We start from the raw sequence: 135,960 nt of genomic DNA, 5'->3' as shown, positions 1-135,960 counted from the left end.
AGCCGATGATAAGCTTAGTGATCTTGTCAAGGAAAAACAACAATATGATTTTTATTTTGTTTTCCAAAACCTGTGAGCTTTGATTCTTAACGTAAGAAGAACTTCAATTCACATTTATTTAAATATTACAATTAATATATATAGAATTAATAAAATTTTAAAATATTACGAATGTGTAAAAAAAACGATATAATATTGTTATATAGTAGATGGGTTATCAAGAGAACATGTTGGAATTGATAAAATATTATTAAATTTGTGCTAACACAGGTTAAATCCTCATTTTATTATTTGTCAACACTACTAATATTAGAATATTTGACATATAAAAATTAAGTTGATTTAACTAATATTGAGTAAAATAATTAAATTATTAGGAAAAATGTGACTTAATCATAGCTTATAAATGACTTACTATGTATTTAGATCCCTTATTTTTTTTATAATAATTAAAAATCAAAATAGAATCTCAAACACTAAACAAAACAAAGTAATTATAACAAACAAATGGTCATGAAATATATTGCGGCTTAAAAAAATAATATAAACATTTAGCCGCACAAACGGTCGGGAAATTTAGTTATTTCTATATTTGCAAAACATTCAATATTTAACAAACAATTACAATATAAAATATAAATAATAATAAAAATTATATGCACGCAGTATACCGCAGGTTAAAATCTAGTCTTGTTGGAAAAAGATACACACAAATTGAAATGGTTGACTTTTATGAGACCTTCCTGTAAATTTGTTCACTACTTTTGTCCTTGTGGTAGTTGGTAAAGACTGAGATATTTACCCAATATTTTTCCTGCTTTAAAGTATTCGAAAAAGACCAATGAATAACATTTTCCTTGTGGTAGTTTATAAGAGAGAATAGTATTCCAAAAAGACCAATGAATTTTGAAAATAACCAAGATGAATGCACCTAAACATTTTCTTACCACCTAATTTATCAACCGATATTTTAAAATTATTTTAACTACATATAGCATTCAGTCCAAACCAAAAGCAGACTTATTTACATAAAAGACTTGTTCGCGTTTGCTGTAAATATGCTTATAGGCAGATTAAGCAAAGTCTTTGGTAAAATTTGACGGAGTCATCATAAATACCGTACATAAAATACGCTCTAATTTTACGTAAGTCATAGCAGATTTGCAAAATAAGTTGAACTCTATCTAAGATATAGCTAGAAACCATGTAATAAATCTGTAATATATATATAAACAAAATTTGTAATATGTTGGATTTAGAAAAGAAATGAAAAATTTGTGATTGATTTAGTCATACATAACTCTTCGCAAATGTTCTGAATGGTGAGGTGCATTTACCAACTTATGGTGGCATTTGCCATTAAACTGCTACTACTCCAGAAAAAAAAATTGTTAAAGCTTTCTCTAATATTCCTAAATGTTTGGCCAATCATTCATACAGGTACACATATTCTATCGGACTTGAATCTAGAAGGTCATGTACAAGGAAAACAACATTGCAAATCAATAAATAGTAGTGCATGCAAATCCAAATTCAACCAAAAAAAAAATAGATTAAGTTATAGATAGACTTGTTAAACGTTTTTTGAACTGCCACATTGAAACATGCGACTTACAAATCTATAGAATTACTACGGACTACGTCAAATATGACATGCGCTTTTGCCTTATAAATACAGAGCTCAAATGCTTCCCAATTCACAAACAACACACACACACATATAAAAGATCTATAGAAACCATTAACAGAACTCGTTGTTTAAAACATGAAGGTTTCCAAGTGTCTCATCCTGATTACCTTATCTGCTTTGGTAATTTCCTTTGTCAAAGCTTACGATCCAAGTCCACTCCAAGACTTCTGTGTAGCCATTGATGATCCCAAAAATGGTGGTGCGTAAAAAATTACGCTGATCATATTTTTACCGTTCTCCTTTATTATGATTAAATTCCATTTGTAATATCTGCTTTCCAACTCAATATTTCTACTTTCAGTTTTTGTGAATGGCAAGTTCTGTAAGGATCCCAAGCAAGCGAAGCCAGAAGATTTCTTCTTCTCGGGGCTCAACGAGGCAGGTAATACTGATAATGATGTCAAATCAAACGTGACAACGGTCAATGTCGATCAGATTCCAGGGCTAAACACTATGGGAATATCCTTGGTCCGCATCGACTATGCACCATATGGCCAAAACCCGCCTCACACACACCCTCGTGCCACTGAGATCCTTGTTCTTCTCGAGGGAACATTATATGTCGGGTTTGTCTCTTCCAATCAAGACAATAACCGTCTATTTGCCAAAATGCTGCACCCCGGCGACGTGTTCGTGTTCCCCATAGGAATGATCCATTTTCAAGTGAATATCGGTAAGACCCCTGCGGTAGCCTTTGCTGGACTGAGTAGTCAGAACGCTGGTGTTATCACGATCGCAGATACTGTGTTTGGGTCAACGCCCCCGATTAATCCAGAGATTTTAGCTCAGGCGTTTAAGTTAGATGTCAATGTTGTCAAGGACCTTGAGGCCAAGTTCAAAAACTAAATCATGTCATTACGAGTGTTTATCTTCATAACAATTATGTAATGATGTTATACGACTTAAAAGTTTATGCTTGATAAAATAAAAAGGTATTATTATTCACCTAGCTAATTGGATGTTAAGTTTACCTTTCTATTATAGGATTCAGTATTACATTTGTTTAAATGTTGACCAAAAAAAAATATCGGGGAACTAAATTATCTATGCATGATGTTAAATCAATCAATAGAAACTTGATGAAAGACCAAAAAAAAAAAAAAAAAACTATACAACATTTTTAAAGCAATAAAGGATTTTTTCAAAAAAAACAGATATAACCTAAAAAATTAAATACCCATAAAAGCATTGACGATTTTTATTTTTTTCGTTCTTCTCTAGTCAAGTAAAGTAGATTATTGGATGACTCATTGTCTAGGAAAATTATAAATATTTAACTACAAATATTATATAAATAAACCGAATAAATAATTATTGACAAAATGTTATTTAAACCATAAACTTTCAAATTTTGGCCATTTAAATCATAAACTTTTCTACACCATTTAAAACATCAATTTTCGTTGACTAACTCTTTAAAACATAAAATTTTGTTGACCAAGCAAAAAAATACATAACATTAAATTGGTAACTAAACAACTAACAGATTTTACTATACCGTTAATCTCACTGTTAGTGACAAAACGACGTTGTTTTAAAGAAAGTTTAAATTTGAACAAATGTCAAACCATAAACTTCAAATATACACCATTTACTATGAAATTTTAAATCTAGGTCATTTAAACCATAGACTTTGTTGTAGGACATTTAAAACATTAACTTTCATTCACTATCAATTTTTAGACATCAAGTCAAGCTAGACTTAAAATTAAGTCTGCTTACATGCATTACTTAAATCGATCACAAGGGCAAATACAAAAAAAAAAAACTTTATAGTGGCTTGTGCTAGTGTTGTTGATGTGTCATATGTTGTCTAAAATAAATATTAGGTACAAAATGATTAAGATCAGAAAGAACAAAATGAAATTAGTCGGATCTTGATGATGTCGTTTTTCATGGATACTAATCAGGTCGTATATCATCATTTTTCATGGATACTAATCAGGTCGTAAAGGTTGTTACAAAGGATAAAACTACTCAAATAGACATGTCCTCTTTGATTTATAGATAAAAATAATAATATTTTGGATCAATAAATTTAATATCTAATCAAAAGAAAACAATAAAATAATGTTAGCAAATGTAACGATAAACATGCATCAATTTGCTTCTACGTTTATACATCTAAAATCATAAACTGTAAGTATATGAAAGGAAAACTGTAAGATAAACTTAATGTGAAAAATACCTTCATAACTTTAATCTAATCTAGGTAAAACAAACAAACTTTAATCTCTTAAACCGAAGCCAAAAACCATGTAAGTCATGCAATTGATACGAAATAGATGTATATAATCAAACTATCTGTTTAAAAAGAGTGTCTTGTTGATAAAAGATACACACATTGTAATGGGTTGATTGTTATAGACATTGACATTTTCACATACATGTAGGAAATTTGGTATTTGCTTTTTTTTTTCCCTTATTGCAGTGGTTCAAGGCTAGGGATGTTAATATGCGTATGCAACACCAATTTATTGAATGGGTATATTGGATTAAAATGAGACTATTCAAACAAATTTATGGGAAAAACTTAAATGGGACTAAATGGTTTTTCCATTTAGTGCCATTAATTATATGAGTTTTATCATAAATAAATGGGTATCTATCTAGACATATTTATTTTGATATTCTTATTAAATATTTATCATATAAACCTATATTTGTTCTGCCACTTAAAATCACTTTTTTTTTTTGCCAAAAACGCAAAATTTTCTTTATTAAAACCGTTTTTCTTTCAAAACCGTGTTTTCCGCCAAAACTGTAAACACGAGTTTTCCCGCCAAAACCACAAAAACATATTTTCCGCCAAAAACATAAAATTTGTTTTTACTCCCTCTGTTTCACAAAAAGTGTAATTTTAGAGTTTTATTTTTGTTTCATAAAAAGTGTTATTTTTCATTTCAATGCAGTATTTTATATTTTCAGTGCATCTTTTACATTAGATTTCCTAGTTTACCCTTAATATATGACTAAATTAACCAATTAAACACTTATTAAATAAAGATATATATTTGTATATTTTAATGTTTTTTTCATTAGTGTCAAATATGTCAAAATGACACTCTTTATGAAACAGAGAGAGTATTAAAACCATGTTTTGCCACCAAAACAGTAAAAATGAGTATTACCGTCAAAACCGCAAAAAACGTGTTTTCGCCAAAAAACGCAAAATTTCTTTTTTATTACCTAAATTTTTTTTCTTTCTAGACTGTGTTTTTTCTGCCAAAACCGTAAACACGAGTTTTGTTGCCAAACCGCAAAATTGTCTTTATTTATCAAAATGTTTTTTCTCAAACAGTGTTTTCCCGCCAAAATAGAAAAATCCAAGTTTTTCCATCATTAAAAAAAACTGTCACAAATACACGTTTTCTCGCCAAAATTACAAAACCAGAAAATTTCATATTATCACCAAAATTATATACTTAAATGGGTTTAAATGGGGCAATATATGTTTAAATGGATATGGTTAAATGAGTTTCAAATATATATGAGTTCAAATGGGTTTATACTTAAATGAGGTGGGTTTAAATGGCATGAGTTTAAATGGGGTGGGTTTACCTATTTTAACATCCCTATTCAAGGCTGTGATATTTTTTACCAATTAAATTCACTTAATTTGATATTTTAATACATACATTACCTTTCCTATTTTTAATTGCATATTATGAGAGAAAATTGTTCTTAAATAACAATGAGTTTTGAAAATAACCAACACAGTGCACGTAAACAATTTCAAAATCGATCTAAAATTAGGGGTGGGCATTTCGGTTTAAGTTTGAGTTCGGTTTGGGTTCGGTTTGGTTCGGTTTATTCGGTTTTGGTAAAACTCTAACCAAACTCAACCAAAGTTAGTTTGGTTTGGTTTGTGTTCTGATCGGTTTATGTTTGGTTTTGTTCGGTTTGGTTTGGTTTTCGTTTTGTTCGGTTTTAATTCGGTTTAAAAATTAATTAATGTAACAAAATTTTATTGATTATGGTTTTATAATAGTTAATTAATCAAATATATTAGAAAAAATAAAAAATTAAAACTAATACCTAATATTATATATAATTAAATCTATATTCATATTTAGTTAATTTTATTAGAAAAGTTAAAATAAAGTAAAATTAAAACCAAATGCAAGTGGTTGTAAATAATATAACATATTTATAATTTCAATAATATTATTAAATAATTTAAGAAACACATTGGTTATTAGTTTGGTTCGGTTTTAAACCAAAAAGAACCGAACCATTTGGGTTGAGAAGAAACATAACCGAATGGTTGGAGTGTAGGATTGGGTTTGATTTGGGTCGGTTTGAGTTTGGTTGTTCGGTTTGGTTTGGTTCGGTTCGGTTTAAATGCCCACCCCTATCTAAAAAAAAAAAAGACTTTGTTTTTTTCCCTTTTTTCAAACAAACTAGTTTACAAGAAGACTTGTTCGTGTTTTTCTGGTAACATGCTTATCAAGGCAGATTAACGAAAGACTTCCAGTAAGACGTAGTTACAGATAACTTATAAAAAGTATGCTCTATTCTTATCTAAGTCATAGCAGATCTGAGGGCCCTTGGAAAACCAAAAAAAATTCAAAGCTTCTTACTAAAATTTTTTATATTTGTAAAAATGACTCTTTTCTCTTGACAAAAATTTTTAAAATTGATTTGGACTCATGGCTAGTCCTGGGCAAAATACCCGGACCCGAAACCCAAACCTCGAACCCGATCCGAAAAACCCGAACCAAACCCGTATCCAAAAGAAGAAAAAACTCGAATAGATTTAGGATTTCTGAAATTCGGATACCCCGAACCCGATCGGGTTTTACCCAAAATCCGATCAAAACCCGATGAGTGTTGAGTTGTTTTGCATAACCCCTATCCCTACGATCTCTCAGTATAACGAATAAATTTGTTTGGCTTTTTTGCTTTTACCTCTCACCACCGGTTCGTTTTCCAGTTACAAGGTCTATAAACACTATTTATCAGGATTTAATCCTCATTCTTCAAGCTGGAAAACCTAAACTGCTACTCATCTTCTCCGTCTGAGACTTCACATAGACATTCACAGGTGATTATTTTTATTGTATCTTGTATCAAGTTTTGTCTATTGAGTTCTACTCTGTTTCATTTTCGATTGTATTTTGTATCAATTTATGTGGGTTTTTGGATTTGTTTGTTCGGTTGATCGATTTGCAAATCATGTGTACTGCAAATCATGTGTTCTATCACTATTATCAATCATGTGTTCTGCAAATCATCTTGTATCAATTATTAAAAACGGAGATATGTGTTCTGCACCCAGAATTTGTTTTGACGTTATTCATCGTTTGTTTTGACTTCTTCGGAAGAAGTGAGACTTGATATTAGGTTTTCTTTACGTTATGTAATGATCTAGTGATATCTGATCTGGTTTCTTTATCTAACTAAAAATAGATATGAGTTCTTCCCATTTCTGTTCTAATCACATGTTCTTCACTTGTTTGCTCAATGTTGTTCATTCTTCCCATTTGAATCTGAACTGTGTTCTGCACCCAGAATTGGTTTTAGCTTCATGATTTATTTGAAATTCTATGTGTTTTTGTCTTGTATTGTTGAGTAAAGCATGATTGGGTCTGTTTTAGTTTAGCTTCATGTCTTGTATTGTTTTAGTTTGATCATTTGATTGGGTTCTGTTTTAGTTTAGCTTCATGTTTCATGTGTGATCGATGGGTTTTGTTTTTTTGATCGATGGGTTTTGTTTGTGTGATCAATGGTGGTCTTGTTTGTGTGATCGATGGTGGTCTTTGATTAGTGGTCTTTTTTGTGTGAGCATTTGTTTTGTGTGATCAATGATCGATGGTGACATGGTGTTTTCTTTCACTAAAATTTTTTTACAATTAGCAGATGGATTCATCATCTTCACATCAACATGATCGAGATAATGATGCAGATGGATTTGAGTTTGATGGCAAAGGAGAAGGGTTTCAGACTCCAGAAGCAAATCAATGGGGAAAAAAAACAGAATCATAAAGATGGAGATGAACAACCAAAAACTCTGAGGCAAATCACTCCAAGGTCAGGTGTATGAGTTCAATTCACAAGGCTACCAAATAACCGCAATATATGTACCTGCCACTATTGCAAGAGAGAATACAAGTGTCCATCAAAGTCAGGGATTAAAAATTTGTGGAATCATCTTGAAGTCTGTAAGGAGCACAAGGTGTGGCTAGAAGGAAAAGATCCAAAGTTGAGTCAACAGGTCATTAATAAGGATGGAAATCTGCAAAATGCTAAAGTTTCAGAGAGTGTTTTCAGAGAAGCATCCAATGAGATGCTTGTGATAGGGGAGTTGCCATTATCTTTCATTGAAAGTATGGCTTGGAGACACTTCTGTAGCAAGGTATAATGTTCTTCTTTTTTTTTCCTTTTTTTTCTTCTGGATTTTATTGTAATGATACTAATATGTTTCTATATGTTCATGGATGCAGATGAATCTATATAAACCACACTCCAGAAGGACTGCCACAAGGGACATTGTTGAGATGTTTATTCAGAGAAAATCGACAATGAGAAAGTGGTTCATTGCTAACAAACAAAGAGTCTCACTCACAACAGATATATGGGTTAGTGATGTCACAGGTAATGTCATTTATCCTTCTTTTTACTCACAAATGGCTCGTTTTTGAGTTCACTTATCTATTCTAATCTTATCTTAAAATCGATTGCTACTCACAGGTGCAAGTTATATGGTCATAACAGCACATTACATTGATCAGTATTGGCGACTAAAGAAGCTTATAATAAGATTCAAGTATGTGACATACCACAAAGGGAAGACAATTGCAGCTACTCTTCTTGATTGTTTAGCTGATTGGGGTATAGAGAAGGTCTTCTCTATTACAGTGGACAATGCAACAGAAAATACAAATTCTTTGAGTAAGTTTGAGACTGCTTTCTCTTTCGTTTCTGATGAGTCTTTAGTTATGAAAGGAGAGTTTATGCATGTGAGATGTGCTGGTCATATCATTAATTTGATAGTGAGAGACGGGTTGACTGAAGTTTCTGAGAATGTACTTGCAATCAGGAATGCTATCTCTTATTTTAGATCCCACGCAAATAGGCAAAGCGCATTTGACCAGAAGATAGATTCTATTAGGATGACAAGGGGTAGTTTGCCTTTGGTTGTTAAGACTAGGTGGAATTCGACTTATTTGATGTTGCAGAGGGCAATTAAGTACAAGGTAGCATTTGATAAGATGGAGACAGAAGACAAGCTATACAATGATCATTTCTTGGAGATTGATAATGGAAAAAAGAGAATTGGACCTCCTACCTTCAATGATTGGCGTGCGGTTGAAAGGTTAGACAGGTTTTTAGAGATATTTTACAACTCAACATTGATTACCCCGGCTTATACTAGACTGAATTCTCATAAGTGTTATGGAGAGATTGTCAACATATCAACCAATCTTGACCTGCTGTGTTCTAGTTATGATTCTGAGTTGAAGATAAAGGCTGAGGAAATGTATAAGAAGTTTGATAAGTACTGGGATGGGCTTAGTAATATCAATCTGATGTTGATAATAGCGACAATATTTGATCCTAGTAAGAAGCTGCATTTTGCTAAGATTTGTTTTGCCGAGTTGTATGGTGAAGAGACTCCAACATATAAAGAGATGTATGACAAGGTTTACAATCTTCTGGTTGATATGTTCAAGGAGTATAGTGACCGGTATGCTAAATCTCAGCCTTCTCAGCCTTCTCAGTCATCTCAGTCTCAGCCTTTTTAGTCATCTCAGCCAGATGTGAGTGAAGCAGATAGTGTTCCTCGTCTTTTCACAATTGATAAAAGGTACAAAGCAGCGTTAAATGATATTGGAGTTCAAGTAACAAAAGATGAGTTGACTACATACCTGAAAGAGGCTGTTGAGAATCCAGATGTGATGATGGGGACTGAGTATGATGTTCTATCTTGGTGGAAATTCAATTGTGGTAAGTACCCTATTCTATCAAAAATGGCTCGTGATGTCTTTGTTATGCAAGTGTCATCTGTATCATCTAAAAGTGCTTTTAGCACAAGTGGTAGGATAATAGAACCATGTAGAAGTTGCCTAACTCCCTATATGGTTGAGGTTTTGATGTGTACTGAGCAGTGGATGAAACAAGACATTGCAATTGAATCAAGAGTTCTTACCAATGCTCAAATTCTGGCAGAAGTAGAATATGAAGATCGACTTGAAAAAGGTTTGTATATCACTAGATCTTGTTATTTTTTGTTTTTTCCTCTCTTATAGTTTATGTTAGCTCATCCAATTCTTTTTTTTTTAGAGTTCTGCATTGAAGATTAAGGTCTCCACTACTTGAAGCTACAAGGTGTTTTGTTGTTTTGGTGTTACAATCGGTGATAGTTTTACAAGAACTATCGCCTATCGGCTAGTACTTGGTTTTTTAATTTTGGTTTACTTTGTTGTCTCTCTCGTTTAGTACTTGGATTTGTTTGTTTAACAATCTTGTTATGTGGTTGTTTGAACGAGATTATTGTTTGAATTTTGAACATTGGTCTCTTTCTGCTTATGGTTATTGATCGGTTTATTGAATGAAATTGAGTTTTGTTTACTTAATTTCGGATTGAGATCGGATACCCGATCCGAACTGAACCCAATGGGTGTTTATCCGAAATCCGACACGAATATTAGAAATACCCGAATGGTTCTAGGACCCCTTAATCTGAAATACCCGAAAATCCGAAATACCCGACCCGAACCCGATCGGGTCACCCGAATGCCCAGGGCTACCCATGGCAAATGCATGTGTTGCCTATAGCCTAAGACGGGCCTGAACGTTGGCAAGGTATGTTGTAAGTCTATCATAGAAGATATAAATCTGCTTTCGTCATGACACACTTCAATGGTCTACGTATGTGTGGTTGATTAGTCTAAATCTGCTAAAAAATCTTATAAATAAGTAGACTTAAGCATATTAGCCGATCCCAAACCTGATCCAAAATAGGCAGTTCGGCTCGGATGTAGGTGGTATATAATACCCGAACGGGTTACTCTTCTGGATGATCGAGTATCCGATCGGGTTCGGGTATTGCCTGATATCCGAAAGACACCAGAACTAATCCGAACATATAATCACATGTATACATGTATTATGAAATCCCTAATACTTTTATCCTTCGTCGATTGTAGATACAAACCTGCAATTAGCTGTTCAGTTTCCCAACTTCAATATGGAGACTACTTTTTCTAAAAGGCATAAAATCCAAAAACATCCCCAATTGTTCAAGCTGGAAACTCATACTCGTGATATAGCGTCATCTCCTCCGTCTGAGACTTCACGGAGGCGATCACAAGTACTTTTTCTTCATCTTTTTACTCTTCGTCCTCTTGAAACTTCAGGATTAGGGATTGAAACTTAGACGGATAAATATAGAGATAGATATAAGACTCCTGAGCTGAAATTGTATCAATTTGAACCGGGATTAATATTGTTTGTATGTTTCTACATGATCATGATAACTTTAAAGTCTTAGTCTAAACTTGAGAAGTTTGTTAAGATGTAAACTTATGTGCATTTTTATGATTAACAGATGGATTTATGATCTCCAAATCATGATAACAGAGAGAGATATGAACACGAAGAAGAAGAATATTTGACATCGAAGTCTAATATAATGGGCAAAGAAAAACAAACTCATGGAAGTGAATCTGTTGGTGGAACTGCTTTTGAGCTAAATAAGAGCCCAAGGATACTCCCCACAAGATCCGATGTATGGTCCCATGTCACAAGAGTACCTAACAGCCGTGACAGATGTACCTGCAACTACTGTGGAAATGGGTTAGGATGTGCAAACAAATCAGGGACAAAAAACTTGTGGAATCATAAAGATATATGTAAGGCATTCAAGGCATGGCAAGAAGGTCAAGATACTACACAAGGACAACATGTTATTAATCAAGGAGGACATCTACATAGTGCAACAGTGCATGAGTATGTTTTTAGAAAAACATTTAATGAAATGTTGGTTATAGAAGAGCTACCATTGTCGTTTGTAGAAGGAATATCATTAAGTTACTTTTGCAACAAGGTTAGTCTTCTCTTTATATGATTTCAGATAAGGATTTATTTTTAATTAGATTTCAATCCCTACTAATCAAATATTTTTCTCTTGTGTAAGCTGTTTAGGTTAACTTGTATAAGCCTCACTCAAGAAGGACAACAACAAGACACATAGTAAAAATGTATGTTGAGAGGAAGGCCACACTTAGACAATGGTTTCTAACTAATAAATAAAGAGTATCACTCACAACTGATATTTTGGTTTCTTCGGTAACATGTACTGTTTTTTGTCACCATATTCTGATCATTAGCTTCTTATTCTAGATCAGGTTCATATCTTTCTACTAACTGTATACTCACTATATTTTCTATTCACAGTTTCAAGTGAATAGCACATTACATTGATAAATATTGGCGATTGAAGAAGTTAATCAATGGATTCAAGTGTGTGACATATCACAAAGGTAAGACAATCGCCAATACTTTTCTGCAGTGTCAATAGTGTCAGGTATCCCATTTTATCTAAGATGGCTAGAGATTTATTTGTTATGCAGGTTTCTTCTGTTGCTTATGAAAGTGCTTTTAGCACTAGTGGAAAGATAATAGAACCATATAGGTGTTGCCTTACACACTACATGGTGTAGGTTTTGATGTGTACTGGACAGGGGTTAAAACAAAATATTCAATTTGAAGAAAATGTGCTTACAAATGCACAGATTCTTGCAGAAGTTGAGTTTGAAGATGAGCTTGAAAGAGGTACTCTGTTCCTAAATGATCCTATTTTTAGTTTTGTCACACATATTAAAACTTGATTATAAATATCTAGTTTTTGTAATTTTCAATTTTCTATAACTCTAAACCAATAGTATTTAGTTATTTTTCTTAAAATTTACAATCCATCAGCAATAACTATTAAAAAGTGCATTGCTAACTTAAAAATAACATCTTTTTGAAACCAAACTTTTTTCTAAACATGGGATTAATAAGGAACGGAGGGAGTACTGTTTTTAATCTATCTGTTTGATGTTAATTACTTATAAAGTACAGTTTCTAAGCTTTTTTTGTTTGTCATTTTCTTTTTTGGAGTTTTGAACTCCAACAAATGATCCCTAAGTGTTTTGGAAGATGAAGATGACTTAGAGGAAAATGTGTTTTGTTTTGGAAGATATTATGATTGTTCTCTACTTGCTTATCTCTTTAAGGCTTTAAACTTAAATTCGGTTTTACTTTTCCATCTCTTTAAAACTTCAACATTCAGTATTTCAATTTAGATAGAGTTTTTGGTTTTGGGTATTTTCTTAATTTTGGTTATTTTTAGTGAATTTTGGCTATTTTTATCAATTTCAAAGAAAAATACCCGAAATTCATCGGATATCCGATGCCAAGTTCGGATTTCGGTTACACGCGAAAGTACCCGAATTCGAAAGCATCCAACCCGATTACATAAAATAACTGATCAGGTTTTATATGTGTACATCCAAACATCCAAAAATCTGAACCCAAACCCGATCGGATACCCGAATGTCGATGGCTATATATCAGCTTAGATTCATTTTAAGGAAATTAACATTTTTTTTGGCTTTATATGATTATCTCCTACTTTACGTGTGAGAATGTTTTGTTGATTACTGCTTTATCATCAGAACTTCTAGTACACTCCCAAGAATGAGAATTCTCAGCTTAAAGCCAAATACTTTGGCTTATCAGACTTTGTCAAACCAGGTTCATCATCACACATTTTACTTTGTCTTAAGAAAGCTTGGTTCATCTTGTATATCCGTTAATGCGTTTGTGATAGTCTCTTGTTGTTTATGATAAATGCTACAGAGTTTTATTGGTCACCTGTTTGTGATAGTCTCTTTTTATCATAAATGTATTTACTTGTATTCACTTCTATTGAATTTTCAGGAGGTGAGTAAATGGGAGAAGACAAGTACAAGACTTGGTAAGTAAATCACAAGTAGATGACAAGAAGAAGAAAACTTGGTATGTTTTGTCATGTATATTTATTTTTAATAAGAACCCCTAAGACTTGGTATGTTTTGTCATGGAGAAAGGTTTTCTAGTACTAATGGTTTTTGGAATTTTAACCCTTCTTTTAAACTGTATCTTTGTTTAATACTGGTGGTTTTGTTTCTTATCATGGAATCTAGGACTCTATGATGCGTTTGCAGATAAAATATTTGAAGACGCTCATGTTCTGCATATGTGAATCAGATGATTGAGGAATATGCATGTAAGTTCTTGCTAGATGACTGATTAGCTTGATAAATTATCAAACAAAAGTTATCAAGCAAGAGGGAGCTAAAGATTTTACATCTTTTACATCCTGATTAACCCCATCATTGACTATCATGAATTAAAAAAGGACTGGGTTGCAAAGATGCCCTCTTGTGAAGATTTTATCTCAGTTAAAGCAGAAACCTTTTGTTCGTCGCTCCGCCATTTCTGCGGTGGTCAATTTCTCCAAAAACAGCTCTGATTCCAAGTTGATATGAGCCAAAACTTTAGCCTTCGAACTCATATCGTAGCCTTTGTTTATACATAAAAGACAAGAATGATTTAAGCAAAAGCTTCCTTTTACCCAACTCTCTCTTTGAGAATTAGGTTAATAGTTAGAGCTTGTTTCTCTTCTGTTTGTTGGGGCAACTGAGCTTCCTTGTCTATTCCGCTTTGGTTCCCACCATTTCCTGTCAATGCTGACCTAGTTAACAGAGTGACCTCTAAATGTCCGAGTACGTTTATCGCCTTCAATCTTGTATTCATTATCCCTTGCATACTCCATAGCTTCAAATATCGTCTCAGGCCTCAATTACTCAACTTCTTTTCTCAAAGAATCAGTTAAACCCACACAGAACTGCCATAGCTGTTGATCCCCAGTTAGCCTCGTTTGTCTTTCCAAACATTCCTCAAACTGCTCACAGTATTCGTCCACTGTTCTGGTGTGACGTAGGTTACTTAGCTCACCAATAGGGTTGACTGCATCTGCTTTTCCAAACCTACTTTTGCAAATTTTCTTAAACTCTCCCCAACCAAGTCGATGCGTAATTAACCTTCGTAAATTGGTATACTAATGATGTGCTTTATCAGTCAACACAAAAGTTTCTTGACGCACTTTTGCATCATCATTGTAGATTTCTTGATCCTCAAAGTAATCTTCAGACTTTTGCAGCAACTCAACGACATTCGTTGACTCATCATATACTAGAAATTCCATCTTAGATGGTGGAGCGATTCTCTCAGCCTTCCTCCACTCTCTCTTCCTTCAGCTCCACTTTTCCAAGTAGTTCCCTTATGCATCTTAAAGTCTTCACCCGTCATGTAAGTTGGTCGTTCTTCTTCTGGAAGTTCTCCAATTGGCCTTACAGACCATTCTCCACCACCATCTTTCACACGGTGACTATGTTCTCTCCCCATTGAGCGTTTTGCCCAAGGCCCACTAGAGAGTGCTTTTATTCCCTCCTTCGTTGGTGTTGTTATTTTGTCTTGCTTTAAACACAAATGATGTGTCTTCTGCCACCTCTGCTTCCACTCCAACCACATAAGGTAAAATCGAATTTTACCTAAGATCTCTTAGTTATGTTAGAACTGAATGGGAATAATTTTGTTGAAAAATGGTGTTGGACTTAACTTATTAGTTTGGACTTGAGTAAAGAAAAATGGTGTTGTTGTGACTAATTGCTGAAGCATTGAAAAGAAGAAAAGTTATTCGAACAGGTGATTCACTTTGCTTTGTCTTCTTTGCAGGTTTCAACCCGTGAATGTGATATATAATGTTGGTGCTGATCAAAAAAATTGTCCGATTGAAAGAAGACTAAAGAGACGGAAAAATGCCGGCAGGTCATGGAGTTCGTGCCAGAACGAGGGATCTGTTCGCGAGGCCGTTCAGAAATAAGGGTTACATTCCACTCTCGACTACCTAAGGACCTTCAAGGTCGTCGATGTTAAGGTGAATGGTGCGATCGATAAGCGTATGCCTCACAAGTTCTATCATGGTCGTACTGGTCGCATCTGGTGTTACTGAGTAATCAGTGAGTTGCCTTTCTATTCATTGGAGATACGATATATATACAACTATAGGAGAGTGTTCTCCAAGTATTGTCTATACATAGATGGTAAGAGAATATTGTATATTCCCTTATCTATCATCTGGAACGTCACCAAACGCACCGTCTGGTTGAAGTCAACAAATAGATTGACAACAGAATCATAAGGAAGAGGATTCATGTGCGTGTGGAGCATGTGTAGCAATCAAGGTATGTTGAGGAGTTCAAGCTGAGGAAGAAGAAGAATGATGAGCTCAAAGCTGCAGCCATAGCCAATGGTGAGACAATAAGCACCAAGAGACAACCTAAAGGACCCAAACCAGGAGTCATGGTCGAAGAAATGACCTTGGAGACTGTGACTCCAGTCCTTTACGATGTTGTAAACGATCTCAAGGGAGGCTAATAGTTCTCTGCTTTCTTATGTTTTGGAAGCTCTGTCTTCATATGTTTTGTAGTGACTTGAAACTTTGTTTTCGACTAAGATGATATATAACAGGAGTTTGCAGTAAAAAAAAGAATAAAAATAGACTAATTTGTTTTTCTATGTATTGTAACATATGTTTAAAAGTATGTATAATGTAATATATTTATGTTTTTCTAAGATGTATTATAATTATAATTTATAGTTTTACTATTCTTATTTTGTATAAATACTAACCAACATTTGTTACATTATAAATTATATTAAAAAAAAAACACATTTTCTATAAATAATCCTATTATATTAATTGAGAAGTACAAATATGAAACTAACCTTCAAATGGGTAATAAATTACATTCAATTGCCAATAGAAAATTTTAGTTAAGCTTAATTTATTAATTTAAAGAAATATAATTAATTAAAAAATAAAAACACTCACAGATCAAATATTAAAAAATCTAAAAAAATAAAAATAAAAATATTTTCTTTCTCTAATAAATTATGGACGAAATTAGTAAATATTTTTAAAAATAAAATAAAAACCAATTAGAATTTTAAAAACTAAGATTTTATATCCAAGTATACAATATAATTAGTTTTAATAACTAAATTCGAAAATTTTGTTAAGATTTCAAATTATGATTCTCCTATCATCTTTATTTTATTTTATTTACAAATTGTTTGGAATTTTCATATAATACTTATGATTAATAAAATGCAGAAGTTTTTCCTGCATATGTTGTGATTTGAAATATTTAAAAATGAAGATATATTACTCAATCTATGAAAAATGTGTGTTTTAATTTCCACATTGACCGGTTGGTAAAACTAAATTTAAATAGATGATAAATTAATAATTTTTATTTGTTCATAATTATAATATTAAAATTACTATTTTATATTTCACAAAATAATGATGCAAATACAACAAACAAACAATATAAAACTGTAATAATATGTCAAAAATAAAATACTATAATATTCTAAAATAATTAGTATCCCAAACAAAATAATTTTTTTTTTAAATATAACAATAACTTTTATTATTATATTATAATTTTTTTTAAAAATATTGACTCATGCTTTAAGCACGGGATATCTCCTAGTTAACTTTTAATTCTTAAGACACTCATATTTAAGGTTCACCACAACAGAAAGAGAAAAACTAATATACATAGTTAGTGGCCGACCTACTATGGAGCAGCGAACCTTAGGACGTAATTTATCTATGTTATATGGAGAGGTTGAAGCTTTTAGTTTGGGCGATGAAGTGTATGATTAGTGTGGGTAATAGCGACATAGTTTTATTCACCGACTACTTAGATTCGTGTTTTCTCCTTCCGAATGGCCGATCTTTTCAATTTATTTGGACGAGATCAAGTGTGACAAAGAAAGTTCTCTACTTTTTCTTTTTCTCTTATTTTTTATAGTGCAAATGCTAAAGCAAATTTCTTGGCACAAAAAATTTGTACCGAACCGCGCTATTAGCTTTGTAAACAATTTTTCTTGGAGTTGACTTCCTTTGAGCTAATCTATTAAAACTGTTGACAAAAAGAATATATAATATATATAGTTAGTGAGGTTTAAATTAAACTAATATTAAATTTAATGTTAATTTAAAGTTAAGAGACCCATTAAGGGCTGGACGGCTGGTTAATGATGATGCCCTAATAAGGTTTTACCATTGGAGAAGTCATTGAAAAATCTCTTAATGAAGTTCTTAAGTTTAAATAATGTGAAATTTATAATAAAATTATACTACTGGAGATGCTCTTACAATTTTATTTTGAGGAAAAGAGTTGTCAAACTTTTAGTCCGTTATGGAGCAAATCAATGAGAGCATCCATTTCATGTTTCTTGAGAGAGAAGCCAACCTCCACACCGCCATTTCCATCTCTACTCTCCGCCAAGGAAATCGCTTCGCCTTGATCAATGGACACAACTACCACTTTCTCCGGTCTGCCCCATCCGAAATCCAACCCGTATACTCCAAACCGGGTCGAACCCGAAACAGATAGAAACTGTGCTCCTTTTGGAAGACTTCTAGATAACTCAACAAAATCTGGGATCTTCCACACCACACCCTCGTCCAGTCCCTCAACCAATTCGCTCACCAACCTTGTAGAAGCCAAAAACCCTTCTTCACCCATAAACGTATCTGCAGTTAATGACATTCTACCAGTACCAATGGCGCAATTACCAAAATAACTTGATGGGATCGGTGGAGTGACTATATTTCGACAATCCGCAGCAAACACACACCCGACAGGTCTATTGGGATCTCCACCTCGAGCTCTAACTACGCAAGTTAACGCATATGAATATGCTATCACAAACGTCGACAAACGAAGCTGCTTTGACGAGGAAGACGAGGATGATGACTCTCTCTTGAGCCTCTCCCGAAGCGTTTGGATATCTACGGGAGTGAGTTCAAATTTTGATGATGAATTTTTTTTTTTTTTTGTCACTAGTGTGTTTTATTTAGGCCTGGACAAATAAACAGAAATCGAGGAACCGACCCGAACCGAACCCGACCCGAAAATACCCGAATCCGACCCGAACCAATTCTGTCTAAATAACCAATAGATTTTCGTTTTCAAATAACCACAAGTATCGGATATTACCCGAACCGAACCCGAGGAACCGAAGATACATGTTTATATCCGAGAACAATTATACACGATATCACACTATCACATATGAATTGTTTTGCGAGACATGGTATGCTCAGTTTCATTTGTTTAAGATTCCATGATATGCTTAGTTTCATTTGTTTAAGATTTAGTTCACTGTTTTTTGTTGAATTTGTTAGATTATATAACTGTTTGTAAGGTTATATTTCAGGTTTTTTGGGTTTTGTGGGTACATGTCAGGTTTTTGTGGGTACTTTGGATATGTTCGAGTATATACTATCCATAACCGAATATATTTTAAATACATTACAGATTTTTGAAAGTCAATACCCAAATAATCCGAACCCGATAAGAACCGAACCTGAACCCGACCCGAAATTATATGAACACCTGTTAGGATCCTATAATAGTAAACCTAAAAAACCCAAACCCGAATTACCTGAACCTGAACCCGATCCGAACACCCAAATGCCGAGACCTAGTTTTATTGATGATAGAAGCCAAATGTGACAGGCCGATATTACAAACAAACAAAGTAAAAAGACTAAGTAAACAAATCTAGATAAACAAAAAAAAAAAAAAAACCCAATTAAGGAAACCTTCACTGAAGAGAAAGCGTTGTATAACAGCACATAAAAGACGTGGCAATAGAGAAACAGGTTGGATAACACATGAGAAGATGAAGAGGTTGGAGTCTTGGCAGAGAGTTCTGACGCCGACAAACTTCAATTCCGGCCGAGATCACCGGAAAATTTACGAAAAGATCTCAATCTTCGCCCAGAGAATAAAGCGAAATTTCAATTTAAGCATTGATGAGAGTATGACTCAACTTAAAGCAAATCTTTTTCATCTTTGTCTTCAAACAACAACTTTTGAATCTTCAAAAAATTTTGCTCACCAAACGTAGGCCTGCTGAAATAACGAAAGCTCTATCAACCCAATCAACCTGGGAACTTCACTTGCTAAGAACTCAAACCAAATGTTCGAAAAGAAACTCCCATTCACAACAAAATCCAAACTTTAAAATTAGAATCTTGGTAAGCATAAAGCTCGAATTATTCCCCTTAAAAAAGGAGGCTCAGGGAATTACACAACCAGATCTAAGGAAAGAGAATAAGCAACATAATTTTTGAACCCGGATCAAAGTGAATCGAAAGAGAACAAAAGAAAACCTGAAAAAACTTCTGGAGAAAAAGCTGGCTATCGTCACTGAAGAAGCTGAACGGTACCAAAAACAGAGCCGACCATAGGTGCAAATCGAAGCCACCTATGCCGGAAACAGAGCCGACCACAAGTGCTAATCAAAGCCACCTATGCCGGAAACAGAGCCGACCACAAGTGCTAATCAAAGCCACCTATGCCGGAAACAGAGCCGACCCAAGGCGCTAAACAGAGCCACCTATGCCGGAAGAAAGCTAGCCATCACCGCAACAGACTAGATGATGCTAGACCTAAACCGTATTCCTACCAGACGGCGAAGCAAAAGGGTTTCTCCCTTTTAAAATATACGAGAGAAGAGAGAGAAACCGCAAAAATTTTCATTTCATCATATCAATTATTGATTGGTTATTAAATATATATTTGAAAATTATTATAGAAAACTCATTTGATATATTGATTATATTCTAATAAAAGTAACCTCACACATACCATAAAAAACTCATTTGATATATTGATTATATTCTAATAAAAGTAGTCTTCTTTGTTTGATACACTTCATTTGATTGTTTCAATTGTGTTGTTTTTTTTTCTATGTCGGCACAATTTGTTTTTTTATGTCGGCACATTTCTTCGTTCCCGCTTACTTTGTTTTTTTATTTAATGTTAGATTATATTTAAAGAAAAAATAGTGTTTGTATAACTACTGCAATGGGTATTTAAAAAAAGTTAGATAGTTTAAACTACATTTAAAAAAAAGCGAAGTTCATATTTGAGTTTGAAACCAAATTTGGAGATCGTTGCCAAAACACTGGTCCCCTTATCGTTAAATAGCCAGAATCTGATCTCGAAGTTGGCAATCAATCCACTTGATTAACTGCTCGGGTGTGTTCGGCTTACTTTGTTCAAAATTATTTCAATTATCTCTACCATTCTCTTGCATTTTTAGCTTCTAAACAATTCTATTGTTGGCCAGTAAATATAACACAAAATGAAACATTACATATTGTATCACCTTATTTTACGTATCATTCTATTTCATCATGGATCACACACAAAAAGTCGAGACCTCAAATTTTTTTGTTGGACTGATATCGGAACAAAAATTTCAATACCAACCTACCATACCTCAAATAAAAGCTACAATACATCCATCAACATAAAGAAGATCAGTTTTATTCATGTAAAGGAAAGGTGTCCATGATGGAGCAAATCAATTAGTCCGTCCATTTCTTGTTTCTTGCGTGAGAAGGCAATCTCCACATTACCCTTACCAGTTACCATCTCTACTCTCCGCCAAAGAAATCACATTTTCTTCACCACTAGATACAATCATCACTTTATCAGGTCTACCCCATCCGAAATAGAATTCATATATATACTCCAAATCTACCGAGAAACCATATCCAATCGTTCTATTCGGTTCTCCACCTCGAGCTCTTATGAAGCACACAATATGGCGTACAAGTAATCAAAAACAAATGTCGACAAGCGAAGCTCCTGTGAGGATGCGAAAGATGAGGAGGAAAACTCTCTCCTAAGTCCTTCACGAAGCGTTTGGATATTTTCACAAATCACGAGTGAGCGCGAGAGTGTATTAGAAAAAGTCGGGACCAATCTCGAGTGATGGTTGAAGCTTTACACTCTGTAGTCTGTAGAAATAAAATAAAATTAGGGAATCTGTGACAGCAAGTGGTACAGCTGTAGAAACAAATGAACATGCTTTTGAAATTGGAAGAATCTCTTTGGCATATCTTCTTTGTATGGATTCTATAAAATTTTGTGGCTAACATCAGGTCTATAGATAAGCACAGTAAAGATCTTGTACTAGACAGAGAGAGGGCTGTTGTAATCTTTACGTGATGCCAAAAAAAGAATGTTGAGAAGCATGCAAGAGAGTAAAAATTCGTAAACGTAGAGCTTTTAGACCATCCCACTAGAGAACTTCTAATTAAGTTGCTTATAATTAAATTAATCATATAATTAATATTAAATTAATCAAATCAACCTACTAATAACTTAAACAAAATCACCCTTCCACAATCTCTATTTAGGTTGTTTAATCATTAAAATAATTTTTTAATACAATTATTTATTATTTATCAAATTTTAATCATGAGTGTTTCATTTAAATGGTGTGAGCTGCACTGATCATCTTTGGGTCAATTTGTTTGAGCTTGATCACTGATTCTAAATGACTTGACACCGAGTGTACCTCTACTAGCCTACAAGATGAACATATATATATATATAGTTAACTTGATAGATCAGACAAAGCATATATCTGAAACTGAGTAACAAGCAAGCAAACCAACAAACTCTGTTCGGTTTCTGAACCTGATTTCAACTTAGATTTATCTTCATCATAAAGATGCAAGTTTTACGAAAGGTACTGAAACAAGAAACTGAAAGATCATATTATCATAATTAGAGTTAAGACTTCAGATGATACAATAAGAAAAAGGAGGAAAGAAACACAATCGTATCTGTTACACATATCATATTTACTCGTGGATACATACATATCTGACATAATCATACTTACGTATGACTTATGGTGATTCATAAGACGAAGGTAGAAAAACACACAATCGTAGCTTACACATACTTTCTGGATGTACATATATGTTTACAGAAAGAGATCACTGCTACTTGACGTTTGATTCCACGATCTTGCTCGCGGGAGCTTTCTCTTGTTTCTCGACGTAAGCTGACGGAAACCATCCGGCTTTGCCCTTGTATTCTCCTCTGACCAGCCTGTTCCAGCCACCTGAATTTTGTTTCATCAAACACAACCAAATTGTTAAATCATGTTTCTCTATTTTGTATTATGTATTGTTAAATACGGTGTTATGAGCCTGTACCTTTGCCACAGACCTAGTAACTGGACTCATCGTAAGTTGCTTAAAGATGCTTAGAAAAACAAAGAACATAAAAGCTTAAGCTTCCCTAACCCTAGTTTCTCTTGAGAATAAGGTTAATGCTAGGAAGTTGATTCTTATTGATGTTGTCGAGATCATTTATATAGATATCTATAAACCGACATAAGCAAAGACTAAAAGGAAAAGTATTAAAACCTTACATATCATAAAAAGGAAACATTAAAACTATGCCTTATGCGCAATGAGCTTTCTTTTTTGATATGCAAGTTCATACTTCGCATCATTACTCCCCTCCTCCACGAGGAGCTTGTCTTCAAGCTCCAGTGTAGGGTATGCTTCCAAAAGCTTCACTGCGTCTGCCCATGTTGCATCGTCTTCCGCATCAGCCGTCCATTTGACCAAAAGTTGTCTCTGTCCTCCGCCAATACGAGCCTCAAGGAGCCCCACTGGTTGAGCTAGCACTGAACGACCATGTAAAACAGGTGGTAGAACTAGAGTATCGGTTGGTGGTTGTCCTTTGTGACCCTTGAGTAGAGAGACATGGAACACATCGTGATTTTTTTGATGCATCCGGAAGTTTTAAGCGATATGACACAGTCCCAATATCTGAAAGGGACCATAAATCCTTGGAGAGAGCTTTGTGAAGGCCTTCTTAGCCACAAATAGTTGGCGATACAGTTGTAGCTTGAGCCAAACCCAATTCCTAATATTGTACTCAACAAACCGATGATGTAGATCATAAACAAGCTTCATATGATGTTGAGCTTCCATTAAACGTTCCCTAGCGAGCGTCAAGAACTTATCACGTTGTCCTAAGGCGACGTCCACAGCCTCCACATGTGTGCTTCTGCCAGTATAACCTAACAACCAAGGAGGATCTCTCCCATATACTAGACGAAATGGTGTTGCTTTAAGACCGATGTGGGAAGACGTATTATAGCAGTACTCAACCCATGGAAGCCACTCAATCCATTGTTAAGGCATATCTCCCGTTAAACATGTTAAGTACATTTCTAATGTTCGATTCACCACCTCGGTGTGACCATCAGACTGAGGATGGTAGGCAGTTGTAAAACAAAAATTGGTGCCCATCAGTTTGAACAATTCTCACCAGAACAAACTCCGAAATACCAGATCACGGTCAATAACAATGGTCTCCGGGATACCGTGTAAGCGTACAATATTACAGAAGAAAACATGGGCGACAGAGCCTGCTGTATATGGATGACTCAATGCAATGACATAAGCAACTTAGAAAAACGATCTACCACCACCAAAATCACTGTTTTCCCAGAAACCTTTGGAATAGCTTCAACAAAATCCATTGAGATATCTGACCAAACCTGACTCGGTACTGGAAGCGGTTGTAGCAACCCACTAGGTTTCAATGTTTCCCATTTATTTTGTTGACAAACTTGACAACCCCGAACAAACTCCTGAACTGTGTTCTTCCACCCTTTCCAGTAATAATCTCGCTGTATTCTATCCATACTTTTCTGTACTCCTTCATGCCCAAAATTATGAAATCCTGAAACACCTCGCGTACCAACTCTTAACCAGAAGATAGAAACACTCGACCATTATATAATATCAAACCATCTCTAACCTCCCAATCCTTGGTCATTTCACCACATATAACCTTATCCCGGATTGTAGCTAGCTCTGCTTCATTCTCTATTTCACCCTGCAACCGTCCGAAAATACTTGTGTCAGGTCCTTTAACTGTATACACCTCACATTCACCTTCAAGTTCTTCCACCAAATCGATATAACGCATCTGCTACTTTGTTGATATTTCCTGCCCGAAAGTCCACACTAAAATCGAATCCAAGTAGCTTACTAATCCAATGAATCTGCGGAGACGTAGAAAGTTGTTATTCCAACAAAAAATTTAGACTGTAATGGTCTGTGCGAATCAAAAACCGACGTCCCCATAAGTAAGATCTCCAATGTATCACCGCTTTAGCTAAACCAATGAGTTATCTTTCGTACGCTGCAAGTTTATGGTGACAGGCTGCCAATTGCCAACTAAAAAAGGCTATAGGGTGATCTCGTTGATGAAGAAACGCTCCAATGCCACTATTCAAAGCGTCTCATTCCACCACAAACTCTTGTGAGAAATCTGGCAAGGCTAAAACAGGAGCTTCGGACAAGGCTTTCTTTAACGTGACAAATGCTACTTCAGCTTCCTCATTCCAAAGAAACCCCATTTTTTATGAAGTTGTGTCAAAGGAGTAGCTAAGGCACCATAGCCTTTAATAAATTTCTGGTAATAGCCTGACAATTCTAGAAACCCACGAACAGCTTTTATTGTCATAGGTCTTGGCCATTCCTTCACGACGATTATTTTAGACTATTCCACACGTACTTCTCCATTGGAAATTACATGTCCAAGGTACCTCACTTCTTCTCTCCCAAACGAACACTTGGAATGTTTTAGGAACAACTTATAAGCTCACAGAAGCTCAAAAACCTCTCTTATATGGAGCATATGTTGGTCCCGTGTGGAACTATAAATATGAATGTCGTCGAAGAAGACTAGCACAAATTTCCGTAACATATCTTGAAAAACTGAATTCATGAGGCTTTGAAACGTAGATGGTGCATTCGAGAGACCGAAGGGCATTAATAAAAATTCATAATAGTCGTGATGCGTTCTAAATGCTGTCTTTTCAATCTCGTCGCCAAACATTCGCACTTGATGATATCTAGATGATATATGGTGTTTATCGGTTTTAAGTCTTTGTTGTCTCTCTTATTTTATATCTTTTATTGAGTCAGAGCATGTTTTTGGAGTCTTTTAGTTCTTTATCGAGTCATTACAGGTTTTAGGACACTTTACAGGAAATTGGAGGAAAATGAGTCATTCTAGATACAAACAAGCATATGAGATGGATGTTGGTTCACGTTAAAATCCGCCTACCAGAGAAACCTGCCTGGCTGAGCGACAAAGTCTAAAACGGCGAGTTTCAGGTTAAAACCCGCCTACCAAAGAGACCGCTTACCAGAGAAACCCGCCTACGAGAGAAACCCGCCTGGTTGAGAAGCGAAGTCTGAACCAGCAAGTTTCACGTCAAAACCCACCTACCTCAGATACGCGCCTGGCTAAAAAAATGTCCTAACTAGGTCGTTACCTTTTTACCTTATTTTCAGAACTCTATAAATACTTTTTCTTTGTTGGGAGAAAAACTCTAAGTTTTATTCTATGCTTTTTTTCTGCAACTCGAGACTTTTTGTAAGCTACTCTTTTGGGATTCTACAGATTCATCCTCATTGATAATTTGGAGAAGATTTCTCAATACTGTTATTCTTTCTGCAATTTCATCATGTTTTCTTCATCTATTATTTTTGTTTCCTCTTTTGCTATGTGCGAGTAGTTCTCCAATTGGGTTTTAGGGTTCCAATTAGGAGATTCAATGAATTGATGTTTTAATTATTGTTTGGAGTTCTTAATCCTTAGGTTCTTTGATTCACATGATCTTAATGCTAAAATAGGACTGATCACCTTGTTTTAGACTCTAGGTTTTCTATGCATCAAAAGTGTTCAATAGAATGCATGAATGAGTGTGAATTGAGCAATGTATTTCTAGCCTGCGAAAGTTGATGCTAGGACGCATTGAGAAATAAATGAACTTGATTGTAATGCAAATTTGGCTAGGAGGTTGCAAATGAAAGTTTAGCAAGCTAATAGTCAAATTTAGTTTCTAATGCCTTGAAAGAGGGTTAGTCTATTATAGTGTTCATGTTCTAGAACGGTCCTTAATTATTGAATTCCATATTTCATTTTCTCATTAGTCATTGATCTCTGAAATACCCTATGACCCAATGTTTTAATCTTATAAGTTAATCGATTTAATTTCTTTGCATTTTTATTTACAAACTTGAAAACCAAACAAACAAACATTCAACAGCTTTAGCTATTTACGACTCTCGCAAATCTTTAGTGTACCATTGGTCATTCTAGATTTGTCCCTGTATATACTGCTTTGCGGTTAAGTGTATTGGGTAATTACTCGACAATCACCAGATGTAAGGTCGAGCTTCGTAAAATAACGTGCCCCATGTAACTCGTCAAGGAGTTCGTCAACCACTGAAATTGGGAATTTATCTTTGATTGTAACCTTGTTAAGTTCACGATAATCAATACAGAACCTCCAAGATTTGTCAACCTTCTTAACTAGCAAAACTAGAGAAGAGTAAGGCGAAGAACTAGGCCGTATAACGCCATGTCACAACATCTCTGAACATTGCCTTTCAATCTCATCTTTTAAGAGATGGGGGTAGCGATACGGTCTAACAGCCACAAGATTCACTCCTTGAATGAGTCGAATGCAATAATCACAAGGTCGTTGGGGTGGCAATTATGTTGGTTTATCGAATAACTCCTCAAACTCCACCAACAACTTGCCCAGTAAGTCAGAAGAAACTTGCGTCATCAATGCCTTCATAGTTAAGCTGCGAGTTGACTCATGTTGAGTGAGAGGATCTACATTCTCCTCCCCTGTAATAAAAATTTCCTCCCCATTAGCAAACCATTCCTAAAGTGTGTCATTCTGAATGGAATTAAAATAGGTCCTTGTTCCTTCCTTTCCTCAGCCTCTCCATGCCATTTTATCAAAGTATCTTCATGAGTAAACTCAATAGTTCGTGCTAGGCCTGGGCGTTCGGATATTGGATTGGATTCGGTTCAGATTTTTTGGATTTCAAATTTTTTGAATATTGACTTTAACATCCATTCGGATATTTATAAAATTCGGATCAGTTTCGGTTTGGATAATTCGGATTTCTGATTGGTTTGGATATGATTGTCGATAATCAAAATTAAACCAAAAGTTGTTGGATAAGGTTTTATTTGGATACTTTTTAATCTTATTGTACCCAAATAACCATACTAATGGAGTATTTAAAACAAAATAAAATGATAGAAATGAAGCAAATGACAAGATTCTCATAGAACCATACAAATACATAAAATATATGTGGTATATCTATCGGAATATTAAAGTGTTTTTTATATGTTCAGTTATATTCGGATATCTACTGGATATCGGTTCGGATCGGATAATATCCGATATCCAAAATAATGGAAGCCAAGAACGAATCTAGTTCATGTTGGACCATCCCACATCATACGTCCTAAGGCATTCAACCAGGGAATCTCGAGAACGACATCAAAGCCACTTAACAAAATCACAAAACAGTTGGCCTTGAACTTGTGTCCTTGTACCATAATTGGAAGACCCCTGCACAAACCATCGATGACACACTTTCCACCATCGACGAGAGATACGAACCTTCCCGGCCGCCGTTGTATTAGTATTCCAAGTCTTTCCGCTACACTACTCTGAATAAAATTGTGAGTACTCCATGTGTCCAACAATGTCCATCCTGTTCCAGTTGCAATATCTGCTTTCACTTGAAAAGTGCTCTCGGGTTGTTCCTTTTTCATGGCATTGAGGGAAAGATTGATTTCCTCATCATCAAAGGGTTCATCATCCATATTTTTGCCCTCCAAGAGGGGCCTAATATAGAATAAAACTGCCTTACAAGCATGACCAGGGCCATACAAGTCGTTACAATTAAAGTATAGTCCTTTTGCTCTTCGTTCTGCCATCACAGGTTTTGTTAATTTTTTCCAAACTGTTATTTGGGAATTTTGTTTCTGCTTGGCTGGTCCCGTGTGAGAAGGCTCTCCGCTTCTTACCACTTGAGTTCTTTGATATCCGGTTGATATTGGTCGTGAGGTTGGAGCTGAATAGCGTGTGGTTTGGACTGTATGTCCTCCAAGGGTACGTCCTCTTTTGTCATTCTTAATTTTATACTCATTATCCTCTGCATACTCCATTGCTTCATATATTGTCTCTGACCTCAAATACTCAACTTCATTTTTCAAAGAATCAGTCAAATCCACACAGAACTGCCATAGCTTATGATCCCTAGTTAGCCTTGTTTGTCTTACCAAACATTCCTCAAATTGCTCTCGTCTACTGTTCTTGTGTGTCGTAGGTCACTTAGCTCACCTGTAGGATTTGTTGCATATGCTTTGCCAAACCTACTTTTGCAGATTTTCTTAAACTCTCCCCAACCAAGTCGATGAGTAATTAACCTTCACAAATTGATATACCAATGATGTGCTCTATCAGTCAACACAAAAGTTGCTTGACATACTCAAGCAACTTTTGTTTCATCGTTGTAAATTCCTTGATCCTCAAAGTAATCTTCACACTTCTGCAGCCACTCAATAGCATTCGTTGACTCATCATATACCGGAAATTCATCTTAGATGGTGGAACTAAGATTCTCTCAGCCTCCCTTCCTCCACTCTCTCTTCCTTCAGCTCCAATTTTCCAAACAGCTCCCTTGTGCATCCTAAAATCCCCCATCATGTGAGTTGGTCGTTGTTCTTTTGGAAGTTCTCCAATTGGCCTCACCGACCATTATTCACCACAATCTTTCAAGCGGTGACCATGTTCTCTCCCCATTGAGCGTTGTGCCCAAGGCCCACTAGAGGAAGTGCTTTTACTGCCTCCTCCGTTGGTGTTGTTATTTTTTCCTGCTTTAGAAATAGATGATGTGTCTTTTTCAGCCTCCTCGGCTTCCACTCCCACCACATAAGCTAAAAGTGAATTTTACCAAAGACCTCTTGCTTATCGGCCTTCATAACTTCTCTGATCTGAGTTTGCTCTTCACGAACCTCTTTCATCCTCGACTTATTCTGCTCTCGCTTCTCCTGCTAGTCCGCTTTTGACTCAAGGGCAGCTTGGTGTGCAGTCAAAATTTGATGGAGATCGCCCAGATCAGTTTGTACATGTTCGAATTTTCTATTCAAGTCTTCGGACATCTTCTTAACTTGCTCAAATTGTGATGTGGTCATCGGTCCTTCTCCCATTGAATCGGCTTGCTATGATACCAAGATGTTATGAGCATGTACCTTTGCCACAGACCTATTAACTGGACCCGTCGTAAGGTTCTTAAAGATGCTTAGAAAAATAAAGAACGTAAAAGCTTAAGTTTCCCTTAACCCTAGTCTCTCTTGAGAATAAGGTTAATGCTTGGAAGTTGATTCTTATTGATGTTGTATAGATCCTTTATACAGATCTCTATAAACCGACGTAAGCAAAGACTAAAAGGAAAACTATTAAAACTTACATATCATAAAAAGGAAACGTTAAATCTAAGCCTTCTGTGCAGTGGGATTTCTTCTATGATACGTGAGTCCATACTTCGTATACCACGGGTGGCAAGAAATGTACCTGCCGCACAATTACATAATCATCGACAGCAAGACTGAGTTCCCCTGGGGCTTGAGCATCAAACGGGTGCACAACCTGTGAAAAGAAGAAAACATAACTCTTTACTCCCCTGAATTTGTAAAATCGATTCAAATTTCGTGCCTGTCGCAATGAAACCTTCGAGTCCACGAACAATATTCCTTTGCAAACGCTGTAATCAGAAGAATTTCAATAAAACCAAAACACTAGAAAAAATTATTATCATGAGACACCCTAAGAAACGAACCGAAAACTAAATCTATCTTTACCTTTGCAGCGTTAGTAGAGCTATATAGATCATGAAGCTTCTGATGACAATGAAGCTCTTCTTCATCAACAACAACATTTGCATTAAGATGCCCTAAATACTTCAAGACCGCCTACACAATAATTTTTATACGAATAAAGAAACCTACACAAATCTTGTCTGAAATTATAAGGTAACCTATGCCTCAATCATAGGAAATGTTGCATAACACTTACCAAATTCTTATTAGTGATGGCTTAAAGGTGAAAAACTTTCGTAATGAAACCTTAAACTTCGATACAAGAGATACAGTCTCTTGATTTCATTGTTAGTTACACATACTCCAAATCATCATGTATCAAGAATTCAAGATAGTGTATACCAGTAGTAATTTACTTATGGTAGAGCCCCGATATGAACTAAAGTATCTAACTGTCAGTCATATGTTGTAATGATGTGATCATGGATGGAGCTAAGGAGGATGAGCTTGTAGCTGAGCTTGAACCTGAGAAATATGTAGCTTAGCTTGAACCTGAGGAGCTTGTAGCTGAGGAACCATTGTTTGTACCTGAAGGACCAATGACTAGAGCAAAAGCTAAGCAGCTAAGGAATGCACTAAATGGGCTTATTCAAGAGCTTATGGCTAAATAGAGCATGGGAAAATCTATTGGGGATGATATCTATCAAGTCCAGCCAACTTTGAGCCTAATTCAAGTCCAAGAAAGCCCAAAATAATAACTTTATTTTGTGGTCCAAGAGGAGTGACGAAAATAAAGTTCAAGAGTCACCTTGGGAAGGGAAACACCAAGAGTTGAATCTTCATTCAACTATCTATCTTTAATGTTTTAGTCTTCAATAATAATTAGTACTTGACTTTGTTACCAAGTTTTTTTTTCCTTTATAAACTCATGAAAGATCAATGAAATAATAATCCAACTTTTTTTCAAAACCTTTTCTTTTCTTTGAGAGTGATTCTCTTATGTTCTTTGTGAACAAAACCGATTGCTTGGTGTGGTTCCAACAATCAAAACTGACGACTTGGTGTGATTCCAATAGTCAACACCCCGATCTCCTTGGTGCGAGGCTGAGAGATCCGATCCTTTTGGTGCTAGGCTGAAAAGATCAAACCGGTATATCAAGAGTCTTTCCGCAACTCTTGTGCAACCATTCATTCCATCATCTTTATTCTTGAGACTTTCTTGTCTTTAGAATCAAGGTATATCTATCTACCAACTCGAAGGTGCTGATTCTTTGAGAGGATCATATCAAGTGGTATCAGAGCACACCCTTGAGTTTTGGTATTCTATCATTTTATCAACTTCTTATCTTTCTTCTTTCTTTTCATCTTCTATCTTTTCTTCTTCATCTTTTTTTTATTTAATTTTGTATTCAGAAAAAAAAAAGAACCCGTTCTAATCCAAAAAAAAAAAAAAAAAGAAGAACCCGTTCTACTTTATTCTATTTTGTTTTAAAATTATTTGTTTCCAATTCTTTTCTTGTCCATTTTGGGATCTCATTGTGTTGAATCTGTTTTGGGTGCTTTAGAAAACACTCGGAGCTCAATGGCTGAGAGGAATATCAATTGGAAGCCGATCCAAACAAAAATCGGTGTCAGAGACCAAGAACTCTTGTGTTAAGCCAGAAAAATCAATCGATTCTAAGTGAATCGATTGAGAAATGTCGGTTTCTTCAAGAGAGAAAAGAGAGAGACAGCAAAAAAGGAAAAAAAATGGACAAAACAAAAATTGTGTTTTATATATATTCATTATCTAACCAAAACTTGACACGTAGCGTGTCTTATTAGTTGCTTTCGATTCCTTCTTCGTAAACAATTCTATGAAAAGTGAGCCATATTTTTAAGTTTTTGATTTATTTGTGAGCCTTAAAAGGTTGCTCAACCCCTAAAGCAACTCCACTTGACATGCTTAGTAAACGTAGGAAGTTACACTTTTATTTCAAACGTAGGAAGTTATACTTTTATTTCAAGAAATAAGTCGTCAAACTTTTAGACTGTTATGGAACTCAATTAGAGCATCCATTTCATGTTTCTTGACGAAGAAGCCAATCCAACCTCCACATCGCCATTTCCATCTCTACTCTCCGCCAAGGAAATCGATTTGCCTTAATCAGTCGACACAACCACCACTTTCTCTGGTCTGCCCCACCCAAAATCCAACCCATATACTCCAAACCGGGTCGAATCCGCAATAGACAGAACATGTGCTCATTTGGGAATACTACTTAATAACTCAGCAAAATCTGGGATCTTCCACACCACACTTTCATCCAAGTCCTCAACCAATTCGCTCACCAACCTTGTAGAAACCAAAAACTCTTCTTCCCCCATAAACGTATATGCGGTGAATGGAATTTTACTAGCAAGGATGGCACATTTACCGAAATAACTCGATGGGATCGGCGAAAAGACTGTATTTTGACAATCTGCTACAAACACACACCCGACAAGTCTATGGGGACCTCCACCTCGAGCTCTATGATTACTCGAGTATTTACCCGATAAACTTAACTGTGAGGCAGTATATGCGGGTCGAATCCACAAGGACCAATGGTACACTAAAGATTTTTGAGAGTCATAAATAGTTAAAGTGGAAAATTTGTTGGTTTTCAAGTCTGTAAATAATAATGCAAAGAAATAAAATAGATTAACTTTTAAGATAAAAGCATTGGGTCATAGGAAATTTTAAAGATAAATGAATAATGGATAAAGATGCAACAAGGAATTCAACAATTAACAACCGTTCTTAAACATGAACAGGAAACTTGACTAAACCTCTTTCAAGGAGTTAGTCACTAAATTCAACTATGCAATTACTAAACTTTCATTTGTAATCTCCTAATCAAATTTGCATTATCAAACTCAAACAGGTTCATTAAGTTCACAATATCCTCTAAAATCACCTTTCGCAGGTTAGAGAAATACTGCTCAATTCATATTAGTTCAGAGATTCTATCGAACATTTTTGATGTATAGAAAAACATAGAATCTAGAACAAGGTGATCAATCCAATTCCAGCATTAACAACATATGAATCGAAGAACCACAAAGAGATAGAATTCCCTAGCAGACGATTAAATCATTGAATCTAAAAGCAAATCAAAAGACTCTAAAAACACATTTATATCATGGTTAAGAATCATAAAAACCATGATATATCAACTCCTACTAACTTAGATTCTTGCTTTCCCTCAAGCAAAACAAAAACCTTTGCCAAGGAAAGAGGTTTGAAAACAAAAACCTTTAGAAGCACTTATAGTCCAATTATGAAGTATTTCATTTTAAGAGGTAAAACAATCATTTGTAAGTTTTTTTTAACTAACTTAACCTTACATTAAAAACCTATGTACCATCTTCTACATGATTTGATGTTTACAAAGAGTTTAACTAAACCATGTAAAATTAAAATTTGAGAAAGCATATATAAATGTATGAGTTAAAATCAATGCAAAAAGGGTTAACTCAACATATTAGTCATTCAATAATGTCAAATTACATTTTTTAAAATCCGAAGAAGTTGCTAATACGAGGAAAAGTAGTCCCAAAATTCGTACCAAATTAGTCACAAGAGAGTAGTTACATAGTCGTAACATTTTTTAGTTACATTTTCGTCACAAATAATGACTCTTTTGTGACACAAAAGTACGAGTCACAAACCAATATTCTAGATTTATTAACTTTGAGATCTAAATACAATAATCATAAGACTTTGAAGCACTTATTCCAATTGTGAAGTATATTTTTAATTTTAAGTGTATCTTTAATTTTAAGAGGTAAAACAATCATTTGTTAAGTTTTTTTCTATCTTACATAACCTTACACTAAAAACCTATGTAACATCTTATACATGATTTGTTGTTTACAAATTTTTTAACTAAAACATTTAAAAATGAAAATATTTAGAAAGAGTATATAAGTCTATTAGTTCAGATCAATGTAAACAAAAGTTAACTCAACATATTAGTCATTCAATATTATCAAATTACATATTTTACATCCCGAGGAGTTGTTAAGGAGATGCAAAGCAGACTCAACATTCGTAGCAAACTAGTCACAAGAGAGTAGAAACATAGACATAAAAAAAATTTGTTGCATTTTTGTCACAAACAGTGACTCTTTTGTGACACACCATTATAAGTCACAAACCAATATTCTAGATTTATTAACTTTGATATCTAAATACAATAGCAATAAGCATATAGAAGCACTCGTCTAATTGTGAAGTATATCTTTCGTTTTAAGAGGTAAAAAAAGTCAAACTCACATAATCATACTTTAAAAACATATGTAACATCTTCTACATGATTCGTTTTTATCTACAACATGTAAACTTTAAATATTTTTAAAGAATATGTAAATTATTAGTTCAAATCATTGCAGAATTGTTAACTTAACATATTAATCATTCGATATTATCAAATTGTAATTTTTAAATCTCGAGGAGTCGCTTAGGGGATGCAAAGTAGTGGCAACATTCGTAGTAAATTAGTCGCAAGAGAGTAGCAACGTAGTCATAACATTTTTCAGTTGCATTTTCGTCACAAACAGTGACTCTTTTGTGATGCACAAGTATGAGTCACAAAACAATATTCTAGATTTATTAACTTTGAGATGGAATAAGCATTTAGAAGCACTTATACTCTAATTGTGAAATATCTCTTTCGTTTTTAAGAGGTAAAATAATCATTTGGTAAGTTTTTTTTCAAACTTACATAGCCTTAATAAACATATGTAACATCTTCTACATGATTTGTTTTTTTCAAAAAGTTAAACTAAAACATGTAAAATTAAAATATTTAGAAAAGAATATATAAATGTATTAGTTCAAATAAATGCAAAAATGCTTAAGTCAACATATTAGTAATTCTATATTTTCAAATTGCAATTTTAAATCTGGAGGAGTTGATAAAATGAGGCAAAGTAGTCGCAACATTAAGACTCTTCTGTGACGATAGATAAAATTCAGTAAAAATAATTAGTACTATTCTTAGGTTGCAAAATAGTCACTTATTTATGGCTATATGCCGATTAATTATATCCGTCGTAAATGTGCGACTCTTTTGCATCTGTTGTCATGGTAGTCGTTAAGTAGTCTCAAAGTAGTAATAAAGGCGTCACAAATATTTGCGACTACAAAAAGTCACAAAATGTAATCCCAAAATGCATGTTTTCTTGTAGTATTGGGGATGATGACTAAGTCGAATAAAATCAATGATGCTTAATTTTGGAGTGAAAATATTTAGTAAACACGTATGAAACTACATCTGGCCTTTAGTTAATGATGCTTAATTTTTCTTAATATTCTTTTTAACATTTTTTTAAAAATTGTATTAACATCTTATGATATTTATTTTGTTTTTATTCTGAAGTGTGAAGTTGGAATTAATCTTTTTAAGTTTGTAAATTTAAAGCTTTCTATTAAGATTGCCTAGACACTAAATAGAAGATCATTGCCTACACTTAGCTCCTAACAATTTCTTGAACAGTTTTGAAAATGGAATAATCAACTTCACTTTTTACAATGTTTAATATTATTTTACGTCTAAGATTAATATCAGGTCTTCAATCCAAAAAATGAATAACTGGCTAAAAGGATAAGAATAATAAAATGACGGATATGACAAAAACAAATAATACTAAATTTTAATACGGACAATCATAAATCTTTTTTTTGCAACTGAATTTTTGGTATTTTAGACTGGAAATCCAATATTTAGGTATGAATCCCCTATATAATAAAATGGAAGTACACAACATTATTTTGTAGACTATATAATTTTAATAAGTTGGTTACAAATAGGTTATATATTAAATTTTATATTATTTGTATAGTCTGGATTTATTGTTTCCAAAAATTTTGAAGATAATATTCTAAAGAATCATTTGATATCATCTAACTTACCATATTAATTTCTTTTATTAAATTATTCATCAAATAAAGTCATTTGATATCTAACTTAACATATTAATTTGTTAATTATTATTATACTTCACCTCTCATTTTTATATATGAGTCTATTTTGTTAAACAAATAAATTATTATATTATTTATTATAATTAAAAAAGTAGTTTTATTTCTGGATATACCATAAGTTGAATTTTTAAAAACAAATATAAATGATTCATTCTATAAAATATTCAATTTTTATTAATATTATTCTTTAAAATAATATCTATTTAATTAAAAAATTTATTGAGTAACGGGTCAAAATTTGAATATTTAAATCCAATTTCATACTTTTTGTTGAATTTTATAATTTTATATAATATAAGAAACTTTAAATAATTTATTTTGAAATATTTTTAAAATATTTTTAAAATATTGAAACTTGATATTAAAGTTAGAAACTATAAACACTCTAAATTGGTTTGTTATAACAATGTCAATAATATGTCACTATAATTTGAAAGAATTTCAAAAAACCAAGTATATTAAAACAAAAATTATAACAATATATTAAATTACTCATAATATAATAACTCGCTTTTTAAAAACCAAATTCTCAAAATTATGTCTTATAATGACATTCAAGTCAGGAGGTAGAATATACATTGTTGAAATAACTTCACATACATAAACTAATACAACATATTAGAATTTTATTTTAAAATAGAAAATATACAAAATTTGTATAAAATAAATTTTAACCAGTGTTATAGCACGTGTAATTATCTATAATCATTAACAATATAAAACTTACAAAATAAATATCTTTTTCAAGTCATCATATTTTGCATATGATTTTATTGCATAATATTTTATCCAAAAAACTTTTAAAAACAATCACATAAATTATATTTTATAAAAAATTACAATATCAATAAAATAAATTTCAACTCGTGCTCTAGTATGTCTTAATCTAGTATCTGGTATTTTGGTTCAGATATCTGGTATTTAGGTATGGATATCTGGTATTTTTGTTTCTTTTTATTTGCAAGTCTTCGAATATTCACAAATAATCAGATTTTTAACAGATATCCAAAATTTTTGAATAAGGATATTAAAATCATAGAAATTAGTGATATGAATGCATATATGGATATCCTGAAACCCCCAAATATCCGCTCGCCTAATACATATATCAAACTAATGACCTTCATGAATTTTTTCAGTATAACCAACGGATATTTTGGTACTACTGGCTTTGTGAGCAATATAAAGGTGGTTCCGAAGCCGTTGGGCACAACCCGCCTTCTTGACTATATAAACACGGACCATTGGAAACAAACACAACGATTGAAAAAAACATGTGACTGGATTACTTATTCTTATAGAAGAAAAATGATTTAATCTTTGAGGCCGTTATGAAGCAAATCAATGAGAACAGCCATTTCATGTTTCTTGAGAGAGAAGCCAACCTCCACACCGCCATTTCCATCTCTACTCTCCGCTAAGGAAATCGCTTCGCCTTGATCAATCGACACAACCACCATTTTCTCCGGTCTTCCCCACCCGAAATCCAACCCGTATACTCCGAACCGGGTCGAATCCGCAACAGACAGAACCTGTGCTCCTGGTGGAAGAGTCGCAAATGCTCCCAAAATCTCTGGGATCTTCCATGCTGTACTCTCATCCAATGCCTCAACCAAATCACTAACCATACTCGCAGCAGCTAAAAACCCTTCTTCACTCATAAAAGTCTCTGCCTTTAACGGCATCTTAAAAGAAGCAGAGACACAATTGCCGAAATAACTCGATGGAACCGGCGGAACCATGAGACTTCGACAATCCACCGCGAATCCGTACCCGACTGGTCTATTCGGATCACCGCCTCGAGCTTTGATCATACACGTCAAAACGTACGAGTAAACAATCACAAACGTCGATAAGCGAAGCTCCTTTGGTGATGATGAGACAGAGGATTCTCTCTTGAGTTGTTCTCTAAGCTTTTGAATGTCTTCTCTAGTGAGATTGAGAGTGTACCTGACGACGTCGGGACCTATCTCAGGCGACCGCAAGAGCTTTAAACTCTTGGGGTTTTCTGGTTCTTTACCACCGGTGAACGTTTTGGCTGCTGAGTGCCAAGCGTTCAAGATCTCAGTATCCAAATCCGTCGGGCTTTTTATGACCGTACGGTCGTAATTTGGGATTAGATCCTCCGGTAGAGAAGAATCTTGATTTTTACATGCGTGCGCCCAAGATTTGAGAAACATGGTTGTTGTTTTTCCATCTAAAACGGCATGGTGTGCGTTTATGCCGATGCAAAACCCTTGGTTTGGAAATAACGTGATTTGAAACGACACGGCGGAGGCTGAGTCGTCGGAGACATGTAGCTCCGGGACTAACGGGTGTAACTCGGCGGTCGGGTATGGTTCGTTTCCGGTTAAACGTGAGAAGTCGGCGTTTGACTCGGCGACGGTGAATGAAACGGCGTCGTTTGGGGTGTATACGATACTTGGTTTGGTGTCAAGTTGTTCCCAAACGAGTTTGCCGGCGAGTGGGAGGTAGTGAGAGAGGGATGAGGAGAGAGAGGTTTTGAGATTGGGGACGATGACTGAGTCGAAGAAAGGGCGAGTTGCGTCGGTGAGTGTGTAGAAGATGACTAGTTCGACGGGGTGGAGTTTGTACCAGAAAAGGTCGAAGAAGGTGAGTGGGAGAGCTACTGGCTCGGACGAGTCGGGGTTTGAAGGGGAGACTCGTGCCACCTCGATGATAGTAAGTGATGAAACCATTTCTTTGGTCACCATTATGTGTTGTGAGATTGGTTTACTCCTCCGATGATAATAATATATATACAATGAATAGGAATTTGATATCACAAAATAAAAAATGATAGGAGGAATTCAATTTTGTTTCAAACAAGAAAATAATAACAAATAATAAGTACACTACCAAAACAATAGAAGGATATTCGTTTTTTAAAAAACAGAAAGGATAACAAAAAAGATCTAGAAGTACGTATTGAAGTATGAATTCAAGCTGGTCAAATGGTGCACAGAAAAAAAAGAAAAGAATTTAACCTGGTCAATGGTAAATGATTTTCAGAAAGAGTATTAGATGTATTTCCTTTTTTTTTTGGGTCAAATATATCTTTAACACTTTCTATAATACTCTATATATATCTTTAATTTTCAAAAAGATTTAGTTTTTATAATAGTTTCTTTTTATTTATGAATATAAAATTACATACATGAAAAAACCGTTTGTAAATAAAATAGTTCATTATCTTTTTAATTGATTTCATTATCATTTTCAAAATCATGTTATGGAAGTATAATATATTTTTTATCTGTTATTATTTATTCTTCAAAGTAAATTTTACTGGTTATGTATATTTTTGGATGTCTGAAATAAGTTTCAGATAACCTACAATAGTACGACACAAGGAGCTCAAATAAGTTGAAATATCATCCAAAAATGGTAAGTTTGATGTTGAAAGGAGCTTCCACCGGACCAGCATTATCGAACTATCAGGAGAAGTACACGACTTATTAATACAAGTTTTATTAGCACCTTTTATTAGCACCTTATACAGTAAAACCTCTATAAATTAATACTCTATAAATTAATAAACACTATAAATTAATAAATTTTGCTGTTCCAAGTCGGGCCAGTGTAAAAATTAACAATATTCGATAAGATAATAAGATAATAATTTTTTCGAAATCTCCTTATAAAATATGGTCCCAATAATATCATAAATTAATAATTATGTAAATTTCTATATATATATATATATATACTGATATAATAGTGTATGTTTCTCCTAAAGCTCAATTCTATAGAACAATTGTAGTGTTGTATTTTCAACCTATAATCATATCTCTAAAATATTTTATAACATGCCATACAAATAATTAAATTTAAAGTTTTAATTTTTAGATATGCATCATTTACAATTTGATAATTTGATAGATTATTAAAATAGGAGAATTGATATTATTATTCATAGATTTGAATTTATGTGTCTCATGTGTATAAGTCAATTTGTCTATAATATTTGTAATTTATTGTAAATAATGCTTTCTAAATATTACAAGTTCAATTCCTAAACCATAAAATTTATAACATCCGAAAGTTTAATCTTATTTTGCTATAGTTATTCCAATTCATAATTTTTTAAAAAATAAACAATTAAAAATATATCTATAAATTAATAATTATTAATTTACACTATAAAATAATAATTATTAATTTATAGATAAATTAATATCACTATAAATTAATAAAATATCTTAGTCCCAACATTATTAATTTATAGAGGTTTTAGTGTAGAAAGCTACGAGCGCCAAACTTATCCCGTAGATAGTTATTGCATTAAGCCAACATATGGACAATTTCAAATACCACACATTACTAAACCACTCAAAACGATGATATACAATAGAGTCGTCCTATTTAGTTTTAAAGCTATATATGCCTAACATACATGACACTTTTCATTGATGATAGCTTTGTTTTCTCGAATAGCATGAGAATATATGCTCAATAAGCAACTTTTTTGTCGAACATTTTTTGTTTTGTTTTATACGACGGATCATATTGAGTTTTTTTGTTATTACTTGAGAAGTTTAGTAGTGGTACACGTATGTCCAATTTGAGACTTCTATTCTATCAATGTGGGATATCGAGAGGCGACTAATTAATAATATGATAAAATGATTTTTTTTATTCCTATCATTATACATTAATGAATATCTAAAGCTTGACTAAGACCATCTTCAATATTTTTTTTTATTTTTTCTTCTAAAATAAAGGATCTATATAATAGAACTGAGTTTTGTTCCAATGGATTTCTCTATTTTTTTCTCTATAAAAAATATTCCAAATAAATTCTATATTTATTTTACAAGTAACACCTTTTATTTATAAAAATTGCAAACTAACCCATTTTACTTTAAATTTTGTAACATTTTCATAAAATTATCTTTTGCAAATGGTTTCTCAATATTTTAGAATAATTATTTTTAATTAAATTTATATTATTAGTTCTTAAAAATATTTATTTAATTTATTTTGGTCATAAATAAAAGAAGTTAAAGATTAAGAAGATTACTTTATAAATAAAATAATTCAACTTTATTTATAGAGGAAAAATAGAATTCCTTTATATATAGAGGAAAAAAATAACAATTCCTATTAAAGAGGTGAAAATAGAAATGAATTGGAACAAAAATTACTTTATAATAGAGTTTAGAGGCAAAAATAGAGAACCATTGAAGATGCTCTAACAACCTCTAATAGCATCTCCAACCACCTCTCAAACCCTCAAATTTTAAGGGATTTTACGTCTCAAGAGACTCTTAAACTTTCAAAATTTAAGGGTTTGAACAATAAATCTTTAAATTTGAGGGTGCACTATTGAGATTCTCAAAATCTTTTACATATTTCATTTTAGTCTTTATAACTTATATATATATATATATATATATATATATATATATCTTACAAATAGTTTTATTAAATTCAATTATTTGAAATATATCTATATAAATTCAAACATAGAAATTGAAATTAAAATAATCATATATAAAAGATGTACCATAGAAAATAATTTTATACAACAATAATGCAATAATTAACCATATATGTGAGCATGATGAAAATAGTTATATTGAGTAAATTTATCTTTTTACATGTAATTTTATTTTATGTTTTAAAAAAAAAAATATTATTTTGTTTTATCATATAAAGTTTTGTATTTTATAATATAGTTTGATATAATTTTTTTAATTGTATGTTGTATATTTATTTATAAAAATTTTGCCATTATAACTAATTATTAATAATATTGTGGACTGTAATAAAAATATAATAAAATTTAGAAATAATTTGGAGGGAATACAATTGGAGTAAGTGACTAAGAAATACTCTAAGAAAAATCGTGATTTGTAGGCCTACTTAAAGCAGCTGCCCAACTTTTTGTCCGATGAAAAGAAAGAAGAATATCACAAAAAATTTTGGCCGACTTATCAAAGTTTTTTGATATTGACTTATCAATTTTTCAATAAATTTTAAAATATGAAAAGATAGATGTTAAACCTCGAAAAGATAGATGTTAAACCACGTGAACTGACAAATCAATGTTCGTTATATACATATATATACATGGCTATAAAATTTAGTTAAGATCTATTTGCATTTGTGAATTTGTTTCTATCAGTTGTGTGGACGTTGGAAGAATTTGATATAGCTGTCACATTTGAAAATAAGGACATAAGAATTTGAAAATCAAAAATATAATTTAAAATAAAAAAGAGTATCTTAACAACAAAATATTATTTTTTTAATATGGTTTAAATAAATAGTTAAACTTTAATTTCAAATACAAAAATAAACCGGTTTTTGTTCACTCTCTTTATTTTTAAATCTTTAATTTTTTTTATTGGTTTAAATACTTTCTAAAAGCTCTATGATATGGGGACGGTATAAATTAAGTTTCAACCAAATAAATTTTTAATTTCAAATCTATACTTTAAAAGTAGATTAACTCTCTCCCTCAGGTTGACACGTCAGCATCCAAGAGAGTGACACGTGTACTCTTCCTTCCAACAAAATAAACGAAAACAAATATGGACCTAATTCTAATGTAGTCCATTAGTGTCAAACCACTCACAGCCCAGCTGCACAGCAAAAACTTTGGCTTCGCACAAGTGCTCAGCTGGTCATATTAAAAACAAAAAACAAAAAAATAAAAGCTCGATTCAGTTTTTTAAAAAAATCCCAAATTGTCGATCTCCTCCTCGTCTTCTTCGCCATGAAACCATGGTCCAACTTGATCAATCATGCTTCATTTCTTCTACTTCGTTCCACCATAATCCAAGTGATTCTGCTTCAAATCTTCTTAGTCTAGCCTACAATCTGTTCACCGAGCACTCAACCGTCAGTCATAAAAAAAAAAGGGGTTATATCAGCGTGTTGTAATTTTGTCTGGGTATGTTCTATAATTCTGTAAAACCATATATGAGTGTTGTTATTTTGTTTCCATCGCCGGCGTTTCGACCGCCCTCCGCTCTGTCGTTGTCTCCGTTGTCTTTCCTTCTCTTACCTCTATCGATCTCTCTGTGAGTTTCCGATTCACTGAAACTTGTTGAGATCGTCTTTAAGCCACCTCATCACTTAAAGACTGTGCCACGTGTATTCTGCAGCTCACTTTCTGTTTTTTTTTTAAAGTATAGATTCGCCGATGACGGCTAATCCAGGAATGGCGTCGTTTGTGACGCAGCGGTGGTGCTGGGCTTCGATTCTCCTATTTCTCTCCTTGTTCGTCCAATCTTCGTCAGTGATTTACTGCGGTGGTGAAGATTGCTATGCTCTCCTCGGGTTTGTATTTCTTGTTCTGCTAATCGTTTCGAAACTCAGATTTCAAAGTTCCCAATGTTTTCTCTTGATCCGTTTGCATTGTATTTGATTTGATCTTGGTCTTAATTGTTTTAAATTGCTGATTTAGATGTACTGGTTTCAGTCATCCAGATTATGAATCGAAGAAACCTTTGTGAAACGGAACAAACTGAGTAGAAGCAAAAGAGCCTTTATTGGTTTTTGTCAGCTGACATCTGGGTTGATCTCTTCTTATTGGTCTTTATTGCAGTTCAAGCACTTCAGGTTTTGTATACTTCACTTAATAGTCCTTCACAGCTAACCAATTGGAAAAATGGTGGTGGTGATCCATGTGGAGAGTTATGGAAAGAGATTCCTTGTGAAGGCTCAACAGTTGTCACTATGTAAGAAACTCAGCTTTTCAACTTTTAAAAATTTCCACTTGCATGGATTTGATTCATTCTGGAATGTCTTATGTTTGTTGTTGTCGTGATTAGAACAGAGATATATCGGATTTAGGAGTCTCTGGCACTCTTGGATACTTGCTTCCAGGCTAATGTCACTAAGAAAATTGTATTGTCTTTGGAATTTACTCTGTTTTTCTGTTTGTTTGATCTTTGTGTGTTTTTAAGATTTTGATTTAACAATTATGGTCTCTCTCTCATTTTGGTTACAGGGATGTTAGTTGTAACACCATCCATGATACACTTCCATATCAATTGCCACTGAATCACACAAGCATGTAAAGATGTGTTTGTTCTTATAGTATTTACTCACAGTGTTCATTTTCAAACTAACAGTTGAAAGAAATTGTAATGCAGATATCTGTCGAGAAACAACCTAAGTGGTAACCTTCCATATTCCATATCTGCAATGGGTTCTCTTTCGTATATGTGTGTTTGCTATTATAGAACCATAGATTGTGAGAACTAGCATACTTCTTTTTTGCTTAGAATTAAACTTTGAAATGTTACTGTCTAGACATGTAAGTGGCAATTCACTTTCAATGTCGACAGGAGATATCTTTGCCAATCATAAGTCACTTTCAACCTTGTAAGATCTCTTTATCATAGACTTCATAGTCATCACTGCCAGTTTCTAGGTAAAGAGAATACATTTGGATGGCTTATAAAATAATCGTTGGGTCAGTCTCAGACATGAAACTCTAGCAGAGGAGGTATCACAAAATAGTTGGCTTTGCCTTTCTTGTGCTGAAATTTGAATTTTTATGGGTCAGAAATTAGTGATATGTGGTGATGTTACGCAAGATTGTAAGCATTGCTGCGTGGGGAATTGTCACAACAATGGTGGGTTTTGTTCTATCATCTCTTTTCTTATTCAAATGCGTATCAGTAAAAATACATCGCTTGCTTTGTTACTTAAACGATCCATACCATGTAATCCCCTTCCTTAATATATTTCCTCATATGCATCCTAAAAACTCTAGAACGTAATTTGCCTTTTGAGTGGTTATGTAATTGGAGTGTTTGCTTGGGTTTTTCAGTTACTTATCAAAAAATTGAATCGTTTTTGGATACTTGCCTTGTGGTGAATAATTTGTTTTCCTAACATAAATATTTCAGTAAATACAACTTAGTCGTATATACGTCATCAGTAATGCTAATTAACAAGAATTTGGAAAGGGCAATATTTTTAAAAATAAACTCTTCGGAATCGAGCGTCATAACAAACAAAATGACAGCCAATTTTTTAGATGTGGGAAAAGTATTTAAAATATATAAAGAAGTTTCGTGGTGTTTTCCGGGACAGACCATAACTGCTCAATTAACGCTTTGCCAACAAAGCTCTTTTTCAAATTAACACACCCATTTAGTAACTAACATTTAAGTGACGAAAAATAATTGACACAAATTGCATAAAATCACATAATATTGTTTAATTATATATTATTAATGCTTGACTACATATATTTAAATTTATAAATTTTATATTCATATATATAACTATTAACGTTCATATGTTATTAATCTAAATTGAATATTAGATTTTTAATTTTTGTTTATGATTTATTATTTTTAAATTTTCTCTAACATATATTTTTACATAAATTTTTATATAATATCATATATATAATGTTTTATGTTGTAAATGCCTAAACTCCAACTAGATATTTCTAGGCGCTAAGCATTGGGTCACCATTACTATTCTATAACTTATGTCCCATTTAGATCAAATACAATTGTTTAACAAGTTGTTAATTTAGTAATAGTAGTTGTTGTTACAACTGATGCGGGTGAAAAGAGGGTGTTTGCTATTGTTGTTCTTGCGGTTGTCAAGAAGAAGGAATTGAAATCCTATTACTCCTCAAACATCTATTGCAGAGTATGAAACATCCATTGAGACGACTCCTATTAAACAAACATAATATAAAAATCTACACAAAACATATCAGAAACAAACGTCAAAATACAAAAATACGAAACCAAAAAATAAATAACACAAACGAAAACAGTAACCCGCGCGTAGCGCGGACACCCACCTAGTTACCAATAATAAGCCATGATGTGCTTAGTTTGCAATTTTTTCTTACTAGTAGTATGGGTGGTATAGTAAGTAACTAATATGGGGATGAGGAGATTCGTTATTTATAATTTAATACTGTCAACTCTTTGCTATCATTTTCGTTTTGTACTAGATTAAGAGCACGGATTGAAATTCTTTTTATTTATATTATAATTTTAGAATAAAATATAATTTATATGATTGTTTTAAAAAAAAATTGGATAAAACATTATGCAATAAAATCATATGCTAAATATGATGGCTTAAAAAAACACCTATTTTGTAAGTTTTATATTGTTAATTTTGTCATTTCATTTATGAGAAATGGTTATGTTTGTTGTTTATTTTTATTTTAATTTTTGAACATGTTTGGTGAAAGTTTTTTGATATGACCCGTGCTTAGGTAAGATTTTATTTTCAACTGCACAATAATATTTCGGAAATCACGATTAAGTGTGATAAATTGCCAAGATTTTATTCTTTTTTACGCCTAACAGTATATTTTTATGTCTAACAGTATATATTTTGTAACAATAAATGGAATACTAAAGATTTTGTTTTGGAAATTATATAAATCATTGGAATATTTTCTTTAAGAAGATTTTTTGGGATATTCCTTAAGTGTATTCACATAGCCTACTTTATCCTTTTTTTTGTAATCAATTTATATTTAATCTATAACTCATTTTGTAACCAACTTATAAAAATTATATAGTCTACAGAAAATGTTATGTACTTCCGTTTTATTATATAGGGGATTTCTAAGAAATCAACATATAGCAAACAAATTATAAAAAAAAATCTGCTTATTTTAGAACTAGATAATATATACCATTCCAGCTAATAAATCTAGGGATGTATACTTTGGTACCAAAAAGGTACAAAAGTTTTGTGCCGAGTGCCCGAGTCGTATGGATTACCAATAATTCACTAGGGATCGTTGTAGATCTCTCTCTATACATTTATAATATTTTTTTGTATAATATATGGAATCTTAATATAATGTGTTAGAAAATTAATTAAGAAAAAAAGGATAATGTGTTGGAAAAATATATGGAGTTCTTATCACATATATTTCGGACGTAAGATATGACGCAACTGACGAAATGGTAAGAGGAGGGGTCATCCACACGAAAGTACTGTAGGTAGAGTTCATAACAAATTTGAATTTAATGACTGTCTTTTGCTATTACTGTCGGACACCTTACTGTGGAGCCGTTTCGAATCTGACGATATTTGCCATCATTGTCAGATACTGAAATTTTCTATTTCCCGAGAAGATTAAAGAAGTGGGACGAAATCAAAAACAAAAGACCAATTACAATTTTAAAAACAGAGAAAAAACATATACAAAACAAATAAAAATTTTGGTATCATGACAAAAAAAATTACTTTCAACACATTCTTTCAATTTCATGATGTAAAGATTTTTCCAATCACAAAGTTAATTATTAGTATAAGAATGGTTCATCTTCCACGAACTAATTCTTCTAGATTAATATATTGGATAATATTAATGAATATCATAATTTTGGAAAAAAAAAAGTAAATACCACATTGTCAGAAAAGTTTGGTAAATACCATTTTCAAGAGAAGGAAAAAATCAAAATTGTTTTTAAACAAAAGACAAAAGTACAACAACGTACTGCTATTTGTGAAAAAAACATGTGAGTTAATAAAAATATCAATATATACTAAAACAAAAAGCGTATCATTTTTTTTTTAAAAGTGTTTTCATATTAAAAATCGTGTTTTCAAACGAAAGCATATGTAATCTTCATAAATAACGTGTAATTTAAGAAAATAGATTATTAAAGAGAGAGATATTATGTTGTTACGTGTAATTTGATAAAGTAGCGTGTTGTCCCGTGTAATTTGATAAAATAGCGTGTTACAAAACAAAATGCCATGAATTAAATCAAAAATACACGACGACGAAAATTGAAATCCAAAGACATATAGTGAGATATCTTCTGCAATTTGAAGGAGAAAAACCGAAAAGAATAATTAAGCAGGAAAATGAAGAATTGATGTTGTTTGATGTGTTTGTAAAGTCAATTGTGAAAGAAGAGAGAATAAGAGAGCATGAGGAAAGAGAAGAGAGAGAAAAAGTAATAGAGAAAGTTGAGTGGATATGAGAGCACGAGGGAAGAGAAGAGAGAGAAAGAGTAATAGAGAAAGCTGAAAGAGAGAAAGAGTGCATAAGGGAAGAGAGAGTGTGGAAAAAAAATGACGTGATATTTAAAAAAAAACATATAATATATGTAAAAAAAACATGTAATTGTATTTGGAGAGAGAGTATTCTCTGATAAATACTGTATAATTGTGGTATTTTCTTAATTATATTTTGTTTTTGTGGTATCTATTATATATTCTCTAATATATTTTTGTTTTTTAAAGGAGCCACAAGCTGACTAATAATCACTAGTAATTTAGAATACTCAGTGGCCGAGACAGAAAAATAATTTTCAATAAGGATCAGAAAAATCATAATGTGCAATGTTTCTGTATAATGATTAATGAATATGAGGAAAGTTCAATGTTTCTTTTTTCGTTAAATCAAACGCATATTCTGTATAATGAAACATTCGTTGGACTTGGATCATTTTTCTCATTATAAAACAAACCCATTCCAATTCAAAAAATATATAGTAATTTTTGAAAGTATTTATAAATTCTTTCATTAACTCGATAATTTTTAAATTATAACTTTTTCAGGAATTCATATTTTTCATTAACTTTTTTTTTCTGGTTGTAATTAACAAGAAATTCTTAACAAAGTTTGAAAACAAGTAATTCTTAAACACATAACAATAAAAAAATAGTAAAAGAAAAAGAGAAGAGCAAAGTAAGAGGAGGTATTGAAGTTGTATTTTAAAGGATTTGGTGGGATTTGAATATTTTAGGTTTTTGCAAGATTTAATTGGCTTTTAGAAGATTTATGGTTATTTGTTAGAGTTTTTATATATTTTCCTAAAAATACTTTGTGATTTGGTGAGATTTTATTATTAGATTTTGGGAGATTTTAGGATACTTTATAACAAAAAAAAAAATTGCCAACTCAGATGACGATGATGGATGCTCTCGACTTCTCATCGATTTGTCATGAGATTGACCGTTCAATCAGCGAATTAATCGCTTACCTCGCACCATTTGCCTCCAACGTCGGAAACCACCATTTTGACAGGTTTAACGACTAGCAATTCACGTCTGTCTTCAGCGACTACATACACAACAACCACAATCATCACCATCACAACAACAACTTCAACGACAATATCTACGGTAATACGCCGTCCAATCACAATAGCATTAGCAGTGATAATAGCAAAGAAACACCACCAGGTCAAGAGGAAAGGCTCGTCGAGGTTGTTGAAGACATTGATGACAACGTTGTTGTTAGAGGTTGAGTTAAGATTAGGACCAGGGAATTGACCGTTGATGAGAATCACCTTTTGAGGAACACCGAGAGGTGAGGCAGTTCTGTATGTCACGTTCCGTGTATAGAAGAAGTAAGGATCGCCGGCATACCAACACCGTCAATAACCTCCCCTCCATTTTTTTCTCTTTTTATTTAGAGGAAAAAGAGAATAATTTTGGTTTATGTGTTACGTATAATTAACCCTTTTCTACCAAAAAAAAAAAAAAATCAAAGCAAAACTCTGTTTTTGGTTGTTTGCAGTGAAAAGGATTTGTCTTTGAGTTGATTATGATCTTGAGTTCTTGTTTGTTTTAATGTGCGAGACATTATGAGTGCGTCAGTGAGATGTATTGATGAGGTTCTTGCTCTAACTTATTTGGAGGATGACTTCAAGGGTATGGAAGTTCCTGTTTCTAATAATGATTCTTGGCTCTACGATGGTAAGGATGAGCTAAACTCTGTTCTTCACGAGAGGCAGAAAGAGATGGAGTTTTATAACTCAAAGAAGGAAAGCAAAAAGAAAGCAAAGGAGAAGCAAGAAGTTGGAAGCTCATCTGATGCGAACATGAACAATTTTGATCTTGGTGATATGTCAAAGTCGATGCAGAAATTCGACCAGAAAATAACAAGCTATGAAGGAGCATAAGTGCCAGAAAACAGGTTATCTATTATCTTGAACGTTAACCATGTTTCACGTAAAACAGGTTATTCTCAGTTTAACTCTTGATGAATCAATCATCTGGTAACTTCGTGATATTTATGCCAGTGGTGGGATTGGAGCGGAGGAGTGGGGAAGAGGACGTGATGAGGTGAGACTTTTTCTGTTTCAATTTTGATTTTCCAAGAAATATCGTTTTTTTTTTATAAATTCCTGTAAAATTCTACCTCAAAAAGGTATGATTTTGAGGGAGAGCATTTTCAACTAAAAACAAATCAAAATCTCTTAGAATCATTCAAAGTAGCAGTTTTTTAAAAAGTTGTAATATTTTGAATAACACTAGATTTTAAGTAAGTTTTATAAATCATTGATTGAATAACAAGAGATTCTAGAGTAGTTTAAATAAGTTTACATAAATCCAAGTTGAATAACATAGGATTTAAAAAAAAAAAATTAAAATCATCAATTGAATAACAAGTGATTTTAAGAATACTCTAAAAACTTTTAAAATACCAAGTTCAATACCCCTCTAAGTGTTACATTTGGAATTTTTTTTGGAAGACTAGTTTGTTCCGTTTTCTTTAGATTAGACGAAGATCCATATCAGAATCTTTTTGTCCTTTTCCTTAATAGGAAAATAGAGCTTTTTACGCAAGATAACTCCGGGAACGGTTGTGGAGTAGTTTTTACAATTTATGTCAGAGAACCCTCTAGCTCAAACTGAAGGTTTCAATTTTCATAGAAAAAGAACTCTGAAGCTGTAATCTGAGATCAAATTATACAAATGGCCTCTTAGAATTGAATCTATGGGTTCTTTCTTTTTGTTTCTGTTGTCAGAAGACTGAACTTATCTCACAAGTTGGTGACAGAGGATGAACTTTGGAGCTGCCTCTTGACAAGATTGGTGTAAATTCCATTAAGGCTGAGAAGCTCATCATGAGTGCCTTTCTCAGCCACTTCACCATCTGATATAACCGCCACACAGTCTGCAGTCTTAACTGTTGATAACCTATGAGCTATCACCAGCACTGTTCTTCCTGCCATCAACGAATCCATCGCATCCTGCAAACAGATACAGAACATTAGGATATGAGTAGGTTGTTTTTGTTTTTTTAGTCTTTTTGAGTTTTGATTTCAGTGTTCTGTTTTGTTACCTGAACAAGATATTCACTTTCTGCGTCGAGTGCACTTGTTGCTTCATCAAGAAGCAAAACACTTGGGTTTGTAAGAAGCGCCCTTGCGATTGCAATCCTTTGCTTCTGTCCTCCTGAGAGCCGTAATCCTCGTTCTCCAACAACGGTTTTATACTTATCTGGAAACGCTTCAATGAACTCGTGCGCATTCGCCATTTTCTGTCACAACGTTTCATTTTGATCCCAATCAGAATGCGTGTTCAGTTCATGAATAGCCTTATGTGCCAATGAGCACAACAAACATGGAGAAGGAAAGAGAAATGTGCTTACCGCTGCATTTTCAACATCCGAAAGACTAGCTTCACCGTCAAATCCATATGCAATGTTCTCTTCCACTGAACAGTTGAAAAGAATTGGTTCCTGGCTTACAATGCTGATCTGAAATGAATACAATCCAGGGTAAGAAAAAGTCCAAATTTGGGTTCTACCAAATATGCATAAACATGAAAAAGAATTGTTTACCTGTTTGTGAAGGTACTGATGAGATATTTCCATCAAAGAAACTCCATTAAGCAAGATCTTTCCCTTGATAGGATCATAGAATCTCTCAATCAAATTGGCTATGGTTGTCTGCACATAGCAAATGAAAGATATGAAAAACATTCAATGGACCTTGCGAGAGAAGTGGCTCTCGTTATGAACTTACTTTTCCTCCACCACTTGGTCCTACAAGTGCAACTTTTGAACCTGGTGTCAACCTCAACGATATTCCCTGCAAAAGTTTAGGTGTTTCAAGCATGGTTATAATTGTAACAGCTCTACAAATCCAGTTCCTCAAAAATATATAGTCATGGTTCAAGAATCTGTTCTGGAGTATAAAAATTTCAAAAACCATACTAATTGTTTGTGAGTTGAGCCTTGAAGGATACAAGTTTCTTCTGAAAGTATTATGATCTAACCCGTGATATAGAAACAAAAGTACAAAGAAAGATTTAGTGTTACCTTGAGTATCATGTGACTAGGCCGAGAAGGATAAGCAAACCAGACATCATTTAATTCCACATCTCCATCAGGATTACTGCAATCATAATATCTCTCAGGATTATAAACCGTTCTTATGATATATAAAATTTAATTAAGGAGTATGAGAGCAAAATCTTACCCGACCGGACACTTATCTCCTGAACTTGGCATGCTAGAAACACGGTCTAAGATCTGAAAAACACGTCTACTAGCACCTGCAGCTTTCATTGCAGTTGTGTACAAACTCGACAAAGAAGATACCGAGGAACCAACTGTCAAAACAATATCTTAGTTTAATACAACAGTTCTCTCAAAAATCTCAGATCAAGAAACACGAATGCAAATGAAACCTGTGAGGCTATAAAGAATGAAGGAAGTGAGTGCTCCAACGGTCATGGAACCATATATTGTCAAGTATGCTCCATAACTAACAACCGTAATAACAGATAATGTGAAAGCTGCGTTTAGTCCACCGAAGAACAACCCGACAAGTACCTAAATCACCCCAAAATATATCTTCTCAAAGACACATCAAACATCAAAAAGTTAAATTTGATTAGTCCACAAAAACTTACAGCTTGTTTGAGTCCTAGCTTCAGAGTCTCATCGACTTTCTCGGAATATTGTGATACCATATAGCTTTCTTTCGCAAAAGATCTAACAGTTCGGATTGCACCAAAAGATTCCTAAATAGTAAATATTGATCCAATTAATCTAAAATAATGAACTGAGAAAATAAACATTGATAAGCAATGTATGAAAAAAAAGCAGAGTTAAAACCTCAGCAATTGATGCAGCAACAGCAGCTGCAGCTTGAGTTGTGTGTGAAAGTTCACGGAGATAGCGGCCAAACTGTTTCACAGCAACTGATATTACCGGAACTACTACGAGTGCCAACACTAAAAGCATGATTGATGAACAAGAAGATAAGTCGGTCTGTAGCTATGAGTACAAAATCTGAAAAAAGATATAAGAAGCTTCTTACATGTTAATTTCCAAGATGATGTAAACATGAAACCAACTCCAATAAGCGCAGTTGTTACATTTCGAAGAGCTTCAGAAAGATTTGTAGTAGCAGCGTTTTTTATGATTTGGGTGTCTTCCGATAGTCTACTTAAGAGTTCTCCGGTTTTTGTGACATCATAAAACGCTATTTCCTGTTAGGAAGAGGACAACAAAACATTTTTTTCAATCAAGTTCTGGTAGAGTTAGTTCATTAGACATTAAAATTCACAAACATTGCATGAACGACTAACTAAAAGAATAAAGACAAAGGATAAAGCAAATCATAAAAAAACCTTGAAAAATGTTTACCTGATGCATAAGGTGTTTGAACAGATCCTTTCTCAGTCGAGCCACAACTCTTTCGCTGGCAGAGTTAAACAGCCACGACCGCAAAGCCGTGCATACCGATCTAAAGAACCACAGTTATAGAAAAAGAAGTATGAGTTAGACAAAACCAAAACTCCAAAGACCAAGAGAGGACTAATGAAATACTTTGAAAATGCAAATTACCCGATTACAACGATAAGCAAAATGATTACAACGGAGTTTCTAACAGCGATCAAGGATTCAGTTTGCTTTTCAGGAGTCTTGACATCTCTGGATACAATGTCTATAATCATCCCACCAAACTTTGGCTACATAACATAAAAAAAATTCAGCTTTCGTTGTTCAGACTATTCCAGTTCAGAGAGCAACCAAGATAAAATAGATATGAAGTTGGAGATCAAAGAGATGAGACATACAACAAGGAGATTAGTAGTTGAACCTATCAACAAAGCAATGGTACCAATCACTAGCTTTCCCGCATCAGGCTTTGCCTGCAACCAAAATATTTGAGTATTGATGTATCTTTACATAAGAATGTTATACTATACACCTTTTTATAACAAAGAATCACTCACCAAGGCAAAGACTCTACCAAATCCAACATTTGCTGCCTGAAAAACCCAAAAATAAGATACTTATCACTTCTATACATGAAAAGTTTCTGTAAAAAACAGTAAAAACAAATACCTCAACTGCACCATGCTCAAGATCATTTGTACCATTTTCGCTTCCATTCTCTTTCGTTTTATACTGCATACAAGTGCCATGTAAACAAACTAATAATTAGAAAACTTTGTAAACAAGATTTTCACTGAAACATGAGAATTCTTTATTTGGCAAAATCTAATCAAGAATCAAACTTTAAGAATATTACTTCCGTTGTAACAATTGAATCATTCAAATCAAATGATCACTTGGTCAACTGAGAACCAAATACTTCAAATACTAACCACACTCTCTTGGATTTGAAATTGTAATTTCAATTCACATGACACTGGAAATAGAACCAGTCACCACAATTTTTCTAATAACAGTGAACAAACTAAAAACTTTCTGATAAATTGCATCCAGTTCCAGAAACTAGGAGACGAAAGGTCCAAACTTTAAATCGATCATGAAACATTACGGAAGCAAGAATCATCAGACATGAGAGTATGAGAGTGAGAAACAAGAAAGGGTTAATGGAACGAACCTGATTCTGCAACAGAGGATCTCTGTAGCTACTACCTTTACTTGACCCACCAGTCAAGAGTCTCTTGTTGCCCATCTCAAACGATAGAGAAAAAGGCTCAACCTTTTTGTTTTGGGTTTCGATAGAGAGAACTTTAAAGGATTCTTATATCTTTCTAAGCCATGAAAAAAAACGAATTGGTGTTTTTGTTCTTTCCACAAGTTGGTTTCTTCTTCTTCCTGGTAATTTTGGGAATACAGAATATTTATTAATATATTTTTTTTTTATTAAATGAAATCTGCTTTAAAGTTATTGTCAAGAGTCAAGACTTTAGTTGGTAAGCGCAAACATAATCCATTACTTTTTCAATATTTATAATTTTTTTTTTCAGTGTAGGTGATTGTTTACAGGAAAATGGCGTTTTTCATAACGAAAAATGTTAAAAAAAATATTACAAAATTTTTAAATTTAATGTTATTTAAAACACAAATTTTATAGTACATCATTTTTATCATCAACTATTGTTGATATATTTATGGATCAAGTTTTGTTGATTTGGCCAAACCAAACATATCGTTAATCTTGCTAACGGAGTAGTTACTAACAAGCGTTAATTTGGTGTTATGATTTTTTGTTAATGACAAAAAAAAGTTGTTTTTGGCCAAACTTTCAATTTTCAATTTATATAAAATTCCTAAACCGAAACTCCGATCCATAATTCGAATTATAAAATTATTTTGGTAATGAAAATGACAATGATCAAAGAGAGTAAGAAACGGACCAAAACAATAATGGCTTGTACCAATTTATTATCGTTGACCAAAAAAGATTACAATTGATAAAGTTTCGACTCGTTAACAAGGCGATACAACAAGAGAGAAAAGAGAGGAAAGAGAGACCACAAGAGTTTTCTTTCCCATTTATGGGCTTTACTTCTTCCACCTCGTGCTAATGAGCTAAATAGGCCTCATGCCATTCTTTCTTGGTTTTAACACCAAACAGTTGTCTAAGAATCAAAAGTTGACTTGAATTTTGTGTCATTGAATGAACCTCTGGCAATCAGCTTCTTAAAATTATACTATGTTTGTTAAATCTAGGTTTTAGAGTCTTTAAAACTTACTATAAATGTTTTGTTCAGAAATATGATTTTATCCACCTCTATTTTATGAGAAATTAAGTACAACATTGTGTAAACTTTATACTTTATTTTTTACAATTTCTTTTATCCGAACAAGAAAAACAAATAAAATAAGGTTTTCATGCTTATAATTATCAACAATATTTTTTATCCAGTTTCCTCGCCATCAGAAAGTGAAGAAGATTCAGGAATAACCTCAGCGGAGATATGCATGGAAGGCTTAGGGGGAATTTCAAGAGCATCTAACCTTCCTTCCATCATTTCGACGACTTTGTTCATCGGTGGACGATCTGATGGGCATGGTTGGATACACCATAGTCCTACCACAATCATCTTCTTTGCAGTCTCTTTTTCTTCTTTGGTTATTTCATCACCAAATACCCATGTTTGCTCTCCATCTTCAAGATCCTTATAGATCCAATCAGGAAAGTAAGTCGAACTAGCATCAGGATCAATACTTTCTACTATTTCTTTGTTCCTTGCTCCAATCATGTCCAGGATCAACATCCCATAGCTATATACATCTGACTTATGCGAGACTCTTCCATACATTCTTGAGAACACCTCCGGTGCAATGTAACCTATAGTTCCTCTTGCGTTTATAAGTGACACAATGCTTTCTCTTTTTTCACAAAGCTTAGCCAGGCCAAAGTCTGAAACTTTAGGACAAAGATTGCCATCTATCAGAATATTCTGAGGTTTAATGTCGAAATGTACAATTCTTGTTTTGCAGCCATAATGTAAGTATTCCAGACCTCGAGCAATGCCCAACGCAATTCGATATAATGTTCTAACATCTCGAGCCAGTGACTTATTTCTAGAGATGAACTGATCGAGAGACCCATTCTCCAAAAACTCATACACAATCGCTCTTTTAGACCCTTCATAGCAGAAACCAAGAAGAGAAACGATGTTTACATGAGACGTTTGGCTCATGCTTGCGACTTCATTGATGAAATCCTCACCATTTCCCTTCAAATCTTTCAAGACCTTTACTGCAACCTTACGACCATTACAAAGGTTTCCTCCATAAACGGTTCCAAATCCCCCTTTCCCAAGTATGTGAGAAAATGACTTTGTAATTTTCTTTACTTCTGCATACGTGTACATATTCAGTAGTTTCTTGAACATGACGACACTTTTTTCCTTTCTATTCTTCCTCTTCCTCTGACGCATTGACAACATGAGAACAACAATGAAAGTCACCAGCCCAACTGCAGAACCAACGGCTATGAAGATTACCACCAGAACATGTGACGTACCTTTCATATGCTGCGGCTTTAGACGGTTTGGTGTTAAGTTCGATGATAATGGAGGATTTGGATTAGGTCCGGCTAGATTACCATCTGAGTTGTTAAGCTTGAGAATCTCTACACCATTCAGAATAACGTCATAATACGATGCATAGTCCTTAAAAGGATACAAGTCAAGTCGTAGATCAGGTCTGGGCCCACTTTCCGAACCAACATATATGCTGAAATCTAGATACACTGGAATCCGAGAACCACCACTCAGCCGAATCACGTCCATATCAAGCTTGGCAATCTGATGTTCGATGAAGATGGTGAAGACGCGCTGGTTGGGTTGTGTTACTTCCGGTAAAGTCTCACAGAAATGAAGCCTCACGAGGTAATTAAACCCAGCATCGACTGTGAATAACCATGTCATGTTAAAGTTCAGGTTTAGCTCAGGAGACCTGGCGTTACCCATTGAGCGAGACGTGGCGTACACGTATGCTGGGGCAACATACGCTGGAGTCTTTTCCGTGTAGTTGATCACTACATCTGGTATGTACCCAATGATGATTCCCGAATTTACACCGAGTAGGAACTCATCATCAGAAAGCCAGCGCCTGAACATTCCCGAATCGCCGACCTCGCCCACCATTTGTCCACCTACGTTTAAACGATAAACGGACTCTAAAGCCGTCGAGTTTTCTATCTCAAAGCCAACGTTACTACCGACTTCTGATACCATGTTGTCAAATCCTCCCTTTGAGTAAAACCGGTCAGGCATGGACACGATCTCGATACCGTTAACAAATGCTAACGATTTCTTAGCCGGCCTGAACGTGAGATTCAACCCCTGGTGAACAGGAACGATAAACTCTTTGATTAGAGTTGGCTCTCCTGTGGAAGCTTTCACCGTTAAATCAGCGCTAAAGTTAGTCAAGAGAGTGATACTGTTTACGCTGACGGAGAAGAAAGAACTGACCGCGTCGAAATCGGGTCCGTACCCGTATTGGCCCGGATAAAAATGTAACCGGATGAATTTCCAACCAGGAGAGAGTGGAAAACTGTACGTAAAATCTGATCGGAAAATCCTAGCGTTCATGTAGGGAACTTGAGGGATCCTTAATTCTTTGTATGATGCGTCTGAAGAGAACGACGTGTTGTCCGAATTCAACGGCAGAATTTTCTTCTTATCCTCTGGCATCCAAGTTCGGCCGCCGGTGTCGATGGTGACAGAGGGTTCACCGCAGTTGATGAGAATAACATCGTCTGGCTTGTATGGCGCCGTTGCTTCTTCTCCTTGGCCAGGGACGGAAACGAGAACATAGAAGACAAACAAAACGTAACAGATCATCGGAAATTCTTTTTTTAATTAGAAGGTGATAGGAGGGAGAAGAAGATAAGAGATGATACAGAGACGGAGACGGCAGCTAGAATATAGAAAACAAACAGAGCGTAACAAATCATCGGAATTGTTTTTGAAGGTGATGGAGGGAGAAGAAGATAAGAGATATAAGAGTGTATAATTGAAGTTTTAAGTCCTAGGTAGTGAGTGAGTCTATATGGGTCAACCGTTCACTAACAAAGCAAAACTAATAACACGTTTCGATGAAGTTTCTAACAAATAAATTATTAACCAAAAAACAAAAAAATGTTTCTATCAAAGAAACAAAAGATCAAAGTAATAAGCACATTGGAACCATAGATTTGGTATCTTGACGAGTTATTCATTCTTGTCTTATTCATCCATTGCTGATTTTTTATAATATAGCCGTCACATATACGTGGTTGAAATTTCTATACAAAACTTTAGCTTATGTGATTTATTCAATCCTTAAATGTATTACATTGCAAGAGTTCTCTTATATAGTTACATGAGATTAAACCTAGATTCTAGAGTGTTCTTTGATCAGCCAGCTGTGAGATATTACGTGGCATCATCTTCATCAACTGGTCCTAACACCTTGAATCGGTTTTACAATGTCACTGTCGTACTATGTCCTTCTTCCTCTGCTAACGCTTTCTTGTCTGTTGCACGTGAACGTTGCAGGGTGTTGGGCTTCTTCGTTTCATCTTGTTTGCAGGCTTTGAGCTTAGTGGGCTGACACAATGTGAGCCTCTTGACATATTTGACAAAACAGTGTCGTTTTGTGCTGTGTTCTGTACATGAACAACATATATCTTACAGCGCCAACCAAACATCCTGTTTTTTGTTTTTTTTTTCTATTAATTATATATAAAAAATTTAGTCAGTTCTTTTAGTTTTAAAGATTGTATAATCAAAATTCATAAAATGATATATTTTCAAAACGTTCTTTGTAGTTTGGCACCTTTCTATCTAACCAGCAAAACACATGAAAAGGTTTTGTGCTAATATACTGAAAATCAACGGTCCATGATTTCTATCAAGTGTCTGCTTCATCATTTTGCTATAAGAGCCATGCAAATTATTCTTATATCACATGTCACTCGAACTTATATCATATGGAAAATTTATGTTTTTTTATGTTGAAGACTCTTACAGAGAGCACAAGAAATATGTCGGTCTGGTTTTTTGATTTGAATGATCATAATAGATTAATTGGCCTCTACTGCTGTGGAACTGTTACAAGGAATTGAAATATATACAAATGCAACGATTTGTGTCAAAGCATGTTTTTTTCTATTTATCTGTGATATTATGGAACATATATTAACGAGTTGTCTTTCATATCAAATCTTAATGTACAAATCTATATAGTGGTAGAATTACCTAACATATATAATGTAAAAGTATTGGGAATTTGGCACCAATAACCCAAAATAAATTTATAATTCATTCTTTAACCGCTCTAACCATCAATCACTTATATCTATATTAACATTTTCACAACAGTTTTGGCAAAGAAGGCTTAGAGTTGGAAAATATTTACATCTTATGCCATTGACATTTAATTTTTAGTTAAGAAAATTTAAACTAAATTATTGAAACTGATTTACCGATTAAAATACAATTAAATCGAAAATAATTAGAATCTGATAAATATGGTAACTAATTATCTTTTTATGATGATAACAAAAGTCACATTTATAGGAATATTTTCTCGATTTTTTAATAAAATAATATATTAATTGCTTACAAAAATCTTTCTATCAATCGTGATTTGCAATCTTGAATAAAGATCTAATAATGAAAATATTCCATATCCTAATGTTTTCACGTTAATTAGGTTTGTAAAGATTTTATTCAACCATAAATCTAGGAGGATCACACTCATTCCATCTCCTATAAGGCCATATATGATGTTTGCAAACATTAAACCGGAAATATATATGTTGATGAGATGATGCACGGCGAAGGGGTATGTTGGTGAATACTGTGGTGGCGGTGGTCATGGAGGAGGCGCTGTGGTGGATTTTTCACTGGTGAATCAGTTGATGTTGAATGACCACAAAAAACTTATGAGCGTTGTAGTGGGACATATCGTGGGTAAGCTTTCTTTTTGTTTTGTTCACTATTTTGGTTGGGTTGTTTAACTTCTAATGTTTTGTGATTTTTTTTGGTACTTGAAGATGTTAGTAAGTGATAAACAACATGAGGGAGTGGTCATGGAAATTGGGGTACTATTGAATATGAGATTCTTCTTTAAACATAAGTCTAAACTCTATGTCGTGAACTCTACACTGTTTTATGAATTAATTTTTGTATTCAGTTTAGCCATCTTTCAAATATCTCATTAACGCAAAAGAGTCTAATTGCTACTTCTATAAGGTTTTTTTATATGTTTGAGAAAAGAAGAAAATCATATATGTTTGTTGCAACATTTCATAATTTAAATTTATATGAAATCTATGTGAGTAACTTTAGTGAAGTAGATTTGTATATTGAAATTATACCTTTTAATTATACTGTATGTTGTACGTTTCAAATCATGTATATGATTTTTATTACAATTATTAAGATTCTATAAAAATAAATATTGAACATATATGTAATATCAGTACTTAGTTAAGTATATATGTTATTGAAGAATTACTAAGTACTTCATATATGATTTTCATTATTAATCATATTTACTTTTTATTTTATTTTATTTTATCATGATAATAGAATTTTTACAATTATATATTATATTTATTATGATATTTTTTAATATTTAACCACCATCATCACATATGCGCGTCAATCATTCATAGAACTTTCGTTAACACACCAATTTTTAATTATTAGTTTAATCATTCCTAACAATTGATAACCCTAGGAGTCTGAGAGACAAACCAAATGTTTATGCAAACTTTTGCAACTACAACCACACGAATTTTTCTGAAAATTTTAAAATATAAACATTATTCTAGGGTGTACTGCGAATTAGATCCTTATTCTATGTATTATGTATATTAACGTCCAAATTAACCCTTATACATAACCAACAGTTACAATATTTTTCTTCACTCGATGGCTAGGTAACAAAAAGTTACACAACAAAAACTGAACATAACAACCTCTAATATTGATTATTATATATTAACTATATTATGCATTAATTCTCTTATAAGTTATAACTAACAATATATATTCTATTGCATAAATAATTTGACTACAGTTTATTAGAATTTTGTTCCTTTCGTCACATTTGGTTTGTTAGTATTGGAGAAACATAATATAGATAAAAGTTATAATATAGAAAATATTATATCATGTATATAAGACAAGGTGCTTTTAATAACATTCAGCTCGACAATTTAGGGCTATTATATATATTAATTTTTTTTGTAGATAATAATTTTTTATTTAGTATACGTTTACCTTGACATTTTGAGTTCTCTATGTTGTATCTTTTAGGATATATATTTTTTTTTTGCATTTGGTTAACTCGACAGTCACTGACCACCACTATTACCACCACTACTTCCATTGACATCACCATTGGCTATCGCAGACGCTAGCATCCTTACCACCATCATCGTCGTGACCACCACTATTATTATCACCACTATTACCATTTTATCATCGCCGCCCAAACCATTACTATCATGCTTTATTCCATAATATATCATTTAATTATCTAGTTTTTTTACGAACGTTTAACTTGATAGTTTGAATTTTCGATGTTATACTCCCTCCATTTCATAATATAAGATATTTAGAGAAGTATTTTTGTTTTATACTATAAGATGTTTCCAACTTTCTATGTAATTTTTAGATTAATTTTATATTTTATATTATGTAGTCTTGTTCATTGTTCTTTGGTTAGTCACTTAATTTCTCCAATTAACATGCTATATTCTTCGTTTCAATTGTGATTTTGGTCAGCTACCTAATTCGCCCAAAAGTATTATAATATAACTCTTAATATATATAAGAAACAATGACACAATGAAGAAAATCTATAAATGATACACACATAAACAAATGTCAATTTCTTAGGCTGCCAAGGATTTATTCATTTTTATTTTTGACAGCTTATTTTCAATACCTTGCTTGCCAAGTCTCGTGTCTGCAGAAGTATGCTACACTACAATACCAAAATTCCATTCAACAAGCTCAACGGTTTCAGTTTTTATTCGGCTTCTCTGCAATCAGAAAGCGAAGAAGATTCGACAATAAGTCCACTAGAAATATGTATTGAAGGATTAGGAGGGACTTCAAGAGCATTGATACTTCCTTTTATCATCTCGACGAATTTGTTCATCGGTGGACGATCTATTGGGCATGGTTGAATACACCAGTGACCTACCAAAATCATCTTCCTTGTAATCTCTTTTTCCTCTATGGTTATTTCATCACCAAATATCCATGTTTGTTCTCCCTCTTCAAGATCCTTATAGATCCAATTTGGAAAGTAAGTCAAACTAGCTGCAGAATCAATTGTTTCTACTACTTTTTTGTTCCTTGCTCCAATCATCTCGAGGACCAGCATTCCATAGCTATACACACCAGACTTCTGCGAGACTCTGCCGTACATTCTTGAAAACACCTTAGGTGAAATGTATCTGATAGTTCCTCTAGCATTTATCAGTGACAAAATGCCTCTTCTCACAAAGCTTAGCAAGGCCAAAGTCTGAGACTTTAGGATAAAGATTTTCATCTAACAGGATATTCTGAGGTTTGATGTCGAAATGCACAATTCTTGTTTTGCAACCATAGTGCAAGTATTCCAATCCCCGAGCAATGCCTAGCGCGATTCCGTATAGTATTTTCACATCTAGAGTCAATGATTCTTTTCTAGACATAAACTGATCCAGAGACCCATTCTCTAAAAACTCATACACAATCGCTCTTTTTGACCCTTCATGGCAGAAACCGAGCAGAGAAACAATGTTTATATGAGATTTTTGGCTCATGCTGGTGACTTCATTAATGAAATCTTCACCAGTTCCATTCAAGTCCTTCAAGACCTTTACTGCAACCTTCTGACCATTAGAAAGGTTTCCTCCATAAACAGTTCCAAATCCTCCTTTCCCAACTGTGTGTGAAAATGACTTTGTTATGTTCTTCAATTCTGCATAAGTGTATTGTTTCAGCAGTACCTTGAACATGCCGAAACTATTTTTCTTTCTATCCTTACTCTTTATCTTACTTATCGACAAGATCAGGACAACAAAAAAAGTGACCAGCCCAATTGCAAAACCAACAGCTATGAGGATTATCTCCAAAAGATGTGACTTGCCTTTTCGAAACCGCGAGGTTACACGATTTGGTGTTAAGTCTGGTGATACTCGAGGATATGGATTAGGCGCGGCCAGATTATTATCAGAATGATTCTGCTTGAGAATATTTACTCCATTCAGAAGAGCCTCACAATATGATGCACCATTGTCCATGTAAGGATGCAACTCAAGTCGTAGATCAGGTCTCAACCCATTTTCGGAACCAACATACACACTGAAATCTAGATACATCGGAATACAAGAACCAACGCTCAACTGAATCACGTCCACCTCTTGCTTAGCAATCTGATGTCCAATGAAGATGGAGAAGATGCGTTGATTTACTTTGTTCAGTTGAGGTATTGTCTCACATAAATGAAGCCTCACGAGGTAGTTAAACTCGGCGTCGACTGTAAAAAGCCATGTCAGGTTGAAATACAGGTTTAGCATAGGGTTCCTGATGTTCCCCATTTGGCGCGATGTGGCATACACATCCTCCGGCCCAACATACGCCAGAGTTTTCTTGGTGTAGTTGATTTTTACACCTGGAATGGTCACAGTCATTGCCTGATCTCCTAAATAATTATCAGAAAGCCACGGTCGGAACATTCCCGGATCATTGACCTCATCCACCGTTCGTCCGCCTACATTAATCTGGTGAACGTTATCGAAAGCCGTCGAGTTGTCTATCTCAAAGTCGATGTTGCCGCTACCAACGTTTCTTATCATGTCGTCAAACCCTCCCTTTGAGTAAAACCGGTCAGGCATGGAGACGATCCCGATTCCGTTAACGAAACCAAACGAATTAGTCAATAGGTCAACTATTGACTGATGATATATCATGATTTTTTACGGTTTTTAACAATGATATAAGTGTGCTTTTTGAGTTTTTTGATTTGTTTTCTAGGATGTTTTTGATCTTTACAGGTTTTCTAGGATTTTAGCATGGATGGAGCGAAGTGAAGCAATTTGGATCATTTTGAAGCATTAATCCGGAGGAAATCAACTTGGAATCAATTCAGAGAGATGGTGTCGATCGACGCCAGCTTAGTGTCGATCTACACCCCGTTTATCCGACAGAGGAAGCCATGTTTTGGAAGTTTTACAAAGTTGCCCGAAGTTTTCCATATTTGCATCACAAGTCCCTGACGTGTTTTAGGATATATATATTGTTTTTGGGTTTTAGAAACCCCTAAGCTTTATTTTTCCCTGCAACTTTTGAGAGAGAAAACCCTGAAAGATTTTAAAGAGCTTTTAGAGAGAAGAATCAAGACTCCTTCAGAGAAGATTCAGAAATCCTTTTCTTCTTCTTTTAATCTCTTAATGCAATTTATTCAGAATATGATTTGTTCTTCACTAAACATGTCTGAGTAGTTTGCTTGTTAGGTTTAGGGGTTTTCACAGGGTTTTTATGATTTATTAGATCTTCATCATAGGTTGTTCTTAATATTAATCCTTAATTGACCATCTAGAATTAATAACCTAGAAAAATAAATTGATATGAGAATAAAATTGATTTTCCCTGATAAAACCCTTTGATGAGCAAAATTACTTTCTGCAAAGAGATTTGATTTAGTAATTTTGTGAACTTATCAAAAGCAGTTTTTAAAGCTGATTTTTAACCTAGAATTTTACAAAGAGATTTGGATTTTCTGGTTTTAAATTTAGATAGTATTTGTAGTGAGAACTGATTTATTTTACAAAAGTGTTTAGAGTTCTAGATCTGAACTTAATTGCTTGAATCCTATTTATTTATTGATTTAATATTTTATAAATTCCTGAGAAATTCTCTAGATTTAGCTTTTTGATCCCTTGAATTTACAACAATTTAATTTAATATTTTGCATTGTCCTTTTTAATTTAAATCATCTTGTTCAGCGTAATAACAAAACTCCATAATTTATTGTGTTTGATCTTGAGTCTCTGTGGATTCGACCCCTAAGTACTACAATGATCTCTTGTTTGAGAGAGTAGCTCAGGGTTTAAATTTGAGCATATCAAATTTTGACGCCGTTGCCGGAGACTCTTTGATCTACCATTCGATTTGAGTTTTTGATTTCGTCTAAATTTTTCTTTTTATTTGAAACTTACACGCTTTTGTTTCTTTTATCTTGTGTGTTTCAGGTACATGCCTAATAAGCCTAACACAAGGAGCAACAAGACTTGTCCTACTATGAAGCTTTCAAACCAAGAGTTGGGACAACTAGAGCGTGCAAACACGAAAGCAGCAAAATCAGCAAAGATGGTCAATCCGGTTATTCAGAGAGTTGATGAGGCTGGTGTTTTGAGAGATCAAGAGGGCCACTTGCGCAATGAGCAGGGCCAAAAGCTTGATGCGGGAGGCAACATAATTGTTGATGTCGTTGCTGCCCAGGATCAGAACCTTGGTGTCGACCGACGCCAACAGGGTGTCGATCAACACCTACCTCCAGCAGACGTACGTGGAGATGCAAACCACGTAAACAATCCGGTTCGAAGACAGGATCAAAACCGGGATCTGATCAGGACTATTGCAGACTTCAACCGGGCTGATCTGATGTATGAGAACCGCTCTGCTATTGTCCCTCCTCCATTCCAGAGAAATGACTTTGAGCTAAAGCCTTCTTACTTTCAACTGGTTGGGCAAAGACCCTTCTCTAACCTGCCCAATGAGAATCCTTTGGATCATATTGAGCACTTTGAAGACCTGGCAACTAGTATCAAGGCCAATGGTGTGACTGAAGACTACATCTACTGCAAGCTTTTCCCATATTCACTTGCAGGAGAAGCATCTCAATGGTGAAACAGTTGCCAGCTGGATCTTTGACATCTTGGCAAAAAATTAAGGTGGCTTTCCTTAATTATTTTTATGATGATGCTATGTCTGATGAGTTGAGAGTGAAGTTGTCCTCCTTCAAGGAAAGACCAGATGAAGCTTTCAAGGCAGCTTGGGTGAGATTCAAAGCCTATCAAAGGGACTGTCCACACCATGGTTTCTCTAGGGTGCAGCTGTTGAGCATCTTTTTCAGAGGAATTGACTGGGAATATCAGCTAGCCTTGGATGTTGCAAGCCATGGAAACTTCAAGACAAGATATCCAGATGAAGCTGAGAATTTGATTGAGAATCTGGCTTCCAGCAATAGCGCTAAGAGAGCGGATGCAGAAAGGAAGAGATTGCATGGAGGATTTGATACAAACCAGCTAGCTTCTGTTAATGCCAAGTTTGATTCAGTTCACAATCTTCTTATGGGTAAGAAATCGGTTCACTTTTCTGCTGAAGTTGAGACATTTGAGCCTAAGACAGGGAATGAAGAAGCATATGTCAACTTTGTGTATGGGAATCAGGGTCAGAGATTCAGTAATCAGCAAAGCAATAGGCCTTACAGTGGGAACTCTTCAGGCTATACTCCCAAACCGGATTACCAGAAGCAGCAACAAAACAATGGTTAAACAAGAACCTATAGGAACTCATCCTATCATTCTCCGCCTCCACAGACTGCTTCTAAGAGTAGAATGGAGGCCATGCTTGAGCAGCTTCTTCAGGGTCAGGAGCAGTTAACTGTGACTTTCAATGGGAAGATTGATAATGTCTACAATGAGCTTACTGAAAGGATTGATGCATTGAATATACATGTTAAGAAGCTGGAGAGTCAAGTTGCACAGACTGCTGGGTCTGTCAAACGACAAGAGGGTTTTCTTTGTGGAAGAACTGAGTCAAATCCCAAACATTCTTGTAATGACATATCAGTGAGAGGTGAAGATGAAGGTGAATGTGCTTCTGCAGAACTGGGAGAGCAATCGGCCAAACCCGAGATGGAGATGACAACACTAGATGATGGTGTCGATCGACACCAACTTGGTGTCGGTCGACACTCATCTCAGACAGAACCTGAAGTTACAATATCTCCGGTTCCAGCAGCTGTTGAGAGGGTATATAAGCCGAAGGTCCCTTTTCCTAAGCCAAGAAGGTCCAAGCAGGAGCTTGAAAAAGCTAGGTGCAAAGCTATGATGGATAAAGTGATAATAGAGATGCCTTTGACTGATGTAGTCAAGTTTTCTCCTAGGATTAAGCGCTATGTTAAGAGAATGGTATCAAATGGGTTGAGCCCTGAGGAAGGAGCACTGCTTACCAAGGATGTCAGTGCAATTCTGTTGAACCAGACTCCACAGAAAAAGAAAGAGAGGAAGCAAGAGGTGGTTGTCTCTAAGAAGGTGAGTGCAATGATTCAGTGTAGGACTGTAGAGAAGTTACCAGATCCTAGAAGCTTTGTCCTTGATTTCTCTATCTGCAGAACGGTTTGCTCACTCACTTTGCGATCTTGGCTCTAATATCAACTTGATGCCACATTCTGTTGCTGTAAGACTTGGGATGACGGATTTCAAGCCAACTCAGATTTCTCTTATCTTGGCTGATCGATCCCGAAGAATTCCTGAGGGTGTTTTATAGGATCTTCCAATCAAGGTTGGAAACTTCATGATTCCCACTGATTTTGTGGTGCTGAAGTATGACAAAGAGCCTAGTGATCCTCTCATCTTAGGACGTTCATTCCTGGCTACAGCTGGTGCCATTATAGATGTGAAGAGGGGACACATAACACTGAATGTGGAAGATTTAAATATGAAATTTGAGATGGATAAGTTGAGGAGAGCTCCTACTATTGATGGACAGACTTTTTCTGTTGAGAAAGCTTCTCCTACACGAGCATTAGGCTCATTGTCGATCGACCTCCTCTGTGTCGGTTGACACCCCTCCACATCCGAGCCCGAACTTGTCTAAAACTGATGTTGCAAGTCAGAAAACTGTTCCCAAACAGAAACCTTCCTGCTCCACACTCCAGAGTCCTCAGGTAAAGCAAAGGTATGCATCTTCTTCACCTTCAAAGATACAAAAACTGTTTTGCAGTTAACCAAGCCACGAGATTATCGTAGAGTGCTTGTTTCTTCTGTTGATGCTTTTGCAGGACATAAAAGAAGCAAACCCATACCCAAGTCTCGCCCTGGTCCTCTTCCTCATGTCCTTGGTAGACCTCACTCTTCTACTGCTTATATACCACCTTAGATGAAGAGGACATTTTCTCGGAGGCATTCACTGCCACGTTCTGATCCATTCTATGCCTGAGCTTCAGCACAGTCAAGCTAATGACTGAAAACAAGCGGTTAGTGGGAGGCAACCCACTTCTTTGTTTTTCTTTTCCTTTTGATTCATTTTTCTTTTTGCATTGAGTCAGTTTTTGTTTGAATTTTGTTTGAAATTATGAACTATCTATCTATTATGTTACTTTTAACTTGTGTTTGAGTGTTTCTTAATAGAATAATCATCCAAGGATTGATCCAACAACACATCAACACAACTAACTGCAACTAACAAGGAGTTTCTGCCAAAAATCACCATTCATGATGAGTGTCGATCGACACTGAAATGGTGTCGGACGACACCGATGGGTAACACGAGAACAATTCATCTTTTCTTTACAATTTTTCAACAAATTTTTGTTTCTTTCCTTTCCATTGCTTGAAAACACTGGGAACAATGTCATTTAAGTCTGGGGGAGGTTAGTACTAACTACTAACATAGTTTTTTTTTAGTGTGTCAAAACCGTATTTTTGTTTTATTGAGTCAAATTTTTCAAAATTGTGTTGAGAACTATGATTTTTCTTTTTAGTGTACTGCCTTGGTTGATTAATGCTGCAGATTGAAATCACAAATCCGACTAATGAAAAATCCAATGACTGACCAGTAAACCAAAGACAAAACAAAAGCGTGTAAGTTTCCAAGAAATTTCTTACAAAAATCCAAACACTGAGAAGCTGCTCAAGCATGGCCTCCATTCTAACAAAGCCAAAAAAAATAATGTTTCCAAGAAATTTCTTACAAAAATCCAAACACTACTTGCCAAGGAAAAGACTCTATGTCGCTCAAATCTGATATTTGCTATTGCTACCTTAAAAACCAAATAAAGACTACTCCATTCTTATCTGTTGCAATCTTTGAGCTCCTTTGATGGAACAACAGGTATCATTCTTTGGAGTGACACCCCTTCATTACTAGAGTTCTCATAGAGATAAACTCCACCACTCTCATCAAAATTTGAGCAAACTCACTGTCATCATTGAATCTGAACGGTATACTGCATATTGTTAGGGGTTGATTATCCTCCCCACACAAGGCCCAGTCCAAAAGGAAGGTTATTTCGGTCCTTTAAGGTGACGAACCGACACGATTTCCTATAAATACGGATGTACGACGTTCAAGAAAGGCATCTGCAAAAAAGGAGCTAAAACGGTATAGAGACAACGAGAGATAAATCGTCCTCCAGTCCGAAGCTTGAGTCGACGAGCTCTAAGCTCGTCTTCCTTTTTCCTTTATTCACCTAAATTCATCTCGTCTATCGTTGTAGTCTGAATTATTGTGCTTCGGCACCAAGTTATAAAGAAAGATTCGACATCCTTTTTTACTGAACTAAAATCTTTAATTGTGACCGATATCAACATCAACAATTTGGCGCGCAAGGAAGGGGAGCCAAGTCGAAGTTATCTTTAAGACTCAGAAGACGGACCTACGAGAGTTAGACGAGATGACAGGGAACACCAAAGACGGCAACCAAGAAGCAAGGTCATCGGGAGGCATTGTAACCCCAGCAACGGATCAAGCGGGGGACACAACCCTTCCTACCCCGGACGCAGCGAGGAAGGTTGTAGTCACGGAAAGCCTTGGAGAGTTTATCATCGCCACGAATCTAGAAATCCCAACAAACACGGAAGCAACGCAGACTCCCGAACAGCTCGCCCTGTTTGCCGAATGACCTATCGCCAGTATCGACGAGCTGTTCTGCCGAATAATGACACGTCTCCACCAACAGGAGTAGCAGACAAGCACTCGCCTGGATGCACTAACTGCAGCACATGCCAGATAACAAGAAGAGATCAACTACCTACACACAACTCAGCAAAATCCAGCAAGTCCAAACACCACTAGTACAACCACGAGTACACAGCTATAGGTTGGCGACCTAGGACTTCGCTCCACTGCCACGGTCGAAGAACCAAATGGGATCAAGGACACCGAACTAAAGGAACTTAAGGATAAGATGCAGGAAATGGCGACAACGTTCCACAAATCGATGAGCAAAGCACCATAACTGGATCTCGTGCTTGAAGCGACAAGATGAACGCCGTTTTCCCGAAGGCTTGCTACCACACCGATATGACGGGCAGTCAAGCCCCGATTAGGTTACTACGATGGAACGGTTAACCCACGTGATTTCCTCCTAACCTTCGGAGTAGCACTCGGCCCCCTGCAATTCAGCCCCGAGGAGTATGACGTTGGCTCGTGTCAGGTCTTCGCCGAGCATCTGACAGGGATGGCCCTGAGTTGGTTCTCGAGACTCCCGCCTGGCTCGATCGACAACATTAAAGATCTAACCGTCGCTTTCTTGAAGCAATTTTCCGTGTTATTGGAGAACAAAAATTCACACGCCGACTTTTATTCCCTAGCTCAGGAGCCTAAATAATCACTCAGGTCATTCATTGGAAGATTTAAAGATGTCTTTGTCAACATCTCGATACCAGACGCGGCAGCTATCGTCGCTTTCAAAAACGTATTATGGTATGAGTCTCGATTTAAAGAAGAGCTATAATTATCGCACGTTGAGACGATAGCAAATGCACTCTGCCCAGCCGCAAAACATATCGAGGTTGAAGAAGAAAAGGCCTTCCATGCTAGGAAGCATGTAGAGGAAAAAAACGTCGTCACTTAGGAACCGACGGTCGTCGTTCCAAAAGTCAACCACTTCAAGCCCCGACAACACTTTACTCGTAATCAAGATCGAACTCGTCGAACCTTTGCGATCGATGAAGACACGCAACAGGGTCTACCATGGAACAAGTACGTTTGTAAGGAAGGAGGGGAGAGTAGCGTGGCACAATACTGCGAGTACCACAAAAGTAACATTCACGCAACCGAAGAATGTCACTACCTCCTGACAATCCTGAAAGAAAGGTACAAGAAGGGCGCGATATTCATCGAGTCAGACAGAAACAAGACGGCGAGGCTGGGGAAAATGATACCAAGCAAGCAGAGAACATTGCCCGAAAATTCATAAAGGATTCTAAGCAACTGGCAGAACGAATAAGCCGACCATCGCGCATTACACCTTGGACGAGAGTAATAAGCCGAGTAGTAACTCGTAACTCTTAGGAGAAAAATGGGAGGCCGGCCATCCTGCATCGTACCCATAATTATGTATTAACAAAGCCGAGTCAAAAATTGTTGACTTTTCTAAAGTCGAGTCGCAACTCGAAAATTTCCGAGAAGGAAAAGGTAAGTTGACCATCACACATCGCACCTAAATGATCAAAGAAATCAGCCGAGTTGCTACACGTATAACAAGATACGAAAAAAACTACGTTAAAATTTAAAAGGGCGTCGACCCCTAGTTCAACAATAGTTTACGAAGGGAGGCGAACCCCATACGGCACAAAAATGAAACAAAACAAGCAAACATTGCACGTAAGGCGATTTCAGCCTTCTAACCCCAGGTCGGCATTGGAGGGTTCGTCAAACTCCAGCTCACCTTGCTTCGTCCGCCAGAACTAGCACTCTCCTCACAACTCTTCTAACGTCTTCATCGGAACCTCCGCACCCCTGGCGACCATCCTCGTAAAGGGTTCAAGATTACCCTCTTCAAGATCGGGAACCTCTGCCTCGGCCAAGAGTGCCTCGCTGCGCAAACGCTCTTCCAGCAACTGATCCCTCCTCAACTTCGAAACAAAGAGCCCATCAGCAATCATATGCTCAAGATATTCCACAGTCCCGTCAACACGGCAGAACTGGAAGTGACGCTCGAACTGGCGGCGCGTGGCAATGATATAGGCCCTTAGCATCTGGATCCAAGCATCATATGACTTGATCTCTGCACGAATTACTTCATCACCGGAGAGCGAATGTACCTCACAACCAACCGCTCCCGAGCTCTCCTCAACCACACCGACCTCGTTGTCACATGCATATGAATGACCTCACAAGCGACCAATCGATGGTTCTCAAAAGCCACACCCACTGAATGATCAACACAAGTCATAAAGCTAAAAAATATGTGATAACAAAAGATTAAAAGATCCGATAAAGAGCAAGGTCCAAAAGAAAGCAAAAGAAAAAGTACGGGGAGCCAACCCCAAACACGACGAGCTAGTACGAAACGAAACTAAAATCAAGACATAAGGCCGGTAACCAGAGAATCACGTCCAGGAGTCGGAGGAGTGCCATCATCCCGACGACCATCTTGCGGGACGTCCATTCCCTCCTCATTCGCCCCTTCACCCCTGTCAGTTTGGATGTCTTCACTCTCTGACCCGTCGACCTCAGGCTCGTCGTCCTGCTCTTCGGTATCCCCACTTTCTGGAGACCTGACACATTTAGGGATCGCGGGAAGAGGCTCGGCAAAAACCAAGGAAATGTCGAAGTCGGCTTCGGCGATATCAGGAATATCGATCTCTTCAACCTCGCCTTCAGCTGGGACATCACGACAACGACCTTCTCCTTGACCCCATCAGCGAGAAGAGAAATCTGGCCATCAGTAAGAAGCATCTCAAGCATCTGCACATTCCCAACGGCTTGGTTGTCTTCAAGGAACTTCACCCTAGACGCTTCAATCGCACCTGCGTATTCCTTGTGCTTCGACAGTGGTCTCTGTGCGCGACCGGCTAGTTGATGGCAGGCGATCCTTTCAAAGACGCCAAACTCCTCGCGACGGTCCCTAAGCTTTTTGGTCTCCGGGCTAAGGGTGAGTCGAAGCCCATTATAAGAGGAATCAGACGCTTTAAGCTTTGAAAGAAGGTCGTCCCTTTCCGAGATTAACCCGCGACGGTGGTGTTCGAGCTTTGAAACCTGGTCGCTCGATTAGGGCGAATGGCTTCCCCGAGCTGAGCTTTAAGGCGCTCAATCCTTTCCGAAGGGTCCAAAGGGTTCAAGCAGGAGACCTCCAAATCGCGAATGCGACGCTCGTAGCACGAGGTCATGTGATTTGTGCGCGCAATAAGCTGTGAAACAAGTGAATGTTAGTCAAAGAAAGGGAAAGGAACAAACTGAGAATGGAATAGACGAACATCGAAGACAGTCTGGGCAAGGTCGGTGACCGCTTCTTCCTCTTTCATCCGTTCAATGGGCAGAAGGCGACCAGAGCCGAAATGAATTCTACAAAACAGCTCGGCGCAGGATTCGGAATCGTCTGGAAAGCACCGAGCAGCAGAAGTGTGAGAGAAGTCCCAACGGTAATCTGTTGTCTTCGGCTTCTTCGAAGGATCAGGCCGCTCCTGACCAGTACCCTCCTTCCTCTTCTGAGGAATTTTGGTCGCCTCGACTTGGCAACTGGGAGTCTCGTTGACCTTCCGTTTTGAGGGGAGCGTCTCGACGGGTCCAGTGTGGCGATTGGAGGGGAGAGGGTTGGTTTTGGCAAGCTGTTTGCCCTCGTGAATCTTGGCCGGTCGACGACCCTAAGGAGAAGGAGCGTTCCGAGACGAGCCAACATCAACAATTCGGACCTCTGGACCAGTATCTGATCGGTTATCTGGACAAGGCAGTGGAGTCGCCTTGGGGGTTCGGCGATAGCGGGCAGACGCGTCTGGAACGATCATGTTCAGTCTTCCCATTGCCTTGGCTAAAGCAATCGACGAACAAGTTAGTACGGAGACAAAAGGACATTCCAGAAGATACAAGCATTGAGCTAAAATCGACAGGGTTACCTGTCTTCTTTTTTGACGGAGCTCGAGCTTTTCTTGGACGATCCTTTTTAGGCTCGGTGCCCGACCAAACATAAGGACAAAATAGTTTGATTGCGTCTATCTCGGCTTGGAATGAGGCGGAACACGGGAGTAGACACCTGGGAATGATGACTGCAAAACAAAAGAAAAATACATAAGAGTTGTCAGTAAGCGAGAGCGAAGATGACGATATGAGTAAGAGTGGTCAGCTACCGGGTGAAGGGTTCCACCCAGAGAACAAAGGAATAGAATGGTCCTCGAGGACCCCCGAGACGATCTCCAGGAAGAAGTAGGAGCCCCCCGTTGTAGGTTTTGCCCTTACCACCTTCGACAAGGGTCGTCTTCTTCGCCGAGGCTAGATAGTAAATCTCGAGAGTCTTATGCCGATTCGCCGGGTTAAGAGTCGTCAATTCCTCGAGGTGGTCGCAGGTAAGCTTAACGCCTGCGTCTTCAGCCATAATAGAAAGGCCTACCGCGTTGCGGAAAGTCGCAGGGGATGACTGCGAAATAGTCGCCTTACACCTGGCGAAATATGCCATCAGGAAGTCAGGGAGAGGGATTGTGAGCCCACACTCCGAAAGGCAAATGTAACCATGAGGAGCATCCCAGGGTCGTTGAATTGGAGATGGTATTCGAATATTTGGCCGAGCGTTCAACTTTCCAAGTTGAACGGCTTTGACAGCTGCCTCAAGCTTCAACGTGGAGCGGCGGACGAAAGAGAATGTGTTCGAACTCACTGGAGGAACCTCGTTCGTATTCAGAGAAAACCCCTCGTCGATCGAAGGCTCGTCGACCAAAGAGGATATTTTACAAGGAAGGCCGGACGAACTGGGAACGGCCGAGTCAGTAAACAAGCGGCTCTGAAGAATGGCAAGCTTATTCATATCAGAATTTGTGGAGTCGGAAGAAGATGGCCCGGGGGAAGGGGATCGTGCCCGGCGTCGGATGGATCTGCCAGAGTCTCCGGAGTCGTAGGGGGTAGTTTGCGGTGGAAGGATCAGCCGATATGGATTTGGAAGAAGCCATAAAAGGAAATACAAAATAAAAGCAAGTAGACAAAGGAAAAGAAGAGGAACTGTTCCTTATAGCAAGGGAAGAGCGGAAGTGAGAAAAAAGTTAGGAGGTGAAGTATTTATAAGCGAAGAAAGAAGGGTTTTGTAGCCATCATTGCGGATTAGAGGAAGGGGACGTTTGGAATTTTGAACTTCACGCGCTAGTAAAACCTCACGCGCGAGATTGGACAGGCTTTCTCGAAGAATGGAAAAGTCCACTCGCGACCTTCCACTTGCCAGATCTTTGTCCTCAGGAGACCTTTCGGATTCCCAATATTTATCTGATTCGGGACCCCTTCGGCTTCCGAACATCAGAGACAATGTGTAGCAATCCGAGTCAAGAGGACTGCAAGGCAACAACGCTCGTCGCCGAAGCAACATACAGTTCTCCGCTTAGCAACTACGAACTGAAGGTGGGGGGAAATACTGTTATGGGTGGATTCTCCTCCCCACACAAGGCCGAGTCCAGAGGGAATTTCCCTAGGCCCAAATGATCATCTAAAAGGAAGGAAAGGTATTTCGGTCCTTTTCGGTGACGAACCGACACGACTTCCTATAAATATGGGCGTACGATGTTCAAGAAAGGCATCTAAGAAAAAGGAGCTAAAACGGTACAAAGACAACAAGAGATAAATCGTCCTCCAGTCCGAAGCTTGAGTCGACGAGCTCTAAGCTCGTCTTCCTTTTTCCTTTATTCACCTAAATTCATCTCGTCTATCGTCGTAGTCTAAATTATTGTGCTCCGGCACCGAGTTATAAAGAGAGATGCAACATCCTTTTTTACCGAACGAAAATCTTTAATTGTGACCGATATGAACATCAACACCTATTACCTCAAATGTTAGACTACTATGCGGAAGCGTGAAACCGGAAACGTACCTTCACTGGTTTAATGATGAATATGGCATGAATCGCCTCAGAATTGATGCAGAGATCGGGGTTGAAATCAACCACAAGCCACCGTTCAAGTGCTCTCTCCGTTGATCTCTCGAAGCTTTCTCTGTCTAGAACGTTTTACTCTATTACCTTTACCTATTAATATTGTTCCTCCTACAATTCTCTTCAAAATATGTAGTAAACCATGCATTATCATTTAGAGGTTATATGGTGAGTGCAGCAGTGAGTTACTTACACTCATTCATCCTTTGGATCTGAATCATTAACATAAAGTGACATCAGGATGAGTGTAAGCCAAGTCACCTTCTGAGTTGATACGTTTCTCCTAACCTGTGTTATACTTTTCTTCACCAAGACTCATATAACTCTCCTTCCTATTTTTACCAGTTGCGGTATTGTTTTCAGGTTCAGTTCCGACGGTAACGGCACAAACGCAGCACTTCACAATTTCATAGCAATGGAAGATTTTACACACATCTCAAGAGCAGAGCTAGCCACTTATAGAGCCAATTAAGATTTCCTCCCTAAGCTTAACGGCCTTTATAACAACCCGTCAAATGCCAGATCATGTGTATCACTTTAAACTGTGAACTCAAAACCCCTCAATTTGGCTTAGAAGGTCTCTCACACACTAGCTTAAAACAGTTCAAGCGCCTTGATGAATCTGAAACCTTCGGTTCGACTACAAAATTAAAGAATGGAGATTCTTCGTCCACAAACTTCATATCTGAGTAGGCATAAATGTTTCCTTGGTTCATACGACTCGATGTGTATTGGGTGGAGCATAGGCAATTAGGCATAGCTTTCCAATCTAACTTAATTGGTCAAAATTCGAGGTCTTTGGGCCATTGGAGGGACTTATCCAACCAAATTGTTTACAAATTTTTTGTTATTACTGTCGTACAACCAAGGCCTTTAATCAGTAGCCACCAAGATTTGTAACCTAGTGAATTTATTCTTGTGTCGTTGTTGCACCACTATCTCGATTATGATTCTAAATCGTATGTTACACGTTAGTGAGAAAAAAAAAAAGACTTTGGATGTACAGGGAAAAAATCATTCATACTCCTCATAATTGAAGTTCAAAGTCATGGGTGGTGATGAATGAGTCTTATGGGTCAACCATTGACTGACAAAGCAAAAGAAATATTGTTTGGAAGAAAATTCTGATATCTTCACTTCTCTATATTTTTAAGTTTATGATTATAAAAGCTCTCAATAATTAAGATCAATAATCTTTAGAATAAGACCCAAAATTTAATTGTCAAAAACAAAAGACCCAATTTTTTTTTTTTAAACCCTAATTCTCCTAAAGAACAAGACGATGATTAACAACTTTCTTACGAATTGTCATTAAATATTTTACATATCCCTTTTTCACGACACATCGATTACCGTTAAAACCGACGAGATCGATGGATGTTCGCACGCCCCGGCCATGGCTATTCCAAGGAGGCAACTGAATCTTCGCACGACCCATCACAACAGTTCCGTTGGATGTTCCAGGATCTCTATAGGAGAATCCTCTAAGCAATTCTATGTAAAGATACGGTGCGGGAAAATCTAAAGGAATCACCATTCTTTGGTTAACCACAAAGGAATCCTTCACCACTTTTGTCCCGTATTCTTTGGTCTCGTCTATCCATGCCTTGATGAAATAGTAGTTAGGGCCATAGTATGGTTTCGAAACATCTCTTTCATCCATTGCGAATGCTTCAAAGATGTACACTTCTAACTCTGTTTTTACGTCATGATCACGAATCAAGATCTGTTTCGTTTCGGCTCCTTTCTCCAAGTTCATCATCAAGAAAAGTAATATACGATCTGGTGTCCTAGGGTTTGAAAGTAATATATTTATTATATATAAAGGCGTTATCCTTAAGAAAAAAAAATATATATAGGATTTAGTACTTAACGAAAAAAAAAAAATTCTTTTCGCGAGGCTATTAGCTTAAATTTTTTTGTTGATTGTCCACAAATATTATTCTATATATGCTCTAAAAGGATATTCATAATATTTTTATCAATGCCATTGATTTAAGAAAAATAATAATTAAAACAGGAAAAAAATGGATGGGAGATTTGCCCCCAGGAAAAAAAATTAATAGTTGAAAATAAAATATTAAGAGAAAATCCTTAGATTTTTATTGTATACTGTTTTTAATCAACATTTACATACATCTTCAATATCAACACAATCAATATAAACATATTAATTAAGCAAAAAATAATATGGCTCATAGAAAAAATATCTATCTATATATATAAAGATAACTTTCCTCTCTTCTCCTTCCTCTACATCAGCATCCACCTAAACAATGCTATATTTCTTTTTATTAAAATTTACTATTTTAAATATTTATTCATTGCATATTTATTACTTATAATTAATAATAGTAAAAATAAATTTTAAAAAAAAATTAAGTAAAATTAATGAAATTTAAAATAGCAAAAACAATAAGGTAATAGAAATTTGTTTTATTAAATAATGAAATAATAACTATATAAAATGAATTAAGTAACATAAATGAAATTTTCAAATAGTAAAAATAACACTATGAATATGTTAGTAATAATGTTATTATTCAAATTGTAACCAAAAAATGATCATATTGCAAAATTTATAATGTGTTAATGAGTTTTAGAATGGAAGTAAGATTGTAATGCATGGTGGAGTAAAAAGCCAATATATGTAATTATATTTATAAAATTCTAAACATATACATAAAATTGAAGTGAAACATTAGTTTCTAAGAAACATATACTACAAAGATTTATTATTAAATTTCACTTAAAGAAAAAGAAAAGATTAATTACTCAAGTAAACTTAAAAGTTTTGATAAAAAATGAAGACATTGTAAGGGTCACACTTTTTTTTGGGAAAACTATAACAAAGACTCTTGAAAAAAAAATCCATTTAAAAAAAGATAGAAAAAATGATACGTAAGCCGTTACAAAAAGTGACATGTAATATGTGTAGCATATCTCAGAAGACATATTATCAACTGGAACTACAATTCTATAAGATGATAAAAAAGTGAAATATAAAACAAGATTTCATCAAGATTGATTTTAACCCAAAACATTGGGAGAAACAATATTTTTAAAGTACACTATGTTTAACAAAACGAAACTGAGATTGCATCACAAAATTAACATATAAAGTTTTAGAAAAATATGTCATTTGGATTAGTGAACGGATATTCATTGTCGAGTTTAACCGTTACACCATCTAAGCATTCTTGATTTGGCGGAAATTCTATTATGACAGGTGATGCACTTGGACAACCCTGTTATAGCGACATAACACTAAAAAATTTCATAGTTTTTTTATAATTTTATATTATACTTGTTTAAGTTTCTTTAATTTTTAATATACATGATGCAATGTTATATATATTTAGTGTATAGACAATAAAAAATTATGTAATTGAATTGTGATTTTGTATAGATATTTCCATTATGTAATTAAGGAAAGTAAGATATTATGGTTAGATTTTATTACAAATATTTTATTTAACATTTACTCAAATAACAAAAAATTAATTATATAAATATTACAAATAAAAAATTAGAATACAAAATATATTTCAAAAATGTTAATATAGATCTTAGCATATCTGTAGAAAGATATATAAATTTGAGTTAGCTAATTATTATTTTAATTTAAACTGCTATTGTTTCTTTGCCAGCTAATTTAAACTGGCAAAGACTGTATAGTTCCCAACCGTATATTGTAAGTACAATAATGTTTTTATTCAACAATTATACATACACAAAATATATAACCCTAACCAGAAATGTAATACTTGTTTATCAATCCATCAAATTTACCGTGCTTTAGGTTCTCCCCAACTTGAACCACTCCTCTCATTACCAACCTGAGGAACAGAGTCACTGGCTGCGGTCGATTTCGCTTCCTCTCCTCTAGTCCTACTAAACAAGTCATCTTCTCCGTCGGTAGTTGTACCAACCTCACCAAGAGGCATTAGATCTAGAGACTCCACATTGTCATTCTTCTTATCAGTCTGATGAAGCTGAAGCGCAAACTCAAGCGCCCAAACGACTTCGTTCATCGATGGCCGTTCAATACCGCGATCTTGAACACATCTTACAGCTATACCACAAAACTTCTCCAATGATGCCGAAGTGGTATCAACACTTAGATCTTGGTCAATGATCTGATCAACAGTTCCTTTCTCGTAGTTTTCCTTTACCCATCGGATCAAATCCGCTTGCTCTAGTGGATCACTTTGCATTTTGATCGGTCTACAGCACAAAACCTCGAACAGAACAACTCCAAAGGAGTACACGTCAGATTTTTCGGTCAAGACTTGACGGCGAAAGTACTCAGGGTCCAAATAACCAAGCGTTCCTCTGACGACGGTGGAGACATGCGTTTGAGAAGCACTTGTAGGACCGACTCTTGATAAACCAAAGTCAGATACTTTAGCGACGAAGTTTTCATCAAGAAGTATGTTTGTAGTTTTGATGTCTCGATGTATGATCGTGTGCTTCGCGCCAGTATGGAGATATTGTAGTCCACGAGCGGCTCCAATGCAGATCACTAGTCTACGTTTCCACGACAATGGAGGATCAGAGAACTTATCCCTCTTGTAGAGATTGTCCCTAACTGTGCCATGTTGCATATACTTATAAACAAGCACCATTTCGTTTTCGTCGCTGCAGTATCCGATTAGAGAGACTAGATGAACATGTCTGAGCTTAGTGAGCATCTCAACCTCTGTTTCGAACTCTTTGGCACCTTGGTTTGATGTAATATCCAGCCGTTTAACCGCAACAAGCGTGGCTCCACCATCTATTCGTCCTTTGTAGACAGTACCAAACCCGCCTACTCCAACAACTAGCTTGTCCTCAAAATCATTTGTGGCAGATTTGATTTCGGAGATGGAGAACCGACGACAGAGATCCGATGGGAGTGATGTGGCCAATTTTGTTTTCGTGGTATGCACTCCAAACTCGTTGCTCCTCTTCTTCTTCTTCTTCTTCTTCTTCTTCTTCTTCTTCCTCTTTATGATAACAACAACACCAACAACAAACATTGCTAACACAACTGAAGAACCAACCACTGCAAGTATAATCACCAAAACATTTGACTTGTTATTACCTTTTCGAATCTGCGGCGTTACACTGTTTGGTGGTACCACAGGATCTGGATTAGGTCCGGCGAGGTTACCATCAGGATCATTAAGCTTAAGAATCTCAACACCGTTCATAATAGCGTCATAATACTTTGGATTAACGCTTCTCAAGGGATGCAAGTCAAGCCGTAGATCATGCCTCACACCACTTCCCAAACCAACAATCACATTATAATCAAGATACATCGGAATCCAAGAACCACCGCTCAACCTAAACACATCCATCTCAAGAGTAACAATCTGATTGTCGATAAAGATTGAGAAGACACGTTGACCCGCTTTGTTCACTTCAAGTAGTCTCACAAAAATGTAGCCTCACAAGGTAGTTAAACCCGGCGTCAACGTTGAATAACCAAGTTAGGTTAAAATTCAAGTTTAGCTCAGGGTGATCTGCGTTCCCCATTGAACGTGATGTGGCGTACACGTCTTCCGGCGCAACGTACGCAGGAGTTTTCACCGTGTAGTTAATCTTTATATCTCGTACCATCGGAGTGGTTCCTGAGTTTTGATTGAGTACGACCTCATCATCGGAAAGCCATCGTCGGAACATTCCCGAATCTCCGACGGTTTGTCCACCTACGTTTAACCGGTACACCGACTCGAAAGCGGTTGAGTTTTCTATACGGAAGTCAACTGAACTACCAACGTTTGTTATAACGTCGTCATATCCACCCTTTGAGTAAAGCCGTTGGGGCATGGAGACGATCTCGATCCCGTTGACGAAAGCTAACGAATTCGTAGACGACGGCGTGAACGTGAGATTTAACGTTTGATTAACCGGAATTATAAACTCTTTGATTGTTATAAACTCTGTTTTGGTTTTAGAAGCTTTTACCGTTAAGTCAGCGCTGAAGTTGTTCAAGAGAGTGAAGTCGTTGACTTTGACGGAGAAGAAGGAGTTGATGGCGTTGAAGTTGGATCCGTATCGGGTCGGGTAAAAGTTTAACCGGAGAAATTTCGAACCGGGGGTAGTCACTTGGAAAGTGTAGGTGTACTCAGATCGGAATACTCTAGCTTTCATGTATGGGATCTGAGAAACACCTGATTCTTGGTATGAGGCTTCTGAAGTGAACGAAGCGTTGACTAAATTAGACGACATGGTTTTGGGATCTTCAACAGTCCAGTTCCGGCCAGTATCGTCGAGGTTGTTGGAAGTATCGCCGCAGTTGAAGAGAAAGACATCAGCTGGCTTGTATGGCGCCGTGGCTCCTTCTCCTAGGGTGGTGGTTGAAATGAGAATAGAGAATATTAACAAAACGTGACGGATCATTGGGATTGTAACTTAAAAAACAAAAAGAGAAAGTTTAACAAAAAAGAAATATTTTTATTTTCAGAACAAAAAAGAAATATATTTGGTGTTTCATGGTTTGAAAGGCTTAGACATATATATAGTGTCGAGTATTTCCTTCTTTTTAATCGTAACTATCTTAGACCAACTCCACTCAAGATCTTGGATCAAGTTTCTCTTAATTAAACTAATCATATTATTAATATTAAACTAATCAAATCAATCCATTAACAACTTAAACTAAATCACTCTTCCATTAAAGAACCTTTATCAAGGTTGCTTAAACATTAAAATAATATTTATTTAATAACTTTTTATTAATTATCACATTTTTAATAAATTATGAAATAATAAAAACAAGAAAAAGTTAATTTAATTATTTATATTACATGAAAAAAGAAAACAAAAATATTTTACATAATTCAGAAATATGAAACATATTTTACAAAACTTGAAAAGAAGAGACAAGAATATGGTGGGGAACTCATTTAACAAGATATTGTTTTGCAAAAAACATTTTGATTGTGTTTATGTATTAAACTACTGTGATAATCAATTTCAATATTTGACATGTTTATGTAAATTCTATTATCTTTTTACAATGTATTGTAAATATTTTCTAAATTTTCTTAAAAAGGTTTATAGGTAAAAAAAAAAAGAGTAAAACATAAGAATTATGAATATAAACACAATATTTTGAATTATTTTTTATGATGTTTTGTAAGTGAAAAGTTATAATAAAGAAATGTGACTGTTCCAAAACATTCATAGCTCATAGGAGCTGTATATATTTTAAAGAAAATTTGAGAAGTCTTTTTTATGTCAGTAATTCTAAAAAAAACAAATTTTAAACAATACATGTTTATCTCTTTTTAATACTTGAAAGTTGTTAGGTATTAAAATTTGGAGTTATTGAACAATTAACATGTAAAAGAAAACAATATTTAACTAATAAAAAATAAGGTTGGAGATGCATGAGTGGGCACATGGTGGAAAGCTACATAATGAATATTTAAAATAAAATAAAAACAGTACAAAAACGTGATCTTTTAGAATATTTCTTAGGATTGTTAAATCTATAAGGGAAAATTATAAATAAAGGATTTTTTTCTAAAAATTTGGCCATATACACTTTTTTTATAAAAGTTTGATTAAATAGATTTTATTAATCGAAAATAGCCAATTATATCCTTAATTATTTTTTCAGATAAATTTTGTTGTTTTGGAGCTCCATCGAGTGGGCCTAATTTGTTGTTTTGGGTTTTGACAAATTAAGGAAAATTTCACTTTGTCTCGACAAAGTAAGAAACCAATTACGGTAAAAAAACTTTTTCCAAAAGGGCTAATCGAGACAAAACCCTTCCGCCGTATCTCACCATCGTCACCATCTCGTCGTCACCATCTCACCGTCGTCTCTCTCCATCTTGACAATCTCACCGTCGTCTTTCTCCATCGTCACCATCTTTCTCCATCTTCCGCCAATTCGATTTCTTCACCGTCTTCCGCCGTCTATCCATCTTCACTGTCTTCCGCCTTCTATCCATCTGCTTCCTACTCGTTTTGGTAGTCTCCTCTTCACTATCTCAAACTCAATCCGGTTGAATTTCTCTTCTCCATTGCTCCTTGTCGATCGAATTGGGTATGTTAATTTGTGTTTTTTTTTTTGCATGTTTAAATTTTGTCCTTGTTTAATCTCGATTTCAATCTAGAATTGTCTAATGATAAGTAAATTATTAAATTTTCAGTTTGGATTTCTCTTAACAATGACTCCATGTTTATCGAATTTGGTATGTTTAATTGTGGAATTGTTTTGGGAATTTTTAACTTTTATCCTTTTGTAATCCCTTTTTCAATCCAGAATTCAAATGAACATCAAAGTTGTTTATAGAACATCATAGTTTTAGATCCGTTTAGCATATTGACCATATAATTCTTGATTTTTTTTGCATGTTGATTATTATTTTTTGTATTCTATTGACTTTAAAAGAAAAATTGTGTACCAGGGTTGATGAAACAAGATCGATAAAGCTAGTTAACAAGAACAAGAGTGATCCCTTTAGTATTCTATTATTTTTTTTCAAGTTTCTGTTAGCAGCTAATTGATTAGTAGTCATAGTTTTCTTGTTCTTAAATCATACTTTTAGTAATCTGTTTTTTTTGTTTTGTAAAATTGAAGTCTCATATCTTTGTTGATTTATTTCAGTTTTGGCTAATTTATACTAATTCATTTTTTACTTTTTTCGGCAGGAATGGAAAAGAAGTACCCTAAACGGCTTATGGAAGATGGAAGCGAGCCACAAGTTGGGCAGATAAATAACACTTGTCGAATGTCAATCTTACACAAAATCAAGAAGGCATTACCAGAAGAGTATGAGATTGTGAAGGGTGATCCAGTTTTCGCATCTGTATTTGCATTGTATGAGAATGGTCTTGGGTACTCAGCTCGGTTGATACACATCATCATGTGTAGGCAGTTGGTGACTAAGAGAAGACATGAGCTGTGGTTTGTGTTTGGTAAGAAGCCGATTAGATTCTCAATGCAAGAATTCCATGCAGTTACTGGTCTTAAGTACAATGCCGATTTCAGTCATGATTCAGAGAGTTGGACAGATGATAATGGGTTTTGGAGCAAATTGTTGAAGAGAGGTGGTATCATTACCATTCAAAACTTGATGAAGACCCACCTTGAAGCAGCTCCATCGTGGAGAAAAAAAGAAGATAGAATTCGGTTTGTGTATGTTTGTGTGATTGCTGGGTTGGTAGTGGCTAAGGATGAAAACAAAGCTATACCACATTCATACATCAAGCTGGTCATGGATCTAGAAAAGGTTAGGACTTATCCTTGGGGTCTTGTAGCTTTTGACCATTTAGTTAGCTCTATAGTGGAAGCAAGAAAGAAACTGAAGAACCCCATTAGTTACATCCTCAATGGTTTCTCATATGCTCTTCAAGTTTGGGTTATGGAAGCCATTCCTCTCATTGGACAACTTATGGGAGAGAAGATTGACACAGAGATTACAGTTAGCCGAATCTCTAATTGGAAAGGTGCTGCTAAAGTATCATATGATGAGCTCCTCCTTGTAGAGAAATCAATTGGAAACAAGGTCAGTTGACTTCTTCTTTTTTCTTTTAAGTTTAAATTCGAATACGTTGAGTTTTTTTTTTTGAATTGGTTTCTTTGTTATTGTTTTGTCAGGATGTTGTTTATCCATGCATTTCCTCCACTGGAAACTTTGATGTATTGGAGTCCATTGAATATTTGAGGGGTGATGAAATTAAAGATTGTGAAGTGGACAACTTGGAAGCTTTGATCAGATCTGGCTATGATTTTGGAGATCATATTTGGGAGAGTGGCGAAGGATATGGTGTGGAAGATGATAACATTGAGGATGTTGGTGTGGAACAATCTCAGACTGTTGGAGGGCACAATGAAGTTTCGGTTGGAGAGGAGAGTGGTGAGAAGCAAGCTAATATCCCAGAAGTGTCTAGCTTGAAGAAGAGGAAGAAGAAGCAAGTTGACCATGGAGTAGAGACACGGAAAAGAATGGTGCTATCTCAGAGAGCATCAACTTCACATTGTTCATGTGGAGATGATATGAAGCGGTTCTTTAAGGAGTTAATTGACTCTTCTTTCAAGAGCTTCACAGAGACCTTTGGGGAACGATTGCTAACAATGTAGAAAGATGTATCAGATATCAAGGCCTTGATATCCAGACCAGCAGAAGTGGATCCTAAGCCAGCAGAAGTGGATCCTAAGCCAGCAGTAGTGGATCCTAGTCCATCACGAGTGAAGCCCAAAACTTCGGTACGTAAGAAGTAGCTCAATGCCTTGTTCGATTGTAATATGTTGTGTGGTCTTTCCTTTTTGTTGTATCCTTGTTTGTATGTGTATGTTGTAAACATAAATTATGTGTTGTAACTTATGTGTCGTAAACTTATGTGTCATAATTTATGTGTTGTAACTTTAACTAAAGCCTTTCATAATTTTTTTTTTTGACAGGTTGAACTGTTTGATTTAGATAATCTGTTGATAGACCTCAATGTAGATACACAAGACTATCTAAAGAACACAGTAGGACACTTATCTCAAAAGTCTGTTGTGACCGGATTTGATCCTACACTTAGTCCCAAAGACGCGGGTAAAGATGAACCGGATGCGGTGTTGACTTTAGTTTCTGATGATCTATGGAATGGTTTCGAAGAGTGGAGTAGGCATCTCGAGTACGTGATTCAAATATTTTTATATACATGTTATGATTTATCAATTTTTTTTTGTAATCTTACAATTGTTTTACGTTTACAGAAGCATTCAACTGGGTCCAACTTTACTTGATCAAGAATTGTTTAACCGAGTCATGATGGGCTTCAAATGGCTTGGAAACGAGGTATGTGTCAATCTTTTTAAATATTATATTTTATATTCTTAAAGTAAGACAAACCTGAGTCTTTAAATATTTACAGGAAATGTATGCAATGATGTATATTTTTCGGGAGCATACATCTTTAGGCCGCCTAGAGTTGGATCGTGTAGGTTTCATGAATTGTCAGTTTAGCGAGCACGTCAAGGCCGACTACAATAAGTTTAGATCGGCAGGACGAACCCACACTTGGAATCACCTTTTGTTAGAGTATGCCAAAGGTGAACTGCCATCTCATGGAAAGACAGGAAAAAGTTGGGCTGTAGATTTGGATAGAATTTATCCAAATCACTGGATCTCAGTTTGCATTAACTTCAGACTAAGAACAATTGAAGTCTTCGACTGTAATCAATACCAAAACAGAAGACACGTTGAGCCATTCGCTAATGTCATCCCTCGTCTTGTGAAGGAGATTCACAAAAAAGGTTGATGGAAAAGCTCCCTTGTTGACTCCATACGAGATCATCCAGGTTCGTATGCCACCTAAATTAAATCGGTCAAGTTGTGATTGTGGAGTTTATGCCCTGAAGTATATCGAGTGTCACATGCGTGATCTATCTTATGAGTTGATTGACGATGAAAACATCAAGCAAGCTCGTTTGAAGTTGGCAGTCAATCTTTGGTCAGCAGCAAAGGATCCTGTGCTAGTGGAACGAATGAAAACTTATGTGCGTCCAGTGTATGCGGCTGAGTTTGTAGACCTTGCCTAATTTTTAAGTGTCTTTATGATTGTTTTGTAAATGATGGTTTTTGATGCTTTTGCTTGTTAGACTAATATCAGACTCATTAGTATTAATCCTCGATGGTGTTGATTTAGGACTGACTAATATGAGACTCAATAACATAAGGTCAGAAGCATAAGAACACAAAAAACACAAAAACATATCCGATTTAAATGTTAACATAACAACACAAAAACATATCCGATTTGCCATAATTTAAACATATCAGATTTAAACCAGCTATTGACCCAAATTTAAATGTTGACCCGATGTAAGCATACCGATGACCCGGTTTTTAATTCAATATTTAAGGAAAAAAAATAAAATTAGGGATCTTCTTTTCCAATAATTGATCTTCCTCTCCAATACTCTCTTCTTCTTCTTTCCCGATACTTTCTTCTTCTTCATCGTAAAAACTGATAGGAGCCATGAGCCAACGTTCTTCGGCTGGATCGTCAAGGTTACCATCGAGAAGTTCTCAGGTTGGAGTTCCGTGTAGATGCTGGTGTGGTGGAGAGATTAGAACCTACACCTCAAAGACGGAAGAGAATCCCTGTAGGAGATTTTACAGATATGTTGTTGGTGTGAAGGTAATTTACTTTTATCAGTCCTTATTCATCATTTTGCTGAAATTTATTAAATATTGTTATCGAAACAATGATTTTAGGAGAAGAAGGAGAAACACATGTTCCGTTGGGTTGATGATGTTGTTCTAGAGGAGATTAGGATGGTTGAAAGCAAACAAAACCAACTCTTAGAGGACCTAAAAAAGATGGTAACAAACAATGTGGAGCTCCAAAAGGAGATGGTGAAGGAGATGGAAGAAAAGATGGAGAAGAATATGATTGAGATCATCAGGCAAGAGCTAATGGTTGCAAAAGAGAGTATGGAGAAGTCGAACAAGCAGAGGATTTGTGTACTAGTCGTATTGGCAGTTTCAATGGCCTGGCTTTATAAGAAGATGGTATGATGTCTTTGCTTTCTGTATTTTGTTGTTATGTTTAACACTTTTTGTTAGTCTTGTTTTTTGTACTCTGGTTTTAATGAAAGTTTGATTGAAAGAAAACACCATCAAGGAATTTCAAAACACATGAGTATTATATTAGTCTTAAATCAACACCATCAACGAATTTCAAAACAAATGAGTCTATTAATCGAAAATAAAAACCATCAAACACCATCATTCATCACAAAGCAGCTGCCGTGAAATCAAAAATTCAAAAACAGGAATCTTAAGTTGATGCACAAACCATTGTTATATCACGATATCACAGGTCGTTCTGTTATGCCCTTCTTTGCCACACCGCACACACTTATGTCTCTTTGACCCTTGTGAGTTTTGTGATGATTTTATCTTGTCTTCAGCGGATTCATATCTTCTTTTTCTTCGCCGTCCTGGATGTCTTCTTGTTTCAGGTGGTCGAACTTTTGCATCTTCAACATACTGTGGGACTCGCCATTCTTCTTCAGGAACACCTATTGGATTAACAGTTTCCTCATATTGCGATCTCCATGCAGTAGTGGTATACACATCATCAGCATAAGGATATAGATCCTTGCCTATATCAAAAGCTCCTTTTATAGCATGTCTACAAGGGAGTTTTTGGATGCTGAACTTTCCACATGAACAAGTCCTTCTTTCTAAGTCAACAATGTAGTCTACTCCATTACCTTTAACCTGGATCTGCGATCTGCTCATCAAATAACCGTTCATGAATTTACCTTTCTCTATTCTTCTTGAAATATTTTTCTCCACCTCAACAGTTAAAGGATCTTTATGCTTTGCACTTAACTCTCTACTCTCATAAAACCAGCGTGTCATCATTTCTCTGATGCTGTCTAACAAAGGAATTATTGGATACTCTCTGGGTGTCCTCAAAGCAGCATTAATTGATTCAGCTGCATTGTTGGTGTTAATATCATACCTATAACCCGGAAAATGACAGCGAGCCCATTTTGTCACATCGGCTTCCTCTAGATAACTTCCAATAGCAAGACTAATATTGTTAATTTGCCCAAACTCTTTCTCAAACTCAGCAACTCTATAAGCTTTTGATGCTTTTGCAACCTTACCAGCGACACCTCTTCCCTTATGATATGTTATCACATTGCTAAGCAAGTGGTGGATGCAAATACCATGTTTAGCCAATGGATAGATGTTTCCAATTGATTTAGCAATCGATGTATGTCTATCTGACACAAATGATAAACCTTCTTCATCAGCTATAACCATCTTAAGTTTCATAAAAAACCACTCACATGAACAATCATTCTCAGAATCAGCAATTTCAAATGCGATTGGATACAAATTGGAGTTACCATCTACAGATGTAGCAACTAGGAGAACCCCTTTGTATTTATTCTTCAAAAATGTACCATCAACTACTATCACTTTCCGCATTGACTTGTAGAACCCTCTTGTTGATTGACCAAAAGAAATAAATAGATATTTAAATCTTCCATCAAAGTCAATTTCATAATTCGTGAACGTACCAAGATTCACTTCTTGTAGCATGTGCAAGTATTTTGGAATCTTAGCATAACTTTTCTCAGGAATTCCTCTAACTTCGTTAACTGCATACTCCCGAGACTCCCAAGCTTGGTGATATGTTAGCTCGCAGCCGTACCTTGAACAAATAATATTAACTATATCATTCGGTTTAGTACCTTCCTTCACGCCCTCATAGCTTTGCTTAATGAGATGTCCAATTGTTCTTGCAGATGGAGTCATACAAAATGAGTTTTTTTTTGAAGGGGCACATGTATGGTTACCCACAAACTTGTTGATTTTGAAATATGTAGACGCTTGTAAACACTCAGCCCGGAGACGCCAATTACAAGCACTATCAATGCAGCGTATACACCACCATCTCTTATCAGATTTTGTAATCCTATAGTCGCAGTTATATTTCATTGCATACATTTCCATAGTAGCCTGTAAAGCTTCCTTACTGCTGAAATATTCACCATTTTTTACCATTGAATCTTCCAACTTTAAACCAGCAGCATCACCAAGATTAGCATCAGTAGGCTTTTCTAATACATCATTAGTCGGCTTAGGTGAATTCTTTGAAATAATACCTACTGATTTTCCCACATCAACTTCCACATTACAACCATCGCTACTATCAACTGGCAACTTATTCAGATCGAACTGGACTTTACTCCTATCGCCATCAACTACTCTTTTGAATGTAACACACAACCGAATCATGTTTATCTTTTTCAGATATGCAAGAAAATTATTCATACCTCTATCATTTGTCAATACAATAGGAGGACAATCAACTTTAACCTCTGTGGGTAGATAACTGAATTCCACATCAAACATATTTTGCTCTATTTCATAGTCTTCTGAAACCATCACCTTCAACTCTTCAAGAGATGTAGTGGGTTGCAAAATCAGTAATCTAGCACGTTTTTCTTCATCATCAATAAATCTCTACTCCTTCTTGGCATCCAGTGTCCATACACCACAAGTAACATAGATTTGCATCATAAACAGGTAAGTGAAAGTTTTTGTGGAAGGTGGAAGAGATGGTGACCGATCACGTTAAGGTATAATGTCGATTTTTCTTAATTTGTTTAGCTTCTAAATAATTTAGAATATGTATTCATTAAATTTATTAGAACAAATCTAAACAATAATTACGAAATCTTAACCATAAATTAAGAATATTTAAAAAATATTCACTTTCCTTATTTAATTTAGTTTCTTTCTATTTTAAGGATATTCTAAGGTTTACAGATTACAAATTCTAAAATTTCTATGATATATCTTCTACTTCTTTTAGTATATAGGGTAAAACGTAGAAAACGAATTCTGAATTGAAGTAAAATGAAGAAAAACGTAGAATTCATATTCTTAATTTTGTAGAACATACAAAATTCAGAATCTGAAATTTTTATAACAAATTTTCCGTCTAAACTTCGTAAAACATGTACAAACTGTAGAATGAACAATCTAAATGTTTCAGAAAGAGAAAAAATCGTAGAAAGTCTATTCTAAACAATTTAGACCAGAAATCAGCAAATTACAAACTGATTTTTGACATCCAAAACATTTTTTTTTCAAATTGTTTTTTACACAGTTGTATACTAACATGGGTTTTCTGTTTGTTTATTGGTTCAAACTCCTTAAAACTTCACTATTTCTACTAGTAGGGGAATTTTCGTCACAATTGACAATCTTAAAAAAAAAAGTGTAGATGGCCAAATGTTTAGAAAAAGATCCTTTATTTATAATTTTTCCAATCTATAAAGTAAAGAGACAAACACAGAGAATGAAAAACTCTGGGAAGTAAGGTCACATGCATTGGAAGTTTTTCATTCAGATTCTCAGCAATATTAAAAATAAAAATAATAAAAAAGTTGAGAGATGAAAGATAATCGATTCTCATATGAGAAACCATAAGAAATTTGGTGACAGATTTATCTCATATATGGCACCACTCTATTGGTTTTATTTTATTTTTTAAAAATTTTAATTTAAAACAAAAATTAAATTATATAAAAAATATTAAATAATATATCTGAGCCTTGTTAACAGAGTTGATATCCACTCTTTTTGGATATCCACATCTATATGTATTTTATTTATAATTTATTATTCGTATTCATATTTGTATTTGAAAATTTTGAATATTCGTTATCTGAATTTTCATTACAAATCCGATTATATCTATAAAAGAAATTACATATTTTAGACTAAAATATAGCTTATTTTATATAAATTACTGTGTATTTTGAAAAATACCAGATATTCGTATATAAATAACATATAACCATTTTAAAGTTTAGTATTATTTGTATTCGTATCTATATAATACGTGATCTCTGGAGAAAAACGAATATCTGTTATCCATTTTAAAATTTAGTATTATCCGTATCCGTTTTATCTGCTATTTCATTAGCTGTATCTGTTTGCCCGAATATCCGTTTTTTAGAACGGATTCGGATACAGATACAAATATTAATCTCATGTCTAGTGAGAAGTAGTAAAAGTGAGAAGCCACAATTTTTTTTTAAAGATCGCCAAGGAATACCAACTGAACCTTTGGTAGTATGGTATGTATGTCCATGTAAGAAGTTGTCTACTACAACCACTTTTAACTGTCTCAATCGGCCTGTAGTCCGACTCAGGATCATGATCTATGCAAGTAAATCATTTCCTACTGTTATTTTAAGACTCCAAAGAGTGGGATTTTGTGACTCCACAATATTTGAAAGTAAGACTCTCGCAGTGATAGAAAATGATAAATTCGAGTTAGCTGCCACTCAATTAATGGGAAAATAAAAATAAAAAGCAGAACATATAGACTCTATTTAAAGTAAGATTTCTGAAAATTTTAATTTAAGAAATTATATTCTTAACTTAAACTGCTAAATATTATTCATAATAGTATATTTTAAATACAACACTTTATGTTTTTATTCAACAATTATACATAGTCAAATAATGTATAAGTATATAGCCCTAAACAGAATGTATTACTTGTTTATCAAGCCATCAAATCTACCGTGCTTTAGGATCTCTGATCTCGGAAAATACTCCCCAACTCGAACCACTCCTCTCATCACCAACCAAAGGAGCAGAGTCATCGGTCGTGGAAGAATTCGCCACATGTCCTGAGGTCCTAATAACCATGTCATCTTCTCCCTCAGTCGTCGTACCTACCTCGCCGTGTGGCATTACATCCAGAGACTCCACATTGCCATTCTTCTTCTTATCAGTCTCATGAAGCTGAAGAGCAAACTCAAGCGCCCAAACGACGTCGTTCATGGATGGCCGTTCAATACCACGATCTTGAACACATCTAACGCCAATCTCACAAAACTTCTCCAATGATACCGAAGTAATATCATTAGCTAGGTCTTGGTCAATGATCTGATCAACGGTACCTCTTTTGTAATTTGACTTCACCCATCGGATCAAATCCATTTGTTCCCGAGGAAGACTCTGCATTTGAATCGGTCTACAGCACAAAACCTCGAACAGAACAACTCCAAAGGAGTACACGTCAGATTTATCTGTTAAGATTTGACGGCGATAGTACTCAGGGTCCAAATAACCAAACGTTCCTTTAACGACGGTGGAGACGTGAGTTTGAGAAGCACTAGTAGGACCGACTCTTGATAAACCAAAGTCAGCTACTTTGGCTACGAAGTCTTCATCCAAAAGTATGTTTGTGGTTTTGATGTCTCTATGTATGATCGTGTGCTTTGCGCCGGTATGGAGATACTGTAGTCCACGAGCCGCTCCAATGCAGATCTGTAGCCTCCGTTTCCACGACAATGGAGGATCAGAGGCCTTGTCCCTCTTGTAAAGATGATCTTTAAGTGTACCATGTGGCATATACTCGTAGACAAGTACCATCTCGTTATCCTCATCGCAGTATCCAATTAGAGAGACGAGATGTACATGTCGGAGATTTGAGAGCATCTCGAGCTCTGTTTCGAACTCTTTAGCACCTTGGTTCGATGTAATTTCCAGCCGTTTAACCGCAACAAGCGTGGCTCCACCGTCTATTCGTCCTTTGAAGACAGAACCAAACCCGCCTACTCCAACGATTAGCTTTTCCTCGAAATTGTTTGTGGCGGATTTGATTTCGTAGATGGAGAATCGACGGCAGAGATCTGATGGGAGAGATGTCGCCGATTTTGTATTTGTGGAACCTGTCCCGTGTGGAATAGGACCCCATGACGAGTTCATAGAAGGCTTGCTCGTGGTGTGTACAGTACTAAACTCGTTCCTCTTCTTCTTCCTCCTCTTCATAACCACGAGGACAACAACAACAACAACAAAAACCGCTAGCACAATTGCAGAACCAACCACTGCAATTATGATCGGCAAAACATTTGACTTATTACCTTTACTAGTCGGCGGCCTCACACGTTTTGGTGCTGGGTCCCTTGATATTGGAGGATTTGGATTAGATCCTGCGAGATTACCTTGAGAGTCATTCAGCTTGAGAATCTCTACACCATTCAGAAGAGCCTCATAATATGATGCACCAGTGTCCATGTAAGGATGCAACTCAAGTAGTAGATCAGGTCTCGACCCGTTTTTGGAACCAACATACACACTGAAATCTAGATACATCGGAATACGAGAACCACCGCTCAACCAAATCACGTCCATCTCTTTCTTAGCAAGCTGATGTCCGATGAAGATGGAGAAGACGACTTGGTTCAGTTCGATCACTTGCGGAATAGTCTCACAGAAATGTAGCCTGACGAGGTAGTTAAACCCGGCGTCGACTGTAAAGTACCACGTCAGGTTGAAATTTCTGTTCATTGAAGGGTCATGTGGGTTCCCCATATGGCGAGACGTGGCATACACGCTTTCCGGGGCAACATACTCTGGAGTTTTCTCGGTGTAACGGATCTTTACACCTGGTATGTTCGCAATGAATCCAGAAGTATCGGAATAATCATCGTCGGAAAGCCACTGCCGGAACATTCCAGAACGTCCGACGTCATTGACAGTTTGTCCGCCAACGTTTAACCGGTGAACAGTCTCTAAAGCCGTATAGTTGTCTATCACGAAGTCAGTAGAGCTAACGAGGTTTGTTATCATGTCGTCAAATCCTCCCTTTGAGTAAAACTGATCAGGCATGGTGACGATCTCGATTCCGTTAACGAAAGCTAACGAATTCGGAGACGGTGTGAAAGTGAGTTTCAGATAAGTCTGGTGGCCCGGAACGATGAACTCTTTGATAAGAGACTTTGACACCTGTATGGAAGCTTTTACCGTTGAATCTGCGCTGAAGTTTCGCAAGAGAGTGAAACCGTTGACGTTGACGTCGAAGAAGGAAGGAGTGGCGTCGAATCCGGATCCGTATCGGGTCGGGTAAAAGTATAACCGGAGGAATATCCAGCCGGGAGTACTGACCGGAAAAGTGTAGGTGAACTCTGATCGGAAAATACGAGCTTTCACGTACGGCACTTGAGTAATCCCTGAGTCTTGGTATAACGCATCTGAAGAGAAGGACGCAGAGTCTGAATTCGACGGCATTATTTTGCCTATCTCCGGTGTCCATGTTCGGCCATTGGTATCACTGTTGTTGGAGGTAGAACCGCAGTTGATGAGAAAGACAACGGTGGGTTCGTACGCCGCCGTGGCTCCTTCTCCTACGACGGCAACGGTAATGAGGATAAAGAAAACTAACAAAGCGTGACAGATCATTGGAATTGAAGAAAAAAAAAACAAGAGGAAGAAAGAATTGAGAAGATAAGAGATTCATGTGTGTAATACTAAACCAAGGGTGGTGAGTGAGTCTTTGGGCAACTATTGACTTTTCAGGTCAAGCGAAAGAAACGTTTCGATGAAAATTCGTCGTCGATATTAATAATTGAGAAACGGTGTCGTTTTATCTTCAACTTGTATTTCGTTCGACGGGGACCGGGATTGTGGGACATTGAGTGACGTAACACGTAAGTAACATTAACGAATTAACAAATTGACTCATCTGTTGGATTGGGTAATAATATTATTTGTTTCACCTAAAAAACTAAAAACAGTTACTTTTCACCGTATTCTTGTGTAAAATAATTTTTTTTTACACAATTTTTTTGCTTTATACTGAATCTAAATAACTTGAATTTCAATATCAAATATACAATATTATTCTAACTATAAGTTTTTTAAATGATTAGAACAACATAGAAATTTTAATCAACTTTAAATATGCAATTCATGATTACTGTCTATTAATATATTTAAATTTTAATATTTATCTATTTTTAACATCTTATTTTTAAAAGTCATGAAAAATTTTCTACTGTCGATGCTAATGACAAAATCCAGCGTAGATACCGGCGGTGATATGCCTAAGAAAACGACATAGAAGTGGTAAAGAAGAGAGGAGAAAGGAGAGGGGAGGTTCTCAATGAAGAAGGGAGAAGTGGCAAAGAGATGAAGAGAAGAGAAGGGAGAAACAGTAGAGAGGGAAACAGAGGAGAAAAGAGCAGCAGCAAAGTGAAGAAGAGATCTAAAAGAAGAATGACAACATTCACCTTCTAAGCCTTTTTGATAGCCTTCAAGTTTACAATCTCACACATTAGTTTCTAAGTGTTCAAAGACGTTCTGGGACACCGGATGTAGCTGTTTACCACTTCTCAAAGTCATTGCATTACATGATTATAGGATTTGATTCAGTTCTCCCAGGGAGAAATTCCTCTTGTCTTTTGACGAATCCAACAGTTTGCGCAACCTGACTCTTCAACTTCTTGACATGAATGTTCAAAGCTTCAAATTTTTCGTTAAGCTCAGTGTAGACATTATCAAGTTTTCCATTGAAAGTCACTGTCATTTTCTCCTGACCCTGCAAAAGCTGCTCAAGCATAGCTTCCATCCTACTACTTTCAGTTGTCTTAGGAGGAGGGGACTGATATGAGGTATTACTATAAGTTCTTGTGTAACCGCTGCTCTGCTGCTGCTTCTGATAGTCAGACTTGGGTGTGAAACCAGAAGAAAAATTTCCCTGAAATTTACTACGCTGGCTGTTTCTACTGTAAGGCCTGCTACCTTGCTGATTTCCAAACCGCTGACCTTGATTCCCATAGACAAAGTTTACATCCTCTTCTTGATTTCCTAGTTCAGGTTCTTGTTCATAGGTTTCAACTTCAACAGCAAAATGAACTGATTTCTTACCAACCAGAAGGTTGTGAACTGAATCAAACTTAGCATTGACTGAAGCCAACTGGTTTGCATCATATCCTCCATGTAGTCTCTTCCTTTCAGCATCAGCTATTTTAGTACTATTGCTGTAGGCCAAATTCTCAATCAAATTCTCAGCTTCATCTGGATATCTTGTCTTGAAATTCCCATGGCTTGCAGCATCCAAAGTTTTCAATGTGATCCAGAGGCTTCTCATTGGGCAAGTTCAAGAAAGGTCGCTGTCCAACTAGCTGGAAGTATGCATGCTTCAGCTCAAAATCATTCCTTCGGAATGGAGGTGGAACAATTGCAGAGCGGTTTTCATACATCAAATCAGCTATGTATAAGTCTGCAATGGTCCTGATCAAATCCCGGTTTTAGTCCTATCTTCATACTGGGTTGTTAGCGTGGTTGGCAGCTCCACGTGCATCTGTTGGAAGTGGGTGTCGATCGACACCATGTTGGCGTTGGTCGATGCCAACGTTCTGGTCCTCAGCGACAACGACTTCAGCAATTACGTTGCCTTCCGCATCAAGCTTTTGGCCCTGATCATTGCGCAAGTGGCCCTCTTGATCCCTCAAAACACCAGCCTCATCAAATCTCAGAATGACTAGATTGACCATCTTTACTGATTTGGCTGCTTTTTGGTTTTCACGCTCAAGTTTTCAAACTCTTGGTTTGAAAGCTTCACAACTGGACCAGTCTTATTGTTCCTAGTGTTAGGCTTAGGAGGCATGCACTTGAAACACACAAGAGAAGAAAAACAAAAGCGTGTTAGTTGAAAATAAAAAGAAAAAATTTAGACGAAATTAAAAACTTAAATCTAACGGTAGATCAAAGAGTCCCTGGCAACTGCGCCAAAATTTGTTATGCTCAAATTAAACCCTGGAGCTACTCTCTCAAATTAAGAGATCATTGTAGTACTTAGGGGTCGAATCCACATAGACTCAAGATCAAACACAATAAACTATAAAGTTTTGTTATTACGCTAAATAAGTTGATTTAAATTAAGAAAATCAATGCAAAATATTAAATAAAAGTATCGTAATTTCAGAAGATTAAAAAGCTAGGTCTACGGAATTTCTTAGGTAATTATGAATTATCAAATCAATAAATTAATTAGGATTCAAGCAAATAAAATCAGATCTAGCACTCTAAACTATTTAGTAAAATAAATCAGTTCTCATTGCAAATATTATCTAAATTTAAAACCAGATAATCCAAATCTCTTTGTAAAATTCTAGGTTAAAAATCAGCTTTAAAAACAAGTTTAGATTGTTCACAAAATTACTAAATCAAATCTCTTTGCAATAAGTAATTGGTTTAATCAGGAAAATCAATTATATTTTCATATCAATTTATTTTCCTAGATTATTAATTCTAGGTGATCAATCAAGAACTAATATGAAGAACAACCAGAGATGCAGATCATAAAAGTTAATGAACCCTAAAAATAACAGATCTAATAAATCAGAAAAACCCTGTGAAAAATCTTGAACTTAACAAGCAAACTACTGAGACATGTTTAGTGAAGAACAAAACATCTTTTCTGAATAATAAGCAATAAATATCAAAAGTAAAAGAGGGAGTTTAAAAATCTTCTCTCTACAAAAGAATTCAGATCCGTCTCTCCCAAAAGCTCTCAATATCTCTCTCTCTCTCAAAAAGCTGGTTAGAAAATAACTTAATGGTTTCTAAGACCTAAAACACTATATATATGTCCTAAAACACGTCAGAGACTTGTGTTACAATTGTTGAAAACTTCAGGTAACTTTGTGAAACTTCCAAATTTGAAGACTCTGCGTCGGTTTGCATCGGTGTCGACCTCCACCCATGTGGTGTCGGTCGATGCTGTTCCTCAGAACCGACTTTAAATTAATTTCCTTCGGTTAAATGCTCCATAATGATCCAAATTGCTCCATTTCGCTCCATCCATGCCAAAGTCCTAGAAAACCTGTAAAGGTTCTAAAACATCCTAGAAAACAAATTAAAAGACTCAAAAGCACACTTATATCATGGTTAAATACCATGATATATCAACCATCAGAACTGGTTGGTTTGCGGAAAAAGTACCAAGTGCAAGTTCAAACTTATTATAGAGCCCAAATAAAAAAAGAGTTCAGCGATCACAAAGGAAAAAGAAACAAATAACACAGCAAGCAGCAACAACAAGCTCCCCCACAAATCAAGGTTCCCTTATTCATCAGAGCACGACTCATCATCTCCCCCTGCTTGTTTGGCACAGTTGAGTCAAAAATACACAACAAGATAGAGAGACAACAAGATGGGAATCAAAATCACTTACCATCGGCCAAGGCATCCTGTAGAATCTTGATGGCCAAGCGCATTGCTTTGCGAGCTATTGTTGAATCAGCTGGTAGATCAGGCAGTACAGGCTTGGACACAACCTTCTTAGTGGCAGCCGACTTGTGATCAGCTGGCTGACGTGCAGACTTCACAGGATGCTATGCTTGCAACGATCGATAGATCAGGCTAGGAAACGGCAACCGAAAAGTAGACTGCGCTTGCAGACCTAGTTGGAGGATTTGATCATACACCATCCGCCCAAAATCAAATGGTAGCTGATGCATCACCATATAAATGACCATCGCCCTGCTCGTTGAAATATAAACATTATTAGCGGTAGGCGTCCAGTTACTACAGTGCAGCTTATGGAGTTCCTTGATGACAGGGTTGCGGACAACAGCAGGGACCAGTTGCTTACACTGCTTCACCTCTGCATCCGAGAGAAACAAGGCTAAATCCTCCTCCAAACTTGACGCTGTTTGGCTTCGTTGTTCACAAAGATCAACTAATTTAAGGCCAAACAACTCATTGATCTTTGCAAGGGAGAACACATACACCCAATCACGGAAAAACCTCCACCGAGTCAGTATCGACCTTAACCGATGGAAGATTGGCCCAAAACTCATACACCACATCGGCTTCACACGAGCCAACAACAGTAATGGTTTTGAGCAACCTACACTTTGTAAGCAAAGACCAAACTGTGCCATCATCACCGAAAACAGAGCAAGCTTCTGGGGCCAAGGCAAGAGCAGAAAACGAGACATTCCTTTGTGCTACCTTAGTAGAGGTGAAGCATTTCCAGTCAAATGGACTGCTTTTGTGGTGGAGAGGCAGAGGAAGAGTCGCATGCATCAGATGACTTAGGCGGATTAGACGAAGGAGCAATTAGACCATCACGCGAGGATGCAGTGGCGAATTGATCAGAGACTTCCTCAGTCTCCAGCCCATTAGGATTCTAGAGGACCATTGTTGTACATAGAGGCGTCGTAGGATTCGTTTCCGAGGAAAATGAAACACCACCAGACTGTTGATGTTCTACCAGATCGATATCTTATCGCAGCTGCACGAATCGGTGGGAACCACTGAGAATGGACATCATCTTTGGAGCAAGGTTAAGAAGGATTGAAAGATTAAAACAAACAAAAACCCAAGAACCCAAGAAAAAGAAAACGAAATAGTTCAAGAGACTGTTCGAATGCACAAGTGATGGGATGAGGAAACCTAGATGTTGTTCCTTTTATATACTCCTCGTAGCAGGCAGAGATGGGCCTGAGATACCTCGCGTCAAAAGCCCAAACTGACCTACAACCACTCATAAATAACTTAGTGCAATAGTGCTTAATCGAGTGTTTGAGAAAATACAATCACTTGAGCTATTACAGACTTGTGATTAGATGATTTAAGCAACACATGGAATTGAGTTTAGGGACCGAGAAATAGATTGACACATTCTTATTTTGTATATAAGTATGTACCTGGAGATTCCTCTGTTGAAGGATATGCCAATTTGTCTCTTCAGAACTCTCACTAGACACTACCACAACCTTCTGAATTTTCAAAGATTAGTGGCTAAACATCAGTGGTTAGTCTTTCACATTTTCATGCCTTCAATCCACTGATGCCATCCAAATATTCATAGGTAGCTGGAATAATCTTTGAAGAGAGCACAATCAAAAGATACAACAGGAACCCCCTTTTTTAAAAAAAAATAGAAAACTAAACATAACTCTGATGTTTCACAGGGCTCGTTATCTCTTGTGCTACACTGAACTCCATGGATTAGTGATATCACTTGACTTCTCAATCACTGATCCTTATGCATGCTTCTGATAGTGTTATTATCACTTCAACATATAGTATTGATGTGTCTTTGTTACACTAAACAACAGCACTATCTTCATGCACTTTTGTGTCTCTTCTCAGATCTTTGACTTCCTAATGACATAACAACGTTTGACAGGATGCACAGACTGACATGACATACAGCTATTTCCCACACAGCTCTAGGCATATAGCAACACAATGATCTTTTTTATATCCTCGGATTTCCATGGTTTGTTCCAGTGATTGCTCCTATCATACAATCAATACACCTTAAAACAGAAGATTAGATCTCACAAATTCGAATGGACTATCTCAGATTTGTAAATCTGTTGAAGTCCAATGGCTTAGTGAATAAATCAGCTAGCTGAAATTCTGTACTCACATGATCAATCTCAATCAGTTTCTCGTAAACCAATTCAAGAATGAAGTAATGTCTAATATCAATGTGTTTAGTTCATGAATGATGAACATGATTCTTAGATATATTGATTACACTTTAATTATCACAGTGAATTAAGATAGAGTCAAAATCAATACTGAACAGGTGGTGGTTTACCCTGTGTCAGAATTAAGAATACACAAGTTTTAGAAAACAATTATAAATGCAATACCACAAGCATAGAGAATTATTTTTGACTTACCACATCTTTTGGTTTAACGGATGGTGGAGTGGCATGTGTCGAATTCGATGCTAGAGGGGATAGTAATTCCTTCACTTCTGATACATCCTCCTCCAACTTCTTCAATTTCTGGCATATTTCTTCTTTAAAAGGCTTGAAGGAAGCTTCAAACACTCCTTTAATGAATGAATTTTCATTTCTTCATCAAAACCATGAGTGGTTGCGGCTCTCTGACATAGCAATTGTACTTTCTGACTCTTTGCACCATGATCAATGTGCATTGTCTTTCTCTTCTTCGTACTTGACACTTGCACATTTACATCTTGCTTCTTCTCGCTATTTGAATAAGCACAAATTATAATACCCTAGAGGTACTAACAGCTTTGTAGTTGTAGTACTTGGGGATCGAATCCACAGAGACTCAAGATCACACAGTAGAGTTTTATTATTACCCTAAAAGGTTGATTTAAATTAAGAAAAGCAATGCAAAAACAGAATTAAAAAGGGTTGTGTAAATTAATGGATTAAAAAGCTAAGTTTAGGCAATTTTTCAGGAAATTACAGAATATTAAATCAAATAATTAATAGGATTCAAGCAATTAAAAATCAGATATATAATTCTAAACTCCTTTGTAAAATAAATCATTTCTCACTGCAAATATTATCTAAGTTAAAAACCCAAAAATCCAAATATCTTTGTAAAATTCAAGGTTAAAAGTAGCTTTGAAAACAAGTTTAGTTTTTCACAAAATTACTAAATTAAATCTCTTTGTAAAAAGTAATTTTGTTCATCGAAGGTTTTATCCGGAAAATCAATTATATTCTCATATCAATTTATTTTTCTAGGTTATTAATTTTAGGTGATCAATCAAGAATTAATATGAAGAACAACCAGAGATGAAGATCACATAAGATAATGAACCCTAAAAATAACAGATCTAATAAACCATAAAAACTTTGTGAAAAACCTTGAACCTAACAAGCAAACTACTCAGACATATTTAATGAAGAACAAAACATATTTCTGAATAACATGCAATAGATAATGAAAAGTAAAAGATGGAGTTTAGGAATCTTCTCTCTACAAAGAAATTCAGATCCGTCTCTCCCAAAAGCTCTCAATATATCTCTCTCAAAAAGCTGCTAGAATTAAAACTTAAGGGTTTCTAAGACATGAAAACACTATATATATATGTCCTAAAACAAGTCAAGGTCTTGTGTTGCAATTGTGGAAAACTTCGGGAAGATTTGTAAAACTTCCAAAACTTGGTTCGTGTGTCGGCTTATGTGGGTGTCGACCAGTACCAAAGGTGGCATCGATTGACCCCGTCATTCTTGATCAGCTCCGACTTGATTTCTCCGGTTAAATGCTCCAAAATGATCCAAATTGCTACACTTTGCTCCATCCGTGCCAAAATCCTAGAAAACCTTAAACTACTCAAAAGCATCCTACAAAACAAATCAAAAGACTTAAAAAGAACACTTATATTATGGTTAAAAATCGTAAAAACCATGATATATCACTATACTCTAACCCAGAAAATTGATTATCTCCATCACTACGGTTTGGATCTTCTTTCTCATCTAGAGCTACCTCACTATCCTTTTCAACATAATCATCTTTGTTTATAACCTACTCTATCTTTTCTTCGTCTACATCATCTATTTCAACAAATCCTCACACATGGTTTCTGATACTAGGATTTTGTATGTCCTAGCAGGTTCAATTAACCTTATGCAGTTGTAATACTTAAGGTGTCATTCCAGTTGGGAAACTTTACTAACAATTGAGATGCAATCAAGAAATCACAAGATAAGCCAATTCAAAGAGGGGTTTTGTATATAACAATCCTAGAATGATCAGAATGCAAAACGGAAATGAGTTACAGAACTAGAAACGAAAATGTATGACAGGAAGTAAATATGAGTAAAAAGCAAAAAAACGATTCTAAGCATGAACTAGATAGCATGATCAGAAACGGTCTCAGGAATGCAATAGCAGCCAGGAAGATAGAAGTCCTAAGGATGGGAGTAATTGATGTCGGTGGAGTACCCTAGTTTACAGAGTGTTTACCAGGCCACAAGCAAACTATCCCCAAACAATGAACATCACGACTTAGCTAATCCAATCTCTTGACAGAAGCTACTCAGACTCAACCACTTCCAAACCTAGCTCTCGCTAGAGAAACATGATCAAGCAAGCTTTTCAAACAAGTTCATTCACGTCAACGAACATCCTAGACAATTAATCTCTTAGACTAGGAATGCAAGTCTCTGGCACTAGTTGGTCAGACGTTTCATCGAACACCTTTTGGGTGTGGAAATGTCTAAGCCCTAGTTCCAATTTATCAGAGAGAAACTAGTATTTCTAACTCTAGTCCAGAAGGGAATCATACAAATAAAAGCTTAAACACCCTACATCCTAAGATCCTCCACCTAATCTATCCCATCCTCAAGAACTCTTACACTACTCGGATCTAGAAATCATCATCAACGATACAAACTCAGAAAACACTGAATCAAACATCATTAGATATATAAAAATGGGAAGAACAACTTTGTAGAAGAAATCAAATGCAAAAACTGAATAAACTCAAAGATATCGGATTACAAAGTCTGAGAACGTTTTAGGTGGCTAGGTAAAACCTTAAGGAAAAAAACAAAACGAGATAAAAGATGTTTGGGCAAAGACTTAACAAAAAAGTATATATAGTTCAACATGGAAAGCCCTAAAACATAAAACGACAAGGTAAAGAGTCGGTTTGGGAATCTCCGGAAGCATGTGAGACGGAGCGTCTTCCTTCATGACATGTGCGATCAAGTCAGTGCGCGTCGAGTGGAACGCAATCTCATCGTGGCTCGATTGGTGGCTCGACTGGTGGCTGGACTGGTGGCTCGACTGGTGGCTCGATTGGTGGTTCGACTGGTGGCTCGACTGGTGGTTCGACTGGTGGATCGACTGGTGGTTCGACTGGTGGCTTGACTGGTGGTTCGACTGGTGCGTTTCCGACTTCTCCTGGATACCTGAAATACTTCAAAATGCACAATGTATGCAAAGATGATGCAAAAACTACCTAACCATGCAAAGTGTATGAAAAAGGCTAGAAAATGATGCAAAACAACTAGTTATCATAGCTAAATGCATGACAAATACATGCTAAGCAGAGGTAAAATATAGACATATCAGTTTCGAAAAGCGTAACCAGATCTGACCAACTCGTTTAAGTTTCTAACTCCCACATCGTTGATCTCATCATGCCTCAGAAAATCCGCTAACTCGAATATGTCATTATTTCCTCTCATGGAAATGTATAGAAAAACGATATCCTATAAAAAAAACATTTACACAAATGTTTGTTAAGCAACAGTCAAGAAAATTTGCAAACTATTACATATAAGGAAACACTGCCAGATTATGACCATAAAAATTAAAGAAGAATACATAAGTCATGAAATTACTAACCTTTGGTCCAAATGATTGCTCTATGAAGATGATGTCTTGATAAGACACTTTTGCTGAGCCTTTCCAGTTACAACATCTAGGACAGTTTGTGAATTCCTTGTTAATCTTCTCTCTCAACAATTCTCCAATCACAGGAATTGCTTCCATAAACCATTTTGAAGTACGAATGAGAAACCATTAAGAATATAACTACTGGTCTTCTTCAACTTCTTTTCTCTTGTCCATGATCGAGGTCACAAGATAGTCAAGTGCATGTAAAACCCAAGGATAAGCTCTCAACTTATCAAGATTCATCACCAATTTGATGTATGAGAGATGAATGTTTTTTTCTCGTCCTTAGCCATCACCAAACCAGCTATGACACACACGTAGACAAATCTAATATTGTCTTCAGATTCCCACTTAGGAGCTTTAGTAGGTGCACATCTATCATCCTCTTAATGCAAATCTCCCCGTCTCTTCAATAATCTAGCCCAAAAACCTTTATCCTCTTTCCAACTCTTAAATCTAAGCTGAAATCATCCTCGTATGTGAGTCCAGTGACTACATAAAATTTTTGCATAGCAAATCTTAGTGCCTTACTTCCAAACACAAACCAGATATCGTGTATCAAACATGCAGAATATCCTAGACCATTTTCATAGATGGCAAATACATTTGCAAAGACAATATCATTCTTCACTTCTTAGTACTCGATTGGCAAAGCATGCTTAATTTTTGTCATGATAGATATTTTGCAGTTGTTGTGCACTTGTGGAAAAAAATGTCCTTATTGAAAAATATTTTTTCCTTTTTTCCAATTCGTGTTAACAAAATCATTAAAAAAAAACATTTTATCGTTTCATTATGTGGAAAAAAAAATAGGGCATTACTTTTTATTTTGCTTTTAAGCATCGAATTTTATTAAACCGATTATGACTTTTGATTATAGATATAAATTGATAATATAAATTTAATATTATGTATTTGTACAAGTAAAAATTAGCAATGGATCCCAAAAAAAATGACGACGGGTGAGGGCGAGTTTAGGGTTGCGAACCCTAGTGATCATGATACAATGATGATGGAAGTTGGTGACGGGGCCATCCACCAGGAGATCCTCCTGATGGTCAGCGGGTGTGGGTGAATAAAGTCATTGGGAGTAGTACCAGCGGGATGCCAAATCCGGAGGATCTATTGACTGATAAGTTTGTGACTGATAGGGTGTCTTTGGCGTTCCCGAACGGGGTGGATGGGGAGCCAGTGGTCAAGATTGGTTATGAGGTATTGGAGGTTATGAATAGCATGTGGAAGAAGTGTATGCTTGTTAAGGTTTTAGGGCGTGTTGTTCTATTGACGGTGTTGAGTAAGAGATTGCGAAAGATGTGGAAGCCTTTTGGAGCGATGTATGTCATGGATCTTCCGTGTCAATTTTTAATGTTCCGCTTCGAGAGGGAATAGTAATACATGGCGGCTCTGACCGGGGGACCATGGAGAGTTTTTGGGAGTTATCTTCTTACGCAAGCTTGGTCATTGGAGTTTGATCTAGTACAAGATGAGATAACTACCACACCAGTGTGGATTAGGTTGTTTAATTTACCTTTCAACTTCTATCATCGATCAATCTTGATAGCTATCGCGCAAGGTTTGGGGAAGCCAGTCAAGGTGGATTAGACAACCCTAAATTTTGAACGGGCTCAATTTGCACGTGTATGTGTGGAAGTGGATTTGAGTAGACCTCTAAAGGGTACAATGATGGTCAATGGGGAGTGGTATTATGTATACTATGAGGGTTTAGCCACCATCTGCTCTAAGTGTGGTTTGTATGGGCATTTGGTTCATACATGCCCTCAGGCGATTCAAGAGAGAGGTGTGGTTGCGGCGCCATTGACGGCGGGTGTCGAGTTGGGTGAGACCAGACCGGTGGAGGAAGGTTTTACAGCTGTTCGACATCGAGGGAGATATGCTAAATCGGGGGTAGTTCAGAAGAAACGGGATGGGGATCAAGTTCGTAATCTTCGGGAAATCTCAATTACAATGGTGTTTAAAAATATTGCCATATCCAAAAAAATTTGGTTGTTTGGAGACTGATGCGCGAACGCGTGAGGAAAGGAGAGTTGTTGATTCTTTGGAGGGAAATAAGGAATATAAGATCAGATTGAAATATCTAAATAAGGGAAACGTTGTGGAGCACGTAAAAAATTAGGTGTTTAGGGGGGGGGGGGGGGAAACTAGACATAACATCAAGTGTTTTTCAGGGTGTGTTTCAGGAGAAACGGGCTGATGGGCCTAAACCTGTGGAGAAAAAGGGTCCAAAATCTATGGGGTCTAAGCCCAAACATAAGCCAACTTGATCTCTAAGGGGTTTAGTTTTTGGTCCAAGTACAGGTGATCGGGAATTGAATGCATCAGGGAAGAGATTACGCATTGAGGATGAAGGCATTTGTCAACCCGATGCTGTGTTTGTGAATGATGTGGCGAAGGATGTTGTGCAGAGTAGTGGGGGGACTATCGGGAGGGATGAGGTGGTTGATCCAAATTCATTGGCGAGCATTATTGGGGCTCAGGAGATTGTTGGGCAGAAGACTCCACCAGAGGTGATGGTGGAAGATAAGAGCGAAAGAGAGTTTGTCCCGGTAATTCGTGTGTTAATGTTGAATCTCAAAATGATGATGAATTGTTTGTTGTGGAATTTCCGGGGGGGGGGGGGGGGGCAAACAAACCCAACTTTCAATGATCTATTAGGTACATTCTTAAAAAATATAAAACGGATGTTCTTGCCCTGTTTGAGACTCATGCGGGTGGCGATAGAGCGCAACATATGTGTCAAGGATTGGGTTTTGATAATGATTTTAGGGTGGGTGTGGTTGGTCACAGTGGAGGACTGTGGCTGTTATAGAGGTCCTGTTTATGGGATGTGACGGTGGTTAGCTCATCGAATCAGTTTATCCATGCAAGGTTTGTTGATGGTGTGGAAATCTAACATGTTATAGTAGTGTATGCGGCACCGTCTGTTTGTCGTCGAAGTGGTCTTTGGGGTTTACTTCGGGATGAGATACAAGGAGTTACAGAGCCTCTTATTGTGGGTGGTGATTTTAATACCATCGTCCGCGTTGGTGAGAGAGATGGTGGTAATGGTAGACTCTCAGCTGATTCACTTGCCTTTGAGTATTGGATCAATGAGTTGTTTCTCATTGACATGGGGTTCAAGGGGAATCAATTCACATGGCGGCAAGGGCGTTTGAGGGAAGGTTATGTTGCTAAACGACTAGATCGGGTGTTTTGCTTTGCACTTACAAGATTGAAATGGCAAGAAGCTTCAGTAACTCATCTTTTTTTTTTTTATCTTATGACCATGTGCCTCTTTATCTCTAATTAAGTCCGGAGATAAAGAATGATCCAAGCAGGAGGCCTTTTCATTTTGAGGCGGTGTGGTTACAACACTTGAATTTTAAGGCGTTGCTTTTAAACTCTTGGAACCGTGAATTATCTACTCCACGGGCACTGGATGGGCTGAGCGTGACTTTAAAGAGTTGGAATAAAGAGGTCTTTGGAGATATTCAACTACACAAAGAGAAACTTGCTAATAAGATTAAAGCGGTGCAAGATCTGCTAGAGGTGGATCAGTCAGATGATCTCTTGAAAGCCGAAGAGGTTTTGATCAAGGAGTTTGATACAATTTTGGAGCAGGAAGAATTACTCTGGTTCCAGAAGTCAAAGGAGAAGTGGGTTGCTTTTGGTGATCGCAACACAACATATTTTCACACTTCGACTATTATTCGACGATGTAGGAACATGATTGAAATGTTGAAAGATGACACGGGAAGGTGGATTTCTGATTTGGGTGAGTTGGAGGACTTGGCAGTGAAATATTACTCTCGACTCTACTCAGTGGATGATGTTGAGGACGTTGTTAATACCCTCTTTCCTCAGGGATTTCCTAGCTTTACCCACAGAGAGTTGACAGCACTGTCTGCGCCATTCGTATGTACGAAAGTGGAGTCTTCAATTAGAAGCATGTGCAAATTCAAGGCCCCAGGACCTGATGGCTTCCAGCCAATTTTTTATCAAGACTGTTTGGACATTGTTGGTGAATCTGTCAAGAAGTTTGTTCTACAGTTTTTTGAGACGGGTTAGTTGCATAGTGGTTCGAATGATGTGTTAGTATCCCTAATACCGAAGGTGGAGAAGGCTGAGAAGATAGCTCAGTTCGGACCGATAATCCTGTGTAATGTTTTATTTAAATCATTACAATGACTATGGTCATGTGCTTGAAGAAAGTGATATCTAACTTGATAGGTCCAGCTCAATCTAGCTTCATACCTCGAAGATTGAGCACTGATAACATTGTAATAGTGCAGGAAGCAGTCCATTCCATGAGACGCAAAAAAGGTAGAAAAGGGTGGATGCTGTTGAAACTTGATATGGAGAAAGCTTACGATTGGATCTGATGGGATTCCCTTAAGTTTAGCTGGAAGGGTGACGTTGACTAAAGCGGTCCTCTCCTCGATCCCGGTCCATGCTATGAGCACCATTGCTTTACCAAACGCTATTCTAGATGGTTTGGAGAAAGATTCCCGTTCTTTCTTGTGGGGAGACACTCCTGAAAAGCGAAAGCAACACCTGTTGAGTTAGAAAACTAGCTTGTGGGCTAGGTTTCTGCAAAGTAAGTATAAGGTAACTGAGATTGAGGATCCTTCTTGGGTTATTCCAAAAAACACGTGGTCTGCTACATGGAGAAGTGTAAATGTGTGTGTTAAAGAGGTGATACGACCAAGTGTGAGTTGGGTTCTAGGTGATGGAAGAAGTATTCGCTTCTAGGAAGATAGGTGGTTGTTGGATGTTCCACTTCGTGATTGTGTTACAGGGCCATTACCATCAGGTTTTGAGTCTCAGCGGGTGTGTGATCTGGTACAAGATGGCAGTGGAGTTGTAAAACTCCATATGTTTCAGAAAATATTGGTTTGCAGTTAGCGGCTATGGTTGTAGACAGTGTTGCGGGGGGGACGTGATAGGCTATCTTGGGGTGAGAATCCGGATGGGAAATTCTCATTTCGCTCTGCTTATTGTCTTCTGACGCGGGATGCTACTCCTAGACAGCAGTTGAAGCTGCTTTATGATCGGGTATGGAAGGTTGTAGCAACAGAAAGGATCAAAGTGTTTATATGGCTGGGAATACATCAGGTAGTTATGACTAACATGGAGCGCCAGCGATGACATCTTTGTGATAATGGGATCTGCCATGTTTGTAAGAGAGGTGAGGAATCGATACTTCATGTGCTTCGAGACTATCCTGCTATGTCGGGTGTTTGGAATAGGCTTTCTCCTCGACAAAAGCGAGATTCTTTTTTCAACATGTCTCTCTTGGAATGGGTTTATACAAATTTAGGAGTGCATAATGCTACTGGTGAGTGTCCCTTGGCTACTTTTTTGCGATGGCTGTGTGGTGGGGATGGAAGTGACCGTGTGGTAATGTTTTCGGGGTCCAAGAGAAATGCATGGATCAGGTTAAGTTCATAAAAGAGCAAGCGTTAGAGGTGTTTAATGCACACACAAGTGTGCGGGGTTTAGGATCAGAGGTGCGCCAGGAGGAAAGGCTGATTTCATGGCAGAGACCGAGTGCGGGTTAGGTGAAGTTGAACACTGATGGGGCTTCAAGAGGTAATCCCGACTATGCTACGGCTAGAGGAGTTTTACGGGATAGAAATGGTGGCTGGTGCAAAGGTTTTGTTTTGAATATTGGGATTTGCTCTGCGTCTTTAGATAAATTGTGGGGAGTGTATTATGGTCTCTGTATGGCTTGGGAGTGTAACATGCGGTGTGTGAAGTTGGAGGTGGACTCGGAGATGGTTGTGAGTTTTCTTAGGACAGGGATAAATGATTCTCATCCCTTGTCCTTCCTAGTACGTTTGTGTTATGACTTCGTTTCGAGGGACTGGCTAGTCCGTATTACACATGTTTATAGGGAAGCTAACCGTTTTGCTGATGGTTTGGCCAACTATGCTTTCTCTTTCTCTTTAGGTTTTCAATATTTAGATGTTTGCCCGGATTCTCTTCATGTTGAGCTACAGGCGAATGAGGTTGGGTCTGCGTATCCACATCGTATCCACACCGTATCCGATTGTAGTTTTTTATTTTTTCTTTTCTTAATAAGTTCTCGGAAGCCTTTGTCTCCTTTTTCCTAAAAAAAAAAAAAAAAAAAAAAAAAAAGTAAAAATTAGCATTTTTTTTTTTGAAATTGTACTGATCCAAATAATTATGTTCCTTGGTTACCCCTTTACTTAACTATCCGCCTCTAGCATTGACGCGTGACCTTCGATTTATTGACCGATCAGCAAATCATCCGTACTATTGTTAGCAATATGTGTGAGATTTGGACCGCAGTTAATTACCATTAGTACGATACTGTGTAATCCACAATCTATGTATATATAACCATTTATTTATAGAATGTTTACTCCACAATCTACATAAAGTAACTATTTATTAATAGAATATTTTATTATTTTAGTTAACCGACGCACATTAAAAAGAACCATACTTGGTAATTGGTATGCTACCAAAAAAAAAAAAAAAAAAGAACAACACATGATAGGTAATTCGATGACAAATAAACACTACACATTTGCTTTAAACATTCATCTCACGCTTAATTAGAACGACACAAACAGATGATACATAGAGAACGTATCACTTCTTTTCCTTTTTCATTTCACGTTTGTATAACGTTTGCACCTGTTGTAGTCAGCACAAGGCCTGGAGTTCTGTTTCAGAGCTTGTGTGATACATTGGTCATTCTTGGGAGTGTTACATACCGCCTGATGTTGGAGGGCCCTCCTGATTATGAGCTTTGACCCCGCAAGAGAATCCGAAAACTCATCACCTCTCCCATGTCCATGAACAACAGTGAGATTTCCCCAACCATCTATCACCTGCCCTGAGGTTTCAACGGCAAGGAGCAAGACGATGAAGATGACTATTGACTTCATTTCTTCAACTCTTTTATTCTTTTTTTTTTCTTTTTTTTTCTTATTCTTTTCTGTGGTGTGAGGAGTGATTTGGTGTTTGTTGGATGGATAGGAAGATATATATATAGAGGTAGACTGATTACTTGGTTGGTCCATATTTAATATGAAATAAACAAATAATTGATCCTCGAGAGCAAAATATTATATGAAAACAAAAAATATAACATAACCCATTATAAAAGATTTATTTTATATAAAAAAAATTTGAAAAGGTTTATTTTATCATAAACACAACTTTAAAAGGATATTTTTTAATATTACGTATGATATAAAAAAGTTTTTATATCAAAGCTGTGTGTTTTTGTAGTTGGATTTTGATTTATTTATGTGTTGTATTGATAAAAATAAAATATTCAGTTCTATATTAGATTATTTTATTTTAAAAGGATAGTTCTATTTTTTTTTGGCAGTGAAATATTACTCTCGACTCTACTCAGTGGATGATGTTGAGGACGTTGTTAATACCCTCTTTCCTCAGGGATTTCCTAGCTTTACCCACAGAGAGTTGACAGCACTGTCTGCGCCATTCGTATGTACGAAAGTGGAGTCTTCAATTAGAAGCATGTGCAAATTCAAGGCCCCAGGACCTGATGGCTTCCAGCCAATTTTTTATCAAGACTGTTTGGACATTGTTGGTGAATCTGTCAAGAAGTTTGTTCTACAGTTTTTTGAGACGGGTTAGTTGCATAGTGGTTCGAATGATGTGTTAGTATCCCTAATACCGAAGGTGGAGAAGGCTGAGAAGATAGCTCAGTTCGGACCGATAATCCTGTGTAATGTTTTATTTAAATCATTACAATGACTATGGTCATGTGCTTGAAGAAAGTGATATCTAACTTGATAGGTCCAGCTCAATCTAGCTTCATACCTCGAAGATTGAGCACTGATAACATTGTAATAGTGCAGGAAGCAGTCCATTCCATGAGACGCAAAAAAGGTAGAAAAGGGTGGATGCTGTTGAAACTTGATATGGAGAAAGCTTACGATTGGATCTGATGGGATTCCCTTAAGTTTAGCTGGAAGGGTGACGTTGACTAAAGCGGTCCTCTCCTCGATCCCGGTCCATGCTATGAGCACCATTGCTTTACCAAACGCTATTCTAGATGGTTTGGAGAAAGATTCCCGTTCTTTCTTGTGGGGAGACACTCCTGAAAAGCGAAAGCAACACCTGTTGAGTTAGAAAACTAGCTTGTGGGCTAGGTTTCTGCAAAGTAAGTATAAGGTAACTGAGATTGAGGATCCTTCTTGGGTTATTCCAAAAAACACGTGGTCTGCTACATGGAGAAGTGTAAATGTGTGTGTTAAAGAGGTGATACGACCAAGTGTGAGTTGGGTTCTAGGTGATGGAAGAAGTATTCGCTTCTAGGAAGATAGGTGGTTGTTGGATGTTCCACTTCGTGATTGTGTTACAGGGCCATTACCATCAGGTTTTGAGTCTCAGCGGGTGTGTGATCTGGTACAAGATGGCAGTGGAGTTGTAAAACTCCATATGTTTCAGAAAATATTGGTTTGCAGTTAGCGGCTATGGTTGTAGACAGTGTTGCGGGGGGGACGTGATAGGCTATCTTGGGGTGAGAATCCGGATGGGAAATTCTCATTTCGCTCTGCTTATTGTCTTCTGACGCGGGATGCTACTCCTAGACAGCAGTTGAAGCTGCTTTATGATCGGGTATGGAAGGTTGTAGCAACAGAAAGGATCAAAGTGTTTATATGGCTGGGAATACATCAGGTAGTTATGACTAACATGGAGCGCCAGCGATGACATCTTTGTGATAATGGGATCTGCCATGTTTGTAAGAGAGGTGAGGAATCGATACTTCATGTGCTTCGAGACTATCCTGCTATGTCGGGTGTTTGGAATAGGCTTTCTCCTCGACAAAAGCGAGATTCTTTTTTCAACATGTCTCTCTTGGAATGGGTTTATACAAATTTAGGAGTGCATAATGCTACTGGTGAGTGTCCCTGGGCTACTTTTTTGCGATGGCTGTGTGGTGGGGATGGAAGTGACCGTGTGGTAATGTTTTCGGGGTCCAAGAGAAATGCATGGATCAGGTTAAGTTCATAAAAGAGCAAGCGTTAGAGGTGTTTAATGCACACACAAGTGTGCGGGGTTTAGGATCAGAGGTGCGCCAGGAGGAAAGGCTGATTTCATGGCAGAGACCGAGTGCGGGTTAGGTGAAGTTGAACACTGATGGGGCTTCAAGAGGTAATCCCGACTATGCTACGGCTAGAGGAGTTTTACGGGATAGAAATGGTGGCTGGTGCAAAGGTTTTGTTTTGAATATTGGGATTTGCTCTGCGTCTTTAGATAAATTGTGGGGAGTGTATTATGGTCTCTGTATGGCTTGGGAGTGTAACATGCGGTGTGTGAAGTTGGAGGTGGACTCGGAGATGGTTGTGAGTTTTCTTAGGACAGGGATAAATGATTCTCATCCCTTGTCCTTCCTAGTACGTTTGTGTTATGACTTCGTTTCGAGGGACTGGCTAGTCCGTATTACACATGTTTATAGGGAAGCTAACCGTTTTGCTGATGGTTTGGCCAACTATGCTTTCTCTTTCTCTTTAGGTTTTCAATATTTAGATGTTTGCCCGGATTCTCTTCATGTTGAGCTACAGGCGAATGAGGTTGGGTCTGCGTATCCACATCGTATCCACACCGTATCCGATTGTAGTTTTTTATTTTTTCTTTTCTTAATAAGTTCTCGGAAGCCTTTGTCTCCTTTTTCCTAAAAAAAAAAAAAAAAAAAAAAAAAAAGTAAAAATTAGCATTTTTTTTTTTGAAATTGTACTGATCCAAATAATTATGTTCCTTGGTTACCCCTTTACTTAACTATCCGCCTCTAGCATTGACGCGTGACCTTCGATTTATTGACCGATCAGCAAATCATCCGTACTATTGTTAGCAATATGTGTGAGATTTGGACCGCAGTTAATTACCATTAGTACGATACTGTGTAATCCACAATCTATGTATATATAACCATTTATTTATAGAATGTTTACTCCACAATCTACATAAAGTAACTATTTATTAATAGAATATTTTATTATTTTAGTTAACCGACGCACATTAAAAAGAACCATACTTGGTAATTGGTATGCTACCAAAAAAAAAAAAAAAAAAGAACAACACATGATAGGTAATTCGATGACAAATAAACACTACACATTTGCTTTAAACATTCATCTCACGCTTAATTAGAACGACACAAACAGATGATACATAGAGAACGTATCACTTCTTTTCCTTTTTCATTTCACGTTTGTATAACGTTTGCACCTGTTGTAGTCAGCACAAGGCCTGGAGTTCTGTTTCAGAGCTTGTGTGATACATTGGTCATTCTTGGGAGTGTTACATACCGCCTGATGTTGGAGGGCCCTCCTGATTATGAGCTTTGACCCCGCAAGAGAATCCGAAAACTCATCACCTCTCCCATGTCCATGAACAACAGTGAGATTTCCCCAACCATCTATCACCTGCCCTGAGGTTTCAACGGCAAGGAGCAAGACGATGAAGATGACTATTGACTTCATTTCTTCAACTCTTTTATTCTTTTTTTTTTCTTTTTTTTTCTTATTCTTTTCTGTGGTGTGAGGAGTGATTTGGTGTTTGTTGGATGGATAGGAAGATATATATATAGAGGTAGACTGATTACTTGGTTGGTCCATATTTAATATGAAATAAACAAATAATTGATCCTCGAGAGCAAAATATTATATGAAAACAAAAAATATAACATAACCCATTATAAAAGATTTATTTTATATAAAAAAAATTTGAAAAGGTTTATTTTATCATAAACACAACTTTAAAAGGATATTTTTTAATATTACGTATGATATAAAAAAGTTTTTATATCAAAGCTGTGTGTTTTTGTAGTTGGATTTTGATTTATTTATGTGTTGTATTGATAAAAATAAAATATTCAGTTCTATATTAGATTATTTTAATTTTTTTTTCATGGCTTTTAAAAAAACATATTTTCTTCTAAATTTCTAAATAACATTAACTCGTTCTTTTGCCTCTGTTTTGTTGTTTACCAATAAGTTCCCACCCAATATCGACTTTATTACATAATGACATATACTTTTGTACAAAATCGTGATTACAACTTTTGTCGTAGCAATTAACAAACTTTTTTTTTTGTTGTCGCAGCTTTATATATTTATTTATTTATTATTGTTTTTTGATAAAAGATCAATGAGAAATTAATTCACGTACGACATTATTTAGTTTTTATCAAACTAGAATAACAGATGATTTGATCTAGTGGAATAACAAATGATTATTTTAAGTTGACGTTGATGTTTAAGCTAGTGGAATAACTGTAGAGTCCGTCAATTAAAATATCTAGTAGTATATCTGTTTTATAAATTCTCGCCTATCACCAATTATATTCCGTAAAATCGTTAGATACATCTTTTTATTTTAATTAACGACTAATCTTTACCTATCATCGATTATTTAGTTGTATTTATCTAATTTGACTATAATCCGTTTAATCCGATTATCTTCCGTTTATAAATAAAATAAATAAATATATTTTTTATTTATACATTTAAATTAAGCATCTGTGATATTTTACAATGTACAAAATTTTAATAAAAATCATAAAATTTTATTTAAAATTGTGTTTTAATGTGTTTACTATAGATAATATTAATGTGTTTAAAGTTATGACTTTGAAGATAATATTATAGTATTATATTTTATTTAATTTTTTTATTTGAACATAAATAGAATTATACGTATATTTAATATTATATAATTTATTTTATTATTAATTTAATAATAATCCTAAAATTAGTCCCGATTAAACCTTATTTAATTTTTGATTAAATATTATTTAATCTCCAATTTTTTAGTTAGGTGGTAGGCCTACTACGTCAGCCTGAATATCGCCTAGCGATTTATAAAACATGGAGTAGTATCCCTATTTTATAAATCGCTAGCCGCTAGTCGGGCGGTCGGGGTGGACCTAGCGCCTAGCGAAAATATCGGGGATTAAACGGAGATTAATCAAAGACTAGTTATAGGTTTATTTTATTAAATTAATAATAAAATTCAAATATATAGTATTAAATATATGAATAATTCTGTTTATGTTAAAAAGAAATATCAAATAAAATATAAAACTATAATACTGTCTTTAAAATTACAGTAAACACATAAAAGTATAATTTTAGAATAAAAATTTTATGATTTTCATTAAAATTTTGTACATTAGTTATTGTAAAATATCATAGATTTTTAATTTAAATGTCTAAATAATATATATATATATATGATTTGTATTTGACTTAAAAAATAATCGGTATATACAAAATTTTAAGCAGAAAATAATCAGAATAGACATGTTATAATCAAATTAAACAGACATAATTGGATAATCGGTGTTAGGCAGAGATTTTTAAAAGAGGCAGTAGTACTAATGTTAAATTTAGGCCCTACCGTAAATATTTCCACATGTATATGTTTTGAGATATTACAAAACATTAAGGTGAAATTAGACAATTAAGATCTAAGATCTAAGATATATGTCAGAGTTGCGGTAGGCAAGTTTCCGAGGGTCATTGGACAAGCTAGGGGAGTTGATATTCAGATCGCAGAAAAGTCGTGGCCAGCGGATTTTCTCATCAGTCCAGTGGAGTTGTATGATGTTATTCTCGGGATGGATTGGTTGCATCGGCATATGGTTTATCTGGATTGCCAATCGGGGTAGAGTGGAGTTTGAGCGTCCAGGAGGGAAGTTGGTTTTTCAGGGGATTAAACCGACTTCGGGGAGTCTCGTGATCTCGGTCATGCAGGCTGGGAAGATGATCGAGAAGGGCCGTGAGGCTTATTTGGTTACTATATCAATGCCAAAGTCAGTAGAGCAGTCTACGGTTAACAGTATTTAAGTCGTTGAGGAGTATGAGGATGTGTTTCAGTCATTGCAAGGATTACCACCATCTCGGTCTGATCCTTTCACGATTGAACTGGAGCCGGGGACGACGCCGTTATCCAAGGCTCCTTACAGGATGGCTCCAACAGAGATGGCAGAGCCGAAGAAACAGTTGGAGGATCTGTTGAGCAAGGGATTCATCCGTCCTAGTGTATCACCGTGAGATGTTGAATACTATGCCAGTTTTGGCTTTGCCTGAGCAGGGAGAACCCTATGTGGTTTATACAGATGCATGCAGAGTTGGTTTAGGGTATGCGTTGATGCAGCATGGGAAGGTGATTGCCTACGCTTCGCGGCAGTTGCGGAAGCATGAGGACAACTATCCTACTCATTGTTTGGAGATGGTTGCTATAGCTTTTGCCCTGAAGATTTGGAGATCTTATCTTTATGGTGAAAAGGTACATGTGTTTACAGAACATAAGAGCGTGAGAGCCTGAAGTACATATTCACTCAGCCCAAGCTGAACTTGAGGCAGAGGCGGTTGACGGAGCTGGTGGCGGATTATGATTTGGAGATAGCTTATCACCCTGGTAAGGCTAACTTGGTTGTAGATGCTCTGAGTCGGAAGAGGGCAGCTTCGGCTCAGGAGCAAGTTATGGAGTCTCTGATAGGAGAGATCAGTGCGTTGAGTTTGTGTGCGGTTTCACAGGAGCCATTGGGTTTGGAGGCGACTGATAGAGCAGATCTTCTGAGTAGAGTGCGGTTGCCATAGGAGAGGGATTCAGGGCTGGTGAATGCCTCAAAGGATGTTGACTCTGAGTATCAGGTTTTGGCTAATGGTACTATTTTGGTGCATGGGCGGATTTGTGTGGCCAATGATGAAGAGCTGAGACAGGAGATCTTGGGGGAGGCTCATGCGAGCAAGTTCTCTATTCATCCAGGAGCGACTAAGATGTACCATGATCTCAAGAGGTACTATCACTGGGTCGGGATAAAGAAGGATGTAGCTAGTTGGATCGCGAGGTGCGATGTTTGCCAACTAGTGAAGGCTTAGCATCAGGTTCCAGCTGAGTTACTGAAGAGTCTACCCATTCCCGAGTGGAAGTGGGATATGATTACTATGGATTTTGTGGTAGGATTGCCAGCGTCCCGGACTTTTGATGCTATTTGGGTCATTGTGGACCGGTTGACTAAGTCGGCATATTTTCTGGCCATTTAGAAGACGGATTGAGCAGCGGTCCTGGCTAAGAAATATGTGAGGGAGATAGTCAGGTTGCATGGGGTGCCAACGAGTATTGCGTCTGATAGGGATTCTAAGTTCACTTCGGTGTTCTGGAGGGCATTTCCGGCAGAGATGGACACTAAGGTGCATATGAGTACAACTTATCATCCCCAGACAGATTGACAGTCTGAGAGGACGATCCAGACGTTGGAGGATTTGCTGAGGATGTGCGTGTTGGATTGGGGTGGCCATTGGGCAAATCACCTAAACCTGGTAGAGTTTGCTTACAACAACAGTTATCAGGCGAGTATTGGGATGGCTCCTTATGAGGCTTTGTATGGGAGGCCATGTCGTACACCGTTATGCTGAACTCAGGTGGGGGAAAGGAGCATGTATGGTGCTAGTTTCGTTCAGGAGACCTTAGAGAAGATTCAGGTTCTCAAGCTGAATATGAAGGAAGCTCAGGATCGATAGAGGAGTTATGTCGATAGGAGGAGGAGAGATCTTGAGTTTTAGGTGGGAGACAGAGTGTACCTCAAGATGGCCATGTTGCGGGGTCCAAACAGGTCATTGTCGGAGACTAAGTTGAGTCCGAGATATATGGATCTGTTCAGAGTGTTGGAGCGGGTGGGACCGGTAGCATATAGGCTGGAGTTGCCTGAGGTTATGCGTGTGTTCCACAAGGTTTCCATGTGTCTATGTTGAGGAAATGTCTCCGTGAGGATGATCAGTTGTTGGCTAAGATTATTAAGGATCTTCAGCCTAACATGACTTTGGAGGCGAGACCAGTGAGGGTTCTCGAGAGGAGGATCAAGGAACTTCGGAAGAAGAAGATTCTGTTGATGAGAGTCCTATGGGATTGTGATGATGTTAAGGAGCAGACTTGGGAGCCAGAGGCGAGGATGAAGGCAAGGTTCAAGAAGTGGCTCGAAAAGCAGGTCGTGACTTGAACTTGCCTAGCCTAGTCCTAGTCGTAGTCCGTGGCTGGAGCGGGAATGGAGTATTCCAACCCATCTCTCTTGTTTACCTTGTCGCTTAGGGGTGGTTGGTTGTGCGACTAAGTAACAAGATGAGGTGGTGTTCAGAGTACGAAATTTCCGTGAGGCGGTGGTTTGAGGGAAAGTTTCCTAGAATAGAAGTTTCTAAAAGAGGAAAGTTTCCAAAAGTGGAAATTTCTAAAAATGGAAAGTTTTATGTGAGTTTTTATGAGACTTGTGTGGCCTTTGTGGCGGAATTTTGAGTCATTGTGCCCATGTGTAGCGGTCTTTTGAGTCATTATGTGACCTTTGTGATAGGCTGTTTAGCCATTGTGTGGCCTTTGTGGCAGGATGTTTAGCCATTGTGTGGCCTTTGTGGCAGGCTGTTTAGCCATTGTGTGGTCTTTGTGGTGGGCTGTTTAGCCAATTGTGTGGCCTTTGTGGCAGGATGTTTAGCCATTGTGTGGCCTTTGTGGCAGGCTGTTTAGCCATTGTGTGGTCTTTGTGGTGGGCTGTTTAGCCAATTGTGTGGCCTTTGTGGCAGGCTGTTTAGCCAATGTGCCTGTTTAGGCGGTCCATCGAGATGTGTGGTCTTCGTGACGGTCCTTCGGAGCGTGTGGCCTGTTGAGGCAATCCTTCGGGATGAGTGGTCTTTGTGACGGTCCTTCGGGACAAGTGGTCTTTGTGGCGGTCCTTCGGGACGAGTGGTCTTCGTGACGGTCCTGTTTAGGACATTTGTTTGGCCTTGGTGGCGGTCTGTTTAGGACATTTGTCTGGCCTTGGTGGCGGTCCTATTTTGGACATTTGCTTAGCCTTGGTGGCGGTCCTGTTTAGGACATTTGTTTGGCCTTTGTGGCGGCCCATGTGGCATGTATATGATCCTTGTGTGGTCATGAGGTATTCCAGTGAGGGGATATGTGGTTGGTAGGACATGGTCATGTTTTACGCGAGCCACAGAAAGGAAACCTGGTTAGGGATATGACTCAGATGTGTTCAGAATTGTTTGCTCGTGACTCTTGGGGGACTTTAGTTCTCCTAGTACTGCCATATTCTGAGACTTTGTGTCTTGAGAGTATGGTTAGTATATCGACTTCGGATGACGATCCGGGACGCGCTGTAGGGTGGCAACCCGAGAGACGAATATTGGATTTTTCCTTATATATTATGGCATGCGGGCTTAGGCCCGATGATGAGCCAACATTATGGCATGCATGTTTAGGCCTGATGAGAAGCAAAAAAAAAAACTCAAGGTCAAGACCTATGAGTAAAGGAAAGTCCAAAAGTCGAGAGCAAATGATGCCTGGAGCGTGAGTTTATCGCCTAGAGAGGACCTTTCATAAATTGGTCGGAGGAGTGTGGGCCGTGGAGATTGTTGCACGGGAGTCCTTGACTGATGGTTGTTCGAGATTCGAGGACGAATCTATGTTGGTGGGGGAGAATTGTAACATCCGCAAACTGGAATCTCGGTTTAGGGGGTACATCGGTCGATGCACCATGTGCATCGATCGATGCAAGGCCGGTTTTGTGTGGACGAGTTTAAGTTAAACGCTGCGTTTTGGGTGAAGGAAAAACCCTTAACTCGAGTTTCTGTCTCATTAATCGTGTTTAGCCGCTTTTGAGAGAAATAAAAGAGAGAAAAGGTGTTCTTAAGTGTTCTTGAGTGTTCTTGAGGATTTTGGGAGATTAGAAGCTGTTCCTATAGAGATTTGTATCTGGGATCGTTGTAGGAGCTTCCTGGAAGTGTTTTCTTGCTTGTTTGAGGTTCAGAATCGTCTTGGCAAAGGTAAGTGAATGACCATGGCTTATCTAAGCTGGAGATTTCTTTGATCTGCCTATTTATGTGTTGTTTGGTTTGTTAGAATGTTATTTGGGACGTAGGGAAGCTTTCTTGTGGCTTGGGATCGAGTTTTGTGGTTGTAGGAACGAAGATCCGGCGAGAAGCTTTGGGGAAAAACGATGCTCGGCATGTGCATTGCAAATGTGAGGAAGGCGCGTTAACCCTAGGATTTTTGTGCTATGTCGAGCATGCGTCGGTCGATGCAGTGTGTGTGTCGGTCGATGCAAGTGTAACATGCATCAGTCGATGCAAGCTTGTGTCGGTCGATGCAACCCCAGTTGGTGTCGGTTGATGCATGGTTGGTGTCGGTCGATGCAGAGTCCTGGTTTGTTATTGTTGGTTGATGGTTAGGGATGTTTCCATTGCTTTTGTGTATAGCCAAGTAGATGGAAGGATTGCCGTACTGAGTGTTTATAAAATACTCATGCATTGCAATTTGTGTTTGTGGTGCAGGTAAAGGCAAAGTGTGATCGTGGAATCAAGACAATGAAGAGGAGGATGTTCTAGTGGGTCGCTTGGTTTTTTGGTTTCTGTTAGGTTGCTAGAGTTGAGTCCTAGAATGTTGTTAAGGATTGCTGGTTCTCTGGTTTATGTTGATTGGATCATTAATTTATGATTAGAATTAATACTAGATAGTTATTATTGGTTATTTATTGGTATTGTTATTTCCGTTGTTTGGTGTGGTTGTGGTTATGTGGCTAGTGGGTATTGGAGCAGCTAGCGGGAGGCTAGTGGGATCCGCGGGACGGGTTGTCATATAAAAATTTGGGACCACTAGTTGTAGAGTATTTATTACTATTATTATTATTATGATTAATATTTATTATTTATTAATAAAAAAGGGTCGGGTCGTTTCAACTTAGACATAATCAGTGAAAAGAATATCATCTTCTCAATAATTTGTATACGAAAGAGAATAAAGAAATAAGGAGTTTGGAATCTCTATCAACAAAGGTGAGTTATGACTTGTCTCTCCCAAAGCTCTCTGGATCCCTCTCTCAAAAATTTGCAGCAAAATAAAGCATCCAAGGTCTCTAAAATCCAAAAATTCTATATATATGTCTAAAACATGCAACAGACGATGTTGCAATTAAGGAAAAATTTGGGGCAACTTTGTAAATCTTCAGAACTTGAGAAACTTGGAGTTCGTCTTGTGTTGCAACGGGTGTCGACCGATGTCAATGTAGCGTCAGTCGATGCTCTCTTCTAAAATCGTCTCCAAGGTTCATAGCTTCAGCCTTAATGCTTGAAAGTGCTACAAATCATCATATTTCGCTACATTACGTTCTCATCCGTGCCAATTGGTACCTAATCCTACAAAGACTCAAAATGACCCTAAAAATAAATCAAAAGACTTTAAAAACACACTTATATCATGGTTAGAAACTGTAAAAACTATAATATATCATAAGACAAAAAAACAAGTGGTTATGGAACAAGTGGTTCTGAGCAGCTATATCATTGTTACGGAAAACATATGTCACCAACGTTCTCCCGTTTAATTTGATCATGCGATCACCCATTGAAAGTGTCTTTAGTGGAGTAACTTGGTATGAACACATATTTTTCCCCTTTCCATGATACGATGTCTTCCCCCTCATTTCGGTTTTGCCTTTTCAAATCTAGAGTCTCTTCCATAAAGTTTAGCATATCAGCTTTCCTGCCTTCCCTGATAACGGCCACAAGCCGTCGCACAAAATCTAAGGCCAAAAGCCCAACAAATTTAAGTCCTATTTAGTAGGAGAACCCAAAACAAACGGCCATGAACGGTCACACAGAATATAAGAGCCAAAAGCCAAACAAATTTTGGGCCAAATTAGTATGTGATCCCAAAAAAAGAAAAAACTACCACTGATACTGATTGAACTCCTAACCTCAAAATCACTTTTAAAAGTATTTTACCACAAGAGAAAAGAGAATTTTTGAAATTTGAGGGTCGAGAAAATATATATTATTTGAGTGCCACAAGCACATGCATGGGCATGTAGCATGTGCATGTGCATAGGGATTGCCCCTCTTTCTCCTAAAGTTTCTGTCAGTTGGTCCATAGTATAACACACATCATACCAGAACGATGTATGATTGCCATTATTCACTTTAATCTTACAAAACGGTCTAGCCATATCCTTGAATTTGATAAGTTTTTCCACATCCAAGATCTAAGGCTTGTGGTTGTTTTGATTGACCAAAATGTTTCTTGCTTTAGCAAGTACGTATATATCCATTTAACCCATAATGAATTTCCATGGGGGACTATTTTCCAGATTAGCTTCAAGACAACACATACCTGATCATTTGCCTTCTTCAAAGATCACAAATCAAACCCCACCTTCCCTTTTTAGGTTTGCAAACTTCCCAAGAGACCTTTTCTTTATTCTCACTCAGTTTCGGTCCGGACCAGAGGAAAGCCGAGCACAATTTATCAGTATCCTGCAGTATACATTCTCGGAGGAGCCTAAAAGCTCCATAGAGCCGAACTTATCAAATGTAGTCCAAGAACCAATTGTCTTATTATGCAACTCGAGTAGTGGAAGAAAACGTGTAGTCTGTGGATGTTAGGCATTTAGTTACTACGGGCGGCCTCAATTACCTCACAATGAGATGATAAATTGTGGATGTTAGGTTTCAAACCGATTTACTATTCTAAACCGATCGGCAGAATTTAAAGTTGATTTCGGTTTCCGGATTTTTTGGTTTGGTACAGCAAAACCGATCGGATATTTTTGTTTAGGGAGACGCCTTATAAAAACCCAAAAGTCCTAGATCTATTCTTTTAGTTTTTTTTTGTTTTTCTAATCTCTTCTCCTAACACACCTTTGTTTTCTCCTCTTCTCCAACCCTTTTCTCTTCTTTGACCTTCTTATTCTTGTTCATTCTTCTCCAACTTTTTGTTCGTCGGTATTTTATTTTTGGTCAAGCCGCCACGATATTATTTCTCTTCTCGAGATCAACTTCAGCGGCTATGGTGTTTATGTTTCTCTATACATCTCTTCTCCTTACCGCGCCGCACAGATCCATCTTCTCTGTTTTGTCGTTCTCACTAAAAGATTTTTTTTTCACTTCGTTCATTATTGCTGTCACTTATGTACAATGTATTTATACTATGTACAAGTTCTAACCACCTAAGAGCATGTCCAATGGGGTTGCTAATGGGGTTGTTTTTTATGGCCCAAAAATAAATAAATAAAACTCAAATTTAAGTCCAATAATCAGTGAATCTATGTTGAAAGAAGCGGAAGGAACCAATAAGACACAGTACATGTCAATATGTAGTTGGCTCCTGAGTAAATATAAAACATAAACTGTTTTTTCCCATTTTTCTTCTTTCTTTTTTGAACCTCTCTCTCTTCTCTTTCGATGGCACCGGTTAACTTCAAATCCGTGAATTGATTGTTTTTACTGGCTTAAGATTAGAGGATAGAGAGTTTCAAATAAATAGAAATCAATCGCTTGCCGATTGTACCAACATCGTCTCCAGATCTTCTTGACAACACCTATCTTCTTCACTCAAATTCGTGAATCCTAGTCTAACTACTTCTCTCAAGAGGTTATTATTACTTTAGAGACTAATTTGGTTCTATTATATCGAAATATTTACTTAATACTAATTTGGTTTTAGTTTCTGGGTTTTGGAGGTTTCACGAATCGCTACATTTATGCTTGAATTCATCATGTTTTATTGGATTATAGCCATGTTAAGTGAATTGCAAATTTAGTATTAAGCTAGGCTTCATTGTCTGTTGATTTTCAATTGATTATTCTGCTAAATTGGTTTTGGATACTCAATTTAGTATTAAGCTCTACCTATATACTTTTCAGAAGTGTGATAGCTCTGTGTTGCTCAAAGTAGCCTTACTTTTGATCTACGATTTTTGGGCTATGAGCAAACTGTATATTTGTGCATTATATGATTCAACATTGATCGATTACAATTTTCTTCTATCATCATTATATATTAGTGCTACACATAGTTCGAAGATGGATGCCTAGTCTTTCAGTTTCAGTCATAAACAATCCTAAACAATATTCTAACGACTCAACTCTAGCAACCCAACAGAAGCCACACAACAACCAATCGAGCCACTAAAACATCATACTCTTCATTGCCTTGATTCCACGATCACACTTTGCCTTTACCTGCACCACAAACACAAATTGAGATGCATGAGTGTTGAGAATTGAAGAATCCTATTCACCTTTGTAGTGAATCGCCTACGGCGACTCTGCCCCTACTCCTCGTGTACTTCACATATCTGTTTGCATAACATTACCATAATACAGAGATTTAACGAGTTCCCCTCATGTAGAGGGTACATATCGTGTGGGAACCTTCTCCCACAAACATCCACTATCAATCCCTCAAGGTTTACACAGTTTTACATATACAAAGCTAAGAGAACAACTACAAAGAAACCTGAAGAACAAAACATAGAGTATCTAGCTTTTCTTCTTCCTGTCTCTCTATCTCTGGTTCACCCCTCCCCTCCATGTATAACTCTGAAACACCTCCAGAACCCCAAAGAAGCAGCACCACCTTTGTCTCTCATAAGAATGTCCTGAAGACACCTTAAACCTAGACAAGATTATGTCTGGCTCTCAGCCTTTTGAACCCAGCCGAGCTTCTGCTCCTCTATCATGGTTATGCGCACAAATTCAAGCTCCATGTACGACGCCCTGCGCAAGCTTTTTGCACTGTGTCCTACATGTGACACCCTGGTTTCAGAGACTTGTGGAGAGGTTTAAAAAGAATTGATCTAGCCACCTATATCACCAAAGTTCACTTATCTTTTCAGTCAAAGGTCCTGAGAGAACTTCAGAATTAAGCGTGCTTGAGCTGGAGTAGTCTCAGGATTGGTGACCTTCCGGGAAGTGACTGTCGGAACTGTGGGAGTGAGGAAAAAACACAGGGAAAGATCATGTGGTGATTTGTAGGGATGGTAACAAGTCTTCAAATCTCCCGGACGTAGTAAACCAGCCTTCGGATAAGGATGGGCTCACGGGCCTAGTGAGAGGACGTGAGGCCCATTAAGGAAGGTGGGCCCATGGACTGGGATTAGACATAGGGCCCACTGAGAGGTGGCGTTCGGGGCGTTACAAGTGGTATCAGAGCCAAACCCAGACGAGTGTGAAATTGAGTGGGCTCACACCGTCGGGGGTGACGGTCTTGGTGCGAAACAAGGACGTTGCGATCTATTAGTGGGGGTGAATTGTGACACCCTGGTTTCAGAGACTTGCGGAGAGGTTTAAAAAGAATTGATTTGGCCACCTATATCACCAAAGTTCACTTATCTTTTAGGTCAAGGGTCCTGAGAAAACTCCAGAGTTAAGCTTGCTTGAGCTGGAGCAGTCTCAGGATGGGTGACCTCCGGGAAGTGACTGTCGGAACTGTGGGAGTGAGGACAAAACACATGAAAAGATTATGTGGTGATTTGTAGGGATGATAACAAGTCTTTAAAATCTCCCGGACGTAGCAAACCGGCTGTCGGATATTGATGGGCTCACGGGCCTAGTGAGAGGACGTGAGGCCCATTAAGAAAGGTGAGCCAATGGACTGGGATTGGACATGGGGTCCACTGAGAGGTGGCGGTCGGGCCGTTACACTGCATCTCTGTATCTCCCTTGCGCAAGCTCTCTGCACTACGCCCTACATCTCTGTATCTGCCCTGCACATCGCCCTGCAGCTGCTGCCAGAGTACAACCATCTTCTTTAGTGCGTACTCTTCGGCTTTCTATAATATGTCTCTTTCTTCAACCCTAGCTCCCCTTATATAGTGAATCCCTAGAGATTATGTCGGTTAACTACTGCAGATCACACAACTCGGATCTTGTATGGCTACACATTAATATAGGGCCCAGTTCATGGTTCAGACGAAATAAGCCCATCTGAAGCAAACATTTACAACAATGAGTATTTAAAAACACTCAGTGAGGCAATCCTCTCATCTACTGGGCTATACACACAAGCAACTGATATTCCAATGTCAAACAATCAACAAACAAACACACAAACCAGGAAAAACAACTATCATCTGCTCGCTGGAAAGGAGGTGTCGACCAACATAGGCTATTGGTGTCGACCAACACTACCCCACAGTGTCGATCGATACTGCTCCATGGTGTCGACCGACACCACCAGGTGTCGACCGACACCACCAGGTGTCGACCGACACCACCAGGTGTCGATCGACACTAACTCCACAGACGCGATCTACTCAAAGCCGAGAGTTGAATCTCAATTCTCATCACCTCCAATCCGTCCAAAACTTGATCAAAAGCCATATGAAACCGTAGGAACCCTTTAACAACCATAATAAGCAAGAAAAACACCACAACAATACAAAACAAGCAAGACAAAAGGAAATCTCAGGCTTAGATCAGCCATGGTCATGCACTCACTTCTTTTGCAGGAACTTCTTACCCAAAACCACCAATCCAATCCTTTAGAAGGCTCCTCCTTTGTTCCTAGCACAAGATCTCATCTCCACAGAAACAAATCTCCCAAAACAAGCCAAGAATCTCTCCAAAAGCCTCTAACCTCTCAAGAATACTCTTCTCCTTCTGTTTCTCTCTAAAATTGCGAATAAATCCTTCTCCCACAACCTAGGTCGATTTTTCCTTTAAATAACCCGGTCATTAGGTTTCACTTAAACCAAACCGACACAAATCGACAATTTAAAACAACCTGGTCTAACCAGAAATTGCTGGTGTCGACCACAGCCCCTTGGTGTCGATCCACACCCATCCTCAAAACCCATAATTTGGTTTGCGGATGTTACACTATTAAACCATTTACTTAAGTAGAAGATGTGGGTTTCAGAGTTTTGATCTTTATGAAGTGGTTCCTAATGGCTCTTATATTGTTCCTTCTGATACTACACAAAATATGAGTGTTGGATATTACAACGGTCCTCCAGATAATACAGCTTATGATGCGGTGAATTACATGCCTATTCATTGTCCATATTGCATTCATTGCCATCATTATGGACACACAATGCACAAGTCTTATAAGCTTAATGAGTATCCATCAGGTCATAAGTTTGGACCAAGGGCTCATGCTCAACAGTATTCTCGTCCACATTGCCAGACCACTTTAGGATAACATCCACAGTTTCCTCAAGAGTCTCAATTTCAACAATCTCAGTATGCAAGACCTGGTTTAATGGCTAATGTAGTGACAAGTCTTCTTCCTTTATACAATGCAATAACATCTGATCCTCTCTATATGCCATCGCCATCAATGAATGCTACTAATCTTGATTTCTCCCAGCTAAGTGATGATCAGATTCATTCCTTAATCCATCAACTAAACACTCATGTCAAGCTTCTTGAGCAGTCATCTCCTCATCTAACAGCAACGATTACTGAGAATGGAGCCATGGCACCTAATTCGACCTCTCGTATTATTTCTTTTGAATTTCTTCTTCTAGTCTCAGATATGAAAACCATTCTTTCACCTTTTAACATCATTCTCTTACTTCTTTATATTATGTTCTTCCTAATGGTGCTTGGATAATAGATGCTAGAGCCACTAGTCATGTTTGTTATGACTTAGCTTTATTTAGTGAAGTTTTTCCTGTTTCATGGGTCACAGTCTCACTCTCTAATGGTCCTAGAGTGCCTATAACTCATACATGAACCATTCATATTACAAAAATAATCTAGTTTTGCACGATGTATTGCATGTTTCAACTTTTATATTCAATTTTTTGAGCGTTAGTTCTTTTACTTAAAAACAATCAATGTTCTGCACATTTTCACTTTTTCTTCAGAACTTTTCTCAAGACTTGACAATTAGTAGAGGCTTCTTAATTCACAGTCTTTATATCTTTGAAACTGAAGTCCTATCTGCAAAGTTATGTGGATCATTGCTTGTAGATGAATACCTTTGGCATTAATGTTGGGGGCATCCATCTCTTGCCAAGTTACAACATATTTTGGATACGTTACCTATGTTTAAGTCAAGTTCTTTACATTGTCAATTTTGTCCATTAGCAAAACAAAGAAAATTACATTTTGTGTCTAATAATCATCTATCTTCATCACCATTTGATCTAGTTCAATTAGATATCTGGGGTCCTTTTTCAATTGATTCTGTAGAGGGACATAGATATTTCCTTACTACAGTTGATGATTGTACAAGGGTTACATGGCTTTATATGCTAAGAAATAAAAGTGATGTTTCTATTGTTTTCCATGATTTCATTAATCATGTTCAAATACAACATAAAACTGATATATATTAAAGCAATTTGAGTGACAATGCTTCAGAGTTAGCTTTTACACAGCTTTTTAAGACTCATGGAATGATTCACCAGTTCTCATGTGCATATAATCCCAAACAAAATTCTATAGTTGAATGCAAACACCATTATTTGCTTCATGTTGCACATGCATTATTGTTTTAATCAAATGTTTCTTTGATGCATTGGTCAGATTATGTGCTTACAATAGTCTTTCTTATAAACCGTACTCCTACTCTTTTATTAGATAATATTTCTCCATATGAAAAAATTATACAAGAAACAACCAGATTATACTTTATTGCGTGCTTTTGGTTGTCTTTGTTACGTGTCTACTCTTGTCAAAGATGTAAATAAATTCACACCTAGAGATGTACCATGTGTTTTTCTAGGCTATAATTCAGGCTACAAGAGTTACAAAGTTCTGAATCTTGATAATAATGTAGTTTCTGTTTCTAGAAATATAGTTTTCCATGAAAAGGTATTTCCCTTCAAAACTAAAAAATGAAATCTTTCTTGACATGATTTGTTTAGCAAAAATATATTTCCTATGCCTACACCTGCTATTCTTTATTAATTGCATCTTGCATCTTATCATGTATATGATGGTAATCCTTTGGAACAATCTACTGCTGCATATGCATCATCTTCACCATCTACATCACTCGAGTTCCACTCCTTCCGTGTTACCATCAAAGACTGTGACGACTAATGCAGGACAAGCTCCACTGATCATTACCAAGTCAAAGCGATAGGTGAAGGCTCCAAGTTACTTCTCTGATTACCATTGCAATCTCATTCAGACTTCTTCTTCTTATCACAAATTTCTGATTCTTCTTTGACTTCTCTTTCTTCTGATTCATCTCCTCTTTTCCACATTCCTTATGTTCTTAAATATACAAAAATTAAGCCTTTCTATCAGGCATTTTTTTCTTTCTTGTTCGATTGAAACAGAACCACACAATTTCCATCAGGCCATGGCACTCATTTGCTGAAAGTTATGGACGTGAAGATCAGAGCTCTGGAACAGCTTCGAACATGGACTGTTGAATCTTTACCTCTAGTAAGACTGTGATTGGGTGTAAATTGGTTTACACTATCAAATATAACATGGATGGTTCGATTGATAGATATAAAGCCAAATTGGTGGCTAAAGGTTACACACAACAGGGAGGTATCAACTATATTGAGATTTTTTCTCTTGTAGCCAAGCTTGCTTGTGTCAAGCTTATTCTTGGTCTTGCCTCGAAGTTGGGCTGGACACTTACACTGATGGATGTCACCAATGCTTTCTTACATGGTACTCTGGATGAAGAGATCTACATGAGCCTGCCTCAAGTTTACACTCCTGCTAATGGTGCTCTATTACCTCCAAATGCAGTGTGAAGGCTACATAATCCCTATATGGTCTCAAATAGGCGTTCATACAGTGGTTCTCAATGAAGGTTTTGAGCAATCACCTGGTGACAATACTTAAGAAAATTGGGGATTCATTCATTGCATTATTTGCCTATGTCGATGACATTATAATTGCATCCACTAATGACTATGACCTACATGTCTTCATAAAGCTTTTAAAATCAAGAAATGGGAGCAAGTACTCCTTGGACTGGAGATAGCAAGAAATGCTTCAGGAATTTCACTCTGCCAACGCAAATATACTTAGTATATTCTAGTCGCAACATGTATGCTTGCTTGCAAACCTGAAACTGTACCTATGGATCCGACCGTGCATTTAAGTAGGGAATCATGCACACTATTAGAAGATGGAACTTATTGTAGGGAATTGATTGGGAGATTGTTATATCTTACCATCACAAGGCCCGATATTATTTTTGCTGTTAGCAATCTTAGTCAGTTCTTGTCATGCCCTATTGATGTCCACTATGTAGCTGCTATCCGTGTTCTTTGCTAGATTAAGAACAATCATGTCCTGTTACTAGAAGATCTGTCATTGGTTTCTGCATTTATCTTGGCAGTTCTTTGATTAATTGGAATTCGAAGAAACAAGCCACAATGAGTTAAAACAACATTGAAGCAGTATAGGAGTATGGCTTTGGCAACTTGTGAACTTCTTTGGTTAACACAGTTGCTGAAAGACTTAAAAGTGAAGATACATACTCTTGCAAAACTCTTTTGTGACAATAAATCTGCAGATCACATTGCATCTAACCCAAAAGCAAAAAGATATGCTATCGTAAATCCCTAAATCGCGAAATCTAACTCTTAAAGAAGCAGAAGAAAAAGTGAATTCAACGTGCGCAGCGTGCACAGTGTGCTCCCATTCTCTTTGTTATCTAGTTCTCTTCAACTCGCTCTGTCTTCTCCCGACGACTTCAAATCTTCTCCCGGCCGACTGGACTCTTTTGCCAATTTTATTCATATTCTTGGTAAGAACATTAGCGTCCCTTCATCTTTTTTTTTTTAATTTGTTTGTGGATATTTTAATTCCATTCGCGTCCCTTCATCTCTATTGGGGATCCCATTAGTTAGATTTTATTTAACAAATTCTTATTTAATCGTTTGGTTGGTCTTGTTCGGTCTCAGCAATGCTATTGTCCAAGATTGTGGTAGAATTTATGACTCAACAAAAGATCCAACAAATGCACCTATCACAGATGTTACCGAATCCATTGTTGATCATGTGATAGACCCCACAGAAGCAATTCTGATAGAATACTAGAAACAACAGAAGGTCCTCCCATAGATGTGGAAGCTCCCACAGAACGATCATAAGCAACAGAATCTCAAGATGGAGAAGTAGCACCTCCCACTGATGGTCCATAAGCAACATCTCCTGCAGAAGATAAAAACTTAAATGAATGTGAAGCAGAGGAAGTGGAGAAATCAGAATCCAATGCTCAGGTAAAAACATTAGTTTGAGCAATGGTAGTTCTGAACAATTAGTATAACTTTAGAAGAAATGATGGTTATAGTTCCAAATAGTAGAAGTAAGTACAAAGTACTGGAATAGCTAAGAATATTTAAGTAAGTCCGTCCTAAAATTGAATTTGCAGGATAGAAGTGATGATGATGATGCTGCTGAAAATGATGATGATGATAGTGCCGAGTATAATGATAAAGATGCTGAGGATAATGATGATGATGATGATGTTGAGGATAATGATAATGATGATGATGCGGTTGATGATGATATTGACTCAGATGCTGAGGAAGGTGAATCCCAAGCACCGCCGCCACAATAAATGTTCTTTAAGGAAACTGAATACAATAAGGGTTGTAAGATAGGAAGTAGGTATCTTTTGACCTTGACAGTGGAATACATAGAGATACTTGAAGAAGACGTCGGTTGGTTCAGGAAGCATTCTTAATTTAAGCTTATTTTCCACATGCCTAAGGAGCCAAACCACATGGTGCAAGACATGTGGGAACTTATGCTTCATACAACATGTACGGACATGGATAAAGAGTGTTGGTTTGTAGTGAATGGAGTGCCTATTAGGTATTCTTTGAAAGTTAACCGGGTTTGACTGCCATGAGTAAGCAGCGAACTATAAAAAAAACATAGGGGGCTGGGAGTTTGCAAAAATGATGTTTAAAAGGACTGAAAAAAATAAAATTAAAGATGTTGAAGCGAAACTGAAGAAAATGAAGAAGATCTCAATAGATAGAGTGAAGATGACTATCTTGTACTTCCTATGCAAGGTAGTAAAAGCTAATTCTAAGGGTAATGGAAACATAGAGTATTTCCTTCTACGTGTTGTTGATGACTTAGAAGCTGTAGTGAAATTTTCTTAGGGACATTATCCATTTGATGAGTGCATGAAAGGGATCTAGAGGGTGAGGAAGAACATGAAAGGGTCGGTGAAAGAAAAAACACAAACTAGCTTTTGTAGATTCATTCTTCCTCTAGAGGTAAGTTTCTGTGATTGTTTGTATGTATTTTGTATTTTTTTAACACTCACCCATTGTAAATTTAACATTATGGGTAGATTCTGGCATTTGTGTGTATTCCACATTTGAGAAACAAATTTAGAGAAGTTGTATCCGTAGAGAAGGATTGTCCAAGGATGTGCAAACACAAGTTCACCAAAAGTTGCATGAAAGGTTTTACATTGGAAGAAATTAATGCAGCGGTTGGAAAGGAAAAGGTTAGCGTTTGTGAACATAATTAGCATCTGTTATGAGTTGATAGTTTGTGAACTTAAAATATTTGTATTTGCAGGGTATTATTAGCATCTTGGAACCAAAATTTGATGAGAAACCTCTTTTGACGCGCATAATAGACGATGGTTTTGATGATGAGATAGGGGTAATTGATCCATTTGTTGATAGTTGGAGAGACCGTCTAACTGTACAAAAGAAGAAGATATGGTGGAAAGGGCAGTACAAATTGGACTTGGCTGGTAGAAGTCTTATTGAAGCCCTTGAGACTGCAAATGAAATCCCTGAAATTGCATCTATTAGCTCAGTAAAGGAAGCGATGGAGAAAGGGTTTGCGGAAATGACGAAGAAGCTTTCTGACTTGAATGATAGAAAGGAGGCTGTAGAAATCTATGTATCATCGCTAATACAGAAAGAAGCTCAGAAAACGAATTTTGATCAAGGGACGCCAAAGAAATTTTGGTTTTGTTCAGGGAACGTCAACTAACCTGGATATTCATCAGGGGAAGCCAATGAATTTTGGTTTTGCTCAGGGAACGTAACCTGACCTGGATATTCAACAAGGGACATGAACAATGAATTTTGGCCATGGGACGCCAAA

The 135,960-nt window shown here is 36.5% G+C and overlaps 7 protein-coding genes, 4 long non-coding RNA genes and 8 pseudogenes across 14 annotated transcripts; 7 read left to right on the top strand and 12 right to left on the bottom strand.

The window, feature by feature from the left end:
• Window positions 1–1,689: 1,689 nt before the first annotated feature.
• LOC104724274 (germin-like protein subfamily 1 member 13) lies at window positions 1,690–2,639 on the top strand. Its single transcript, XM_010442734.3, has 2 exons — window positions 1,690–1,889; window positions 1,992–2,639. Exons 1-2 carry the CDS (start codon window positions 1,766–1,768, stop codon window positions 2,534–2,536), a joined length of 669 nt encoding a protein of 222 aa, XP_010441036.1. The 5' UTR covers window positions 1,690–1,765; the 3' UTR covers window positions 2,537–2,639.
• Window positions 2,640–8,390: 5,751 nt separating this feature from the next.
• Window positions 8,391–9,942, top strand: LOC147934536 (zinc finger BED domain-containing protein RICESLEEPER 2-like; annotated as a pseudogene).
• Window positions 9,943–15,537: 5,595 nt separating this feature from the next.
• LOC104724273 (large ribosomal subunit protein eL21z/eL21y-like) lies at window positions 15,538–16,162 on the top strand (annotated as a pseudogene).
• A 1,820-nt stretch (window positions 16,163–17,982) lies between these two features.
• Window positions 17,983–18,835, bottom strand: LOC104728349 (phenolic glucoside malonyltransferase 1 pseudogene; annotated as a pseudogene).
• Window positions 18,836–19,282: 447 nt separating this feature from the next.
• Window positions 19,283–20,514, bottom strand: LOC104724272 (uncharacterized). Its single transcript, XR_757606.3, has 2 exons — window positions 19,986–20,514; window positions 19,283–19,725 (listed from the first exon to the last, which is right to left on the bottom strand). It is a non-coding gene; the product is annotated as an uncharacterized LOC104724272 (long non-coding RNA).
• Window positions 20,515–31,300: 10,786 nt separating this feature from the next.
• On the top strand, window positions 31,301–32,232 carry LOC147934535 (uncharacterized). The gene is made up of 2 exons (XR_015570914.1): window positions 31,301–31,669; window positions 31,917–32,232. It is a non-coding gene; the product is annotated as an uncharacterized LOC147934535 (long non-coding RNA).
• Window positions 32,233–37,372: 5,140 nt separating this feature from the next.
• On the bottom strand, window positions 37,373–39,333 carry LOC104724270 (phenolic glucoside malonyltransferase 1 pseudogene; annotated as a pseudogene). Its single transcript, XR_015572297.1, has one exon. The product of XR_015572297.1 is annotated as a phenolic glucoside malonyltransferase 1 pseudogene (transcript).
• A 3,696-nt stretch (window positions 39,334–43,029) lies between these two features.
• Window positions 43,030–45,185, top strand: LOC104724269 (uncharacterized). Its single transcript, XR_015572296.1, has 6 exons — window positions 43,030–43,392; window positions 43,507–43,651; window positions 43,920–44,052; window positions 44,146–44,221; window positions 44,325–44,390; window positions 44,470–45,185. It is a non-coding gene; the product is annotated as an uncharacterized LOC104724269 (long non-coding RNA).
• Window positions 45,186–50,961: 5,776 nt separating this feature from the next.
• On the bottom strand, window positions 50,962–55,254 carry LOC104724268 (ABC transporter B family member 27). Its single transcript, XM_010442732.2, has 17 exons — window positions 54,931–55,254; window positions 54,426–54,488; window positions 54,314–54,349; window positions 54,155–54,229; window positions 53,922–54,046; window positions 53,721–53,820; window positions 53,392–53,563; window positions 53,187–53,305; window positions 52,982–53,092; window positions 52,757–52,901; window positions 52,546–52,678; window positions 52,386–52,461; window positions 52,090–52,155; window positions 51,906–52,013; window positions 51,714–51,821; window positions 51,405–51,602; window positions 50,962–51,312 (listed from the first exon to the last, which is right to left on the bottom strand). The coding sequence occupies exons 1-17, from the start codon at window positions 55,003–55,005 to the stop codon at window positions 51,103–51,105; spliced, it is 1,920 nt and encodes a 639-aa protein (XP_010441034.2). The 5' UTR covers window positions 55,006–55,254; the 3' UTR covers window positions 50,962–51,102.
• A 783-nt stretch (window positions 55,255–56,037) lies between these two features.
• On the bottom strand, window positions 56,038–58,932 carry LOC104724267 (putative receptor-like protein kinase At5g39030). Of its 2 annotated transcripts, XM_087471880.1 has the most exons (2): window positions 58,262–58,879; window positions 56,038–58,132 (listed from the first exon to the last, which is right to left on the bottom strand). In XM_087471880.1, exons 1-2 carry the CDS (start codon window positions 58,631–58,633, stop codon window positions 56,195–56,197), a joined length of 2,310 nt encoding a protein of 769 aa, XP_087328006.1. In that variant the 5' UTR covers window positions 58,634–58,879; the 3' UTR covers window positions 56,038–56,194. The 2 variants fall into 2 exon arrangements, with proteins under 2 accessions (XP_087328006.1, XP_010441031.1); XM_010442729.3 differs by having other exon boundaries at window positions 56,038–58,932.
• Window positions 58,933–62,797: 3,865 nt separating this feature from the next.
• On the bottom strand, window positions 62,798–64,820 carry LOC104728345 (putative receptor-like protein kinase At5g39030 pseudogene; annotated as a pseudogene).
• A 12,924-nt stretch (window positions 64,821–77,744) lies between these two features.
• On the bottom strand, window positions 77,745–78,491 carry LOC109131671 (uncharacterized). The gene has a single exon (XM_019242839.2). The coding sequence runs from the start codon at window positions 78,397–78,399 to the stop codon at window positions 77,905–77,907; it is 495 nt and encodes a 164-aa protein (XP_019098384.1). The 5' UTR covers window positions 78,400–78,491; the 3' UTR covers window positions 77,745–77,904.
• A 1,734-nt stretch (window positions 78,492–80,225) lies between these two features.
• On the bottom strand, window positions 80,226–83,086 carry LOC104728344 (putative receptor-like protein kinase At5g39000 pseudogene; annotated as a pseudogene).
• Window positions 83,087–84,272: 1,186 nt separating this feature from the next.
• Window positions 84,273–87,013, top strand: LOC104783433 (uncharacterized). Its single transcript, XM_087471878.1, has 3 exons — window positions 84,273–84,684; window positions 85,293–86,149; window positions 86,242–87,013. The coding sequence occupies exons 2-3, from the start codon at window positions 85,295–85,297 to the stop codon at window positions 86,722–86,724; spliced, it is 1,338 nt and encodes a 445-aa protein (XP_087328004.1). The 5' UTR covers window positions 84,273–84,684; window positions 85,293–85,294; the 3' UTR covers window positions 86,725–87,013.
• Window positions 87,014–88,613: 1,600 nt separating this feature from the next.
• LOC147934534 (uncharacterized protein At4g04775 pseudogene) lies at window positions 88,614–89,155 on the top strand (annotated as a pseudogene).
• A 285-nt stretch (window positions 89,156–89,440) lies between these two features.
• Window positions 89,441–90,010, bottom strand: LOC147934533 (uncharacterized). Its single transcript, XM_087471879.1, has one exon. The coding sequence runs from the start codon at window positions 90,008–90,010 to the stop codon at window positions 89,441–89,443; it is 570 nt and encodes a 189-aa protein (XP_087328005.1).
• A 50-nt stretch (window positions 90,011–90,060) lies between these two features.
• Window positions 90,061–91,549, bottom strand: LOC147934532 (protein FAR1-RELATED SEQUENCE 3-like). Its single transcript, XM_087472667.1, has 2 exons — window positions 90,149–91,549; window positions 90,061–90,084 (listed from the first exon to the last, which is right to left on the bottom strand). The coding sequence occupies exons 1-2, from the start codon at window positions 91,547–91,549 to the stop codon at window positions 90,061–90,063; spliced, it is 1,425 nt and encodes a 474-aa protein (XP_087328793.1).
• A 2,005-nt stretch (window positions 91,550–93,554) lies between these two features.
• LOC104724263 (putative receptor-like protein kinase At5g38990 pseudogene) lies at window positions 93,555–96,531 on the bottom strand (annotated as a pseudogene). Its single transcript, XR_015571146.1, has one exon. The product of XR_015571146.1 is annotated as a putative receptor-like protein kinase At5g38990 pseudogene (transcript).
• An 8,626-nt stretch (window positions 96,532–105,157) lies between these two features.
• Window positions 105,158–112,252, bottom strand: LOC147934531 (uncharacterized). The gene is made up of 3 exons (XR_015571382.1): window positions 112,018–112,252; window positions 106,064–106,606; window positions 105,158–105,927 (listed from the first exon to the last, which is right to left on the bottom strand). It is a non-coding gene; the product is annotated as an uncharacterized LOC147934531 (long non-coding RNA).
• Between the last annotated feature and the right edge of the window lie 23,708 nt (window positions 112,253–135,960).

Source organism: Camelina sativa, chromosome 11 (assembly GCF_030686135.1).
Source record: "Camelina sativa cultivar CO46 ecotype springtype chromosome 11, ASM3068613v1".
In the NCBI taxonomy this organism is placed as follows: domain Eukaryota; kingdom Viridiplantae; phylum Streptophyta; class Magnoliopsida; order Brassicales; family Brassicaceae; genus Camelina; species Camelina sativa.
This window is presented reverse-complemented; position numbering and strand designations above follow the sequence as displayed.

Bases quoted from the DNA above. Each gene is read 5' to 3' on its own strand.
- LOC104724274 (XM_010442734.3), top strand. From the start codon at position 1,766: ATGAAGGTTTCCAAGTGTCTCATCCTGATTACCTTATCTGCTTTGGTA. The intron at 1,890-1,991 runs GTGCGTAAAAAA...TTCTACTTTCAG, and splicing joins TGATGATCCCAAAAATGGTG to TTTTTGTGAATGGCAAGTTC.
- LOC104724268 (XM_010442732.2), bottom strand. From the start codon at position 55,005: ATGGGCAACAAGAGACTCTTGACTGGTGGGTCAAGTAAAGGTAGTAGC. The intron at 54,489-54,930 runs GTTCGTTCCATT...ACTTGTATGCAG, and splicing joins ATCCTCTGTTGCAGAATCAG to TATAAAACGAAAGAGAATGG. The intron at 52,679-52,756 runs GTTTCATTTGCA...TTGTTTTGACAG, and splicing joins CATTCTTTATAGCCTCACAG to TTGGTTCCTCGGTATCTTCT.
- LOC104724267 (XM_010442729.3), bottom strand. From the start codon at position 58,633: ATGATCTGTTACGTTTTGTTTGTCTTCTATGTTCTCGTTTCCGTCCCT.
- LOC109131671 (XM_019242839.2), bottom strand. From the start codon at position 78,399: ATGATGAACTTGGAGAAAGGAGCCGAAACGAAACAGATCTTGATTCGT.
- LOC104783433 (XM_087471878.1), top strand. From the start codon at position 85,295: ATGGAAAAGAAGTACCCTAAACGGCTTATGGAAGATGGAAGCGAGCCA. The intron at 86,150-86,241 runs GTCAGTTGACTT...TTGTTTTGTCAG, and splicing joins AGAAATCAATTGGAAACAAG to GATGTTGTTTATCCATGCAT.
- LOC147934533 (XM_087471879.1), bottom strand. From the start codon at position 90,010: ATGATGACACGCTGGTTTTATGAGAGTAGAGAGTTAAGTGCAAAGCAT.
- LOC147934532 (XM_087472667.1), bottom strand. From the start codon at position 91,549: ATGGTTTCAGAAGACTATGAAATAGAGCAAAATATGTTTGATGTGGAA. The intron at 90,085-90,148 runs GTGACAAAATGG...CCAACAATGCAG, and splicing joins GTTATCTAGAGGAAGCCGAT to CTGAATCAATTAATGCTGCT.